Source organism: Sturnira hondurensis, unplaced genomic scaffold (genome assembly GCF_014824575.4).
Source record: "Sturnira hondurensis isolate 20B ecotype Veracruz unplaced genomic scaffold, ASM1482457v3 Scaffold0009719, whole genome shotgun sequence".
Classification (NCBI taxonomy): Eukaryota; Metazoa; Chordata; class Mammalia; order Chiroptera; family Phyllostomidae; genus Sturnira; species Sturnira hondurensis.
Genome location: NW_028082350.1, coordinates 3,951,915 through 4,073,810, shown reverse-complemented (window position 1 = coordinate 4,073,810; position 121,896 = coordinate 3,951,915). Strand labels below are relative to the sequence as shown.

The 121,896-nt window shown below is 44.4% G+C and overlaps 1 protein-coding gene across 11 annotated transcripts; it reads left to right on the top strand.

Annotated features, from left to right (window-relative positions):
* The first annotated feature begins 402 nt into the window (after window positions 1–402).
* Window positions 403–86,058, top strand: CEP164 (centrosomal protein 164). Of its 11 annotated transcripts, none has more exons than XM_037057514.1 (34): window positions 403–522; window positions 3,596–3,720; window positions 7,274–7,376; window positions 12,570–12,681; window positions 30,238–30,442; window positions 34,839–36,506; window positions 39,551–39,706; window positions 40,111–40,239; window positions 41,182–41,259; window positions 51,310–51,537; window positions 52,499–52,579; window positions 56,045–56,128; window positions 60,389–60,474; window positions 61,465–61,632; window positions 64,284–64,421; window positions 67,063–67,269; window positions 71,705–71,830; window positions 71,916–72,132; window positions 73,146–73,223; window positions 73,448–73,579; window positions 73,906–74,028; window positions 75,139–75,282; window positions 75,630–75,713; window positions 75,861–75,929; window positions 76,227–76,402; window positions 76,719–76,845; window positions 77,090–77,157; window positions 77,578–77,785; window positions 78,760–78,867; window positions 79,505–79,619; window positions 80,196–80,543; window positions 81,435–81,501; window positions 82,339–82,461; window positions 82,654–86,058. In XM_037057514.1, the coding sequence occupies exons 3-34, from the start codon at window positions 7,295–7,297 to the stop codon at window positions 82,745–82,747; spliced, it is 5,829 nt and encodes a 1,942-aa protein (XP_036913409.1). In that variant the 5' UTR covers window positions 403–522; window positions 3,596–3,720; window positions 7,274–7,294; the 3' UTR covers window positions 82,748–86,058. The 11 variants fall into 11 exon arrangements, with proteins under 11 accessions (XP_036913409.1, XP_036913417.1, XP_036913411.1 ...); XM_037057522.1 differs by having other exon boundaries at window positions 403–533; window positions 36,081–36,506; XM_037057516.1 differs by having other exon boundaries at window positions 403–533; window positions 40,120–40,239.
* The last annotated feature ends 35,838 nt before the right edge of the window (window positions 86,059–121,896 follow it).

Sequence of the window (121,896 nt, the reverse complement as noted above, 5' to 3'; positions counted from 1 at the left end):
ATAGTTTTTTTTGGGGGGGGGAGGTCTCCGTTACCTTTTATTCACATATGTTTATTAACAGCTCACGGGTTGACTATTCATAATCAATGTATTATTCACCTAATATTAAATCACACTACTAAAAAATGAGGAGCAATACATCGCCTTGGTTAATTCGTGTTTCCCTAAATACTGCCCCCAAGAAATTATCCTCCTGTCTAAATTCAGAGCTCTTCTTTAACCCCTTCCCATCCCCATCCACTATATTGGACTACTACTACCATTGTGCAACGGGAAACGTGCAGCACTCTTCCGTGATCCGGTGGAAGATCTAACCAATCCAATGCCAGAACTCTCATTCTGTGACCTATTGACTCCGGGTAGAGGCGGGACTGTCAGTTGCTAGGGTAATACCCTTTCCGGAAGTGGTTGCGGCCAGCTGCGGGGCAACACCCCGGCGTCCCTGGAAGCGGGAAAGCTAGGAACCGGCTGGTGCTGGGGAAGCTGCGCAGACCCGGGAACCCTCGCCCAGAACTTTCCGGGGTTAGGGACAGGTGAGGACGTCTTTGAGGGAGGGCTTGGGTGGTGAGGAAAGGAGGGAAGCGGGGGAGTCGAGGCACTCTTGGAGTGCCAACGAGCGGGGTGTGCACGAGCGTGGGCGGGAATTGAAGAAAGAAGTGAAAAAGTAACGGCCGGACTAGTGTGCTTCCATCCAGAATCTCTTCGAGTGGCGAAAGGGACCCCAGGCCAATTGCTGGCCAGGCAGTGATTCACCTAGAGGTTCAGTTACCATCTATTTAATGGTGACTTCCCACACTGGCTCCATCCAGACTCCTGAGGTCAGACTCGCTTACTGATCATTCCCAACCTTTCTGGTCCTCCAACTCTGGTCCTCCTCTTGTAGTTCCTGTTTCAGTGACGGACTTCATTCACTTAGCCAAGTCTGCACCTGAACTTCATCTTCTGTATGCAGCAAACATACTTGTTGGGTATTTCTTGTAGTCTAGGCCATATGCCAGGTGAGGCTGTTGGGCAGGATGTAAAAATGAAAAGGTAACGGATCAGGACACTGGCTTAAGTGCTCCGATTTGCCACCTCTCCTTTCCTCACTTGCTGTAGACATCAGGCCCTGTTAGTCTTCTCCTAATATCCATGATAAGCCCTTACTTTCTATTCCCACAGCCACTAATTTCATAATTTCTTGCCTATGTCTTCAGGATAATTTCTTAAGTGGTTCCTCTGCCTCCGTTCTTGCCCTCCTCTAATTAGTTCTTGCACATCCGTCATGAAATCCTGTGATGACTCCTCATCATGTACATGATACAGCTCTTTATAATGTGCACCTTGCCTTCCATTGTAGATGAAAGCCACCTTCTCTCCTCTGCCACCTTTCCGGTTGTCCACTGCATTCACTCTGGTCGTGTCAGAGTGGTTATATCTCAGGCTTTGGAGTCACATAGATATGGCTATGTGCATGTTTTGCTGTGTCATTTACTACCTGTGAGACTTTGGACAATGTGTTTTTAAACTTTGAGACTCAGTTTCTTTATTTGAAAAGTGGGGGAAATAATCTACCTAGCTAAGAAGATAAGATGAAGTTATGTATTAGTACAGTTCGAGGAACAGAGGAACTTTAAACTTAAAGCTTACACTCCCTGCGTTCGGGGAGTATAAGCTTTTGTTGTAATGAATGAATTCTCTGTATTCACCATATTCTTTTTCTTCTCCTTTGCCTTGTACATCTTGTTTGTTCTGCCTTAAATTCCCTTACTCCCTTATCCTGGTGCACTTCTGCATATCCTTCAAGAACCATTTCAATGGTTGTCTTATCTGTAATGCTTTCCCTGCTCTTCCAAAGTAAGGTTAGTTGCCCTTTTGTGTCCCATTGTATTTTGTTACTTCCCTTAATGTGGTTAACATATTATACAGCCATGTGTTTGTGTGTTTGGCTTCCCAGCCAGGCTATGCTGGAGTTCAAGCCGTGTAATCAGGTTTGCAGCCCTAATAGCGAGCACAGTGCCTGCCTGTGGTCCGTGTTCAATAACTGGCTATGGAGTATGTGAGTGGCCTTAATTTATATTCCTGCATGCTAGATCTGTCTTCTGGAACAATGCAAAATAAGCCTTTTGAGAATGTGAATTGTAGCCCCAGCTGGTGTGGCTCAGTTGATTGGGCATTGTCCCACAAACTGAAGGGTTGCTGGTTCGATTCTCATTCGGGCACATGCCTGGGTTGCAGGTTAATCCCCAATTGAGGTGCATACAGAAGGCAGCTGATTGATGTTTCTCACATCGATGTTTCTCTCCCTCCCTTCTCCTCTCACAAATTAAAAAATAAAACAATAAAAAATTTAGAAGAATGAATAGCTCTTACTATTTAGCTCTTACTATGTTTTAAGTATTTTACATGTATTGAATCATATAACTCACAACCCTTTGAAATAGGTATTGTTATTATCCCCATTTTACAGATGAGGAAACAGGCATCCTATTCAGCTGGTAGTGGTAGAGCTTGGATTAATTAAATCCAAGAATGTTCTAAAACCTGTGCTCATTGCCACTACAACTCTATGTTCTGCTTTCTCCCCAAAGCCTTCTTCAGTAAATTTTTTCCGATTTGAACCTTCTTTATAATTGTTCAAGAAGGGAGGAAGAAATAAATATGCAGGGATCCCTAATCATGCATATGCGTGTATATGCTTTGTTCATGTGCAGATGTTCAAAACTTTTTTGCTATGCTGACAAATCAGACAGCATTCTGGGAAGGTTACCACAATGTGGAGGGATTGGGGAACAATGGCATGTATTGAATTAGAAAGGGATACTTAGCTTGGAGTAGGGAAGCCTTGGGTGCTCTCTTTAGGTCCAGAGGGAAGAACAGGCAAATGGGAGGAAGTTTCTTAGATTTTTGGCTTATTATGGGAAAGACCTTTTCATAGTTAATAATCATCTAACTGTGGAATTGGCAATAACATCAGTTTAACATGTATTATGTACTAGGGACTATATTAGGTACTTTATAAGAAGTACCTCATTTAATCCTCAAATAACTTTTTGATGTAGATTGTTTCCATTACACACATGTGGTTATTGAAACCTTGAGAGGTGAAGGACCTTGCCTAATTTTCCTAAGGTCATGCAGCTGGTAAGCAAGAGAGCTAGGATTTGAATTCAGGTGTTTCTGGCCCCAAAGCTGGTACTTCGACCACCATCCTGTGTGTCTTGTAATGCATAGAGAGGAAAAATATGGCATGGGAGGGGGTAGACCAAAGTTCTTACAGAATTTTTTTTTTTTTCTCTTGAGACTCCTTGGTTCTGTGCTAATGGTATATAATAGAGACAGAGCTCCTACAGTTTATATACCTTATTTTGTGCCTGGTCAGAAAATGCAGAGGATGGAGGAGCCATGGCCCTCATAAGTTTGCAGTTTAAGAAGAGAGGTGGAACACATTCCCATGAAAAAAATATTAGGAATAATATGTTTATGAAAATATGAAAACTGTGTTCTTACTGCTGAGGAGGTTATGAGTTGATGGGAGGGGCTGAAGTCAGCCAAGGAGGCCTTCATGGAGGAGGTGTATGAGCCACTTTTTAAAAATTTATTTATTCTTGGCTAGATTCTGGGATTGGCAGGAGATGGATGAGTGCAATTGGATGACCCCTCCCTTACAATTGTTATGGCTCATAGAAGGTCTCAGGCTTCGTGGCAAATAGGACTCATCAGATTTCAACTGATCTGTTGGTAAGTGCTACATGGAGTATGATTTTTTAAAAAAGACTTTATTTGTTCATTTTTAGAGAGGGGAAGGGAGGGAGAAAGAAAGGGAGAGAAACAATGCACTGTTGCCTCTTGTGAGTCCCCCACTGGGGACCTGGCCTGCAACTTAGGCATGTGCCTAGACTGTGAATCGAACTGGTGACCCTTTGGTTTTCAGGCTGGCACTCAATTCACTGAGCCACACCAGCCAGGGCTACATGGAGTATAATATCATTGGTTCTGAAGGCATGTCTGGGGTACTATGAGTGCCTAGTGATGTCCCTCACAGTCTCAGGCTTGGAAAGAGATGTTAGGACACATGACATGTATTTGCAATAGCAGATCTCAGGGCTGCTTTCTTAGGTATCTTATCTTCCCTGTTACCACTCTAGCCAAGTTATCATTATCTTTCTCTCAGACTAGCTCATGGTTTCCCACTTTAATTTCCGTGCAGCAACTCTGATTTTCTTGCTTCCAGTCTGGCTTCCATTCCAGTCTGTATTCCCAGTGGCTGCCAGAATTATCTTTTCAAAATGTCTAACAAAAAGTCTTTCCCAGCTTTTTGAAAACATTTTTTTATAAAGGCCAACTTCTCAGTCCCCACCTCCCCAGCATCATCTCCAACCATGTTTGGTGTTATTTCCTGCTGGAAGGGCCTTGGCACACGCTGCTGCTTCTGCTAGAACACCTGTTCCCTCTGTTTTTGTCTAGTGAATACTTCCCTGTCCTTCAGTTCTCAGCATAGGCTTTATTTAAGTAAGGCCCATTTCTTCCAGAGCTCTTAACTCGTTTACAGTTATACATTGATCTGTGACTTTTTGATTGGTTCGTCACCCCTTTTTTTTAGATTTGATTTATTTATTAGAGAGGGGAAGAGAGGGAGAAAGAGAGAGAGAAACATCAGTGTGTGGTTGCCTCTCACTTGGCCCCCATTGCGGACCTGGCCCACAACTCAGGCATATGACCTGACCTGGAATCGAACGGTGATCCCTCTCCACTGAGCTACACCAGCCAGGGCGGTTTGTCACCCTTTTCCACTACACTGTAGCTCCAGAGGAGTAGCAGCTGAATTGGTTTTTATCACCATTGCATCCCTAGTGCCCAGCAATAAATAAACGTAGCTCAATAAATAGTTCTCGAATGAGTAAATGATCTCTAGTAGCCATTAAATAAATATGGTTTCTCTTCCCACCACCTCCTTCACTTCTACAGTTCTATTCTTTTGGCTTTGGCCTTGCCCACATCTTTTCTGAAGCCAGGCAAAGTGAGGAAAGAAGGTAGAATACAGTCCACCCCTATCTTAATTTTTTTCTGGCACAAGGTTTGCTTGACATTGGAGTGATCCATGAATTCAGATTTTTCAGAGTCTTTCTGACCTTTAAATAGTTAAACATAGATAGCTATCTATACAGCTAATTAGACTCTTTGCCAACAAGGACAGAGATTTACCTGCCCATGCTTTCTAGAGATGTGATTTTATTTCTTAATTTCTTAAATTCTGAGATAATTGATACAATGCCTGGTATAGCTCACTGCCTATTGTATTGAATAGTGTCCAGTCTGATGTTCAGGCCACTGTTGATCCTTCCCTCCCAGGGCTCCTTCCCCTTCACTCTCTTCTCTAACTCAGAGAATTAAAGACTCCTTAAGCCACATCTCCTGCCCTGGGTCCCAGTGCTTTTCGGCTCTGCTTTCAGAGTCAGTGGCCCAACTCATCTCTGACCGTGTGTGGAGGCCGTAGCATTTTGTCCACAGGGCATTGACAGGTTCTTATGATAGACACCAGATTCCCACTTGGTTTTATGTACTGCAGAGAAGAATGCTTCTTCCTTTAGCACTTCTTCCTGAAGTGCTGCCCCAGGTTACTGCCTGGAGATGTCATGGTGGGAATAAGAGGTGGCAGAGCCTTGCTCTCTTGGGTCCAGAGGACTGACAAAGGGAAACGTTTCTTGTGAGTCTTAAGGCAAGACACCTCCCTTGCCCATCTCTCAGCTGTCAGGGTGCAGAGCAGGCCTCGGTAATGGTCCCTTATAGATCCCATGCCTTTTTTCGGGATCCTTCTCTAGAAATCTTGGGACAGATTCAGAGTGACCAGATGTGGTCCTGTCCCGAGCACTCATTCATTGCAGGCCACATTCTGATCTTTTGATGACAGACAGGGTCTTTCTGCTTTCAGAGAACTGTATTATGCTTGCTGCTCCAGGTGGGACAGTGACAGCTTCCCAAAGAGGTGGCTACAGGAGAGGCCAGGACCTGCTCCTCCCTACCCCCGTTGGTCACATGGTGTAGCTGACACCTCCTCAGTTGGGGGACACACTTAGAGTAGTGACCACAGCAGCCACTTTATAGGGTGACTTGTCTCTGCTTCATGGGGCTCCAGCATGGGAGCTGCCATAGGGGAGGATCAGTGTGATCTTGGGGTCCTGAGGTAGTATGGAAGTAGGGACGGGGAGGGGGCAGCAATTTTGGAAGCACACCAGATTGTCAGTTGAAGAATTTGGCACCATCCTGTCCCTGAAGCTGGAAACCTTGGATTCAAGTTAGACTCCTTTCCACTCTTTCCCCTCATGTCCTGGTTTAATTACATCAAAGCATCCCTTGCATCTGTCCCTTCTTCATTCTCACTGCTTCTGGCATAATTTAAGCCCTCTCAGTGATTTTCCTGATACCAGTCTTATTTCTCTAATCTAGCTGTGCCACTCCTGCCAGAGTTCTTGTCCTACGAAAAGGCCACTCCTGTGTCACTTTCTTTCAACAAAACCAGCAATGACAACCCCCTCCCCCTGCCCCCTCCCCGTGCCCTGTGCTGCAGGGCAGAGGCAAGGATCTTGAGCATGGACCAGACACTGACCTGGCTTTTCACCCCAGCACCTGCCCTGGGTGCTGGTATCCAGCACTGAGAACACCTGTCTGCATGTGATGTTCTCTTTGCTTAGGATAGCTCTGTCTACTGTCAGACCTCTTGTTAGCCTTTGGTACCCAGCTCCTCGATAAAGTCTTTCTTTGTCCTTTTAGTGGGAATGTGTTCTTTCTTTCTCAGTACCCTCAGAGCAGGATGTGTTTTTCCCTCTTGCCTAGTACTGCTATTGAGGTTGTGAGTATGCCACCTCCACCAGAGTGTAAGCTCCCTGAGGGCATTGTTATAGTAAATAGGGACATGCAAATAGGGCTATGTGCTGAGACATTTACCACGTTAGGGCATTTTGGTATGTGGTGGAGGGGCGGTGTGCTATTTGTTATTTTTGTCACTAGGGTTTTGTAGCTGGGGGTCCAGGTCTCCATTTGAGGATTAGTAAGTCAGTCTCTTGAGAGAGTTGGATTTTCAGATCTCCTGTGGTCCACCGAGTGTTCAGCAAGCCTTTGGGACTTTAGGAGATGTGTTTCAGGGAAGTTTCCCAGGCCCAAAGCCATAAGGCGAGAGTGCTTCCTAGCATCTGGAAAATTCCCAGCCAAATTAGTTTGCAGGGTCAGCTCCAACTTTTTCTCTTCTCAGCGGACTCACTGATTTTCTCTTTGGGTGGGGGTCTCTGGTATCTAGGCATTTGAGCCCAGACCAATCATGGCCGGAAGACCTGTCCGCATAGGAGACCAGCTGGTTCTGGAGGAAGATTATGATGAGACCTACATCCCCAGTGAGCAAGGTAAGAGGCCTGGGGTGGATTGTCATAGTTCTTCGAGGGCAGGAATTATCTCTGATTTATTTTTGTTTTCTGATGAAAAGATGGTATATGTTCAAGGTTGCTCAGTCTATTTGGGTTAGATAAGTGTCGGCAAACTGTAGCCCATGGGCCTAATCTGGCCTGTTGCATATTTTTGTAAATAAAGTTTTATTTACGAAACAGCCATGCTTATTTGTTCACATATTAGCTATGGCTGTTTTCATGCTGCCAGGGCAATATTGAGTAGTTGTGACAGAAACCATATGATTGACCCACAAAGCCTAAAGTATTTACAGAAAAAGTGCCCTTGGATTAGACCAATGATTCATTTTGGGGGGGTTTTATTTATTATTTTTAGAGAAAGGGGAAGAGAGGGAGAGAAACATTGATGTGTGAGAGAATCATCGATTGGTTGCCTCTCACACACACCCCAACTGGGTACCCAGCCCACAACCCAGGCCTGTGCCCTGACCAGGAATCGAACCAGTGACTTTTTGGTTTGCAGGATGACGCCCAATCCACTGAGCCACACCAGTCAGGTCTAGGCCAATAGCTAGTTTTAAATGAAAATATAGTAGGGGATTTTATGAAATACAGTATGTACTGAGGCCTGGGAAAACCAAATATCTTAAGAACAAACTACAGTGTTTTTTTTAAACAACTGCAATAACATTAATAGCAATAATAACGTTTATTCACTACTACTATGTGCCATTCTCTGTAGTAAGAACTACGGTATTTCCATTTCAACCCTCATAGTAATTAAGTCACGAGTCAGGTGCTTTTATTATCCTCATTTTACAGATGAGGGAACCAAGGCACGGAAAAGTTAAGTAACTTCCCTGCAGCCACACAGTTCTAAGTCTTACAGCTAGGATCTATACCCACATAGTCTTACTAAAGGGCCTGTACTTTGAAGCACTATGACATTTTGGGGGGGTGAAGATTCCTTTGAAATTCTCATGAGTTATGGACCTGGACACACAAATTTTTGCTTATGGTTCAGATGGTTTGAGGACCTGCTGGCAGGGGGAAAGAACTCTTGCACCTTCAGGAATCTATGGATCTCACAGTAAACCTTGGACTTTGCTTATAGCATACATTTTTTGTTGTTTGCCAGGTAGAAGTTTTTCATTTTCATGTTAAATGTACGTGTTTCAGTCTGTTCTCATATGGCCTCTGAATTCTGTATCACAGTTAGAAGAGCCTTCCCTACTCTAAGAGTAAATACTTATGTTTTCCTCTAGATTTGTTCCCACACCATTGATGGAATAATTCATCTTTCCCCCACTGGGTGCTGCCTGTGTGTGTTTGGGTCTTTCTCCTCTCTTCCATTGGACTCTCTATCTATTCATAGCTAGCATGGTACTGTCAACTGTTGGGGCTCAATAATAAATTCTCGTATCTAGTAGGGTTGAAATGCCCTCCTTGCTTTTTTTCTCAAAGTTTTCTTGGTTATCTTGTTTGTTTTATCTCCCTGTGATCTTCAGAATCACCTTGTCCAGTTCTGGGAACTGTATGTGGAAACTGTTAGTATCTTGGGAAAATTATGTTCAACTTATAAACGAACCTAGAAAGGAGTCATGTCTTTATGAAGTTTAGTCTCCCTAGCCAAGAACATTGCATTCCTTTCCATTTGTGTCTTTTTCTATTTCTTGGGAGTGGCTTAAATTTTTCTTCATACAAGTTTTTGGACATTGATTGCTCATTTTATTTCTTAAATATTTTTTCTTTTTTAAACAAAGCTTTTTTTTAAAGATTTTATTTATTTATCTTAGAGGGTAAGGGAAGGAGAGAGAGAGAGAAATATCAATGTATGGTTGCCTCTCGTGCACCCCCTGCCGAGAACCAGGAACTGGCCTGCAACCCAGACACGTGCCCTGACTGGGAATCGAATCGCGATCATGTGGTTCGCAGGCCCGCGCTCAATCCACTGAGCTACACCAGCCAGGGCTATTTCTTAAATATTTTTTCTTAAAAATTTTTTTAAATTACAGTTTACATTCTGTATTTATTCTGCAGTAGTTTCAGATGTACAGCAAAGTGGGTAGACAGTCGTGCACTTTACAGAGTGTTCCCCCTCTGCTGTAAGTGCCCACCTGGCTCCACACAGTTGTCGCAGTGTTGTTGACTGTGTTTCCCAGGCTGTAATCTGCATCTCTGTGACTCTTCGGTAATGATCATTGTGTCCTGCTTCGTCCTTTGTAAATGACTTCTAATGTTTTTAATAAAATCTTTCTTTTGCTCACTCGAAGTTTACACATCCTAAACTCAAGCCACCATTTTCTCTCCCTGGACTCTGAGGAGCTTCCTAATTAGAATCCCTGCTTATACTGTCACCTTTTTCCTGTCTGCTCTACTTAGCACAGAGTGTTCTTTCTAAGTGTAAAGCAGATCATATCAACTATTAAATCTTGTGATTTATAAATATCTTATAATAATCCTGATTATTAAAATCTTTTATTGTACTCAGCATAGCACCCTTAGAGGGGTGCGTAGAACTCTGCATGACCTGGCCCTGCCGCCTGGCAGGCTCACCAGCTGCCACCATCTGCCTCGCTCACTATTCCACTCACATGGCCTTTCCAGCAGTCCCCAGGTGGGCCAGGCTGCTTCTTGCCACAGGCCTTTTGAACCTGCTCTTCTTCGGCTTGAGTGCTCTTTCCCCTGTGCTCTGTGGGGCTCCTTTCCACCTCCAGGTCTCAGTTGTCACCACTCTGAGACATTTGCCTTGACCCTTCCTGACACAGTACGTTCCACCTCGACGTCCTCTATCTCATACCACATTTACTTCCTTCATTATATTTATCAGAAGCTTTAATTCTTTGTATACTTACCTGTTCACTTCTTTAAAAAAAAGATTTTATTTATTTTATTTTTAGACAGAGGGAAAGGGAGGGAGAGAAACATCTATGTATGGTTGCCTCTCGTGTACCCCCTATTGGGGACCTGGTCCCCAACCCAGGCATGTGCCCTGACTGAGAATCGAACCAGTGACCCTTTGGTTTGCAGGCTGGTGCGCAATCCATTGAGCCACAGCAGCCAGGGCTCTGTTCACTTTTTTACTGGTTGTTTCCTCTGCTAGGATGCACCTTTCCACGGGCAGAGACCATTTCTTTCTTGTTCATGGCACATGATGACTGATAGATAGGAAGCAGTCAAAAACTGGTTGTGAAATCAATGAATAAATTAGTCTCTGGCTAACCAAATTCCAGCTGGTACTTTGAAAAAGTGCTTTTGTTCCTAGTCCCCAGGTATGTCATCTTCCAAACTCTCTACTGAGGTGACCCATATTGGTGATGGCTCAGGCACTGGTGACCCTTGAGGACTTATTTTGTTATTATTCTTGGGGGCTCTGATGACATGTTCCAATGCTTTTTTTTTAGATTTTTATTTATTTATCTTTAGAGGGGAAGGGAAGGAGAGAGGGAGAGATTGCCTCTCCTGGGTCCCCTGTTGGGAACTGGCTTGCAACCCAGGCATGTGCCCTGACTGGGAATCGAACCATAATCCTTTGGTTCACAGGCCCGTGCTCAATCCACTGAGCTACACCAGCCAGGGCTCCAATGTTTATTTTCCATATCTTTTTCTTAGGTGAGATAGCTCTTAGTACATGTATCTCCCCTTTTCCTCCAGATGCTCTCTGGGAAGAGAGCATTTCTAAATTCTTGATTCCAGAAGAGTACACAAAAAGTATTAGAGTTCATTACATACAGCCAAACTGAAAGGAAGCTCTCTTCATGGAAGAGAGGATTCAGTGAGTGGGGAAGAAGGATGCCTGAGCATCATCCTACTTTCTAAGCTTAGGTATCTGCTGGCCTGCTAAAATGTCACCATTTACTCTGTGCTCCCATGGCACTCACTGAGCACCTCTCACACAGCACCTGTCACCTGGTTTGTATTTTAATCGTATATTGGTAAGGTCCCTGAGAAGCTTAAGTGTTTTTGTAGTTTTTCAAACGTGTGTTGACTAAGCAGTGCTTGCACTGAGATTTTGCAAATCTTGGGAGAGCTTGTGTCCTGGTATGGCTGCCCTCAATCAGGGTGGTTCTAGCTGTGGCTGTTGGGATTCTTCCTGAGGCACCTACCACACTGAAGTCTTGGTCTTATTTTTATTTTGCCTTTGTTAACTTGGCTTCAGATTATATTCTTGGAGTATGGCCATGGCATGTCTTGATTCAGCTGTACCATTTATAACTGTAATTAAGAAAATTATATATATTTATTATATACAACTAATACCTCCTCACTGAAGAAAATTTGGAAAGTAAAGGCAGAGTAGAAACATTGTTTTGGGAAAAAACCCCTGTTTTTCCTTTACTCTTAACTCAGTGCTTTTGCCACCAGATATGTTTTTCCCCCCATACCAACCACTTCTCTGACATCAGCTCAATGTCCTCCAGTTCAGTTCAGTTCTGACACTGTTTACGTGGTGTTAGCATCACATCCCACAAGTTAAAGGCTCAGTCCTGCAAGACTGCCCCCACTCAGATGCTCATGGAAAGTCCCAGGTTGTCTCTAATACTTCTGACCAGTTGGCTCTACACCAGAGTTCCCATGACCCTATCCTCAGGTTTGATAATTTGCTAGAACAAGTCACAGAACTCAGGGGAACACTTATGTTTACTAGTTTATTATTTGATAAAGGATACAGATGAAGAGCCAGATGAAGAGATACACGGAATGAGGTCTCAGAGAGTCCCAAGTGTAGGAGCTTCTGCCCCCATGGAGTTGGAGTGCACCACCCTACTGGCACCTGAGTGTGTTCATCAGCCTGAAAGCTCTAAGAACCCCATGGTTTAGGGATTTTTGTGGAGACTTCATCACGCAGACATGATCTATTAACTAATTTTCCAGTCCCTCTTCCTTTCCAAAAAATGGGGATTGAACCGGAAAGTTCAACTTCTAATCATGGCTTGATCTTTCATCAGGAGCCATCTAGGAACCCACCCAGAGTCACCTCTTGGAACAAAAATGCTTTTATTCCTTGGGAAATTACAAGGGTTTTAGAAACTCGGTTTCAGGAACTGGGTTCAAAGACCAAATATTAATAGGAACTAGGAGCAGAGACTAACACACACACTTCTTATTATTTCACAGATTGATTGTGATTTTTTTTCTTTTCATGCACTTCTCACTTCTCTTACTTTTCTACCCTCTTGCCTCTCCTTGCAGAGATTCTTGAATTTGCCAGAGAGATAGGTATTGATCCCATCAAGGAACCGGAACTGATGTGGCTGGCACGGGAGGGCATTGTGGCCCCGCTGCCCATGGAGTGGAAACCCTGGTAAGTCAGCATGGGTGTGGCCCATGGACTTGGCCTGCCAGAGGCAGAGGGAGGCTGACACTGGAGATCAGCTTCAGCCTTTCGAACAGTCTGGCCTGCACAGAGTTGGCGACAGTGATAGGCTGTTCTTCTGCTGGGCTCACTGATGCTTTGGGTCTGAACATGAGCTGACGTGATGGCCCCCACAAAGGGTTCAGCACTTATACCCAGGGTCCCGGGAGTTGCTGCCCTGGGTCAGGTCCTCTAGCACCAGCATCTGTTTTGGATACACTCACAAGGTCTCTGTGTTATACTTTGTAGAATGATATTGAGACCTTGTCAGCATGTCCACAATGGATCCTGGTACTAAAGAGGTTTGTGATGAGGCCACAGACTGGAAGGGTTTCAGCTCCCTTGGCAACCCATCCCTGACTTTGAGTAATGTCTTCATGAATAGGTACATATTTGTGGATTTATTCATATTTCAGTTTTAGCTCTTTGGATTGTGAGGAACAGAGAGGCACTCAGGTTATCTCAGGGAAACAGGTTGATGGTAGGGAAACAGGTTGATGGTAGGGAAACAGACTGGCCGAGGTAGAGAAGCTAAAAGGAGGTATGACTGTGTCTCCCTCCTGAGGGTGCATTCACTCCATCTCTTTCTGACTCTGTTTCCTCTATTTTGCATATCTTCTCTGTTTTCCTCATCACCTGTACAGAGTTCTCTTTCCAGGATGTCTTCCTAAAGTGAGTGCCATGAGTTTACTTCCTACTGTAGCATGGGACTTCCCTGTGCTTGTCCTACACTCATCCGCAGGTGTCTTAGGGGTCTCTCTTATTCTGGTATTGTGAATTTTTTGTGTGCTAGGTATAACTATACTGTTCTTATTCATCCACTTACTGTGTTGGCCACACTTTCAAATGACTGTGGTTGCAGCTTTACTCTTCTCTGTTGAACTCGAATCCTTGTAGCTTCTCACTTGGTGTCTCCGTGTTTTGATCTTTTTAGTTGCCTTCCTTTGGACCTTCTCCAGCTTCATAATACTTTTCTTTGTAGTAAATCCATCCACAGTGCATACAGTATTCTAGGTGCTGAGGACTCCTGTTGTGTTCGTAAGATAATGGTTTCTGTTTTGTTTCCGATATCCATCCTGATGATCACATTTGCCTTATCGAATAATCTCTATCTTCTTTTTCTCTGTTTTTAACTTCAAATGTATCTATGTTGTTTTGCTTTTGGATATCTTATTTTTAAAATTAAAAGCCACATGAGAAATATGATCAGTATAATAATACCTTAATTTACACATACTTAATAAATTGCCACAGTGATATTAAAAAAGTGCAAATGGCTAATATATATTTGAAAAGATGCTCAGCATCACTAATCATCAAAGAAATGCAAAATACAGCTGCAATGAGATACCATCTCACACCTGTCAGAATGGTTATCATCAGTAAATCAACAAACAACAAGTGCTGGCGAGGATGTGGAGAAAGGGGAACCCTTTTGCACAGTTGCTGGGAATGCAGATTGGTGCAGCTACTGTGGAAAGCAGTATGGGATTTCCTCAAAATATTAAAAATGGAACTGCCTTTTGACCCAGCAACCCCACTTCTGGGAATATATTCGAAGGAACCCAAAACACTAATTCAAAAGAACATAAGCACCCCTGTGTTCACAGCAGTGTTATTTACAATTACCAAGATATGGAAGCAGCCCAAACGTCCATCAGTAGATGAGTGGATAAAACAACTATGGACATTTACACAATGGAATACTACTTGGTCATAAAAACAAAGAAAATTTTACCCTTTACAACAATGTGGATGGACCTAGAGAACATTATGCTAAGTGAAATAAGCCAGTCAGAGAAAGAGAAATACTGTATGATTTCACTCATATGTGGAATCGAATGAACAAACTGAACTGACCAGGAGAATGGGGGCACACTCACAGATGGAGAGCAGGATGACAACTAGTAGAGGGAAAGGTGAGGGGGTGGAGGGATTGAGCAAAAAGGAAAAAGAACTCAGGACATTGATAATACTGTGGTGATTATGGGGGGCAAGGAAGTATGAGGGGACTGAATGGTAATGGAAAAAAAGCACAATAAAGATTAAATTAAAAAATGTCACCAGATAGCTCCAAAAATTCTCCAAAAATTACTGGAGGGAAAAATTATTCACAATTGAGAAGTAATGGTTTTTATTAAAAATAATCCTATCAATTAAAAGCTTTATTTCAAAAAATTGTTAATTAAAAAATTAAGGATAGATGTGAATTTGATAAAATCCCACTTTTTATCTATGGAGATGATTATTTTTCTTTTCAGCTTATTAATATGGGTTATATTAATACATTTGCTAATGAGTATGAACTTAGCTGGTAAGAATATATTCTTTAATGTGTTGCTAAATTCCATTTGGTAATAACTTAATTGTGAGTAATAAATAGATATTTATAATTATATTAATCTGCAGTTTTCTTTGTGCAATATATGTTGATATTAAAAGATTAAAAAAGTAAAAGAAAAGGTGGATGGAAGGAAGGAAACTGTCATTAGTTATGGGCCGCTGTGCACCAGGCTTTGTGCCAGCTGTCTTTACCTCCCTGCTGGTGGTACTGACACTCCCTCATCCTGTAAGAAGGGTGTGAAGTACTTCTTATTTTTTAAAATAATAAAAGTCATTAACATTTATATATAATGTCATTTTTTACCCTTACCTCCAATCCCAAGAGTAATTAATTGGTGAATTCCTTCCAGTACTTTAAAATACACAGACACACACCCCACACATTTTATTTTCTAAACATTAGTGCTATAATGTATGCACTGCTTCTCTATGCCAGTGTATGAAAGTCTTATCAGCTGCATGCTTTTCCATACATAGATGCAATGTAAATTTTTTTATTTTATTTATTTATTTATATTTTTTAAAATAATTTTTTTATTTAATTCTTGTTCAAGTACAGCTTTCTGTCTTATATTCAATGTAAATTTTTTTAAATCCTGATTTATTTAGCCACTTATATTGAAGGGTGTTTAGATTTTTTTTAGAAATTGACCTTTATGTGTGGTTCTGTTTCTGGATTCTCTGCTCTTCTTTTTCTTTTTTAAAAAGATTTTACTTATTTATTTTTAGAGAGAGAGGGAGAGAAACATCAATGTGTGGTTGCACTTGTATGTCTCCTACCAGGGACCCAGCCCACAATCCAGGCATGCACCCTAACCGGGAACCGAACCAGTGGTCCTCCGGTTCACAGGCCTTCACTGAGCATTCAATATCCATTGAGCCACACCAGCCAGGGCTCTTTTTTTTTTTTTTTTTTTTAGTATATTTTATTGATTGTGCTATTACAGTTGTCCCATATTTTCTTCCCTTTATCACTGTCCTCCCTGTACCCCCTTTCCCACCAGCATTGCTCACCTTAGTTCATGTCCATAGGTCATACATATAAGTTCTTTGGCTGCAACATTACCTACACTGTTCTTAACCTCTCCTTGTCTATTTTGTACCTACCATTTTTGCCTCTTATTCCCTGTACCTTTTCCTGCATTCTCTCTCTTCAACCTCCCCACTGATAACCCTCCATGTGATCACCATTTCTGGGATTCTGTTCCTGTTCTAGTTGTTTGCTTAGTTTTTTTTTGTTGTTTGTTTTCAGGTTCAGTTTTTGATTGTTGTGAGTTTGTGGTCATTTTACTGTTCATATTTTTGACCTTCTTTTTCTTAGATAAATCCCTTTAATGTTTCATATAATAAGGGCTTGGTGATGATGAACTCCTTTAACTTGACCTTATCTGGGAAGCACTTGATCTGCCCTTCCATTCTAAATGAAAGCTTTGCTTAATAGAGCAATCTTGGCTGTAGGTCATTGCCTTTCATGACTTGGAATACTTCTTTCCAGCTCCTTCTTGCCTGCAAGGTTTCTTTTGAAAAATCAGCTGGTAGGTAGTCTTATGGGCACTCCGTTGTAGGTAACTGTCTCCTTATCTCTTGCTGCTTTTAAGATTCTCTTCTTATCTTTAATCTTGGGAAATTTAATTATGATGTGTTGGTGTGTTCCTTCTTGGGTCCAATTTCTTTGGGACTCTGAGCTTCCTGGACTTTTATGTCTATTTCCTTCACTAGATTGGGGAATTTTTCTGTCATTATTTTTCAAATAAATTTTTAATTTCTTTCTCTTCCTCTTCTCCTTATGGCTGCCTTATGATTCAGATGTTGGAATGTTTAAAGTTGTCCCAGAGATTCTTGCTTCTCAGCAGGCTTTCAGTCACTTGCCCTACTACCCACAAGCAAATTGGGCCCTTCTGGTGCTGAAGGTGGGTGGGTTTGTGCACGTCTAGGACCCTGTTGATCTCTCCAACAAAGTGTCCTGTGAGGCTGCGAGTTTCTTCCACCACTGTATCCCCCACAGATTTTTACAGCCAGGGATTTGGGGGCTTTATTTCCCAGTACTGGAACCCTGGGTTGCATGGTCTGTCTTGGTCCCCAATTGTTCTTCCCTGTTTATCCGCATACAAGTGTGGGACCACCTGGTCTGCCAGTTGCTGCCTTGCTCGGCTGGCCCTCTGGCCACCGCCTTGCCGCGAGTCTGCTACACCCCGGCTGCCAGTCTATACCCCTCCTACCAGTCTAGATGAATGTTTCTTCTTTAATTCCTTGATTGTTGGACTTCTATACAGTTTGATTTTCTGGAAGTTCTGGTTTTTTGTTTTTAAATTGGTTATTTCCTTCTTTTGGTTGTGTGAGGAGTCAAAGTGTATCTGTCTATGCCTCCATCTTGCCGGAAGTCCAAATCTACAACCTTTTGGTGTATGGGACCATACTCCAACTAGCTGAGCCACCTTGCTATGGCCTTGATAGTTTCTATTTTTGATGTTTCTGCACGTGGTATATTTAAAATTTTAATTTCATAGTTTGTTGTTTTTATACAGAAATTAAGTTGTTTTTTTATATTGATCTTATATCTTACAAATTTATTGAACTCACTTATGTCAATTCCAATAGCTTTTTGGTAGTTTCCATAGGATTTCCTACATAGATGACTGACTATGTCTTCTGAGTAAAGGCATTTTTACTTCTTTCTTACTAATCTGAACACTTTTTGTATCTACTCCTTATCTTACTTCAGAACCTCTAATGTAATTAAGTGGAACAGGTGACAGTGGACAATTTTGCTTTGTTCTTTAGGGAAAAGCAGTCAGCCTTTACCATTGAGTGTGACGTTAGCTGTATGTTTTTGTAAAAGTTCTTTTGCCAGGAGGAAATTCTCTATTCTAGCTTTCTGAGAGTTTAAATCAGAAATGGATATTGGATTTTATCAATTTTTTTGTCTGAATCTATTGATAGGACCATGGGATTTTTCTATTTCAGTCTGTTAGCAGTTATATTGACTGATTTTCAAATGTTAAAATGACCTTACATTCCTGGGATAAAGTCTGCTTCATAAACATATATTAGTTGATTTAATTTTCTAAAATTTTGTTAAATATTTTTGTTCCAAAATAATAGTTTGGAGAGAATGAGGTAGACATATTTTGGGTATCTTTTATTACTGACTTCCAATGTTATTTATTCATTATATTCTTTGTTACAAGTTGAGACTTATTTTGTAGCTCAGAGAGGGGTCCTGTTTTATGCGTGCATGTTAAGAATGTCTTCTCTCATTTTTGGAAGCAGGGTTCTATAAATACCCTTCATATCAAGCGTGCTAAATGTGTTTATATCTTTCTCTGTCCTCAGTCATTTTTTGTCTTATCTCACACTTGAAAGATAGCTTAGTATAGTACAGTATAGTATTGCTTGTTGAATATGAACAACCCATCAACAATGTTATGTACCATTATCTTCTGACTTCTGATTTTGCAAGTAAGATGTTTTCTTGCTCTCATTTGTTGTTCCTTTGTAGGCAATCAGGTTCCTTTTTCCCTTTTGGTTGTTTTTATTATTTTGTTTTTAACTTTGGTGTTCTGTAATTTCAGTATGGTATATCTAAGTATGGATTTACTTTTAACTACCATGTTCAGGATTTGGAGTGCTTTCTTACTGTGAGGACTCATGCCTCTCTCTAATTTTGAAACATTTTCAACCATATCACGTTTCTTTCTTGGCACTCCTACCAGAAATATATTGGACCTTCTTGTTTTTTATCCTCTGTGTCTCCTAACTTTGGTTTCATATTTTAAAAATCAGGGAACTTCCGCCAAGATGGAGGCGTAGGTGGAAACACTGTGCCTTCTCCCACAACCAAGTTTGAATACAACAAAGGTTTAGTAAACAGAGACACAGCCAAAGAACAGAGAATTGAACTATATGGAAGTCCAACAAGAACGAACCGTTCAACTGGGACCGGTAAGAGGGGCAGAGCCAGCAGCAGAGCAGGATCAGGCAGGAAAGATCCCCCGACCCAGGCACGCAGGCAGCCGGGGTAGCAGCTTGGACCCAGTGAGGGTGTGGGGCAGACTGACTGCGGTCACACATTCGAGTGCAGATAAGCCGGCAGAGTGAGCAGTGAGACGGACTGTGCAGCCCCCAGGGGGCGAACCCAGCAACGGAGGGCTGACCATGGTCACACATTCGCGAGCAGTGGGACGGAATGCGTGGGTGTCAGCGACGGTGGCAGCTGCGGCGGCAGCAGAGGGGTCTGCCATTGCTCCTCTTTGACTCTGCCCCCACATACAGCATCACAACCCAGCTACTGAGTTGCCCTGCCCTGGTGAACACCTAGGGCTCCGCTCCTCATATGCAACAGGCACAACAGTCCAAAATATGGCTCAAGAAGAACTCAAAGCCCCAGAGCCAAAAACTCTAAGCCACCAAGAAATAGTGAACCCCTCAGATGCACAGTTCAAAACACTGGTGATCAGGATGCTCACAGAACTGGTTGATTATAGTCACAAATTAGAGGAACATATGAAGGCTAAACTAACTGAAATGAAGGGAAATGCACAGGAAACCAATAGTGATGGAAAGGAAACTGGGACTCAAATCAAGGGAGTGGACCAGAAGGAAGAACAAAACATCCAACCAGAAAAGAATGAAGAAACAAGAATTCAAAAAAATGAGGAGAGGCTTAGGAACCTCCAGGACATCTTTAAACGTTCCAACATCTGAATTACAGGGGTACCAGAAGGGGGAAAGAAACAGCCACAAGTGGAAAACTTATTTGAACAAATCATAAAGGAGAACTTCCCCAGTCTGGCAAAGGAAATAGACTTCCAGGAAATCCAGGAAGCTCAGAGAGTCTCAAAGAAGTTGGACCCAAGAAGGAACACACCAAGGCACATCATCATTACATTAGCCAAGATTAAAATGAAGAAGAGAATCCTAGAAGCAGCAAGAGATAACAGGACAGTCACCTACAAAGGACTTCCTATCAGACTGTCAGTGGATTTCTCAAAAGAGACCTTACAGGCAAGAAGGGGCTGGAAAGAAGTATTCCAAGTCATGAAATCCAAAGACCTACATCCAAGATTGCTCTATCCAGCAAAGCTTTCATTTAGAATGGAAGGGCAGGTAAAGTGCTTCTCAGATAAGGTCAAATTCAAGGAGTTCATCATCACCAAGCCCTTATTATATGAAATGTTAAAGGGACTTATCTAAGAAAAAGAAGATGAAAAATATTAACAGTGAAAGGACAGCAAACACACAGTTATTAACAACCACACCTAAAGCAAAAGCAAACCAAGAGGACAGCTAGATCAGGAGCAGAACCATAGAAATGGAGATCACATGGAGGGTTAGCAACAGGGGAGTGGGAGGAGGAGAAGGGGGGAGAAGGTACAGAAAATAGCATAGACAGTAGGTAGAAAATAGGGGGCAGGGCAAGAATAGTAGGGGAAATATAGAATCTAAAGAACTTGAGACACGTGGTCATAAACTAAAGGAGGGGAATGGTGGGAGAGGGGGTGTGCAGGGTGGAGGGGAATGAAGGGGGGAACAGAACAACTGTAATGGTATAATTAATAAAATATACATATATATAAAATAAAATCTTTAAAAATAAAATAAAAATCACTTTTTCTTGCATGCTGCATTCTGGATAATTTTTAATTCACTGGGTTTTTTTTTCTGTGTATATTTGCTTTGTTTAACTTATCTATTTTTTAAAAGATTCTACTGGTTTCTATAAGTTCTGTTATGTTTTTTACAATAAGTCTGGAGTTTCTTGTAGAATTCTGCTCTTTTAGTATAGATTCTATTCCTTTTATCCCTACCATAATTGTAAATTTAGTTATTATTAGGCTTCTTTTAATTGTTGTGCTGTGCCAAGTTTTTAATGCTCTACTCCTTCATTGTGTCACTGAATTTCTGTCATGGTAACCTGACTCCTTGTGTAGTTTGTAATTATTTACTGTGAATTTTGTGAATCCATCCTCTGTAGAAGTTACTTTCTGTGGTTGTCTCATTCCTAGGGTATCAAGTGGCTTTATAATGACTTCTGTTAGGAGTGTCTCAGGGCTTTAGGACTAAGTTCTTCTATTAATTTCCTCTCTTGGGACTTCATAACACATTTTGGCTTCTATAGCTACATGTACTGTATCTTGGGGTTTCAGTTTTTCATAACATTTTATTTTGGCTGCTGAGAACAGAGTAGGTGACATGCTTCTTCGTTGTTTCTGTGGCCTTCTAGATTCTTTTACTGATGGAGGGAGCATTCTTAAGGCCCACAGGTGTATGCAAGGGTCTCATTTCCAGTTCCCAAGTTCATGGAGGCCTAAGGCCACATTTTGTGTCCATAAATTGATACTAAAATCCAGGTTCCCAGGGCCTGTATCCGTGTCAGATACCAGTCTCGATCTGTCAGTTCATGCACTTATTACTCAGATTTCATGTTTTCTTTCCATTTCTACCGTATGAGAATTTCTCTTTCTTTCTGGCTATATTGAAAACATTTTTTGTCTTATTATTTTGTTGTTGTAATTGTTAGATATTAATCCAGTATTTATTTATGTTAGTATGGGCTGAGAATAGTCAGATGTTTTCTTCAGTTCAGTTAATCATGTTGCCTGTAGTTTTGTATGTTTCTTTAGAATTTGAATGGCTATGTTAAAAGATGTGCAGAATTTAGGGACTTCCAGCCCTAGATAGACACACTGTGCCTCCTCACACAACCAAAATAAGGACAACAAAAATTTAGAAACAAAATAGCAACTAGAACTGACAGAAAACTGAACTGCATGGAAGTCAGATAGCCAAGGAGCTGAAATAGACACATTCATCTAGACTGGTAGGCGGGGTGGAGTCTGGCGGCCAAGCAGAGAGGGGTCACAGCACAGGAAGCAGTGACACCAGCACGCAAGGCACCTGGGGCGCGCAAGACAGCACTAGACAGACCTGGGCACCCAGGTGACAAGGGGCAAACCCAGCAAGGCAGCGATTGAGAAGCAGGGCACTGTGCTCAAGGCAGCTGGCTGACTGGGCAGCGGTCCCATATTTGCGCGCCGGTAACTGGGGAGGAAGACATATTGCACAAGCCAGGGTCCTAGAGCCAGGAAATAAAGCATCAGAATACCAATTGAAAATACCTGTGGGGGTTGAGGCGCAGGAAGAGACTTCCAGCCTCACAAGAGAGTTTGTTGGAGAGACCCACAGGGTCCTAGAATGCAGACAAGCCCACCCACATGGGAATCAGCACCAGAGGGGCCCAGTTTGCTTGGGGGAAACGTTCCAAAGGGACTGAGGTCCAACAGAGAGTGGAGCAAGCACCATTGTTCCCTCTCAGACCCCACCCCCACATACAGCATCACCACTCAGCTACAGTGTTGCCCTGCCCTGGTGAACACCTGTGGCTCCGCCCCTCACTACCTAATGGGTGTGACAAGAAAATGGCCGAAATGGAAGAACAGTTCAAAGCTCCAGAAATAATACAAATAAGCAACCAAGAGATAACCAACGTATCAGATGCACAGTTCAAAATACTGGTGATTAGGATGCTCACCAGTGAATTGGTTGAATTTGGTCGCAAATTAGATGAACAAATGAAGGCTATGCTAAATGAAATAAAGGAAAATGTACAGGGAACAAATAATAATGGGAAGGAAACTGGGACTCAAATCAGTGGAGTGGACCAGAAGGAAGAAAGAAACATTCAACCAGAACAGAATGAAGAAACAAGAATTCAAAAAAATGAGGAGAGGCTTAGGAACCTCCAGGACATCTTTTTTTAAATATATTTTATTGATTATACCATTAAGTTGTTCTATTCCCCCCTTTCATTCCCCTCAACCCACACACTCCCTCCCCCACCATTCTCCCCCCCTTAGTTTATAACCACGTGTCTCAAGTTCTTTAGATTCTATATTTCCCCCACTATTCTCACCCTCCCCCTATCTATTTTCTACCTACCATCTATGCTATTTTCTGTGCCTTCTCCCCCCTTCTCCTCCTCCCACCCCCCTGTTTCTAACCCTCCATGTGTCCTTCATTTCTATGGTTCCACTCCTGATCTAGCTGTCCTCTTGGTTTGCTTTTGTTTTAGGTGTGGTTGTTAATAACTGTGTGTTTGCTGTCCTTTCACTGTTAATATTTTTCATCTTCTTTTTCTTAGATAAGTCCCTTTAGCATTTCATATAATAAGGGCTTGGTGATGATGAACTCCTTGAATTTGACCTTATCTGAGAAGCACTTTACCTGTCCTTACATTCTAAATGAGAGTTGCTGGATAAAGCAATCTTGGCTGTATGTCTTTGGATTTCATGACTTGGAATACTTCTTTCCAGCCCCTTCTTGCCTGTAAGGTCTCTTTTGAGAAATCCACTGACAGTCTGATAGGAAGTCCTTTGTAGGTGACTGTCCCGTTATCTCTTGCTGCTTCTAGGATTCTCTCCTTCATTTTAATGTTGGCTAATGTAATTATGATGTGCCTTGGTGTGTTCCTTCTTGGGTCCAACTTCTTTGAGACTCTCTGAGCTTCCTGGATTTCCTGGAAGTCTATTTCCTTTGCCAGACTGGGGAAGTTCTCCTTTATGATTTGTTCAAATAAGTTTTCCACTTGTGGCTGTTTCTTTCCCCCTTCTGGTACCCCTGTAATTCAGATGTTGGAACGTTTAAAGATGTCCTGGAGGTTCCTAAGCCTCTCCTCATTTTTTTGAATTCTTGTTTCTTCATTCTTTTCTGGTTGGATATTTTGTTCTTCCTTCTGGTCCACTCCCTTGATTTGAGTCCCAGTTTCCTTTCCATCACTATTGGATTCCTGGACATCTCCCTTCATTTCAATTAGTTTAGCCTTCATATGTTCCTCTAATTTGTGACTATAATCAACCAGTTCTGTGAGCATCCTGATAAATAGTGTCTTGATTTGTGCTTCTGAGAGGATGGCAATCTGTTGGTCGCTTAGAGTTATCGGCTCTGGGACTTTGAGTTCTTCTTGCGCCATCTTTTGGCCTGTTCGTGCCTTTGCGGAGCAGGATCGGAGCCCTAAAGTGTTCACTAGAGCCGGGCAACTAAGTCGCTGGGTTGTGACATTGTATGTGGGGGCGGAGTCAACGAGGAACAATTGTGTCCCGTCTGCTGCTGCCGCCGCCGCCGCCGCCGAGGCCCCCACTGGCACCGCAGCCACCACCGTCACCAGGCCCATGCGGTTCGTTCCACTGCACGGGAGTGTGCCACCACTGTCAGCCCTCCACCACTGGGTTCGCCCCCTGGGGCCTGCGTGTTCCGTCTCACTGTGCGCAAATGTGCAACCGTGGTCAGTCTGCTCCACACCCCGACTGGTTCCGGGCTGCCTCCGTGCCTAGGTCGGGGAATCTGTCCTGCCCAACCCTGCTCCACTGCTGGCTCTGCCTCTCTTACCGTCCCATTGAACAGTTCGTAGTTATCGGACTTCCGTATAATTCAATTTTCTGGTCTTTGGGTATGTCCTTGTTCCCAAACCTTTGTTGTATTCAAACTTGGCTGTAGGAGAAGGCACAATGTTTCCACCTATGTCTCCATCTTGGCGGAAGTCTCTCCAGGACATCTTTAAATGTTCCAACATCCAAATTATAGGGGTTCTAGAAGGGGAAGAGGAACAACAACAAGTGGAAAACTTATTTGAACAAATAATAAAGGAGAACTTCCCCAGTCTGGCAGAGGAAATAGGAAGTCCAGGAAGCTCAGAGAGTCCCAAAGAAGTTGGACTTAAGGAGGAACACACCAAAGTACATCATAATTGCATTACCCAAGGTAAAAATGAAGGAGAGAATTCTAGAAGCAGCAAGAGATAAGGAGACAGTTACCTACAAAGCAGTTCCCATCAGAATGTCAGCTGATTTCTCAAAAGAGACCTTGTAGGCAAGAAGGGGCTAAAAAGAAGTATTCCAAGTCATGAAAGACAAGGACCTACATTCCAGATTGCTCTGTCCAGCAAAGCTTTCATTTAGAATGGAAGGGCAGATAAAGTACTTCTCAGATAAGGTCAAGTTCAAGGAGTTCATCATCACCAAGCCCTTATTATATGAAATGCTAAAGGGACTTATCTAAGAAAAAGAAGATAAAAAACATGTACAGTAAAATGACAGCAAGCTCACAATTATTGAGAACAATACCTAAAAAAGAAAAACAAAAACAAACTAAGCAAACAAGTAGAAGAGGAATAGAACCACAGAAATGGAGATCACATGGAGGGTTAGCAACAGGGGAGTGGGAAGAGGAGAGAAGGGGGAAAGGTACAGAGAATAAGTAGCAAAGACAGTAGGGAGAAAATAGGGGGAGGGCAAGAATAATATGGGGAATGTAAAAACTGAAGAACTTATGACACATGGACATGAACTAAATGGGGAATGTGGGTGGGAGAGGGTGTGCAGGTTGAGGACAATGAAGGGGAAATGGGATAACTGTAATAGCGTAATCAATAAAATACATTTAAAAACTGCATATCCTATTCTCGGTAGCATTTGATATCTTGCTCCCTGGCATATGTTGTTGTTTACACAAATAAACTCATAAAAAATTTAAAAAACAGTGTATAGAATTTAAATATTGTTACTTAGTAATAAATTCTTTTCCATTACAGTTTATCAGTCTTACCAACAGCACATACGATCATTCATTTAAAAGTATTATAAATTTAAAAATTGTCAATCTGAAATATTGTCAATTTGAAGGCAAGAAATTATACCTGATAGTTTTAATTTGCATTTCCCAAATTGTTCATAGAATTGAGTTGGCTGTGGTTTGTCTGTTGTGATTTGCTAGTTTATAATCTTTGCCTTTTTTTCTATTTTTGTTGCTTTTTATTTTTGTTAAGGAGGTGGACCTCATTGATTTTGTGTATTTTCTTTTTTCTTAAAGACTTTATTTATTTCTAGAGATGGGGGAGAGGAGGGAGAAAGAGAGAGACAGAAACATCAATGTGTGGTTGCCTCTTGTGTACCACCCTCACTGGGGACCTGGCCTGCAACCCAGGCATGTGCCCTGACTGGGAATCGAATTGACAGCCTTCTGGTTCATATGCCAGCACTCAATGCACTGAGCCACACCAGCCAGGGTCTTGTCTATTAATCTTATACTACCATTTGTACTATTTCTCCTACTTTCTTGTCTTTTAATTTTCTTTATGCTTTCTTATGCACTGAAGAAGAACAAGGCACAAATGTCCATTGTCATCACTTCTTTTGTTTTTGTTTTTAAATTAAAACCTTTTCTTAATTTATGATTTCAGAGAGAGAGAGAGAGAAGGCGAGAAAGAGAAACATCTATCTGTTGTCTCACTGATTTTATGCATTCTTTGGTTGCTTCTTGTATGTGCTCTAACTGGAGATTGACCTGCTAACCTTGGCATATCAGGGCAATGCTCTAACCAACTGAGCTCCCTGGCCCAGGCCATTGTTATCACTTCCATATAATTATACTAGAGGATCTAGTCAGTGCATAAGTTATTTAATACAAGATTTCTTTTTTCATTTTTAAAACATTTTATTGATTATGCTATTATGGTTGTCCCATTTCCCTTCCTTTATTCCCCTCCACCCTGCACACCTCTCCCACCCACATTCCTCCCCATTAGTTCATATTCATGTGTCATACATATAAGTTCTTTGGCTTCTACATTTCCCATACTATTCTTAACCTCCCCCTATTTTCTACTTACCATTTATGCTTCTTATTCCTTATACCTTCTCCCCATTTCTCCCCCTCCCACTTTCCCCAATGATAACTCTCCCTGTGATCTCCATTTCTGTGGTTCTGCTCCTGTTCTACTTGTTTGCTTAGTTTTTGTTTCTGTTTTTGTTTTAGATGTGGTTGTTAATAATTGTGAGTTTGTTGTCGTTTTACTGTACATAGTTTTTATCTTCTTTTTCTTAGATAAGTCCCTTTAACATTTCATATAATAAGGGCTTGGTGATGATCAACTTCTTTAACTTGACCTTAACCTGGGAAGAACTTGACCTTAACCTGGGAAGCACTTGACCTGCCCTTCCATTCTAAATGAAAGCTTTGCTGAATAGAGCAATCTTGGATGTAGGTCCTTGCCTTTCATGACTTGGAATACTTCTTTCCAGCCCCTTCTTGCTTGTAAAGTTTCTTTTGAGAAATCAGCTGGTAGTCTTATGGGCACTCCTTTGTAGGAAACTGTCTCCTTTTCTCTTGCTGCTTTTAAGATTCTCTCCTTCATTTTTATCTTGGGTAATGTAATTATGCTGTGTCTTGGTGTGTTCCTCCTTGGGCCCACCTTCTTTGGGACTCTGAGTTTCCTAGACTTCCTTGAAGTTTATTTCTTTTGCCATATTGGAGAAGTTCTCCTTCATTATATGTTCAAATAAGTTTTCAGTTTCTTCCTCTTCCTGTTCTCCTTCTGGTGCCCCTATAATTTGGATGTTGGAACATTTATAGAAGTCCTGGAGGTTCCTAAGCCTCTCCTCATTTTTTTGAATTCTTGTTTCTTCATTCTATTTTGGTTGAATGTTTCTTTCTTCCTTCTGGTCTGCACCATTGGTTTGAGTCCCAGTTTTCTTCTCATCATTGTTGGTTTCTTGTAAATTTTCCTTTATTTCACTTAGCATAGCCTTCATTTTTTCACCTAATTTGTGACCATATTCAACCAATCCTGGTTACCAGTGGTTTGAACTGTGCATCTGATAGATTGGCTATCTCTTGGTTGCTCAGTTGTGTTATTTCTGGAGCTTTGATCTGTTCTTTTATTTCAGCTATTTTTCTTTTTTGTCTCAGGCTGCCTATTATATAGTCAGGAGCAGAGCGTTAGGTGTTCACCAGGGCCGGGTAATCCACTTCACTGCATTTTGGCTCTGTATATGGGGTAGTGCTGCTTGCTCCACTCTCTGGCAGTTTCACTCATTTCCCCTGCTACCCAGAGTTAGATCAGGCCCTTCTGGTGTTGATTTCTGGGTTGGTGGGGTTTGTGTATGTTCTAGGATCCTGTGCATCTCTCCAACAAAGTCTCCTTTGAGGCTGGGAGTTTCTCCTGCTGCCTTAGCCCCTGCAGGTGCTTTCAATCAGAGGTTTGGGGCTTTGTTTTCTTATTCTGGAACCCTGGGTTGCACAATGAGCCTTGATCCCCATTTGTTCCTCTCAGTTTTTTTGCATTCGAATGTGGGACCACCTAGTCTGCAATCCCCCACCTGCCTGCCCCTGTCCTCCAGTTGAGGCCCTAAGGCCTCTTTGCCTGCTGCCTGTCACCGCCCCTCCTTCTGGTCTGGATGGGTTGTTTCTTCTTTAACTCCTTGGTTGTTGGACTTCCATTCTGGTTGTTTTTTGTTTTTAAATTGTTGTTCTCCTGTTTTGGTTGAGGAGGCACAGTGTGTCTACCTATGCCTCTATCTTGACCGGAAGTCTCTCAATACAAGATTTTTTTTTTGTAAGTGTTTTTTTCTGGGAAAAAATATATATAACAAAATTTGCTGTTTTAACCATTTTTAAGTGTACAGGTAGAATTAAGTACATTCACAGTGTTGTGCAACTGTCACCATTACATGTCTCCGGAACTTTTATCTTCCAAAACTGAAATTCTGTATCCAATAAATAAACACTCCTCAATTTTCTCTCTCCCTAGCTCTCTCTACTTTCTGTTTCTATTAATATGTGTGTTCTAGGTACCTCATATAAGTGGAGTCATACAATATTTGTCCTTTTGTGACTAGATTATTTTACTTAGCATGAAGTCTGCAAGGCTCATCCATGTTGTAGCATTTTTCAGAATTTAAGTCCTTGTTAAGACAATAATATTTTGGTTGAGATAACCAAATGTGTAGATAACACATTTTGTTCATCCATTTACTTGTCAGTGGGTATTTGAGTTGTTTCCACCTTCGGCTATTATGAACAATGCTACTGCGAACATTGGCATTAAAACTCCAGTTCCCAGGGGGTATATACAAATATCCTTCTGAATCCTGCTGTCACCTCTTTGGGGTGTGTACCTAGAGGTTGAATTGCTGGGTCAGATGAGTATTCTGTTTTCCATTTTTCTGAGGAACCGCCATACTGTTTTTCACAGTGGCCACACCATTTACATTCTCACCAACAGAGCATAAGGGGGTTAATTTCTGTCCATCCTTGCCAATATTTTTATTTATTTTCTGCTTTTTTGATATTAGCAATGCTAATGAGTATGGAGGGGTATTTCACTGGTTTTAATTTTCATTTCTCTTATGTTTAGTGATGTTGAATGTCTTTTCATGTGCTGCTTGGTCACTTGTATATCTTCTTTTTATCTTCTACCTCTGATATTTTTTCTGTTTATTTCTATATATTTTCTATTTTATTTGAATAGAGATTGAGTTTGTCAGGTTTCATAAGGAGCTGATTGCAATTCTCTTTGGATTATATGGATTGATTTGAAGATTATTGGCATGTTGTCAGACTTGAGTCATTCTAATCAGGAATATGGAGTATCTCTCTAATTGTTTTTTTTTTCTTTTCCCTAGCTTTTCAGTACAGCTTTAGAAAGATTTTGCACTTTGGATTTATTCTTGGGTATTATATTTTTTATATTGCTATTGTGAGTTTTTTCCCTGTTATCTGTCTTAATGGATTATCGATAGTGGTGGATAAGTGGTGGATAGTAGTGGGTAGTGGTGGTTTATTTTGGACTTGTCCTTGGTGAAGTGCAGATTCCTGAAACCCACCTTCTACATTACTTTCTTCTTTTGTTGATCCCCACTAGCTCGGGTTATCACCCCTTGTGAGTTTGGAGGCTTTGGTAAAACCAGAGCTCTCACAATGCATCTTTCTCCTCAGACCATGAATACAAATGTTAAGCAAAGTCTATCTTAGATTTTAGTTCCAGTATACCATGGTGTTTGTACTTACCTATGTAAAACCAATTTTATTCCCACACCAGTCTAGCGTGAATTCCCAGGAACCCCAACGATTATACCTCTCAATGTAGAGATGTCTTTAGGTATCCCAGTCCTTTGTTTTTATCTAAATTAACTCCTTTATTCTTAGCTAAATAGTAGCTTTTAATTTTTCTGTTTTCCTTTCCCGTCTTCCCTGTCCTTCCATTTTCTCTCCTTCTTTTGCTTTTCTCCATTTCCTTCTCCTCTGCCTCTGCCATTTTTCCTTTTCTTTTTTTCCTAAGTAGCTTTAAATTTGAGCAGGGACTAACTTCTGTTCTCTGCTCCTCCCCAGCCAGGATATCACAGGTGATATTTACTATTTCAACTTTGCCAATGGGCAGTCTACCTGGGACCACCCCTGTGATGAGCACTATCGGAACTTGGTAATCCAAGAGCGAGGGAAGCTGTCAGCTTCTGGGGCCATTAAGAAGAAAGACAAGAAAAAGAAAAAGGAAAAGAAAGACAAAAAAGACAAAGAGACCTTGAAAAGTCCCATGGTGAGTCAGTGGGTGCGAGCTCAGAGAGACAGGGCTACAGCCTGAGGGGATGTTGGGAACCTCTACGTATTTACAGCTGGGAGGTTAAGAACAACAACAATAAATGGTAATTTCTTGATAGTACATCATCTGAATTGTGCCAGTCTTCTGGCAAATTTTCCTCTCACCTTCTAGAAGTTGTTATTATTTCTAAATAATTCCTTTTTTTCCCCTTGGGGAACCCATATCACATAAAGGATTGGTAGGAAAGAGTGTTCTGCTGAGGATTGTGGTTTGCAATACTAATGTAAGAAGTGATGCCATTGGCCCTTCTGGACTGTAGGGGACAGGGAGCAGCTGGCAGAGGCCAAACAGCCTACATGAGCAGAGTGTCTTTCCTCTGCTCTCAGAGTCAGGCTTTCCTAGTGTGAGCTCATTATGGTCTCAGTGGTGTGAGTCCTAGATGTCATCTGCCAGAACACCAGTCAGTGTCTTCACAGCCCACAAAGAAAGGCCTTGAACTTTATCCACTTGCTTTATTATTTATTTATTTATTTATTTTAAGATGAATTCTTAAATTTTTATTTATTTTTATTTAAATTACCTTATCGATTATGCTATTACAGTTGTCCCATTTCCCTCCCTTTATTCCCCCCCCCCCCGCATACCCTCTCCCACCCACATTCCCCCACTTTAGTTCATGTCCATGGGTCATGAGTATAAGTTCTTTGGCTTCTACATTTCCCATACTATTTTTACCCTCCTTTTGTCTATGTTCTGCCTACCATCTATGCTACTTATTCTCTGTACCTTTTCCCCCTCTCCTCCTTTGATTGTCCTGTTGGTAACCCTCCATGTGATCTCCATTTCTGTGGTTCTATTCCTGTTCTACTTGTTTGCTTAGTTTGTTTTTGTTTTTCTTTTTTAGGTGTGGTTCTCAATAATTGTGAGCTTGCTGTCATTTTACTGTACATGTTTTTTATCTTCTTTTTCTTAGATAAGTCCCTTTAACATTTCATATAATAAGGACTTGGTGATAATGAACTCTTCTAAATTGACTTCAGCTGGGAAGCACTTTCTCTTCCATTCTAAATGAAAGCTTTGCTGGATAGAGCAATCTTGGATGTAGGTCCTTGTCTTTCATGACTTGGAATACTTCTTTTTAGCCCCTTCTTGCCTGTAAGGTCTCTTTTGAGAAATCAGCTGACAGTCTGTTGGGAATTGCTTTGTAGGTAACTGTCTCCTTTTCTCTGGCTGCTTTTGAGATTTTCTCCTTCATTTTAACCTTGGGTAATGTAATTATGCTGTGCCTTGGTGTGTTCCACCTTGGGTCCAACTTCTTTGGGACTCTCTGAGCTTCCTGGATTTCCTGGAAGTCTATTTCCTTCGCCAGATTGGAGAAGTTCTCCTTTATTATTTGTTCAAATAACTTTTTCCACTTGTTGCTCTTCCTGTTCTCCTTCTGGTACCCCTATAATTTGAATGTTGGAATGTTTAAAGAATGTCCTGGAGGTTCCTAAGCCTCTCCTCATTTTTCTGAATTCGTATTTCTTCATTCTGTTCTGGTTGAATGTTTCTTCCTTCTGGTCCACTCCATTGATTTGAGTCCCCATTTCCTTCCCATTACTATTTGTTCCCTGTACATTTTCCTTTATTTCACTTAACATAGTCTTCATTTTTTCATCTAATTTGCGACCAAATTCAACCAATTCTGTGAGCATCCTGATCACCAGTGTTTTGAACTGTGCATCTGATAGGTTGGCTATCTCTTGGTTGCTTAGTTGTATTTTTTCTGGAGCTTTAATCTGTTCTTTCATTTGGGGCATTTTTTTTGTCTTGTCACGTCTGTTAGGTAGTGAGGGGTGGAGCCTTAGGGCAACCCAGTCACTGGGTTGTGACACTGTATGTGGGGGAGGGTTTTGAGAGGGAACAATGGCATTTGCTCTGCTCTCTGCAGGATTTTAGTCGCTTCAGCCACTTCTCCTAAGCAAACTGAGCCTTTCTGGTGCTGATTCCTGTGTGGGTGGGATTGTGTGCATTCTAGGACCCTTTGGGTCTCTCCAACGAACTCTTCTGTGTGGCTGGGAGTCTCTCCCTGCACCTCAACTCCTACAGGTGTTTTCATTTGGTCTGAGGCTCATTTTCCCTCACTGAGACCTTGGGTTGCACGGTCTGTCTTGCTCCCCAGTTTCGCCTGCTTTATCTGCACGAGACTGTGGGACCCCCCAGTCTGCCAGCCTTGTGTGCCATGCCCCTCCACAATCCGGCACCTCACTGGGTCCGCCAGCCATCGCTTTGCCGTGAGCACTATCCACCCAGCCGCCTGTCTCTGCCCCTCCTGCCAGTCTGGATGAATGTTTCTTCTTTAATTCCTTGGTTGTTGGACTTCCATACAGTTCAATTTTTTGTTAGTACTAGTTGTTTTTTGTTTCTAAATTTTTGTTGTCCTTATTTTGGATGTGCGAGGAGTCACAGTATGTCTATCTATGCCTCCATCTTGGCCAGAAGTCTATGCACTTGTTTTAGTTGCCAGTGTCCTAGGTGAGTGATATATAACTGAAATTTGATTGCAGCATAATGTCCTTGGTCTCAAGGAGGTGTTTTGCTCAGATTTGAAGGTGTTATTTTCCATTGTTTAATTTTTTCTTCAGTATGTCTGCTCTTAGGAGGGAGAGTTATTGCCCTCATTTTGTAGGTGGAGAAGCTAAGAGTTGGAGCCATTCTGTGGCAGTGCCACACAGCCTGCCTTCTTCCTTTCCCTCAGGGGTGGGGCAGGCAGAGCTTGTGAGGAGAGGGAGGGTCAGCCAGGTGGAAAGCACTAGGACTATCTTTTCAACCCTCTCAAGTCCAGTTGATTTGTTCTTCTGTTTATAGTCTTTATTTCCCACCAGTGCCTAGTGCTTGGTTCTCAATGAAGTTTTCCCTCATCCTCCATCCTTTTCAAGGATGTCAGTTCTGGTACTGGATGATTGCTGATGAATTTATTCTTTTCATCATCTCTGAGCTCTATAGATACTCCTCCCTCCCTTCCTCTCCTCCATATATTACTACTCATGGTTCTGAGAAATAAGATAACAAGCCTGTTCCTCCAGATGGAGAAAAGAGGACAGGCAATTTCCAAATAGGTTGAATTTTCTAAAGTCATGTGTTTGAAGGCAAAAGATGAACAATGGGGTTTTCATTTAACTTGGATTACTATTATTATTTTTTACTCAAGAGAGGGGGAGGGGCGACAGAGAAAGAAACATCAATGTGAGAGAGAAACATCGGGTTGCCTCTCATACACGCCCTGACCAGGACTGAATCTGCAGCCCAGACATGTGCCCTGACGGGGACTCAATCCCATGACCCTTCGGTCCATGGGACAATGCTCAACCAACTGAGCCTCGCCATCAGGGCTGCCCAGGTCTGCCCAGGATTATTTTGAATGTTATTCAGCATCTGGACAGGCTATGGCATAGCCGAAGATGCAAGAGGGAAGAAAGTGAGGGTTTTGGGATGGAGGGTTGGGTAATAGTCTGCCTGTGTGACTGAATTCTTGGCGCTCTCTTCAAAAAGAATTTCTTCTGTAGTTTCAGGAGCTGGGGACAATTGGATAACCTTGGGCTGCCCGTCTGGCTCTTAGGGCTCCAGATAGGAGTCTCAAACCTTAGTTTATTTAAGGGACAGATGGGTGCGTGACCTGGGCTTAGGTGGTTTGGGCTGTCTAGAGGTATGGGCTCATGGGCTGGGTGGAGTTTAGTGTGAATGCTCATAGGGTGGGATTGACTTTGGGGGGTTTCTCCTAGCCCCAGCATTCCGACTACACAAACCTCTTTTGAGCAGTACCAACTTGTACCTTTGGTAGAAGACTTAGACTGTTTCCTAGGCTCCGCTCACAGTTAGAGTTCCCCTCTTTTCTCTCTTTTTAGATAATTCTGGTAGTCATTGGTAAGGTTGGTGGATTTTATAAAATTAACCAAACACAGAACTGAGAGCTTGATGCTACCTTAGGGAAAATCTGGTTGGTGATTTTTAAGCTTAGGTTGGTAGTGAAGCCCTGTCTCCAAATCAGTTCCTCCAGAGAGGTCCAGCATGTAAAGAAGAAGTGGAGCCACTGTGGTTGCCTTTGGGGGTGTGGGTCTTGGTAATGCCCCTTCTTCACTACATGTACACTACTAGTGGCCCCCAGGTACCATGTGGAACCAACCTGCAGGTTCTGTGGAGCAAGGTTAGTAAGCCATTAATCTGTCAAGCCTCCTCTTTATAGATAAGGAAACTAGGGCCAGAAGACAACAAAGCCCAACAGAGCTTTTAACTTTTCTTCCCTCTTTGATTTTAGATGGTGGGTGGGTTTCTGCTAAGGTAGCTGAGGTAGCAAGTATAAATTAGCGGGGCTTTGTCTTAGTTTTCTCTGCATGTTTATATATCCATCTAGGAAACACAGCCCGAGCAGGGACTTCTGCCTTCTTCCTCCTTTCTCCGTGGCCCATCCCCTCTTCCAGCACCTGGGCTTGCTGATCTGGACCTAGACCAAGAGATGCAGGCTAGAAGTAAGGGCTTGTTTAACAAAGGGAAGAGCCCATGCATGCTTGGTGATACCCCCTGGCCTCTCAGGGGCACCCTGCCCAACAAACTACAGCCACTCTCCAAAGGCCAAGCTTCCCAAACCCACCAAATCTTTACCGACATGGAGAAAGTCTTAGGCAGGACCCCAGCCCAATGCAGGACGGAATTAGGTGATCAGCAGGGTCTGGAGAAAACCCAGAAGCCAACTGAGAACATCTACCTGAGGTTTTCAGACCCTGAAATAGAAGAACTGGAAATGAGGACCAGACAGCAGAAACCCGGCTCTCTGGGCCCTGAGAACAGTGGTCCCCTCCAGAATGAGCAGGGTGTGTTGGAAAGCAGGAGCCAGGCCTCTCCCCACTCGCAGCTTTCTGAAACCGTCAAGGGCCCACAGATGAAAGGCGAGCAGCACAGCTACACCATGGCCAAACCGAGCTCCACTGGCCCTGCGGGGGACAAGGGCCAGAGCTCACCATCCCTTGAGGAGGACCTCTCTCTGTCTCCTTGTTCTTCTGAACAGATGCTGCCTACTGGGAAGAGCAAGCTGTTCTTGTTAGATAGAGGCCCAGCTGAAGACTTGAGCTATCAGGGTGTTTCTGGGGAAGGTGGGAGTGTGGGTTGGGGAAGAAGGAGGAGAGAGCCCCCAGGATTGTGGATGGGACAGGTCTCCAAGCTTGTCAACAAGGACACTCCCGGGAGCTGCAAGAAAACAGAGCTCATTGATCCTGAGGATCTAAGGGCCTCAGCTGAAGATCCACTTCAGGGACTCTCCCTAATACTGTCCAATACTCTGGCATCAGAACCAGCCCAGAATGCCCCTTCAGGTAGTGCCCCACAGGCATCTCCTACCAGTGAGAAGAGATACCTCCCATTGTCTACAGAGCCCCCTGAAGAAGACAGGAAGCCCAGTGGTGATGGGTCTGACTTAGAGAGCAACAGCAACAGCAGTCTGGCTTCTCACCTTGGCTCTCAGGTCATGGGTGAGGTGAATAACTTCCCATGGGACCTGCAGAGCTGTCCCGGATCTGAGCAGGGTGTGGGTCAGGCAGGCCTTGGACCCAGAAATCTACACTCTGGCCCCTTTGTAGTGCCCCAGTTGTCCCACCTGCAGGGCTCTGCAGATGAGCAGTCAGAGAGTGAAGACTATTCCGAGGATCAGAGGTTCTACCAGCACATCCTGCAGATGGCCAAGATCTCCAAGCAGCTGGAGGACCTGAGGCTGCCAGAGAGCATGCAGGAAATGCCATGCAGAGACTTGGCCAGCATGGTCGGCTGCATGACAGCTCGGTCTCCCGGGATGTCTCCCGTGGGTGAGCACGAGACCACCAGCGTAACGGACAGGGACTTACAGTTTCTGGGTTGGGGGCCAGAGCTGCTGGAGCATCCTCAGGAGATAGCCCTTGCCCCAGCTGGGCAGGAGGCCTCTCAGCAAGCCTGTCTTCAGCCAAGCAGCAGCCCTCTCGGTCAGGGGCTAGTCGAGCTGAGTTCCAACAGAAGACTTGCTGTAGAGCCAGGCGAGATGCAGCTTCTCAACCAGGTAGGCTACTTAGAGAGCATGGTGCCGAGGCCTCGCAGAATGTGGCATCGAGGGAGCAGGTTCAGTTGATATCTTAATGCAGCCAGCTGTTAGGTCTGCTTTCCTGTTACTTACCCTCCAGTGGTAACTACTGATCCCTAAACTACTCAGGATGTCCATCTTGTGGGATGGCATGTATTTCATGTTTCTTCTACCCCATCACATACAAGATAGGGGTTGAAGGGGCCTAGACTTCCTGGGTGGATCGCATGTTCTGGGGATGTTCAGTTTTGAGGGTGAGTAAGGTGGCACCAATCCTGGCACTCATGCAGGTGTAGCTACCTTCCCAGGATTTGGGAAGCCTTTCCCATCAGCTGATTATAGAGAGAGCCCTCCTAATCAGGCACCCTACACTTGAGCTCTCAACTTAGTCCTTTCTAAGAATCCCACAGAACTAGAGTTAATGTGATTACAAGGGGCTGAAGCACAGAATCTCTCTACCACCCAGTAAGCTGCTTCTGCTTCTTGTTTCCCAGGCTTCCCAGAAACCATGTGAATAACCTGTGTCAAGCTGTGCAGACCTTGCTTGTGCTTCACTTCTACCCCTACTGGGATTACCAAAGAGTTGAGCTTGCCCTGTCATTTTGACCCTTGTTCCTTTAAATAGTCATACCATATTCTTCATTTAGAAGGAGTCAAGTTGGATCATAGACCATGGGGTCAAGTCTGAATTTCCCTTGCTTCTCTGCTTTTGCTCAGCTATGGCCTTACCTAGTTGTTACCTATGGTTCTTAATTGCTGGCATGCACTGGTTCTCTGTTAGCTTTAATAACTGCTATAGCACTATAAATATCAGATAAGCTGCAGATTATCCTGAAAGTTTTACTTAGCCCAATGGCAGCAAGTTTATCTGCTTTGAAGGACAGGCCACACACAGTCTGTGGTCAGAGTTAAGGGCCGTCTACAGAAGATGATCAGCTAGGAGCCAGGAGTGCATAATTTCCTTGCTAACCACTGATTTGGGAAAGGCCTGGGAGAAAAAAAGTCAGCATCCCTGTCTCCCTCCCCCAAGCCACTAGCACGTTAGCAAATTAACCATGTTAGGAGTCTGTGATTTTCCATAAATACAGTTTGGGAAGAATTTTGCTTGCTGCTACACTGTGGTTGACTGGGAGGGTGGAAGTCAGGAGCAGCAGGCCTGGTTTACTCACAGTTCACCTCAGAGATGCTTGCCTGGGCTTCTTTGTGCCACAGCCAGGAGGCAGTGTAGCATACCTGCTTAGAGAGAGCCCCAATTCCAAGCCCACATCTGCCCTGCTTGCTGGCCCCATGACTTTGGCAGGGGTCTTGATCTCACCAATCTTTGTTGGCTCACATGGCAAGAACAGCGCCCTTAGGCTGTCATCAGAGTACAATGAGATGTGGCATTTAGAGTGCTTAACACTGGTGATTTCGGCCAATTTTATAAATAGCCATATCCTTTTCTGCCTAACAAAGATATTCTGTAACAGGCTAGGTGATTGGTAACCTACAAAGGCCTGAGAGTGGTTCTCACGTCACCTTTCAGATGAATGTCTGATGCCCTTTCTGTGGAGAAATGGGCCCTATTCAGGACCCACCTGATGGTCTGGCCCTAGGCTGAGACTATGGGTGAGGAGATGGGCCGTCTGAATGTTCTTTTTTTTTTTAAAGATAGATAGATAGATAGATTTATTTATTTATTTATTTATTTATAGACAGAGGGAAATGGAGGGAGAGAAACATCAATATGTGGTTGCCTCTCACATGCCCCCTACTGGGGACCTGGCCTGCAACCCAGTCATGCGCCCTGACTGGGAATCAAACCAGCAACACTTTGGTTCTATTGAGCCACACTAGCCAGGGCTGAATGTTCTAATTCCGACCTTCTCCTGGTTCCCCTTTCTCTCTTCAGTCCCTGTGGGATTAGAAGGAAATGGAATCTTTGTATTCTTTATACACTTTAAGTTTGCAAAATGAATATGAAAGAACTCTTTGTAAATTGTCCCTAGAGTGCTATCCTTGCCTCTGCTTCTAGCCCAGACTCGTGTAATGTGAATCTCTGTAGTAATAATAGCAATTCCTTAACTTTGGTGTAGCCCTGGACCTCTTGCATGTGCTCCATGCACTGATGATCTCATTTGAACTTCTCAACAAACCTTAAGTGATCAGGCACACATCATCTCCATCATTTGGATGGGTAACTGTGAGTAGCCCAAGGTCTCCCAGACTCTGACTCCTGGCCTTGCTTCCCCGGCTGTGGCAGCACAACGCCTTCAGGGAGCAGGGAGAAGAAGGGGCCAGTCTTTTGGCTTCTGTCAGCCACTTTTCCCATCAGTGCAGGTGGGCAGGAGAGTTTATTTTTTTATTGGTCATGTATATTGTTTTATAGTTAATATTTATTTTAATCAGAATAAAACATGCCCATATTATACAAAGTCAAATTGTACCAAAAGACCTATCACAAGGCACAGAAGTTCTGCAGTGTGTGTGCCTCTTTTCAGAGGCAACTGCTTTCTTCTGGTGTTTATGCCCATGTATTTTTTTAAATTTTATTTATTTATTTTATTTTATTCTTGTTCAAGTACAGTTTTCTGTCTTATATTCCCAGCCCTGCCCACCCCCCCAATGTCCATATTTTTGAATACTGTGCTTACACTGCTTTTCCTTGATTCATCAGTTTAAACTCTACCCGTTAAGATTTTTCACTCTGGTAGATGAAGCCCTTGTCTCTACTTTCTCCTTCCACACCCTTCCTGTGTGGCTTCTGAAAGGGGAGCAGGGCCCTGTACAGCACCAGCCAGGTGCAAGGGGCTGTTTACTGGGAGGCAGCAGTGGAGCTGTGGGAATCAGGGAGCCAGCCTGTGATTTCTCACACAGTTGGCACGATGGTCATTTCTGGATGTTGTATCTCATTGGCAGCCTCTGAATGGAGGTGGTTTAAATTTGAGCGGGCAGAATTTAGATGTTTAATTTTTATATCTGTCTCCAACTCTCAGAGCCATGTGGTTTCTTGGGTTTGTAACATAATGTTTTCTGTTGGTCAGGCTCTGGGCTCCTCATTAGCCCCAGTCCATGTTCCTGTTGGGGGCCTGGCTCCCTTACGAGGCCTTGAGGATGCCCCGCCCTCTGCTCTTCGTGTTTCTCAAAGTGTGAGCTTAGGGAACACAGTGGAGTCTGGCCAGCTCGGAAAACTCATGCTGGTAAGTGCTTTTCCTTGTGTTAAGTGTATTTAGTTACTGCGGGGTCTCCTTGTACCGTGCTAGGAACTGTGTGGCCCATAGATGAGAAATAGAGGGCATGGGCTGTGTCCTCAATATTCATAATCCAGTTGGGAAGGTAAATTATACCTGTATGATGCCGACGGTGGGCTCTTGGCAGTGGAGGACAGACCACGCCCTAGGGACTGCAGTGCTGATTTCCCAGTCTCTACGGCCAGGGCAGTGGCAGTTGGGGAAAGGAGGGATCAGTGTGAGTTGGAGTTGTCAGGGTCAGCCTTGTGAATGTGGTGGCCTTGCTCTGGAAGACATATAAACAGAAGGAGAGTGACGAGAGCATTCTGAAGGTATTCCTCATGAGTTCCTTAATTCTCTTTTTCTGTTTGGAGCCTTCACAGGGTCTCAAGACTTCTGCAAATGGTCAAGTGGGCTCCATCCATGAGGACAAGAATGCTGCCAGCCTCTTTGCCTTAGGGGAGGAGGCCAGTGAGGAGGATGAGGTGGAGAGTGACAACCAGGTGATGATGATCCTGCTCCTGGTCCTGAAAACCCTCTGTGCTATTTTTTTCTAAAAATTTTACTGTGGTAAAGAATGTGTGTGTGTGTATAAAATATGAAAGTTACCATTTTAACCAATTTTACGTATACAATTTAGAGGCATTAATTAATTTTACAGTGTTGTGCAGTTGTTACCATAGTCCATTTCCAGAACTTGTTCATAATCCCAAACAGACACTATGTGTTTGCTGAATAGTAACTCCCCATTCTTCCCCCTGCCCAGCTCCTGGTAAGCCTCTGGTCTACTTTATGTCTCTATGAATTTGCCTATTCTAGATATTTCATATAACTATAATTATACAATCATTGTCCTTTAATGTATGGTTTCTTTTGTGTGGCATAATGTTTTCAAGGTATATTAATGTTATAGAGTGTATTGAAACCTCATTCCTTTTTATGGCTGAATAATCCTTATTGAATGTATAGACCATACTTAATCCATTCATTTGTTTTTGTTTTTGTTTTTTAAGATTTTATTTATTTATTTTATAGAGATGGGGAAGGGAGGGAGAAAGAGAGGGAGTGAAACATCGATGTATGGTTGCCTCTAGCACACCCCATACTGGGGATATGGCCTGCAACCCAACCATGTGCCCTGACTGGGAATCAAACCGGCGATGCTTTGATTCGCAAGCCTGCGCTCAGTCCACTGAGCTACACCAGCCTGGTATCCTTCATTTGTTGATAGAAGAAAACAACTTGGGTTGCTTTCACTTTTTGGCTAACCTCTGTGCAACTTTGAAAATAAATAAAAATGATTTCCAGCTCACAGCTTTATTTGTTGCCCAGTCTGTATACCTCTCAGGTCTGACTGAGAAAGTATAACCAACCAAGAGCCTCCTGGCCGTCTCTCTGGGCTGTCCCATTTTCCAGCTCACCACTCATAGTCATTTTTGTTTCAGAGTGTTGGCAACTCAAGTGAGCTTCTTAAGAACTTGCACCTGGACATTGGGGTGCTGGGAGGTGACTTTGAGTATGAGGTAAGATCCTGAAGCCCCTGTAGGTAAGTTCTTTACTTAATCTGGTGTGTACCTCCTTGCATCTTAAGCCTTTCTCTCATGGAATACATATTAGGAAAGAGGATCATTTTGTCCCTGTTCTGTCCAGATAAGATTTCTGGGGCTTGGGGAAACATAGAGGGAAAGTACTTCATCCACTTAGTCATTTATCAAATAACCACCATTTGTTGCACGTTTCTACAAAATACGGTACTTTGCTAGGTGCTGTAGGTCATCACATGCCATAACATACCTTAGATATGATTCCTGACCCCTAAGAGCTTGTAGTCTCATAAAAGAGAGACTTAAATAACTGGAGTGCAGAGTAGCATGCAGTGAGGCCATGGAGTAGAACGTTAGAGGTCTCTTATCTGTTTGGATTGACCAGGAAAGACTTCATTGAGAAACCGATGTCTGGGGTGAGTGAAGAAGAGCGAAGGGCTGGACTGGACAAGCAGAGGGGAATGGTGAGAGAGAAGGCCAAATGCAGGGCACTACACAGGCAGGGACGGAGATGTGGGATGAGTTTGTGGAGGAAGATGAGGCATCTCCTTTGACTGGAGTACAGAACATGTGTGGGAAAGGAATGGAGAACACTGTGGGGGTAGGTTAGGCTGGATCATGGAGGACCTGTGTGCTAGCTAATAAATTGGGACTGAATTACACAGGCATTGGCTGCTGTCAGTGGTTTTAAACAGAGTGTAACTTCGTCCAGATTCTGAGCATTTGTTGAATGCTGGCTCTCTAGCAGACCTCTGTGCTTGGCCCTGTGGGAGATCCAGGTATTGGTAAGATATGGGTCTGGGCTGGCCTTGAGGAGTTTGTAGTTGGAGAGAAAGAAAGGATGCTAGATAACTGGTATTTAGTACATGATCAATAACTGTTGAATAAATGAATATTTAGGAAACTATAAAGCAGGGCAGTATGTACAAGAACTGAACAGCACAGGTATGCTGTTTGGAGGAGTCCTGAAGGAGAAGAAATTACTTATCTAGAGATAGGAAAAACTTAGTGAAAGAGATGACATTTGAGCTGGCTCTTGAGGAGTGGGTAAGTTTTGGACATGGGGGAAGGATGTAGGGGTGTTTTAGGCAAGCAAACAATTTGAGCAAAGGCAGGAGGCCTGAGAAATGCAGAATATGGTTGAGAATAGATTCCGGAAATACCCCTTACTCCCAATAGTCCTGTTGCTTCTGATTTCTTTGTACATGGTCTGTTCTTTACTGCCACCAGAGGTATCTTGTCTGTTTACATGGTCTGTTCTTTATAAAAACAAACAAACAAAACCCCACACTCATCATATTGTTATTACACCTGAAAATTCCAGTGCAGTTTTGTACTTGAAAAGGAGCATTTCCTACTATATGTATTTTGGTGTTCAGTTTATTCATTTTTAACAATTAATATTTCTCTCAGGCTGCAGTTCTGCATGTTATGGCCACACTAATGCCCACACCTCCAGAAGGGCTGGGGTTAGGGTGAGGCGAGTGAGGCATTTACCTCAGGAGCAGAACTCAAGGGGGTGCTGAAAATCTCAGTAATCAAGATAAGTAGTGTTTCAATGAATGATTTTTCCTTTCTTTAAAACTTTTTAAATTTTTATTTTTTTAAATATATTTTGATTATGCTATCACAGTTGTCCTATTCCACCTACCCCCCTTTATTCCCCTCTGCCCTGCACCCCCCTCCTGCCACCTGTATTCCGTCCCCCACCCCTCCCCTCCCCTCCAGTTCATGTCCAGGGGTCATACTTATAAGTTCTTTGGCTTCTACATTTATTATAGTGTTCTTAACCTCCCTCTGTGTATTTTCTACCTACTATTTATGCTTCTTATTCCCTGTGCCTCTTCCCCTATTCCCTCTCTCTTTCTGCCCACTGATAACCCTCCGTGTGATCTCCATTTCTGTGATTCTGTTCCTGTTCTACTTGTTTGCTTAGTTTGTTTTTGTAGGTTTGGTTGTTAATAGTTGTGAGTTTGTTGTCATTTTTTACAGCAAACTGTTGTCAAACAAACTTCATATTTTTGATCTTCTATTTCTTAGATAAGTCTCTTTAACATTTCATAGAGTAACGCCTTGGTGGTGATGAACTCCTTTAACCTGACTTTATCAGGGAAACGCTTGATCTGCCCTTCCATTCTAAATGACAGCTGTGCTGGATAAAGTTGTCTTGGATGTAGGTCCCTGACTTTCTTTTACTTCTAGCACTTCCTTACAGTCCCTTCCTGCCTATAAAAATATGTATATATATTTCTCTAAATATTCCCAAAGTATTCACACAACTAGTAAATCATGAGGTCAACAATTCAGATTTCCTCAAACATTTGAATATTGATTGCATACATAATTAAGCTTTTCACAGTCTAATATACCAAATTCTTTTAAATACTTTAAACACTCTAAAATGGAACAGATCACTTGTGTTTTATTAGAATAATCACAAAGCTGACCACTAAAACAACAGTGCTTACTGTATCAGGGATTAAAATTTGTTTCCTTATTATCTCTTGTATTCTGTCCTTATAATCCCTTATTATGTTCCTGCTACTGCTAACTCTTACTTCTTGGTCCTCAGCTCACCTGGAGAGCAGGGGGAACGTCTCAGGCTGGCTGAGGTTGCAGATGTTATCTGATAGGCCCTGACTTTAGGTGGGTCTTCCTAGGTGACCCAGCTCAAGCCATTGCAGGCCCCTCTTTTATAGTTAGGCTTTGTCTAGTACCTCACAAACTGTCCATAGTTTTGGCTCTGCACAATCAGATATGTTTTGATTGTGACTTAGACACTTTCTTCCAAATGTGACATTTTTTTCCAACTGTCCCATCTTTATCAACAAACTGATCTTTGCCTACTTTGAAACTCTTCCTCCTGAGTGGGGTCTGGTCTGTTTGCATTAAATCCAAAGCCTTTCATTGGTTTGCTTCCCTAAAATGACAACTTTGTTTCTTGTCATCTACTATTAAGACCTTAAATACTGAAAGAATCATTAGCTCAGGTTTTGCACTTAGAAGATGACCACAAATAGGAATGGGGTGTCAGGAGGACTGGCTTAACTTTTGGAGAAAGAGGGTAGTCTCCACAAGACAGAGCAAACTGAGAGTAGAGATTTTACCCTATTTGTGTCTATATGTTTATGTTATTTTTATATATATATATATATATATATATATATATATATATATATATATATCCCACTGTCTGGAACATAGGAAGGGTGTGGGCAAGTTTTGCTGAACAATTGAGAAAATGAATGGGTGAATGAATGAATGAGTGAATGGGTAATGCTGGAATAGGGAGGGTATCCTGGCAGGTTGCGCTGTGTTTTTTTCTTCCCTTGGCTTTCCCATGTCCTATGTAGAGTAGATACTTGGTTCCTGCTATCAGCTGGTAGATTGAAGATCCCAAAGTGGATCAATCATGATGAACTTTGACTTTGGGCTAGTTAATTTTTACTTTACAATGGATTATTAGTGTCAACAAAAAGGGGATTTTCTTCTTAGATATGTCCTGGACTTCCAAAGGCTTCCTTTCTGATGATGATATGCTTTTTTTTGTGTGTGTGTGAGTAGATGCTTTTAAACATATTTTGTATAACCTTTTTAATGTAAATAGGCCACCCAGTGTGATGGGGTGGAATGTCTGGAGTGGGAGGTGTTAAGTACGCTTCCCACGACTTTTCCAAGCTGGAATAGGGCAGGTTAGTGGTGGAGATGAATGCGGGAAGGGTGCATTTAGGGAGATGATGAAGCTGCCTCTGCGCGGACCATGCCTTTGAAAATGGCTTTTGCCCCAGTTTATAAACCTTAGATCCACTGAGGTGCCCCAGGCTCAGATGGAGAACTTCTTTTTGGGGGTTTGCGTCACTTTGCTCAATTCCATGAGAAGGCAGTAGAATGGCAAGAATGCCTCTCTCTCTCTCTCTTTCCCCCCTTGCTCATCCTCTTCTGCCTTCCACTTAAACCTATTTGTAGTCTATTACAGAATCAAAAGGGATAGGTTGATGAAACAGGCACTGAAAATGGGTGTGAGTGAAAGACGGAGGTTGAAGGGTAGGTCAGCTGGCATTTGGCCTTGTGTTGCTAGTGAGAAGCCCATCCGCTGATCAAAGGATGGGGAGAGCTGGGCTTAGAAATAGCAGGATGATGTCAGTGTGATTGGAAAGTGCTAATAACACCAGGGAGAAGTGCAAAGAATTGATACCAACTAGGTGGGAATGAGATGTGGAAAATAGACTGGCCTGATGGTGGGCTTGGTGGGGTCTCCCCTGAAGAGGACCTGGGCTTCCCTTCCTTTGTGCTCTGGGCTGGAGGAGGATTGTAGCACTGGGGGCCTCATGGCTTTCTGAGGGTATGTTAAACATGAAATAGTCCTTTCAGGCACTCTCCTACACCACCTTCCACATGCAGATGACAAGATCTTCTTCGAAAAAGCAGTAGAAATTTGCCTTGAGATATCCCCGGACCTGGGCTGTGACAGGGGACAAAGGGGTCTCACTGCAGAGGAGTTGAAAGCAGAGCTGTGCCAAGGGTGCAGTGCCCCGCCCCTGCCTGTGTGCCCCTTAGAACACTGACAGGCATTGACACCGGGGCCTGGCCCGCGTGTCCTGGGCAGGGCCACAGGTTATGGTCGGGGGCAGGGCTGGTGAGAGCAGAGGAGCATGTCCTCTGGCTGTCTGACGGGTTTTCTGCATGCTCATCTCGTTCACCCATTTTGGGGGAATCTAGCACAAATGTCTAGTCTCCCTCTATCATTCTTCCCCTCAGATGTGCCTCTGGCTGTCATGTGCAGTTGTCATGGACTCAGAGAGTGCAAACTCACATGCTGTGTTAGCCATGTTGTAATATTTTAATATTCAGGTAGATGGAAAGGACAAGCTCTGTTGTAGGAAAATTTTCTTTTGAAGAATTTAAGCTTGAGAATGGCTAACGCTGTGTTCTTGTAGTCTGGCTGTGTTCCCTCATGCATAACAATGTGAGTCTCTGTGTCTGGTGTCCTCTGGTGTTTGATAAGTTACTTGTTTTTCCATCATCTTGAATGTTGATAGTTAACATTTGTTTAGCTACTTCTTATTTAAAAAGCAGTATAACAAATATATACAGTTAATCCCTGCATGATCTTGTAAAATAAATTACAGCTCCCTTTTATACAGTAGGAACCCTGTATTTGTACAACACACTCATTTGTCTTTATTTGTGCAGCAGTAGTGTTAGTTTCCAGGTCTCTCGTCCTCAGTTTCCTTCCCCTCAGAGTGGCTGTGAGAGGGCTTACTCAAGTTGAAGCTGCCCTTTCCACAGCAGAGCAAATGTCTGTGGAGTTTTTACAGTTTATTATTTTTTTGTTTTTCTTTTTTTAATTTTTTAAAAATATATTTTATTGATTATACCATTACAGTTGTTCTATTCCCCCTCTTCATTCCCCTTCACCCTGCACACTCCTCCCCCACCATTCCCCCCCCTTTAGTTTATGACCACGTGTCTCAAGTTCTTTAGATTCTATATTTCCTCTACTATTCTCGCCCTCCCCCCTATCTATTTTCTACCTACTGTCTATGCTATTTTCTGTACCTTCTCTCCCCTTCTCCTCCTCCCACTCCCCTGTTGCTAACCCTCCATGTGTTCTTCATTTCTATGGTTCCACTCCTGATCTAGCTGTCCTCTTAGTTTGCTTTTGTTTTAGGTGTGGTTGTTAATAACTGTGAGTTTGCTGTCCTTTCACTGTTCCTATTTTTCATCTTCTTTTTCTTAGATAAGTCCCTTTAACATTTCATATAATAAGGGCTTGGTGATGATGAACTCCTTGAATTTGACCTCAGCTGGGAAATACTTTATCTGTCTTTCCATTCTAAATGAAAGCTTTGCTGGATAAAGCAGTCTTGGCTGTAGGTCTTTGGATTTCATGACTTGGAATACTTTTTCCCAGCTCCTTCTTGCCTGTAAGGTCTCTTTTGAGAAATCCACTGACAGTCTGATAGGAAGTCCTTTGTAGGTGACTGTCCCGTTATCTCTTGCTGCTTCTAGGATTCTCTCCTTCATTTTAATGTTGGCTAATGTAATTATGATGTGCCTTGGTGTGTTCCTTCTTGGGTCCAACTTCTTTGAGACTCTCTGAGCTTCCTGGATTTCCTGGAAGTCTATTTCCTTTGCCAGACTGGGGAAGTTCTCCTTTATTATTTGTTCAAATAAGTTTTCCACTTGTGGCTGTTCTTTTCCCCTTCTAGTACCCCTATAATTCAGATGTTGGAACGTTTAAAGATGTCCTGGAGGTTCCTAAGCCTCTCCTCATTTTTTTGAATTCTTGTTTCTTCCTTCTTTTCTGGTTGGATGTTTTGTTCTTCCTTATGGTCCACTCCCTTGATTTGAGTCCCAGTTTCCTTTCCATCACTATTGGTTTCCTGTGCATTTCCCTTCATTTCCATTAGTTTAGCCTTCATATGTTCCTCTAATTTGTGACTATAATCAACCAGTTCTGTGAGCATCCTGATCACCAGTATTTTGAACTGTGCATCTGAGAGGTTCGCTATTTCTCGGTCACTTAGAGTTATTGGCTCTGGGGCTTTGAGTTCTTCCTGAGCCATATTTTGGACTGTTGTGCCTGTTGCATATGAGGAGCGGAGCCCTAGGTGTTTACCAGGGCAGGGCAACTCAGTAGCTGGGTTGTGATGCTGTATGTGGGGGCAGGGCCAAAGGAAAGCAATGGCAGTCCCTTCTGCTGCCTCCCGCCGCCAGGGCTTGCGCGGTCCGTCCCACTGCACCCAAATGTGCGACCGAGGTCAGCCACCCCCTTGCCCAGTCATTGGGTTCGCCTACTGGGGCCTGCACAGTCCATCTCACTGCTCACTCCTCTACTGGTTTATCTGCGTGCAAATGTGTGACCTCGGTCAGCCTGCCCCGCACCCTCATTGGGTCCATGCTGCTACCCCAGTTGCCTGCGAGCCTGGGTCCAGCGATCTTTCCTGCCTAACCCTGCTCTGCTGCTGGCTCTGCCCCTCTTACCGGTCCCGGTTGAATGATTCCTTGTTGTTGGACTTCCGTATAGTTCAATTTTCTGTTCTTTGGCTGTGTCTTTGTTTACTAAACCTTTGTTGTATTCAAACTTGGTTGTGGGAGAAGGCACAATGTTTCTACCTACGCCTCCATCTTGGTGGAAGTCCCTACAGTTTATTTTTGGAAATTCAGTCAAGCGTTTACTGAGAAATTATTATGTGCCAGGCAGTGGGAATAATAGGGGGCTGATCTGGTGAGGAAAACAGACAAGGAAATCAGCAATTATAATACAGTCATTGTTATGAAAGAAGATGGGGAAGTCTGATCTCAGGACCACTGCTCCAGGGATCAAAGAGGGCTTCCTGAAAGCTGTGAGGCTGTGAGGACTAGCCAGGAGGGAGGGGTGAGGGAGAGATTTAAGAATGTGTATGGCAAAGTGGCAAAAGGGCCTGCTAATTATTCACTGGCAGGAAGAGAAAATTTGCGCAGGGTTTGGCTGGGGATGACTCATGAGAAGCAGGCAGGGGCTAACCTCGGTCCTGAAGGGCATGGGTGCTGTGTGTAGTTTGACACCTCTTCTGTCCCCTAATCCACAGTCTGCTGCCTTTATTTAATCATGAGGTCAGCATAGCTGGGTGGACCGGTTTTGTTTTTTGCTTTTGTTTTAATCCTCACTGGAGGATATGTTTTCATTGCTTTTAGAGAGAGAGGAAGGGAGAAAAAGAAACATTGATGTGAGAGAGAAACATCAATTGGTTGCTTCTGGCATGTGTCCAGATCAGGGATCATACACACCCAGACCAGGAATTGAACCTGCAACCTAGGTATGTGCCCTGAGTGGGTATCGAACCTGCAACATGTCCTTTAAGGGATGACGCTCCAAACAGCTGAGCCACACTGGTCAGGGTTGGTCCTACTTTTGATGAGTGAAGCAGTGTGGCTGGCCAGATACTTCCACTTACCCTGAGAAACTCCCACCTCCTTTATGGAGTCTTTGGGACCCCCCCTACCCCTCACTGGTTACTGAGGTCCTGTCAGGTGCTGGCCACTATTGGAGATATTGAGATGAGGAGGCCTGCCTCACCCAGAAGAACCTTGTCTTGAAGAGGAGGAGCTCATCTTGCCCCCTTCTGCCAGCTCAGTGATCATGGCAGATTTCTCCCAGGCTACAGGTTAGGGATGTTGGGAGGATGGGCAACACTGGAAGGTGCTCTGTTTTTCTCCCTGGGACAGGCTTGAAGTTGGTGACAGCATCACCACTGTGTCCAGTGCTCTTTGCTTTGGCCAGTAAAGGCTCATAACTAGGGCCATCTGTGACATTTCAGTTTTATTCATATTCATCTGAATTCCTTGAGGGCAAGATCTGTGTCTTGTTCATATTTGGGTTACCAGGGTGGTGTTTGGCACATCAAAGGTCTCAGTAAATAAAGGTGTGGGTCTCATCACATTATATTAGTTAATATTTATGGAATAACTAATGCCAGGCACAGTTCTCAGTTCTTTGACTGACTTAATGAGTGTTAACCTATTTAATCTTTCCAATAACCTGTGAGGTAGGCCTTACTTTATCCCTGTATTTTAGAGGAAGAAACTGAGGCACAGAAAAGTAATTCGCCTAATGTGGAGCCAACATTTGCATGTAGGCAGTCTGTCTCCAAAGCTGAGCTCTGAACTTCTCTGCTTTCCTGCCTCTCCTCAGGTTGTCCGAATGCTTGAGCTGGCTTGTCAGTAGGCTGCCAGATGTGCAGGCAGATAGATGCTCATGTCTTTGGATTTAGCAGGTCCTTTCACAGATAGCATCAGTGAGTGCTGTGTTCGGGGCTGCTCTTAGGACCTTTGGACTCTGATCAGCAGGCTCCTTGTTGGAGTGTCCCAGGGTATCAGGAAGTATCAAAAAGCTCTGCTCAGAAGTTCTTCACACTAGCTGTCAAGTGTTAGCATCAGTGTTTTCTGGGAGGAAGGCTTCTCTGCCTGAGCTCAGGAGAGATCCCTGACTGCCTTTCCAAGGGGGAGGTTTTTTTTTAAAATTTTGGCCAGCTCTAAAGGTTTTTCCTAGTCTTTAAAGTGAGATCTGTGTGTGACAAGCAGGGTGTGTCAGTTGTGGAAGTTCACTGCCCACATCTCCTTTCAAGAGACCCTGGTAAAAGGCCCTTAGCAGATTGAAAGCTGCTGCATCTTTGCTCCACTGTGGTTCATGAGAAAGCCATACTTGTTGATGGAGCATATGGAGTACAGCAGGCCCTAGAGCAGGGCCATTTCTGCCTGGTGCGGGACACCCTCTGGGCCTGCCAGACGTTTCTCTGAACTGTGCTGTGGTCCAAGACTCCTCCTACTCCAGCTCCCTCCATCGCTTTCTCCAGTAGCAGGTCTGAGACCTGTGCTCTAAAGGCTTTCCAACCCCCGTTTTCCTTTATGAGCATTTCCCCCATAAATCGATGATGCACCTAATCCCATCTTAGAACCTGCTTCTTTGGACACAGTTGAAGTACTCTGACAGAGGCCCTGCCTCCAGGGCTGCGGGGGGCTCTCATGCATGGGAGAGCTCTAGGGAGAGAGCTGCACATACTGCTATTGAAGAAGGGCATCCTCCAGATGCCCTCCTGCCTTTCCCTGCTGCCTTTTAAAATGAAACATTGAAATTCTAAACTTTGGTACTTTTCTCTCATGTGATTCTCTATCATCATCATTGTAAATAAATACCAACTTTTGAGTCTGCAATCCTATGATTGTTGGGGCTGGAGTGAGACAGGTTTATTAATTGAGGACATGATAGATGGTAATGGAGTTGTATAGTCCAATGCAGTGTTTTTTAAGCCCATCAGTGGATGGGGGTCAGGTTGGGTTTCTCTAAATCTCCGTGAAGTTCAGATTTGGCAGGTCTGGGGTGGAGCCAGTAATCTGTTTTAGAAAGCTTTTGGATGCTTGCTAACCGTTGGCATCATAACTAGAGCCTGCAGAAGTCAAGGAATAGCTGTTCTGTCCTACAGCAAGTCTGAATTCTTTGTATTAATTCTTGATGTCTTCCTTTTGACATGATCTGCTGTTCCCCAGGAGTCTCCAAGAACAAGCAAGCCAGAGGAGAAGGATGTCTCTCTCGGATTCCACGCTGCCTGTCCCACTGCTCCCTGCAAGCTCTTTAGCCAGGCTGCAGAGGGCAGTTTGACCAGTGCAGACGACAGAGAGGCTGCAGGAGAGGAGGGTTCCAGGAAGGAAGAGGCAGCGAAGGAGCTGAAGAAGGAGGCTGCTGTCCCAAAAGAGAGCAGATCAGATGCCAGTGAAGTGAGTCACTTCGTCCCACAGGCAGTTGCTGGCTGTGACCCTCTGCTGCTCTCTGAAGCCCTGTGCACATTTCCATACCAGATCTTTATTCCTGAGGCAGGAGCTTCATTTACAGGCCTGCAGTTGGTTGTCAACAGCAGACAGAAACCTTAATTGTGATAAATGTGCCCAGACTCAGCAGGAGGTGAAATCCTGACTGAAACTCCAAACCTGCTGGCTCAAGAAATCGGAGCAGAAGTTTGCTTTTCCATTGGAACCCTCCTGGGGTGTTCATGCTCTTCTGTTCTCCTACTTCCTCTTCCCATTTTCTGCCCCCCCCTTCTACGTTTTGACTTCATCTTGGGGTTAGTCTTCGTTGCAGCAATCTGAGTTCCTATAGCGAGAGAACATTGGAGGGGGCTTGGGGGACAATTGGGAGTTCCTGCCCCAGCCACGGGCAGTTAGGTTATAAGATGGTTCCTAATTGTTTTCTACCTGGGCAATGACCCAAATGGACAGAAGTAGGACCCAGTGGGGAGAGCCTTGGCATTTTTGATTTTCCAGCCCTTAGTCCTATTCCTCCAGGTAGATGGTGAGGTAATTAATTTATTTAACTACTTCCTGGAAAAGGTTCTCTTATTTTGGTTTTTATTTTTCAGGATAGCATCAAACTAGCCTCCTGCCAACTGTGTAGCCATCCTCACTGCACTTCACATAGCTCTCCTTATGTGTGCTGACCTGCATCAGAGTGTGGGAGTCTATATTTACCTGGGCTGCTCAGCCTGAGAGTTCTGGGGCTGGTGCCTGTGTCCAGAGAGGGAGGGAAGGCCCTCAGGACTCTTTCCGGTTTTCCAGAAGAGGTGGATTTTGGTTTAGAGTCAGCCCTATGTTGGCTTCATGGCCTGAACTGACTTCCCTGGCTGGTGATCATGACCTTTTGTGCTTGGTGCTGGGTGACTTTTCTGTGGGTCTCTTTACTCAGGAGCCAGAGATCAGTGAACACATGAAGAAACTTCAGCTCTCCTACTCCACTGCTTCCAACCCCAAATCCTTCCTTGGCCTGGTGAGTCTGAAATGAGAAGCAGCAGAGTGGTGGTAAAAATCATGGATTTGCGGCTCCCTGTGCTTAAGGAGTTTGCCTAAGTCAGGATTCAAACTTAGGTCTTGTCCAACTCCAGTTCTTAGCTTATTAACTAAGGATAATGCTATCTACTGTCTAGGTTTGTTACGAAAAGAAAGTTGGGTAAATTATGCAAAACATTAGCATATAGATGTGAAATAAATATAAGCTGTTACTACTATTACTGCTCTATGAGATCATGTGAGAGCATTGTCTTGTAGGGCTCTTGTAGGAACATTGCATGAATGTCAGAGGTTAGAGATTGGGTGTGTGTGCGCACACACATACATGCATGTGTGTGCATGTGTGTGTGTTGTGGCTGGGGAGGGATCACTGAGCTATGGTAAGAACCAGTCCATAGGCTCTGGTCAGAAGGGGTGCTGTCCAAAGTTAAGACTTTGTCCTGGATTGCCAACATCCAGGGTTTTTTTGTCCCAGACCTTCAACCCAGCCTGGTGCATCCTGGCTTCATTTGCCAGGTTTGTATCTAAGAGAGGTCATTCGGGATGCTTTTTGGCAGAGCATTACCACTAGAAACCATGTCCCATCTGTTTGGAGGAGGCAGATCAAAGGGAATGGATTAGTTGAAGAGGGTCAGGGATGAGCAGTCATGATATGAGGGACTGAAGAGGTATTAGGAGTCTGTGTGCTCTTGCCCTTACTGAGCTGCGGGTGTAGGAGGTAGATGAGAGCTGCATTAAGGGGAGTAGAACTCAAACTGAAGGGAAAATGTCACCAAAAAAGAAAACCCATAAACAAGGAAGGAAAGGCAAAAAGTCATTTGCTGGCAAAAACTGTTGTGAAGAAGAGCCATGTCTTAGAACATTGAAAACGAGGGCTGCAACCCTCGTTTTAGAAAAAGGAGTCACCCGGCAGCAGCTGCGGCACTGGTGAGGGCTGAGGCAGAAGGCGGCAGACAGGACGCCATAGTCCCTCTTTGACCCCGCCCCCACATACAGCGTCACAACCCAGCGACTTAGTTGCCCTGTGCTAGTGAACACCTTAGGGCTCCAATCCTGCTACGGAACAGGCACGAACAGCCCAAAAGATGGTGCAAGAAGAACTCAAAGTCCCAGAGCCAATAACTCTAAGCGACCGAGAAATTGCCAGCCTCTCAGAAGCACAATTCAAGACACTATCAGGATGCTCACAGAACTGGTAGATTATAGTCACAAATTAGAGGAACATATGAAGGCTAAACTAATTGAAATGAAGGGAGATGTCCAGGGAACCAATAGTGATGGAAAGGAAACTGGGACTCAAATCAATGGAATGGACCAGAAGGAAGAAAGAAACAACCAAACAGAAAAGAAGGAAGAAACAAAAATTCAAAAAAATGAGGAGAGGCTTAGGAACCTCCAGGACATCTTTAAACGTTCCAACATCCAGATTATAGGGGTACCAGAAGGGGGAAAGAAACAGCCACAAGTGGAAAACTTATTTGAACAAATCATAAAGGAGAACTTCCCCAGTCTGGCAAAGGAAATAGACTTCCAGGAAATCCAGGAAGCTCAGAGAGTCTCAAAGAAGTTGGACCCAAGAAGGAACACACCAAGGCACAGCATAATTACATTAGCCAAGACTAAAATGAAGGAGAGAATCCTAGAAGCAGCAAGAGATAAGGGGACAGTCACCTACAAAGGACTTCCTATCAGACTGCCAGTGGATTTCTCAAAAGAGACCTTATAGGCAAGAAGGGGCTGGAAAGAAGTATTCCAAGTCATGAAATCCAAAGACCTACAGCCAAGATTGCTTTATCCAGCAAAACTTTCATTTAGAATGGAAGGGCAGGTAAAGTGCTTCTCAGATAAGGTCAAATTCAAGGAGTTCATCATCACCAAGCCCTTATTATATGAAATGCTAAAGGGACTTATCTAAGAAAAAGAAGATAAAAATAGGAACAGTGAAAGGACAGCAAACTCACAGTTATTAACCACACCTAAAACAAAAGCAAATCAAGAGGACAGCTAGATCAGGAGTGGGACCATAGAAATGAAGAACACATGGAGGGTTAGCAACAGGGGAGTGGGAGGAGGAGAAGGGGGGAGAAGGTACAGAAAACAGCACAGAGAGTAGGTAGAAAATAGATAGGGGGAGGGCAAGAATAGTGGGGGAAATGTAGAATCTAAAGAACTTGAGACACGTGGTTATAAACTAAGGGGGGAGAATGGTGGGGGAGGGAGTGTGCGGGGGGAAGGGAATGAAGGGGGGAATAGAACAACTGTAATCGTATAATCAATAAAATATATTTTTAAAAAAGGAAAGAAAAAGGAGTCACCAGAGAAATGTGCCCATTATTTTTTTTCTTTTCTGTGATGGGGTGGAGAAAGCAGTGGGCAGCAGGACCAGAACTTGGCTGGGCATCCCACCGCTTTTCAGGGCTGTGACAACTGTCCTAGTAGCATGTTGCCAGGTAGCAATTCTTCCCTTTGCCCAGCAGGGTCTTGGGTGTGGGGGTGGCAGCATGGTTATGTGGCAGCCAAAGGGCAGCAGAAAGCTGGCACCTGTGTGGGCACATGCTGCCTGTCCCGAAGAGAAACCCGTGAAGAACGTGCTGCTGATTAATTCCCCTTGTTCAGAGGGGCACCTGTATGAGAAGGAGAAAGAACAAATTGGGAGGAGCCTACCAACCGTGTTCCAAGCTGCCCACAGGTTTTATGGGCGCTTTGGCCTCCGTCCTGCTTCCCTGATTGGGGGACAGCTGGAAACTGACATGTTTTGCAGCATGTGCCATGCAAAGAACTTGGGCTTTAGATCTGTCCAGGACACATCTGCTTGCAGCCCCATTACCTGTCAGGTGTGTGACCTTGGGCAAATGGCATATGCTCTCAGACCTGGTTTGTCAGTTGGGAAATGAGGATAAGAGTATTAGTCTAACAGTTATTTTTGTCATAATTTTATAATGAAAAAAATTCAAACATAAAAATTACAAGAATTTTATAGTGACTACCCACATACTTCCTGCCTAGAGTCTACAGTAAACATTTTAACGTACTTGCTTTATCACATGTCTTTCCATCTAGTCACAGTATTATTTTGAAGATTAAAGTAATTAGATATCGCCCTGGCTGGTGTGGCTCAGTGGATTGAGTGGCGGCCTATGAACTGAAGGGTTGCTGGTTCAATTCCTGGTCAGGGCACATGCCTAGGTTGCAGGCCAGATCCCTGGTTGGGGGAGTGCAAGAGGCAGCCAATTAATGTTTCTCTCCCTCTCTTTCTCCTTCCCTTCCCCTCTCTCTAAAAATAAATGCATAAAATCTTTAAAAAATAAAATATTTAGATATAGAAATATTTAGTGCAATACCTGGCATACAGGATGTTCCTTTTTGGAAGGTTGGTGGTGGAGGAGAGGCTCTGGTAGATGCTGTGATGGAGGAGAGTTGATCTTCTCATCTCCACTGTCTCTAGGACTTTGGTTCTGGTAGCCGAACCTCAGAGCACCTGCTGGATGTTCGTGTGCTTTCCCCAGTGCTGGATGGAGCCCACTGGGAGGTAAGTCTCTGGGTGGTGGGCTGGGGTCTCACTTTTTAAAAATTTATTTATTTATTTATTTATTATTGTTTTTAATTTATTTTATTGTTGTTCAAGTACAGTTTTCTGCCTTTTCCTCCCACCCCAGCCCTTCCCACTTCCCTCCCCTGCTTCCACCCTGCCCTGGGGTCTCACTTTTTAGGATAACCCAGAGCCGAGTCCTGCCTGTCCCAGGATATGTTTACAGGAATTTCCTCCCTTCTTATTTATTAAGGCATGGCCCTGACTTTGCCTGTGATAGAGCTTCTTACCATTCCTACTCTGTTGCTGCTGTGGATTAAGGCATTCCCCTCCCCTCCATCATGTTTATCTGCTTATCTACTCATTTAGCAAATGAGGGAAGAACATTTGCTCATGTGTAAAGCACTGTGTAGACTGTGGATTTCAGCCTGGGCCATCCAACCTTTGTAGCTTTATTCTCAGCTTACCCACTGGTCACTGGCTGTGCCCAGCACTCTCCATTCCCTGGGCACCTCACCTCCTCCACTCTCTGCCTGCTGTGCTCCTTCCCGTTTTGTCCAGGGAACCCCACCTCTGCCATCACCTCTTCCCTTTGCTCCCTGCAGCGTTTCCTTTGTTTTATGGTTGTTTGTCTTTCTGCCAGGTAGAAGCTCTGTCGGGCCTGGGTGATGTCTGACCCAGGGTAGGGTACAAGGATGACTCAGACAAGCAGTCATGTTATGAGGAGAAAGTGGAGTAAGGAATGTAAAACTTCAGCATATAAACATTAAATAAACTTAGCTGTGATTACTAATACTGCTGTGTGAATTGCCTGTGAGCGAGATCATTGCCTATGGGCTTTTGCAGGAACATTGAGTGAATCTGGCAGGTTAGAGACTAGGGGTGTTTGTGTGAGACTAGGGATCATCGAGCCATGGCGAGGACCAGTCCCAGGGCTCTGGTCAGGAAGGGTGCTGTGGTTTCATTTCCAAAGTTAGGATTATTTTTTTCTCCTCTTTGAGTTTGTGAAACTTTTTTCTCTCTGTGAGAGAAGAGAGATTCTGGCACGCAGTCTCTGCAAGTTTAAGGGAGCTTTTGGTTTGGGTGGCACAAACAAAATGTTTAATGTGAATTAAGTCTGGGAGCCCTTCGTGAAGTGAGTGCTGGAGACAGGATAGAGCTGTGCGGCCAGGTGCATTTGAGCCTGACGTGATCCTCCCAGCTCTAGCTAACGAGTGTTCCTGGGCCACTGCCCAGCCACCAGGTCCCTACTGCACATTGGTCATCCTCATTTGCGGCACTGGAGGGATACAAAGGCACAAACAAGGGCAGGTGGGATTAGTCAGGAAGGGTGTAGAGTAGGTGAATTGTGGGGCACCTATGGCAATAGATAAGTGGGGAAATTACTGAGTTGGCTGACTGTGCAGGATGTATTTCCATTGCTCTGGCTCCAAAACCTGGCCAGTATCAGAACACTTGGGTGCTTTCAAACAGACAGATTTCTAGACCCTTCCTAAAACCTCATGAGGCTAACAGCCTCTTTTTGAGTCATGGCACTTGGTATTGTATAATGTATTATTACAGGGCCTGGCTTGGGTGTGGTTCCCACTTGGCACCCCCTGTAGCAGTCAGCTTTGGCAGAGGAAGCCTAAGCTGTGTCTCATGACCAGCATATTGGGGTGTGGAGCAGTTCTGGGTTCTCAGGTTGGCTGAGCATATAGAGCCCTTTGTTGGACTCTGTCTCTAGCTCTCTCCTGCCTTTGGGGCCTGGTGGGGCTGAGCAGGGAGGTGGAGCTGGAGGACCAAGCAGCAGCCTCTTTGTGGGACAGTTGGGACCATTGGTGCAATCTCCTTGTCTTTACCGTGGGCTCCTGTCTATGGTCTATATTCTCTGGATCTCTCCCAGGCCAAGGCCAGTGCAGAGGCTTAGAACTGAGTGCAGTGAGTTTTTGTTTACTTCAATTTTATATAGCTTAACTGAGATGTATAATTAACATATAATAAATGACGCTTAAAGTGTACCATTTGATAAGTTTTACCATGTGTGTACACCTTTCAAAATATCACCAGTCAAGACAATGATTATAATCAGTTATAAACATGATAAATTTTATAATAAACTACAAAAGTGACCATAAAATTATTTAAAATAATACAGATGGTCAAAGTCTCCTACAACTTTACTCCCACAGGTGGGGACTGTTAACAGTTTGCATTAACATTTTGCATGTGCCTTTCCAGAAATTCTTGTGTGTACATGGAAGTGTATATTTATTTTCTATTTGTTTGTCTTTTTTCTTCCCACAAAAATTGGGACTCTGCTACAGAAACTTCTTGGCAATGTGGTCTTTAGATTTGAGGACAGACCCTCATTTCTGAGCGAGTTCAGACCTACCTTGCTCCTTCCGTTGGTTGCAGAGCACTCTGCTTTATGGCAGCGCTGTGATTTCTTTAACTGGGGACGGGATCGTATACAAAGCAAAAGCATGCAGCTGAGATAAGGATGGGAAAATGGTGCCCTTAGCAGTGGTAGGCCAGGGGCCTGAGGATGTGCTTGCTGTCTACCCTTTCTGAAGATGATTTCTGTCTGGTTCCTTTGATTTCTCTTCTGGGGATCCAGTAAAAATCTACTCCAGGGCTCTCTGTCTGGGTACTTTCTCAAGGCATCCCCTTTTCTCCAGTAGGGGTTTCTAGCAGACACATAGAAGATGAAACAGGAAGGAAACAGACATTGTCTGCAGCTAGTTCTTTCTGACGCATTGCTCAATCTCCAAATTTTTATTATGATTACCTTCCTTTTTAGTTTGTTAAATAGATTGGTCTGCGTGGTTTTTCCTTGAGAAATGAGACAGGGAGCTATTTACTGAGCTTGGTGTGATTTGTAGGGAAGACAAGCTGTGAGTTGAACACTGGAAGCAAAGAGCTGGGGCATGAGGAGGACTGCATGCCCCAGCCATTGTCCGTGGGCTCTGCCCAGGCTGATGCGATTAGGGCTGGCAGCGCTGGCAGGGAGCCCTTCTGCTGTGGGCACCGGGAGGTACTCAAAGCGCCATTTCTATTTTTAATGTAATTTGGGGGAGCTGGCTTTTTAGTTCAGTTCCTGCCCTTCCTCGCCCATCCAGATGGCAGAGTTGGCCACAGCTGCTGGGTTCAGGCTGCCAGTGGAGAGGTGTGGGAGAGTGTGGGCCCAGGGCTAGGGGACCCCATTGGGGCAGATGGAGTGAGTTGTCTCCTGTCCCACTGCTCCTGTTAACTCTTGCGTCCTGGAACAGCCGGGGCTCCTGGCAATGTGACAGAAGGAATGCAGGTCCTGGGATGGGGACTGGCACTGGCGACACTGCTTGTTTGTTTGTTCCTTTGTTTGCCTTTGGCATGGGGAGGGGGAAAGTATTAGGAGGGAGCTAAGGTTTGTAGCCTTGTCTTTGGGCCCAGTGTCAGTCTGATTGAAGCCCCGCCAGCACGGGAACAGAGGGTGGAGGCCAGGCCAGCTGTACCACTACACTCCCGTGGTCCCAGCCCTGAAGAAAAATATTTGAGCTTGTCAAGAATAGTCTTCTTTGTCACCAGATTTGTCCAGATGCCCAAGCTTTAAAATGAGATTTGTTATTCGTTTTGTTTTTGGATGGGTGGTGTAATCTTTGACGGGGAGGGGGCATCATTGTCCACTGATGGGAGCTGGTAGGCTAGGGGAGCTCAGAATGGAGCAGAGGGGCACCCTGTCTTTCTCAGGTACTCAAATGGTACCCCTTTTGTTTGGAGCATAGCACTGTCTTACTCCCCAGTTCTCCATTTCCCCAGGACCCTTCCTCTTCAGTGTGCTTGTCTGCCACTCCCAGTGCAGCCCAGTTCACTTTAGCATCTTTGTACATCATTTGCACTGAGGTCTGGGGCCTCTCTGGTTCTGGGGTGTCTGTGGATATCTTTCTCTTTGTAACCGGTAGTGAAGGCTTCCAACTGCAGGGGGCAGAATTTGCTTTTTCTTGTGTGTTTTCCTCCAGCCTCTGTCTTCTGCTTCAGCATTCAGTGGCTGCGGTGTCTGGCCTACCCCTCTCAAGCCAGCAAGGCCGGCCCTGGGAGCAGCTGTGAGCCCGGGGGCTTAGCCAGAGCCCCAGGAAGCTTTTTGTATGGTTGACAGGCCACTGCTTTTGTATCCTGAGCAGCCCTCATCCACCGAAGAGCCATCTCCTAGTGCTTCCTCCTAGGCATGGGAGTCGGGTGAAGGACTGAGGAGCCCAAATACAGACTTCTCCAATATACACTTTCTACTTCTGCTGCCCATAGGCCCAGAGTTTGGGTAGAGAAGACAAGGATAACAGCCAATCCAGTGAAGACGAGCTACAGAGCAAGCAGTCCAAGGGCTCGGAGAGGTACAGTGTGTGGGAGGCCACCCTCGGGGGCCCGGGGATGCCTGCACTTGGGCAGAATTCCTGGCTTTGGTTCAGCATGGCTCAGTGTGCTCCTGCCTGAAGGCAGACCTGGATGCTTCTTACAAAGTCTGTGTGGGTGCGTGCATGTGCACACACTCAAACCTCCTGATTCTGCACCAAGACAGGAATGGGAGAGCTATTGGGTGCCTTTAGTGGGACTCTGTGCACATAGCACTGCCATGGGCCAGGGCTCTGTCCTTGTCACTGCTTGGATTAAACTGTGTGTATCTGGTCATGAGCCAGCACTGGAGCAGCCTGTGAGAGATCTGGAGGAGTCATGCCCCAGGGTTGGTTCTGCAACGCAGAGCTCTGACCAGGGCCCTGCTGTATCAGAAGTGGCTGTGACCAACTCTGTGTATGTGTGTGTGTGTTTGGGAGGGGGGCTTCCAGCTTCTCAGGCCTGAGCCCCTATAAGAGAAGGGCTGCCAGCCTGGAAGGAGAAGGGAGGTAGTCACTTTACTTTTTGGACCTTGAAAGGCTATCAGAATTCTTCCTTAAGACTACATCTTCATGCATTTTCTATAGTCTGACCACTTGAATCACACTTTCCTTTTTCTCCCTAACTTCTGCTCAGTTCTTCCATCCCTCTTGGGCCCCAGTGATAGTGAACTCTGGGAATGGACACACTGGGAATGTGTCCAGCTCTCACTCCTGGAACAATCATATACAGCACTGGGGCCTGGGGAGGCTGAGTCTGGTCCAGGTAAAGGAAGAACTCAGTAGGGAGTCTCCTTCCTGCTCTTCTAGCTGCTTTGCCCGCCCCCCCCCCCCCCCANCTTTGCCCCCCCCCCCCCCCCCCCCGCCTCTCCAGAACTGGGGCCCAGCCTGGAAGGAGGAATGGACCTGGGTTCATATACTGCACTCCCCAATTCTGTTCCTGCTCTCTAAATGGAGGGGGCCTGACTCTGCTGCTCTGGCTGGTCTGACCAGGTTGTCTCCTTTACTTCTGCATGAGGAGCGACTCAAGAGTCCCCTTCACAGCCAGGCCACTGAAAAGGGGCCTCTGCAGGCCCCTGATGGACAGCCTGAGTGGAATGGGGCAGAGGAGCCTGAGGAGGTCCCTGCAGGCAGCTCCATCCCGCCTGATTCCCTGCAAAGGTAAGTGAATGGCAGTGGCCCTGTTCTGTGTGTAGTCATGTGTTCTGGAGGTGGAAGGGGATGGTAGGGGGTGGGGAGGCCTGGAGAATTGGGGGGAGTGGGGGCAGATTTGCAGCTGAGGTAGTAGTAACAGGTCTCAGGTTTCTGCTGAGTATCCCACATGAGCTGGAGAGTAAGTAAATTGGCCACTTCTGAGCTTTCAGTCCACAGCTATATTGGGGTATGTAGTCTGATTAGGGCAGCTTAGGATATCTTGAATGAGCTGGTAAGAATGTCTTCTCACCCAACTACCTCCCTTCCAGGGGCTGGAACAGAGACTCCTGTTACTGGGCTGTGCTGGTCCTGCACTGGGGCCATTTTTCCTAGTGTCTGTCCCCCAGCTCCTTCTCACCCAGTAGTCATCCAACCTCTGGTTGTTCAGCAAAGCCCTGTAGAGCCCTGTTGTGTGCTAGAGGGAGCTGCCTAGCCCCAGGCTTTCCTGCGGCCAGTGGAGAGGACCTTTGTACCCTTGCCTGGTTCAGATCATGGTGCATATTTGCTAGTTCTGTTCTGGCAAGAGAAAGAAGCTGATTTCAGAGCTCATCCAGTTGGAATGAATCACTGGGAGAAGTTGAGCAGCATCCATGTTCAATCATCAGCAGCTGTGTGATGCTGCTGTGTGGATCACATAGTGAACATGTATGTGTGCATCTATGTGAACACCTGCTATGTGCAGAACTTCTCCTTGGGTCCCATAACCATTCTGCCTCACACATGGCCCATGAGTGTCTGTTCTTCATTCTGAACAGCTCAGGAAGAGGCAGGGAGGGCGGAGTGAGATGTAAGACCTGAGGAAGGGAAACTGTTGGGCCTCCCTCTCTTGTTTCCATCACAGTTCTTTGACCCTGAATGGGATGCGACAGGGTCCCATTGCACTTTACTGACTTTAACACATCTGCTTCCTTACTGCTATCAAGGGAGGAGATCCCAGGCCCACCTGCTGCCTACAGGAGGGCCAAAGAGCAGTACTCTAAGGCCAAGGAGCCCAAGGAGAGGTGGTGGTCAGCCTTATCCCACAAGTCTCTCCCGAGGTGTAAGGGCCAGTTTTAATGTGTCTGTCCCTGTCCTCTGTCGCATATGGATGGTTTTAGTTCCCATCCACTCTTGGATGCTACGGACAGGATACTCTGGTCCCAGCTGAGTGGGCAGAGTTGGGGGGCAGTGGGTGTACCCTTGGTTCTGTGAGTAGCCATCACTAGTCCCAAGGCTCCCCTTGTCAGGACCTGGGGTATAAGGGTGGAAGTGAGGGAGTACCTCCTGAGTCATTAGCAGAAAGTGGTAAATCATGTTCTCCCCTCTACCAAGCACTATTTTTCTCTTTCTCGAAAAAAAGTTATATGTCAGTTATAATTGGAAAAATTCCCACTCAAAAACCCAAAAAAGTTTTATTGAAATAGTTTTATACATGAAAGTACCCAAGTCTTACTTGTACAAGTTGGTGAATGCTTACACATGTACACACCATGTAACCACCATGTAGGTCAGATAGGGAATGTTTCTGTCCCCCGAGAACTTCCTCATGCCCCTTTCCTCTTAACCCACCCACCTCAGTTGGGTGGGTTAAGAGGAAAGAACCACTGAAACCAACCAAGAACCCAAAACCAGAACCACTGTTCTGGTTTTTGTCCTGTAGATTCTTTTTTCCAGCTTCCCAGCTTTATATACATGGAATTAGGTGGTATGCAGTGCATATCGTTTGTGCCTGGGTTTGCCGTTCACCTATGTGGTTGCATGAAACACTTCCAACACTTAGAAATAATATAGTTTCACCTATTTTCACCTTCCCCTATCTCACCATGCTTACAGGTGACAAAATTGAGGCTCAGCTAGGCAAAGGGATCTGCCCAAGGTCACATTGCTAGTCAGTTGCAGAACTAGGACTCAGACTCTAGTCAGTGGAGCTATAGACTTCTGACGTTTAGTATGCAGCCACTGTGCCTTTTCTCTACAAGGAGAGAGACAGGTGCTAGGGCTATACCAATTTTCCTGTCTGTGAACCAAGTAGTACAAAAGAATTAAGAGTCCTAAGGATTCGGGCTGACTATTGAGCACAGACACATTCATCCACTGATTGTTACAGAAACTGTCACCGAGAGCTAGCAAGACACATGAACTCACGATCACATGTTATCACCATGGGCTGCAGGAGAGTTGGTGAGGGGTAGCCTTGTTTTTCAGGTGGTGATGTATCCTACAGCGATAGTTCTGACCCTGAAGTCTCCTTGGTGACTGTGGACAGTCAGGGTGCTTTTATGTGGAAGGAGGCGAGGGGCTGAGAGAAGGACCAGAGGGGGTCCACTCAAGGCCTCTGGGAGTGAAGCTTGGCAGTGAGAGAAGCCAAGGCAGCTTTGTGTTTCTCCCCTGCTGGCATCTTCAGGGATGTTTTCCTGGACCAGTTTATACAGTACCCAGAGGAAATGTCTGCTATTCCTTTCCTGAGTCTTTTCAGGCCCCATAACTTCCTTGTCATTAATTTTTACAGCTACACTTGGAGTGAGTTGATATTCTGGATTTTGTGGGGAGTAGCTGTGTGTCTCATTTGTATCTGTGGGATATTAATTTATGGAGAAGTCACTGCCACTGAAAGAAGAATTTATTGCCAACATTTCCAGAGAGAAGACAGCATGTCACGCCACACAGGGTCACATGGGGAAGGACCGGCGCTGCTCAGGAGACAGAAGAGATGAGAAGGGAGAATGTGGTCCAGAACCTTTATTAGGGTTTTTGTGGGAAGGAATGGATGAGTCAGGGTAAGCACCTTAAGTGTGGGATTGGATGGTTTGAATAATTTTGTGCGTTTTGAATTATGGGGGTAGTCTTTAGTTGCCTGATATGGGCCCTGGGTGATTGAGAATAGGGAAATATGGGCTTGGTGCGAGTTAGGTAAGGATGTGGTTGGGTTACGGACTCAGGTTGGTTTGCATGTGACATTCTTTGCTATCTGTAAGAATTGGTGAGCCCTGGGAGAGGCCGTCTCTCTTTGAGCAGCAAGCTTTTTAAGAATGTCAAAACATCGTAAAATATGGGAAATAATAAAATATGAGTCTGTTACCTTTCATAGGCATTGTCGAGCTGAATCAGAAGGAGTTAGGAGCAAAGGGCAGGCCACGGAGCATGGGCAGGACTAGCAAGCAGCCGCCACCGTGCATGCTTCATGGCCAGGAGGCCTGGGTCTGGGAAACAGGGATATTCTCCCCTTTATGATGCCCACATCTTTCACAAGGTGTTTGTAGAGGATGATAGATGAATTAGAAGCACGGGGTTGAATGTGAGAGGGTGTAAGATGTCTTGGATTGCGATCCCAGTTCCAGTGGTGTACAGCCACTCCAGAATGTCTGGATGCTGGATCTTCTTCCCTCTTCTTCCTCCCTGATCACCTTCCCTTTCTTTTCTTCATATGTCTCAGAGCTCCTTGGTGGCTAGCCTGAAATGATTATGTTCCTACAGAGTCTCCTCTTGACCACTAACTGGTAGAAACTGGTTATCATTGTTGCTGATACCGAGGAGAGGCCTAGAAATCAGACCTGCTTCTTCCTTTGGAGTCTTCAACTTCCAATCATCTCACAGATCTTTTTCTTGTGGGCTCATTGTTGACTGCCCACAGGCAGTATAAGCTGAGAGCTTAGGATATTAGGTCTTTAAAACAGGACATGGAGAAGAAGCACACAAAAAAAATGGGCCAGTGTGCCCATGTGCCTGGTGTGCGCCAGCTTACTGGTGCGTGTAGCCTGGGCACAAGCTGCCATGCTGTCTGACACCATATCTTTCTGCAGCATCTGTCCCCAGGGCTCCACAGAGCTAAACAGCCCACAGGGGAGACACATTAAAAAGAACCATCTCAGGGAAGAAAGATGTTTTCAGCCAAGTTGGAAATGAGTTGGAGGGTTGATGAGGCAGAGAGCTGTGGGGGGATGCTCCTTCCAAGGGCAGGATTCTCAGAGGAGGTGGCATCCGCATTTCTTACATCTGCATCCATTGGGCTGTGTCAGGAGACTAAGAGGGAGCTGGGAATTGGACAGAGGGGGGAGATGGAGCTGGAGGCAGAAGAGAATTGAAGGCATAGCTCAAGACTGTTTCTGGTCTGAGTTATAATTTTAGAAATAGCGGAAGGAAGGATTTTCATGGTATTTCAGAGATGTCATTGGCCTTTTATGTCTTCCTTCTCTCTGTGGTCTCAAGGGGCTGAACTGGAATTATTTCAGAGGCCTTGTTTTCTTCTGCTGTTCCAATCTGACCCTGCATGCTGGCTTCCATCTGCTGCACTGCTAGAGCTGGAGGGAGATGGGGGTTCTGTGACTTCAGATGGGGACAGGCTCCCTGTGCCACTTTCGATCTAGTGCTCCTTGGTTTGGACTGTGGCCACATGCTGCTGTGGTTGACTGGGTCAGCAGGCCTAGCCTGCTGCAGCCTGAGTGCTGTGGGAGAAGGCTGGTGGTTGTGTGGCTAGATCAATTTCTAATGTAAGATCTAGGACCTGGGAATGCAAACACATACTGGCTTTTAGGAAAGCCACTTAGGGAGGCAACATTCTTTATCCTGCTTATGCTTTCATTGTTCCAAATGTCCCTGGGGGTTTTCTTTGGGTATTTCTTTCAAGAACCAGTGCACAAGCAACAAACAACCTTGTTACATTAATCCTTATCTCACCACCCACCTTGTGCATCCAGGTTAGCCCTGAATTTCTTTTACCCATTTCTAAATATGAACTTAAGTAGATGAAAGTGTTGCATCATTGGGGAGATATGGAGCATGGCATTCCTGTTGTGCTCCTGCTACTCTCTTTGGCTTAGGGAATAGTATCCTGCCTCTCTCCCTTGGCAGTGGGGGGTGGGGGTTTTCCCTTTCCTGCACCGTCGTGGACTAATGCAGGTCTCAGGGCTAGGAGAGATGCTCCTGCTTCTACCACAGGATCATATGCATTGGCCTTTGTTCAGTTTGGAAGGCAAAGAGCAGCCTCTGGAGACTTCCCAAACTGCTCACATGAGCCTCAGGCAGCAGGCAGAGCCGTGGTGGAGAGACAGAACAGGGCCTTGAGCCATTCTGGGGAATAATCTGTTGGGGATGGAGCTTTAATTTCTTCCTTCTACTGCCAGCTCTTGAGCTACATCTTTACCTTGGGTCACAATCAGGAGAAGGGCTGCCCTTCTCCCGAGGCTCTTGGGGCCTTGGACAGCCACAGTGGGACTTGTCTTGAAGAACAGATGCTGCCTATATCTCTGAGAGTGGAATCCTTACTGTCTGCCCTTGGGTGACTTAATTTGCACATGTGATTCTTCATCATGGGTCCTCCATTAGAGTATGTGATGAACTGTAGCTCTATAAACCTTGATGCCAAAAGGTGGGTGGATATTAAAACTTGTGAAATGCTGTTCCCCACCCCACCTTTGATAGGCGATCTCCAGAGCTTGTGGCTCCCCCAGAGCAGCTCTCAGAGGCCACGGTGAAAGCCATGGAAGAGGCAGTGACCCAAGAACTTGAGCAAGATCAGAGGCAACTACTGGAATTGAAGCAACAGAAGATGCAGCAGCTTCGGGAAAAGTGGCAGGAGGAGGAAGAGGAGACCTTCCAGCTTCACCAACAGAAAGAGAAGTCTCTTAGGTCCTGCCCCTCCCCTTACATAAGCTGCCTGGAGCCTGGCAGTGACATGTGGAACAAGGGGCACACTCCTCCTGCCCTGGAGACCAGTGGGGTGCCCACGGTGGCCTGTGGGAAGTTGGGTGATATGATTATAATAGGAACAACTAACATTTTTGAGAGATTACACTGTTCTGTGTGCTTTTTTTTTTCATGTTTACTTACTTATTTTTTAGAGAGAAGGGAGGGAGGGAGAAAGAGAGGGAGCAAAACATTGATGCGTGAGAGAAACATCGACTGGTTGCCTCTTACATGCCCCCAACTGGGGATGTGGCCTGTGACCCAGGCATGTGCCCTGACCAGGAATTGAACCAGCAACCTTTTGGTTCACGGCCCACACTTAATTCATTGAGCCACACCAGCCAGGGCATCCGTGTGTTTTATATCTGTTAATTTGTTTAGTCTTTTGAACAGCTTTTATGAGGTATTGTTATGAACCCCATTTCATAGAATCTATATAATACGCATGAAGAAATTGAGTCACCAAAAGGTTAAGTCACCTTGCCCAAGGTATGGACGCTGAGAAGCAGCAAAGCTGGTTTAACCCAGGAGGCTTGTCTCTGAAGCCTGTTTTCTTAACTACTATGTGTCACCTTTCTTGGGAGTTAGGGCCCTGCCAGGACCCAGTGAGATTGGTGGAGCCACGCGATGCAGTGTGAGGTGCTCTTGCCCAGGGTGCAGAATTTTCTCTTTGGGTTTCTGCTCTTTCAGTCATTGGCTGGAAGGCCCTAGGAAAATAAAACACCTCAGCCTGGCCTGGACCTGTGTGTACGTGATTGTATGTATATGTATAAACAAGAAGAGGTTTATTTCTATAAGAACAGGCAGTCTTGGGTCGGCATAGTGGCTCACAGAGTCACCAGGTCCCTGTCTTCTTAATCTCCACCTCATTAGTGCTGGATTTTACTCTCAGACAGGGTCTCTTCACAGTCTGATATAGCTGCTGTATCTCTAACCATTGTGTCTGTGCTCCAGGCAGGAAGAACAGGGATAGAGTAAAAAAGGGGGTTCCTTCTAGCTCCTTCAATCCCATTAAGGGGGTTTTCCTAGAAACTTGACCCAATAATTTCCACCTAAATCTCACCAGTTATTCCTGGTTGTAAAGGAGACTGGGCAATGTAGTCCTTTAGCCGGGCCTCTTTACCTGGTAGAGTAAAAATCACGATTCTGTTAGTGAGGAAAATGGTAGAATGGGTATTGAGAAGGTAATAAGCAACAACTTTCACAGTCCCAGGATGGGAAAACAGCTATGAGAAGGTGTTAACATATTCACTTACTTGGCACTTTAGCTGAAATCTAAATCTTACCTCTTGGACGGAGCATCCAAAAGTAGTAGAGACTTATTTTTTTATATTACAGATAACAAGGAGTGTATAAGCATTTATACTTTCTTTAGAGAAGCTAACAGAAAACCAATACCTGACTGTCTAGAGGGCTAGGAACAATCTCTCTCATTAGCCCAACACAGGATCTGCTGAGGCAGGGTCCATCCTTAAATCGCTTCCCCACAACAACCCCAGACCCTTTGCCAGGGAGCATCCCACAAAACAGATCTCCCCATAGCACCCTGTTCCCTCCAGCTGAAAATTGAGCCAAACAGGGTGTGGCTTAGCTAAGCTTGAGAGGTAGTGCCTAGGAGAAAATCCCGGTAGTGTTCCCCTGCCAGCCTGCCAGGCATCCCCTCTATTCCTGGTTCTCCCAAAACTTAGCTGACTGTGCTGTCCGTCTGCCCCAGACCCCCAGCTCCAAAGGTGTGTCCACGGCCCTCTTAGGCTGTGGTGAAGACTAGCATGCCACCAAGTATCTGACTCAGGGCCTGTAGCACAGCAATCCCTCAATAAATGGTAGTGCTTGTTTTTGTTTTCATGTGAAATCAATATAGTTTCAGCAGTCTTGACTAAGTGACATCTCTGTGGGCAGAGCCTTGCCTGGGTCTCTTCAAAAGAGTTCTTCGTGAGAACCCTGTTTCTGTTTACACATGAGCCTTCCTGAGAGTCAGGGCCTCTCTGTGCTGGGAAACTTCCACTTGGTAGAAATTTCTGGAAGCCACACTGACCTTATAGCAAATATTTCTTTCTTTTTATTTTTAATTAAAAAATGTTAAGTTACAGTTTACATTCAATATTATTTTGTATTAGTTTCAGGTGTATAGCATAGTGGTTAGACAGTCATATATTTTACAAGTGTCTTTCCTGATATTTCTAGGACCCACTGGGCACCGTACATAGTTATTATGATGTGGTGACTGATTATATTTTCTATGCTGTACTTTATATCCTTGACTATTTTTTAACACATATATTTCTTGAATGAGCAGTCAGGAAGGAAGGCAGGCAGACTGACCCTTAGTTTCTTTTTCTTTTCAATTGAATTTATTGGAATGATTCAGCATCCTTGTCAAGTCTCCTTCCATCGCCATTTATACCCCATTTTCTTTCTGCCTCCCCCAACGCCCCCTTCCCCTCTGGTAATCACCACACTGTTGTTTGTGTGTATGAGGTTGTTTTTTTTCTTAATATCTTCACTTTTTTCACCTGCAACCTCCTTCTGACAGCTGTCAGCCTGCTCTCAGTCTATGAGTCTGTTTCTTTATTGGTTGTTAGTTTATTTTGTTCATTAGATTCCACATATGAGTGAAATCATATGGTATTTGTCTTTCTCTGACTGGCTTATTACACTTAACATAATGTTCTCCAGTTCCATCCATGCTGTTGCAAAGGGTAGGAGCTCCTTCTGTCTTTCTGCTGTGTATAATTCCATTGTGTAAATGAACCACAATTTTTTGATCCATTCATTTATGGATGGGTACTTGGGCTGCTTCCAGCCCTTGGCTATTGTAAATTGTGCTGCTGTGAACATTGGGGTGCATAGGTTCTTTTGAATTAGTGTTTTGGATATATTTCCAGAAGTAAAATTGCTGGGTCAAAAGGCAGTTCCATTTTTAATTTTTTTAGGAAACTCCATACAACTTTCCATGGTGACTGCATCAGTCTGCACTCCCACCTACAGTTCATGAGGATTCCCTTTTCTCCACAACCTCACCAGCACTTGTTTGTTGATTTATTTATAGTAGGTGTGAGGTGCTATCTTATTGGGGTTTTAATCTATATTTCTCTAAGATACTGATATTGAGCATCTTTTTACCTATTGGTCACTCATATGTCCTTTTTGGAGAAGTGTCTATTCAGGTCGACCCTTAGTTTCTTTAGTTGTAAGATGAAAGCCTTCACCTCAGAAGACCCTTCCAGCTCTAACATTCATTCTGTGGTGCTATGCATAAAATTTAGCCAAAGGACTGAGAAAAGGTTTCTGGGGAATCTAGAATGAAGGATTTTTACTTAACTCAAATTTTCTGCCATAATAGAAGAGAGCAGTGGTACTAGTAAGTGATAGGAAGTGATCCTAGATCTTTTATGGCTTTGGAATTCATTACAGAAGCTTCTCAGAGAAATTGTCTTCTCAGTCATGTTGTTCTTAGGCTTGAGTGCTCCGAATGGCTAGCACACAGCCCTGGCCAGGTGGGGCTGTGTGAGTAGGGTGTGGTTTGTGTGAGCAGAGTATGTCCACTTGGGGTGAAATGGTTACCATCATTGGTCTGTAAAAAAAGATACCCTCATAGATAATCAAAGCTTGCTTATATTTGGGACTAGTGATACTGTTCAAATTCAACAGACATTTATTGATCACCTATTTCATGTTAGTTATTGTGGTCGGTACATGGGATATAACAAATTTTAAGACAAGATTCCTTCCCTGGAGAAGCTCCCAGACTTGAAAGCAGATTTACAAATGATTGATTATGATGCAGTGTGATGTGTGGTATAGACTGGTGTGGGAATACATTGATGAACTTGGAGGGAGTCAGACTTCTCTGAGAGGATGGAGCTGGGTATTGAATAATGAATATGAGTTTGCCAGGTAGGAAAGGGGACACTAAGCAGAGGAACTAACATGAACAAAGGCTAAGAGGCAAGGAAGAGTGTGGTGGGATTTGGCAGTGGTGGCTCATCCGATGTGACTAGAACAGAATCTGTGGGGTAGAGAGTGAAAGGATATGGAGCCAGAGTCAGGCTGGGGTCAGCCTGTATCTGTCCTTAAGTGATTGCCATCCCGAGGTGAACTTGGAGGCAGAGGGCTGCCTTTGGGCAAAATGCTGTTCTGGGATCAGGCAGCCTGTGATCTGCTTCCTGAAGCAAAGGGCAGGTGGAGTTCATGGCCTGTGGCCTCTTTACCTTGGGAAGTGTTACAGGGAGGCTGCAGGCCTCAGAAGTTGCAGTTAGGTCACCTTTAAGATTTTAGAAGCTTCATAGGCAGCTACAGGCCAAGAGCCAGGAATTATGACTAGAAGAGGAAAGACCTGTGTATCTTCCAACAAACTTGCCTTGCCTTTCTTTCCCAGTTTCCTAAAGGAGCAGCTACAGAAAGCCACTAAAGAAGAGGGGACTCGGATGAGAGAGGAGGAAAGCCAGAGGCTGTCCCAGCTCCAGGCCCAGTGCCGCACAGAAGCAGATGAGGACCAGATCAGGTGAATGCCTGCTGTGAGCTGACCAACCCCATGGGGGCACCCCCTGATTGCACAGGTCTACCTCCATTCCCTTCTCTTTGCCCAGGGCTGAGCAAGAGGTTTCCCTGCAGAGACTGAGAGAGGAGTTGGAGTCTCTACAGAAGAGCGAAAAGGCCAACTTGGAACGAAGAAATAAGCAAATGCTGGAGCAGCTCAAGGAAGAGATGGAGGCTTTGGGGAAGAAAGAGCAAGCTGCCCTGATCACTGAGCAAGAAGAGGCCCTGCAGCAGCTGAGGGAGCGGCTAGAAGGAGAGAGGAAGGAAGTGAGCAAGTGGAGTTGGGACCTTCCTCTGGGATGTGCCTTGGACTGCCTAGGGAGGGACTGAAGGGAGAGCCAGCCTTGGGCCTGCAGGCTGGGGAGCCAGGCAGAGAGTGGGAGTTGCACAGATGGACACAGAGACGGTGGGCCTGTTGCTCCACATGGATCCAGCTTTTCTTGGGGCAGGTGCTAGCCCTGGACCCTGTGGCAGAGTCGAAGTTACTGGAGGTGTCCAGAGGCTCCATCTGGGGCCGGTTGGGCCAGTAGCAGCTAGGTGTTGTCAATAGTGAAAAAGTTTGAGGGGAGATGGCCTGTGGGCTCTGGAAGATGGCATTACTGAAAGAACTTAAACCAGACCAGAGGTCCCGAGACAAGTGTGTGTTGTCCCTGTTCTTGTCTCCAAGGGACAGCTGTGGTGGCTTTTCATCTCTCTCCTTTTCTCTTCTGCCTTTAGCATGAGAGGTTAGCACTCTTAGAGGAGTTTTTTCTTCCTTTGTCCTTACTCCCTATCCCTCTGATCTGAGGGTCTGTCTCTAGGTAAGAGACTGAAGTCAGTAGCCATCAGGCCACAGGGAGCTTCTGTTTTCTTTTGGTTAAGGGAGGAGCTTCAGCTCTCAGACAAGGAGAAACTCTAACAGGATGGGGAGAACCCTGTACTGCAAGTGCTCGGGTAGATTGTGCTAAAACCTCCAGCCCTCCCTGCCTTGGGTATCAGTCATAGACATGAGTGTCACCCAAGTGACCGTGGCCTAGCCCAGAGGCTGAGCATGGAAGCGGAGACCTAAGGCTTACCTAAAGGCCCCTCCACTCTGTTCTTCATGTTCCTGTTCATTTGCAAGTTGCAGACTTTAGGGACTGAGTTATACTGGAGGAACAAAGATGTATCTGTGGTTCCCCTTGGCCCTTTTGTGTGAGGAGCATTGAGGATGGCTTTCCTGGCTCTTCCTTCCTGTAGGGTCAGTGCCCAGCCAGCCTTCCCTGTCCTGCATCCCTCACAGACTCTTTGTTGCTCCCCAGGTGGTGGCGGCACTAGAGAGGGAGCACAGAGCTGAGCTAGAGCAGCTCTCTGCCTCCCTGAAGGCCAAGCATAGACAGGTAGGTACTGCTGGCCAGGCCTGCAAGGCAGAGCCTGGGCATGGCAGTCCTTGTGCATCATCCTCAAGACCCCTTCACTGCTAGTCCCATCCCTGCCATGAGGGAGGCAGCCACTCTCACCACAGCCCTGGGGGAAGGGGCACTGGGTCACTGGGAGGTGAGTTCCCCTGAGCCACCTTAGTGCTCTGGGAGAGTCAAACCCCTCTGTGCTGGGGCCTGCTCAGGTCGTCTCCAGGCTCCAGAAGAAGATAGAGGAAGCTCAGAAGAAAGAGGAGGCCCAGCTGCAAGAGAGCCTGGGAGGGACAGAGCAGAGAGTGCAGCACAGAGTTCACCAAGTACTAGAATATGAGCAAGAGGTAAATGCTGGTCTGCCTATAGAGTCAGAGAGGCTCTGATGGTTGGATGAGCCATCCTGGCCCAAAGGGTTCTTCTCTTTGCTTTGGATGGCTCCACCGGGGTTAGAGCTTCTGGTTCCCTTTTTATGTCTTGGTTTCCTTGAGGCCAGGTGCTTCTCCACCCCCATGAGCCTGTGTGTGGAGAGGTGGTGCTGGGGTGTCGCCATGTGTATGTCGTGTCGTGTACCTGTGATGTGTGTGTCGTGTGTGTGGGGGGGCTTGGGGAGGTGTGTGTGTATGAGACCTTTAGGTGCTTCAGTTTTGTACAGCATGTGCCTGCCCTGCAGCTCAGTGCTCTCCTGAGAGAGAAGCGCCAGGAGGTGGAAAGGGAGCATGAGAGGAAGATGGACAAGATGAAAGAGGAGCACCAGCAAGTGCTGGCTGAGGCCAGAGAGCAGTACGAAGCTGAGGTGACTTGGCCACATCCCCCCGCATGCTTGTGCTCATGTCACACATAACCTAGGCCTTTCCTAGCCGGCTTGGGGGCAGAGGAAGAGGAAAAACGGTGGTTGTGGTTTGTGGGAGGCTTTCTTTCCTGGCCCCCTGCAATGGGGGAGTCATTTTTTGCCTGTTTACTAAACCATTAGATACGAGGAGTGCTTCCTCTCTATCAGGCAGGCTGTGCTTTCCTCTCATGGTAATACTAGCTGACATTGAGCTTGTACTACGTGCCAGGCACTGTTCTAAGCTCTTTATATACATTAACTGACTCAGCCCTCACAGCACCCTCAAGAGATGCATACTATCATTATCTCCGTTTTAAAAATGAGGAAACTGAGACTTGAGTTATGTAAGCAGCTTTCCCAAGCTGCTTCCCTGGCTATTTAAGCAGGTCTCCCTAGCTAGGCAGGGCTCAAGCCTAGACTGTCTGATTTCAAAGCCTTCAGCTCTAACCTCCCTAACAGCATGCCACCAGGGCTCATGGAAATTCTGGAATACCAAGAAATAGACAGTCAAGAGCCAACCGATGTGTACATATTGTCTGCCCATCTTTGGCCCTTGGCCTTGGTGGGATAGGGGGAGTTCAATGATCCAAGTGGCCCTGCTCTGGCTTGGCTTGCTTCCATTGGGGTGAACAATGGCAGGATGGCTGACTTTAGCCCACAGATGTGTCTGTGCCCAGGACTTCAAGGCTGCTGCTCCAGGGACTGGAACCAGTACCCGAGACTCTGTACAGTCCTTCCCAGGGCAGAAATAGCAGGCCCCTTCATGATGAAATGTAGTTGATTCCTTTCCCAAACCAATTCTGACCTTGCTGAAGAGTAGTGATAATTTACCAACTGCCTCTCTTCCCTTGAGGAAGGGAAACTGTGTGGTGTTCCTCTCGCCGTCTGATCAGCCTCTGCTTCAGTGGCCGAGCAGGATGCAGTCCTTTGTGGGACAGGACCATGCTATCCTGGATGCTCTTCCCTAACAGCTGGCCTCAGGGAGCAGATGGAGTCCTTGATCTTACTGACTCCAGGTGGCAGGAGTGGGAGGGCTCCTGCTGTCTCTCATGGGTGGCCCCACCCTCCATGCAGGAGAGGAGGCAGCGGGCTGAACTCCTGGGGCACCTGACTGGAGAGCTGGAGCGCCTACGAAGGGCTCATGAGCGAGAACTGGAGACCGTGAGGCAGGAGCAAGACAGGCGGCTGGAGGACTTGCGGTATCGGCAGTGGGAGCAGGTGGGGACTCTGGGCAGTCACTTGGGGCCCACCTCCATGCAGGGTGGAGAAGTGCTGGGGCAGCAGGACAGCAGGATGGACCCTGACAGCTTCAGGAGTGGGGGCCTCACTGGCCATCCCCGAGCTGGGACATCTCTGCTCCTTTGTTTTGTGTTTTGCTTCTGCCTACCCCTCCTGGAAATAAAGGTGTGGTGCTTTCCTGGGAGGCCTCAGGGGCTAACGATGCAGCCTGAGCAGTCTGGGGGGTATGCCATGGGATGGTAAGTCAGGACCTCTCCTGCCCCTCAGCTAATGCCTTGCACCCTTTCTACACTTGCATGTTTTTCTCCTTCTTTGCTTCTCTTTAGGAAAGGAAACTTCGAGATTTAGAGGTAGAACTTGAAACCAGAGCCAAAGATGTCAAGGCGAGAGTGGCTGAGCTGGACATCCAGGTGAGGGGGTGGGTGTGGAGGACAGGATCTCCAGGTGCCCTTTACCTTGGAGTCATAGCTTCCCTAAGAGAGGATGGGCCTTTCTGCCCTTTAACCTTGGGCCTGGAGTTGGCCAAGAGGCCCCGTTTTTCCCCTCCTTCTCCTCAGGAGGAGACTGTCCGGAAGGAGAAGCAGCAGCTCCTTGATGTGAAGAAGCAGGTTGAGCTGGAGAGCAAGGTTTGTCTGACTTCCCTCCTTTGTCTCTGCACTCCCTTTCCTTCCTTCCTTCTCCCTGCAGCATGCTACCTTTTGTTCACTTGACCTCTCTAGAGCTTTGGGGTTATTCTACAACCCAGGAACCTCAGGCAGTGGGCCTGTGTGGGGAGGATGGGAGCCTGCACAACCTCTGACCAATGATGTCATGATCTCGGTGTGTCAGTCCCGCTCTCGCCTCTGCTCTTCAGGGTCCCTGTTGTCCAATGCTGCCTGCTCTCTGCCTTCTCCCCATTGCTTCTATCTTTTCTTCTGCCCTAGGAAGTCACAGCCACCCATCGTCAACTGGAAGAGGCAAAGGAGGAGCACACCCAGCTGTTGGAGTCAAACCAGCAGCTCCGGAGAATTCTTGGTGAGCTTCGGACCCACAAGTTGGAGCTGGAATCCCAGGTGGATCTGCTGCAGACCCAGACTCAGAGGCTACAGAAGCACATCAGGTAGTGTGGACACCCTGCACTTAGCCACCTCATGCCTGCTGACCTCTGCTATTCACGAGGCCACGTCTGCTGCCTTTTGTAGGGAGAAGGGGTTGTTAGGAGGCTGTGCATAGCTGGGGTCCCTGGCTTTACCATTCATGCCCCTATTCTGCCTCAGAGACTTTGACAGGAATGAGGGGGTGGGGATGGTCTTGCTCTCTACCTGAGGTTGGGGCTTGAAGTCCAGCCAGGGGTTCTGACAGTGTGCTGCCTGGCCTGCTTCATCACGTGACCCTGCCTCACTCCCAGCACCTCCCACTCCTCTCTTCCATCACAGTGACCTGGAGGCCAAAGCTCAGAGGAAGCAGGACACACTGAAAGAGCTGGAGGTCAAGAAGAGCAGTGCTTCCCCATGTTTTGAGCCAGATCTCCACATTGAGGACCTGAGGAGATCCCTTGGAACTGTGAGCTTCTCTGTGCCTCGGAAGGGACAGGATGGCTGGCCTGGGGCAGCAGGAAGTGTAGGGTGGCAGTAAGGCTCCTGGCTCTGCTCTGTAGAGGGCCTTAGCCTCCTGTTCTTGTCAGTCCCGGTACCTAGCAGCCAGCAGAGCTCCGTGTCTGTCCCTGGGTGGGGTTCAGAGCCCCTTAAGCCTGTGGTGTTTCTGCTTGTGTTGCATTCAGTGGGCCTTTCCTACAATGTGTCCTTAGAGCCAGACCGGAGAGGTACCCTCTTCTGTTTCCCAGAGCAAGGAGGACACTGACTTGTCCCTGGACAGGTGAGTTCTGATAACCTGTCTTTTGTGGGGCTGAGGATGCCATGAAGGGGTGAGTGCCTGTGTCACAGAGCTGGGGTAACCTGAAATGAGGTGACAGCAGTCACCAGTGGGGCGTGGTTCAGGGCAGGGGGTTGGGGACTGAGGAATCTCCTCTGGCAAGCCAAGTAGAAGCCTACTGTGACTGCTGACAGCGTGCTCACCCACTGATCCCTGGTTAGGGGTCAGGCTGATGGCAGTGTCTGGCCCTCCACATGGAGGCCTCTCAGAGTCGGCGGGGAGGACTCCATGCTGTAGTATCCCTGTACACTGTCAAGCCCAGACAGTAACCTGTGCTCAGGATGGGTGTCTGCTGGGGAAGTAAGTGGTCAAGTGACTGAGAGCAAGGACTCTCCACCCCCTTCCTGCCCTGTCCTCCCACAGCTTCCGGCACTACCTCTCTGCTGAGGGGGTAGCTCTCCACAGTGCCAGGGAGTTCCTGGTGCGGCAGAAACACTCCATGCGGAGGCGGCAGATAGCTCTGAAAGCCGCCCAGCAGCACTGGCGCCGTGAGTTGGCTAGTGCTCCAGATGCACCCAAAGACTCGCTAGGCACCAAGGCCCTGGAGGACATGCAGAAGGACCTGCAGGAGGTCAGGAGCTTTGAGGACGGCCACCAGTTCTGGGGGAGGGCAGGCTGGGGCAGGGGGGCCAGGGCCACACTCCCCTTGGGGCTCAGTCTCAGTTGATCACTCTGGGGTCCCCGGGAGAGTGGTGACCTGTGCAGTTACAGGTCCTCTAGGGTGATTGGCCAGGTGATGAAAGTGAGGGATCTCCACAAGGGTGAGAACACTGTCACCCCCTGAGGCAGTGCACAGTGTGCAGAGTGCTTTCTCTGATCGTGAACCACCTGGTCCTCACAGCAGCCCTAGGTGACGCAGCCCTAGGTGACGTGTGTGGCAGGTGATGTTATTTCTGTTTCCTAGGTGAAAGGTGTAAGTAAGGTTTTTCAAAATTCACACCTAGAGCCTTGCTTGTCCATTCCCTCACCTAAAGACTTCATTTATGACTGAAAATGTTTTGAGTATACCCTCAGTACAAGACTGAGTGACTTCTCTTTGGAACTTCGATGCCCTGGTTTGCACTGAAGAGCCAGACTCTGTGGCCCTTGTTAGCTGGGATCACAGCTGTTTGGGGTCCCTCAGAATTTGCCTGGTGTCAGGCTGTGGGCACACATGGCTGGGGGGCCGACAGGGGGCGCAGACTCCCCAGAGGCGTGTGTGTGCCGCTCCTGGCCTGCCACTGCTGTCTGTGCCTCTGATGATAGTGCCCACAACGGTGAGTGAGGTGGCAGGCCAGGAGCGGCACGCACACTTGGAGTGAGTTACTAGCTCCAAGCAGTGACCATGTGAGAACTTACGAGGTGTGGACGTAGGGCTAAGCATGTAATACGCTCTTGTCTAATTCTCATGATCCTATGAAAAGTAGTATTTCTCTTTCTTCAGTGAGAATCTAGATTGAGAGTTAAGTAATCTCATGATGACCCACCTGATGAATGGCAAAGCTGGGACTGCAGCTCTGCGTGGAAGTCCCCCAATTTTCCCCCCCGCTTCCTCCCTGAGTGCAGGAGGAGAGGCACCTGGATGAGATGCAGTCGGCCATGCGGAAAGGCCACAACCTCCTCAAGAAGAAAGAGGAGAAGCTGAATCAGCTGGAGTCCTCTCTTCAGGAAGAGGTGCAGCCCCATGTTTCCACAGCTTCCTTTTCTGTTCCCAGGATACGCTGAGTTCTTTGGTCCTGTGTTGAGGGCACTGAGCCTCTAGGGCCAGGATTGGCCATGGCTTTGGCCCCCTGGACTGGTGAAAATGGCAGTGGCTTCAGCTTTGAGTTTGGTTGTCTCTGCTGAGTGGTTCTGAGAGACCCAGGGCCTCTTGCTTAAGTTTCTTGAGAGAATCTAGTCCTTGCCCTTCCTCTGCAATGGCACCCAAGGACAGGTGTTCTTAGGCTATTGGGAATACGTGCACCTAGGAGGCTTCCTGACCTTCCCTGGGGCCTTGTAGACTTTTCCTCAGATGCCTGAGGCGTGGGTGTGGTGGGAGGGAAGCTTAGATGGAGAGACATTTGCAGAGAGGTTATTGGGGGAAAGGGTGGGCACTCTCTGGTCCTGGTGGCCCTACTGCCTGTGTCCCTGATGGTTTAGCTGTGTTGGCCTAGCCTCCTGCCTGTCCCCTGCAAGGCAACCTGCATGGTGTGCCTCTCCCAGAACTCTGGGTCCCAGAGAGCCCACACACCAGTGCTGAGTCTCTCACGTCCCGGGCAATGGGCAGAATGCCCAGGGAGAAGACCAGTCCAACTGCTGCTGTTACCCATAGGCTGCAGGTGAGGACACACTGAAAGGAGCCTCCACCAAGAAAGTGGTGACCTTTGACCTCAGCAGCTCAGAAGACACAAGCAGTGAAAGTTCAGAATCCTGCCCCCTGCCTCACAGTGAGTGGTGATAGCAGGGGAAAGAGGGAGGGGAGGACCACAGTTTCCATGGAGGGAGAGGAACTTGGGGAATTGGTGTAGCCCCCTTTTCTCAGCTCTGTGTGGGCTAGCCTCTGGGAGCCAGTGTCTGGAGCAGGTTCTTAGTAAATGCTTGGGAAGGAGTGAACCAGTCTGGATTTGCCAGCCCCCAGGGCCCAAAGGGTCTAGGAGAGCCTTCTGAATGTGCAGAGTACTTGACAGTGAGGGGTGTCCCTGTTCACCACCTCCTTCCAGGGCTACCTTCTGGGAGGCTCGTCTCCCTCTGCCACTCTGGCCTGTGGAGCGGAGAGGGCCCTCTCCCCCTCCTCCCCCTGGGGCCCTGCCCTTGGAGAGCCTGTTTCTTGGGGTCAGCTTCCTGTCTGCCCTGTGTGGGACACAGAAGCCCTGCCATCCCTCAGTCTCCCAATCAAGGCGAGTGGCTGTTGCCTGGAGGAACAGAGCGGGGTGGGCAAGTAGGGTGACACAGTGCCAGTTGGGCCTGGGGGCACTCCAGCCCTGAAATCTTGAGTCCTTTACCACCTGCCTCTTCCCTTTCAGTTGGCCCGACAGAAAGCCCCACCTTACTCAACAAGATTCACTACTTGGACAGCTCCCTGCAGCGGATTAGCAGTCAGCTAAATGATGCCCTCAGCATGCTGGGTGTCCTCAGCACTCAGCCGCCACCTCCGCTCCTCACTTCCACCCCAGCCCAGATCCCACCCCCATTCTGCAGGAGTGCTGTCATTCCTACCCACGCCTCCCCAGGCCGAGTCTCAGGCTTGTCCCCTGCTACACCCATGTGCACCCAGTGGGCCTGGGCCCCTGGGCCGGGCCCTAGGCTCTCCTCCTCTGTGACTCAAACGGTGGATGACTTCCTAGTAGAGAAATGGCGCAAGTATTTTCCAAGTAAGCTTCCTTCTGGGCCAGTGTGTGACTCTGGACTGATCTTTCCCAACTTCTTCCTCCTCTTCCTCCTCTTCCTCCCCTGCCCCCCCCTGCCCCATGCCCCATCTTCTTTCATCCACCCTTCCTCCTCCCCTAACCCCAGCTGTGGTTCTCTGATCCAGTGGTTGTGGGTCCCTGGGGAAGAGACCTTGCTGGTTGCCCTGCAGCAACAGGCTCTGTGGACCACGAGGGTGTGCCTGGGGCTTGGCTAGTTGGGGCCTTTGTGACTCCAGAGTTCAGCCCAACCTACAAAGTCATCCTTGTTGACATTGTGATAACTGCCAATGATGTGCGTTGTGTTGCAGGCCAGGCATTTTATATAAAGTCTTTGATTTAGGCCTTATAATAGCCCTCTGAGGTAGTAATTATTTATCTCTACATTACAGATGAGAAAACTGAGACTTAGGGTGGTTAAGTAGTGTGCTCCAAGGTGCCCAATAAGGGAGCAACAGACTACATGTCTCTGTGACTTCAGGATCCTGCCTGTTGCCCTGGACTCTATGGCTTCTTCCTAGTTCTGGGAAGGCGGGCTTCCCCTGGTGGCAGAGCTCTGTTGAGGAATGTGAAAAGCCATAAAAACACAGTTGTTTTAATGGAAAAGTTAACTTCACATTCCAACCCAAACAGAAAAGTAGATTAACTTTGATAAATAAAACAGAGGAATTCCTGTCTATCACCTTTCTCTCACTTCCAACTACTGAAAGTTTCCCTGTTTCTATTTGTTTTGGGGGTGCTGCCTTTTCAGTGTTGGGGAGGTGGAGGTGCTCGGGAGCAGGGAGGAGGCCTGCTTGGGCTCGGCTCTGGCTCAGCTGACCCATTGCCCTGTGTGAATGATTTCTTCCCGCTTTCCAGCTGGGGTCCCATTCCTCAGCAGCAGCCCTGCCCCCTTGGAGAACAAGCTGGGTTACGTGTCTGCCAGGTAAGATTCCGTGTAGGCTCGGGGGAACCACACAGTTCAGCTGCTCGCTGCGCCTCCCTGGGCTGGTAGGACCTCTAAGGGGAGCAGAACTCATGGTCGTGTAGCCGAGACAGGTCAGTCAGGTTCCCAGTCCGCAAAGCTGCCTGAGTCTTAGACGCTCCTCCACACACAGCCAGAGGAAAGACCCTGTGCTGGTTTGGCTGGGCGTACCTGGCCCAGCTCCATGAGGAACTGCCCTGTGGCACCTGCTGGGAGAGAACAGTCCCTGGCCTGACCCTACATACTGCCCTCCCACTGGCCCCTTCAGCGCTGGAGTGCGGCCTTTGTCTTTGTTTCTGACAGCTCCCTTCTTCCCCCATCCAACTGAGCAGCATCTGGAGTGAGAGGGGTGCCCCGTGGGGGAGACAGATGGGCAGTCATTTAAGCCTGTTATTTCTCATTCATCTTATTCCTTGCCAAATGTATCCCCCACACATAAGACCCCCGACCATAAGTACCCCCACCCCATTTATCGCTTTGACCAGTTTGGAACTGATCCTGGGAAGGTGTTTGAGCTGACACTGGGGAGAGCTTTTGCCTTATGAGATTGGCCTGGAATCTGTGGATGTGGGAGCCTGGAGTCTTGATGTCAGGAGTATTTACCCAGGAGGGGGTGGGAACATTCGCAGGGGCATCCTGCCAGCAGAGGAAGCTTTGAATTGCTCAAAAGACCCCCAACAAGGCTGCAGCTGGTATGTTAAGAAGAGGGAGAGGCAGAGGTGGTGGCCTTTGGTTGGCGGTATCGAGTCCTCCCTTCCTCTGGTGCTCCCCCCCCCCCCCCACGTGTGTCCTTCCCAGTGAGCAGCTCCGCCTCCTGCCGCGGCCCCAGTCCCGCATTCCTGATGTGGGCAGCACCGACTTTCAGGGCATGATTGAGGCTAACCTGAGGTGGCTAGAACGTTACAAGAGTGACCCCAAGTTGTATCCTTTTAGCCAGTTCTCAAACCCTGGTCCCTTTCTGCTATAGCTGCCGGGTTGGCTGAGCTGGGCTGCATGGCTTGTGTTTGTGCCCTGGGGGTCCAAAGAGGATTCTGTTTGGCTTCTGACCCTTCCTTCCATGGCCCTTCCCTGGTGCTCAGCTGACTGCAGAGTTTTCCTTCACCCTGTGGCCAGACATCTTTTCTCAGCACATAAGCCTTCAGCCACTCTGGGCCTTCAGCAGCTGGGCCTGGACCAGAACAACAGACTGAAGATATATCGCTCTTGAGGCCCTGAGTGGTGGTGTTTGGGGCACCTTGCACCCAGACCAAGTGCTTGAGGAGGGCCCTGCACCTTATTTCCTCTGATAAAGCGTTCTCCTGTCCCCTCTTTGCTGCTTGCCCCAATCAAAACTTGGAGGAACTACAGAGGGGAAGTGGGCTCGGAGAAAAGAGGTATGACCGAAAGCAGTGAGTCACCAGCAGTGATCATTAATGGGCCTCAGGCCAAAATACGTCGACTTTTCTGAGCTCCTGCATGGACATGGCAACACTGGTGAGGGGCATCGGGACATGGGCACCTTCAGGATGGGGTTTCAGAGGAGCTAATGTCTAAGGCCAGGGGACTCCCTTTGGAGCCAAGTGGATCCCTTGTACTTGCAGGGCACCTCTCAGTTCTGTGTATGGTCCTCACTTCACCTGAATGAAGCCCCTGGCACGTCTGTTCCCTGGGACCAGCCTCTGTCTCTCTTGCAATACCTCAGCCTCATAGAGATCAGGCCTTTTTCTTTTTTCTTTTCTTCTCTTTTCTCTTCTCTCTTTTCTTCACTTTTTAAAAATTTTTCCTCCCTCCCTCTTCCTTCTTTTCTAAATGTCCTCTTTCTTGAGCCTTCTGTTGCTCCTTTTAAATATCTCAGGATTGGACTCAGAGCCCTGCCAGAGGTTTCTGGAGTCAGCCAGAGTTTTGTCACCTGTCGTTCGCCTGTTGGCACCGTGCTGTTTCAGGGGCTGTCCTCAGTACCCCAGCCCCCTTCCCTTCCCCAGGACTTCTTCCCAGAGCCCTCCCAGCTGGCTTCTCAGGTCTCAAGCACACAACTTCCAGGAAGACAACAACAAGCCATAGGAAAAGTCTGGGATGGCTTCTGGTCCTCACCTTGCTTTTCTCCACCTTGGGTGTATCCACAGATTCTTATTTCCATCTTGTTACCTTTTCTACCTGTGCCTGCCCCTGCTATCCCTTCTCAGAGGTTGGAGACTCATTCTGAAGGAGGTAAAGGATTGGGCCATTGCCTCACCTTGGCAGTGAGGGGTCTTGTGTCATTTTGGCTCAGCTCCCTGTAGCCGCACTTCTCATCAGCAGGCTCCCTAGGACTATAGAGGGTGTTCTCTGACATCTGTCCCATTTTTAAATTAAATGTCCCCATTTTTCTTGTCTCGAAAGCTGGGGGGTTGCCCTTGTCGCTCTACTGCGACACCAACTCACCACCATCCCACTGATTTTTTTGTGCCGTGGATTAAGAAATGAAGATCCTTAGCTTTTTACCCCACCCCCTACCCTAACCCTGTATGTCTTGCCATCAGCCTACCACACAGAAAAAACCTATTTTGTTGTGTGGTTGGTTCTGTGTGCTTCGGGACTAGTGTGTGTGTCACAGCCACCTCAGGTGACAATCCCACATTTTGTACATCAGGTAAATCTCTGCAGGTCCATGTTCTACAAGGTAGTTGTGTGAATGTATCTCCTGTCCAAAGGCCTTTATTCCCTTCATCTTAAGAATAGAGGAAGGACAATTTAATATTCACAGAACATTTCCTAAATAGCTGATTTAATCATTACGACAAACCTGTGGTGCAGCAATTTTCATCTTTGTTCCTATGAATGAGAAAATCAAGGTTCAAATAATATTCTCAATATTATGAGAATATTCGGGGTCCTGGAGAAAGTAGCTGAATTTCCTACAAGTAGATTCCTCACACCCATCCCTATGCCCTGGAGCCTGTCCCCTGCTGCCAGCCTTAGGAAGTGCTGACCTTCTCCATCTCTCCCTTTGCCCCTCTCGCTGCTCTACTGCCTAGCAGATGGAGACCCACTGTGCATTTCCCAAAGGGCACACTGGTTTTCCTGTGCAGGCAAATGAAGCCTGAAGCAGGGAAATTTAGGTGGGTATTTTTTCCCAACTCCAGCGGTGTGAACAACCTACATACAGTGCAGACTTGGATCTGCAGCAACAGATAGGAGAACCAGCCGGAGATGGCCGTGTTTCATGGATTTGCACAGGAAAACCAACTTAAAGAAAGAGCATGCAAACTAACCCAGGTGTCCTACCTGCTCTGATAAAGGCAGGGAAAAGGAAGCAAGCTAACATTTGTTGAATACCTTCTGTATACCAAGTGCTTTTAATATGCAATCCTTCAAACCTATGAAGTTGGTATTCATATTTTATAGATGAAAGGTCACCTAGGATTTGAACCCAGGTTTATACATCTCTGAAAGCCAGATTCTGTTGACCAGTATGCCAGCATTTCCTATCTTCCTCCTAGCTTGCAGAACAGTCCTCACCAGCTTGCTCTAAAGACCTGGACCGCAGGAAGGGGGTGGCTTCTTGCTGAGTGAGCACTGCCCCCTACCCCACCCTGCCGTGGCCTGTGTTTACAAAGTGACTTTTTCAAGACTGCAAAATTGTCCCATCCTTCCCCTCATGGATTTTAGAATCTGCATGGGAGTCTAGAATCAGACATTTATAGCTGAAAGGAGCCTTGCAGATGTCTGATTCAGCACATTCATTTCACAGAGGAGGAAATGGCCCGGGGATGTTACATGAGTTGTCCAGAGTTAGTGTGTGGCAGAGATGGGGCCAGAACCGAGGAACTGGTTCTGAAACTCCCAGCCTGAGGTTTCAGGAGTGTTTTTTGAAGGCTATTTATTTTGAATAGGCTATATGTTCACATGCTCAATGTTCATTCAAATGGCATTAAAGTCACTCCATCACAGGCCATCTGGTTTCCCCCTTGAAGGAAACAAATATACCAGTTCCCTCTGGAGATTTTATGCAAATACAAGGAGAAAAATGGACGCTCTTTTGATGTTCTTTCCCTTTGCGGGTAGGGTTAAGAATCATTCCTAATACAGGAATAGATTCCCAAAGCTCTTTTGCAAGAGGTTCACTGACTGTTTTCTTATGGGAGCAATGTTGGGTATGACAGTTGCCCCACTGCACCCCCTCAGCTGCCACGAAACTTACACAAAATGGCAGTGTGGTGAGGAGGAAAACAGCCCTGGCTTTAGGTTGCCTGGTTCTGGCACCTACAAGCTCTGTGACCTGAACAGGCCCTTTCTGGGCCTGTGCCTTCCCTGCTCAAAAGCGCAAAGCCTGAATCCATGTCCCGGAGATGAAGCAGGGTAACTGCCTCAGCTTCAGTGCTCTGAGGATCTGCTGCGGGTGGGCAGCTGCCCTCTTCCAGAGGGAGGCTGGACTGCTTGCTGCCAGTGGCCTATGATAGATCTTGGTGGGGTTGGGGGATTTGCCAGTCCAGCTTTGTTAGTGGAGATAGGGAAGTGATGGGTATCATCAGTGTCCTAATAAAGTGGAACCCCCACCTACCAGTGTGTGCCTCCTTGCATCTGCCATCTGCCACTCCTGCACTCCATGAAATTTGTCATCTCCAGCAGACATGTTCCCTAGAGGGCCCGGTGAAAGGCAGTGCAACACAGCCATTATGGAGAAGGATGCTGCCTGCTCTTTGGAGGTAAGAAGCAGCGGGGCAGTTTGGTGAGTCTGAGGGGGCATGGAACAAACAGGGGCTTCTGATTTATTCTCTCTCTGCCTCAATTTCCACATTTGTAGAAGGGGGTTAAGAGCAGTACCATAAAGTGGTTGTGAGGATTGAAGACTTTAATCCCTGTAAAGTTCTCAGAGCAGTGTTCAGCACATACTAAGGGAAGTGACATCACCAAAATGACAAAATAGGTTCATGACTTTACTTCTTACAAGAAAAAACAACTAACTACTTATGGGCAGGACACCACTGAGAGAATCCTAGAATGTGGAGGTGAGGCTGACATGCTCCCTCTCCTTCCCCACAGACCTAGAGAGCCTGCATTAGGAGGCCGAGAGTGGCTGCATGCTGACTGCAGTGCACCTCCCCCAGCCTGGTGCAGCACCACGCCAAGAAGTCTCCCCCCAAACCTATGGTTCCTTCAGAGGAAAAAGGGAGCCCAGGAGTGGGACGCAGCCTGACAGATTGCAGGGGAATGTAGAACTCAACCACTCAGAATCTGATTGTGGTGGAGAAGGGGGTAGGATCTTCCAACAACCAGCACTTGAATCATGGGCAGACCAAGTTCCTACCTGCAGAGCCTAAGTAGTTGAATCTGCAGCTTTGGTCATCTGTAGAATAAAGTTGGTGGTGCATCTGTAGAATCAAAGAACTTGGCAGGGTATAGGTTTGCCTGATGTGGGTTCTCAGACAAGGGATTTCCCTGGCTCTGGAGGCTGGTTTGCCTGTGCCTCGGTGGAAGAGGTGAGTCATAGCCCTACCAGCTGTGGGGTGTGGCTCAGGGTCCTATCTGACAGGAAAGGCTGGTGAGAACACCTAGAAGTTACATAACCCAGCAAAGCTTGCTCCAAGAGGTGGATGGGCAGAGCTAACTGCCCCCGTAGTACAGCCAGTGGCCCCGTTTGGCTAAGGAACTTGGAGCATGAGTCAACTCAAGTCAAGACCACAGAGCCTAAGAGACCTTGGAGCTGCTTCTGCTGCTGAACCCAGGCAGGGAAACTAATTTGTAGCCCCACTTACTACAGAATAAGCATTCAGCCCACCTGACCAGCCCTGTTTACAGTGGCACTTGAGCAGAGCACAATCAGTGTCTTTCCCTGTCTTCAGAGTGAAACTGGTAGCCTCACCTGACCAGGATATTCAGTGCACACTGTTGTCCAATTTGAGTCCCCAAACAATGAGCCATATAGACCCTGGGGACTGTCCTGCTCTGTCAGAGCAGGGAAGCGAATTCACAGCCCCACCTACTACTGGATATAGTACCCAGTCTGGAATATCTAGTAAGCCTGACTGGAGGATTGAGGCAACAGTGGACCTCATTCTACAGCCTCCCTTGGGCAGGGGACCAAGTCAGGAGACCTGTTCAGCTGTTGTCAGCCAGTGGTACATATACCCCACAACCAGCTTCAGGGCTCAAACAATTGCCTTACCCCAAAATAGACCCTGATAACAGACCCCACCTGCCCAAAGTAATTACTAACAGGCACATCCAGAAACCCCAACTAAGCTGACATGAAGAACTATCTCTGCCAGAGCAAAGCTGCGAAGTCTGAGAGAGGAGAACACTCAAATGCACAGACACCAACCTGGGGAATCAAAGCTCACGCTCATGCACACACCTCCATAAACATGACACTCAAAAGGAAACTGATCTCTAATGATTGATCCTAAAGAAATGGAGATCTGTGAACTGCCAGGCTAAGGATTCAGAATAATCTTTTAAAATCAGTGAACTACACAGACAACCAAACAGAATTAGGAAAACATCACATAAACAAAATAAGAAATAGAAACCATAAAAAAACCCAGAAACCCAACTAAACAAATCCCAGAGCTGAAAACACAATAATTAAACTGAAGACTTCAAGAGAAAGCTTCAAGAACCCAAAGAATAAGTGAACTGTAAGATAGGACATTTGAAATTATCCAGTCAGAGGAGCAAAAAGAAAAGTGAAAAAGAGTGAGAAGGCCTATGGATCTTATACGGCACAATAGAAACCACCAATATTTGCAATGGGAATTCCAGAGGGAGAGGAGACAGAGAAAGAGATATAAAGTGTATTTAAAGCAATAATAGCTGAAAAATCCCCAAACTTGGGGAGAGAAACATATCCAGACTCTAGAGGCCCCAAAAACCCAAAACAAAACAAAAAACCCCAAACAGGTTGAATCAGAATAGGGTTATACCAACACACATTATAATTCGATTGTGGAAAGTCAAAGATGGAAAGAATTTTAAAAGCAGCAAGGGAAAGCGCGGGCTGGTGTGGCTCAGTTGGAGCATTGTTCCATAACTGAAAGGTTGTGGGTTTGATTTCCCATTAGGGCGCATACCTAGACTGCAGGTTTGGTCCTTGGTCTACCAGGCATGCATAGGAGGCAACCAACCAATGTTTCTTTCTTGCATTGACATTTCTCTTCTCTCTCTAAAAAGCAATGAAAAAATGTTCTTGGGTAAGGATTAGAAAAGCAAGAGGAAAGACAAGTTTCATACAAGGGAGCCCCCTTATACTTCAACAAACTTCAGGACAGAAGAAAATGGAATAGCACATTCAAAACATTGAAAGAACAAGGTACAGATAGGAACGGCAACATGACAGCAGAGTAGGAGAATTTATCTCAAACTGCCTCCCAGAACCAAACTGAAAATAAAAACGAGAGGGGGAACATCCACCTGAAATAAACAACTAAAGACTACCTCATGGGGAGATACTTAACGAAGGATGGGCAGGACTCATCTCGAGATTAGTAAAAAGGTCAGGAACACGAAAGGGACTGGCACTGCTTTCACAGGCGGCAGTCAAGTTTCCCACATAGCTTTAGGAGCGCGGGGGAGGGGGGGCGAGTAATGAAGCCTGGCCCTCCCACCAGGGACCCAAGCACAGGGCACCAGTGCTGGGACCACTCACCCATACAACATCCAGTGGTGAAAGGCTGCCGGTATTTAGGCCCACTGAAGAGAGAGCCCACTGGAGATAAAGCAACGTTTCCCCATTTCTTTTCTTCTGAGGAACCAATGCGCAGGTTTCGAATTCCTGCCTCTCACTCTGGAATCAGACAAAGGGAGGGCAGCACAATCTGGAGTCATGTGAGGAGAATCTGGAGTGGGAAGCTTTAGGAGAGAGGTGGGGGGGAATGGATGCTGGGTTCCCAGTGCTAGGATATGACATGATACTGCAGCATCTGTTTTTCTTGAGAAGAGCGAGCCTGTTCTGGGGGGGAAAAACAATTACCCTACCTTGTGGAAAACTGCTAGCCCCACCCTTGGAAAGCCTCCTACCCAGATCATTTGGAATCCTACTTGTCCCGCCCTGCATCTTCTCCCACCTCCATTCCTTTTTACTTTTCCCTAACATGCACCTTATTCCCTGCTGAGGAGATAGCAACGTAGACAAACTCAGGGGTGTGAGAGACTGGTTTAGGGGATGGCCATTCCATACACTTTCCTGAGAACCTGACTGGCACTTCTCCCTCATGGGAGAGCCTAGGAATGCTGTCTAGATCTCAGGCAGATCCAAACTCTGGGCTCTGGAGGCCCCACCCATTATTCTACTAGAGGCTTTGTTCTTCTGAGTTCAGGGGCATTCTGTTTCTGACCTGGGCTGTTTCACCCATCCTTAGGCAACCTGGTACCCATCACCCTCCCCAGCCCCTGCTCCCAGGAGGTCATCATATTGATGCTGAACTTGGTGCAGACACCCTGCATAGTGCACTACAGCCCATAACTCCTGGGATCAAGTGATCCTACTGCCTCAGTCTCCCAAAGAGCTGGGACTACAGGCATGTGCCACCATGCCTGGCATGAGTTCAGGGACATTCTGAGAAGGACTCAGATGTGTGGTGCTGGGATGGGGGAACACACTCACCATCTTCTCTGAAGTCTGAACAATACCTCCTGCAGGAGATTCAGGGGTCCCATTCTCCTGATTTCACCAAAAGCCCTCTCAAAAAACAGAAAGGCCAGTGGCTAGACTAAGACTAATGGCAGGACCACAGGCAGAGGCAGGTGGAGGTGATTCCTGCAGTGCCTTTGGTCATTAGCTGACCCACCCATGCTAAAAAGCCAGGCTTACAGAGCAGTGAGACCTGGAGGAATCAGCCACAAACTGTGGATCACTTGTAATTTTGAACAGGCTGCTGAGACTAGATGTGGACAGCATCTGACATTGGCTTGTGCCAGTTTCAGACAACACCAGAGCTGTATCCACAGGGAGAGCCCAGCAGGCAGGGCTCTGCTGAGATGAATTCCATTTTGTACTGTTTCATTATTTTCACTATTTTTTCTTCCCTAGAGCTTTTTACTTTAAAAAAATTTTTTTCTTTCAAATTTTGTATTTTACTCTTCCCTTTTATTACTCTATTTTGCCTTTTTTCTTTCCTTTCTTATATTTTTGATTTTATTTTTTCCTTTGTTCTTTTGTGGCAAGTCCCTGTGTCTATTCCTTACTCATGGTTTCTCCTTCCTCTATTCTACATAATTATTTTTCTTTTCTTTGGTCTTACTGTAGTCTCGTTTTTCTTATAATACGCTATTTCTCTTTCCACTTTTATTGTTCTTTGTTTTTTTATCATTGGTTTTGTTGTTTTTTTCCTTGTGTGGGTTTTGTTTCCTGTTTTTGTTTTACTTCGTTCTGTTAGTACTGGTACAACACTGTACAAGATGTGGTGGGGGTTGAGCCTCTCTGTCAGCTAGCTGGAGGTGAGAACCCACCAATGAACAGGCCAACAAAAATCAAGACCCAAGTAAAATTGGAGAGCCCACATAAATTGCCCAAGGGCTATTTCTAGAGCATCCAGCTAGGGTATCAAAAAGACTGCACCACTGAGTCTCACAGGACTCCTAGCACATTAATGCCAACCCACAAAGACAGACAGTCAAACCAGATCTATTGAATACATAGAAATAAACCAAAGGAATCAGCTAAAATAGGGATACGAAAAAAAAAAAAAAGACAACCCAAAATGAAAGGAAAGGAGGAATCTCCAGAAAAGAGCTAATTGAAATTGAGGCAAGCAAATTATCAAACATAGAATAGAATTCAAAGTAATGGTTATAAGGATGCTCAAGGAACTTAGAACTACAAGGAACTTAGGGGGAACTACATCATCATGAAAATAATATAGAAACCATGAATAAGAACCAGCTGGAAATTAAAAATACAATATCTGAAATGAAGAATGCATTAGAAGGGATTAAAAGCATGAAGCATAGGACAGAATCAGCAATTTGGAAGACAAGGTAGTAAAAACACACAGAGCAACAGAAAGAAAAAAGGCTTAAAAGAACAAGGATGGTTTAAGGGAACTTTGGGGCAACATGAAACATAACAATATCCACATCATAGGGATACCAGAAGGAGAGGAAAGTGAGCAAGGGATAGAAAACCTGCTTGAAGAAAAAAAAAATGACAGAAAATTTCTTAACCTGGTGAAGGAAAATGTCACAGAAGTCCAGGAAGCACAGAGAGTCCCAATCAAGAGAAACTCAAAGAGATCCAAGACACATCATAATTATGATGGCAAAGTTTAAAAACATAGAATTTTAAAGTCCACAAGAAAGAAAGAAACAGTTACGTACAAGGAAATGCCAACAAAACAGCTGATTTCTCAACAGAAATATTTCAGAACGGAAGGGATTGACATGAAGTATTCAAAGTAATGAAAAGCAAGTGTCCACCATCAAGACTACTCTAGCAAGGCTATCATTTAAAACTGAAAGCAAAATAAAGAGCTTCCCAGACCAAAAAAAAAAAAAAGGCTAAAGGAGTTTATTAATATCAAGCCAGCATTGCAAGATATATTACAGGAACTAATTTAAGAAGAAAAAATAATATAGAGAGAGGAACATAGGTATAAAGAAATAAGACTTCTGGCCAAGATGGAGTTGTAGGCAGATAAACTGTGCCTCCTCCCACAACCAAAAGAAGGAAAACAGCAAATTTAAAAACAAAAATAACCAGAACTGCCAGAAAATTGAACTTTATGAAAATCTCAAAACCAAGCATTTAAAGAAAAAAATATTCATCTAAACTGGTAGGAGGGGCAAAGGCAGGCAGCCTGGGTGGAGAGAATGTGTGGCAGTGTGGTACCTGGAGGACCCAGCGAGGTGGTGGCTGGCAGAATGGACAGTCCCACATTTGCATACAGATAAACTGAGAGGAATAACAGAGGGAATGAAACAGACTGTAGAACCCAGGACTCTAGCGTGGGGAAATAAAGCATCAAAACCTCCAACTGAATAAATGTTTGAAGGTTGAGGTGGTGGAAGAAATTGCCAGCCCCACAGGAGAGTTTGTTGGAGAGACCCACAAGTTATAGAATGTACACAAAGCCACCCAACTGGGAATCAGCACCAGAAGGGTCCAAATTACTTGTGGATGGAGGAGGAAGTGACTGAAAGCCAGCCAAGAGCCAAGCAAGTGGCATTGTTCTCTCTCAGGTCCCTCCCCAACATACAGCAACACAACACAGCAATGTGGGTTGCCCTGCCCTGGTGAATACCTAAGGCAGCACCCAGGTGCAGGGGGCAAAAAAAATATGGCCCAAATGAAAGAACAGATAAAAGCTCCAGAAAAGATACAACCAAGTGATGAAGCGATAGCCAACAGATCAGATGCACAGTTCAAAACACTGGTAATCAGGATGCTCACAGAATTGTTGAGTATTGTCACAAAATAGAGGAAGAAGTGAAGGCTATGTAAAGTGAAATAGAGCAAAATGAAGTGAAATACAGGCAACCAACGGTGATGGGGAGAAAACTGGGGCTCAAATCAATGGTTTGGACTGCAAGGAAGAAATAAACATTCAGCCAGAATGGAACAAAGAAATAAGAATTTTAAAAAATGAGTAGGGGCTTAGGAACTTCCATCACATTTTTAAACATTCCAACATCCAAATCATAAGGATGCCAGGAGAAGACAAAGAGAAAGAAATTGAAAACTTATTTGAAAAAATAATGAAGAACTTCCTTAATTTGGAAAAGAAAGTATACTCCCAGGAACTCCAGGAAGCTAGGAGAGTCCCAAAGAAGTTGGACCCAAGGAAGCACACGCCAAGGCATACAACAATTACATTACCCAAGACTAAAGATAAGGAGAGAATCCTTTTAAAAAATATATATATTTTATTGGACTTCTGCCAAGATGGAGGTGTAGGTGGAAACACTGTCCCTTCTCCCACAACCAAGTTTGAATACAACAAAGGTTTAGTAAACAAAGATGCAGCCAAAGAACAGAAACTTGAACTATACAGAAGTCTGACAACAATGAACTGTTCAACCGGACTGGTAAGAGGGGTAGAGCCAACAGTGTAGCAGGGTCAGACAGGAAGGATCCCCTGACCCCAGGCGCCCGGGCAGCCGTGGGCGGATACCAGACGTGGGGTAGCATCGGGCAGACCCAGTGAGGGCACAAGGTGGCAGCCTGATCACATCACACATTTGCGCGCAGATAAACCAGCAAAGGAGTGAGCAGTGAGACAGACTGTGCAGGCCCCAGCAGTGGACCCGTGAGGGCATAAGGCAGCAGGCTGACTGCGGTCACACATTCGCACACAGTGAGACAGACCGTGCAGCCATTATTTTTTTCTTCTTAAATTAGTTCCTGTAATATATCTTGCAATGCTGGCTTGATATTAATAAACTCCTTTAGCCTTTTTTTTTTGGTCTGGGAAGCTCTTTATTTTGCTTCCAGCAGTGGGAAGCAGCAGAGGGGACTGCCATTGCTCCCGTTTGACCCCACCCCACATACAGCATCACAACCCAGCTACTGAGTTGCCCTGCTCTGGTGAACACCTAGGGCTCTGTTCCTCATACATAACAGGCACAAAAAGTCCAAAATATAGCTCAGGAAGAATTCAAAGCCCCAGAGCCAATACCTTTAAGTGAAAAAGAAATACCAAACCTCTCAAATACACAGTTCAAAATACTGGTGATCAGGATGCTCACAGAACTGGTTGATTTTAGTAACAAATTAGAGGAACATATGAAGGCTAAACTAATTGAAATGAAGGGAAATACACAGGAAACCAATAGTGATGGAAAGGAAACTGGGACTCAAATCAAGGGAGTGGACCAGAAGGAAGAAAGAAACAACCAAACAGAAAAGAAGGAAGAAACAAAAATTTTTAAAAAAATGAGGAGAGGCTTAGGAACCTCCAGGACATCTTTAAATGTTCCAACATCTGAATTATAGAGGTACCAGAAGGGGAAGAGGAAGAGCAACAAGTGGAAAACTTATTTGAACAAATAATAAAGGAGAATTTCTCCAATCTGGCAAAGGAAACAGACTTCCAGGAAATCCAGGAAGCTCAGAGAGTCCCAAAGAAGTTGGACCCAAGGAGGAACACACCAAAGCATGTTATAATTACATTAGCCAAGATTAAAATGAAGGAGAGAATTCTAGAAGCAGCAAGAGATAAGGAGACACTTACCTACAAGGCAGTTTCTATGATACTGTCAGCTGATTTCCCAAAGGAGACCTTACAGGCAAGAAGGAGCTGGAAAGAAGTATTCCAAGTCATGAAATCCAAAGACCTACATCCAAGATTGTTCTATCCAGCAAAGCTCTCATTTGGAATGGAAGGGCAGATAAAGTGTTTCTCAGATAATGTCAAATTCAAGGAGTTAATCATCACCAAGCCCTTATTATATGAAATGCTAAAGGGACTTATCTAAGAAAAAGAAAATGAAAAATAGGAACAGTGAAAGGACAGCAAACTCACAGTTATTAACAACCACANCATTCATATCCATGTGTCACAAGATCTTTAGATTCTGTATTTCCCATAATATTCCTGCCCTCCCCCTGTCTATTTTCTATCTACCATCTATGCTACTTATTCTCAGTACCTTCTCCCCCCTTCTCCTCCTCCCACTCCCCTGTTGCTAACACTCCATATCATCTCCATTTCTATGTTTCCGCTCCCGATCTAGCTGTCCTCTTAGTTTGGTTTTGTTTTAGGTGTGGTTGTTAGTAACTGTGTGTTGCTGTCCTTTCACTGTTAATATTTTTCATCTTCTTTTTCTTAGGTAAGTCCCTTTAATATTTCATATAATAAGGGCTTGGTGATGGTGAACTCCTTGAATTTGACATTATCTGAGAAACACTTTATCTGCCCTTCCATTCCAAATGAGAGCTTTGCTGGATAGAACAATTTTGGATGTAGATCTTTGGATTTCATGACTTGGAATACTTCTTTCCAGCCCCTTCTTGACTGCAAGGTCTCCTTTGAGAAATAAGCTGACAGTATCATGGGAACTGCTTTGTAGGTAAGTGTCTCCTTATCTCTTGCTGCTTCTAGAATTCTCTCCTTCATTTTAATCTTCACTACTGTAATTATGACATGCTTTGGTGTGTTCCTTCTTGGGTCCAACTTCTTTGGGACTCTTTGAGCTTCCTGGATTTCCTGGAAGTCTATTTCCTTTGCCAGATTGGAGAAATTCTCCTTCATTATTTGTTCAAATAAGTGTTCCACTTGTTGCTCTTCCTCTTCCCCTTCTGGTACCTCTATAATTCAGATGTTGGAACATTTAAAGATGTCCTGGAGGTTCCTAAGCCTCTCCTCATTTTTTAAAAATTTTTGTTTCTTCCTTCTTTTCTGTTTGGTTGTTTCTTTCTTCCTTCTGGTCCACTCCCTTGATTTGAGTCCTAGTTTCTTTTCCATCACTATTGGTTTCCTGTGCATTTCCCTTCATTTCAGTCTGTTTACCCTTCATATGTTCCTCTAATTTGTGGCTAAAATGAACCAATTCTGTGAGCATCCTGATCACCACTGTTTTGAATTGTGCATCAGAAAGGCTGGCTACTTCTTGGTCACTTAGAATTATAGGCTCTGGGGCTTTGAGCTGTTCTTGAGACATAATGTTTGGTCTGTTTGCACCTGTTATGTATGAGGGGCGGAGCCTTAGGTGTTCACCAGGGCCGGGTGACCCAGTTGCTGGGTTGTGAGGCTTATGTGGGGACAGAGTCAGAGAGGGAAATAAAAATGGCGCTTTGCTCTGCGCTCTCTCTCAGATTTCTGTCCCCTCTGCAGCTTCCCACAAGCAAATTGAGCCCCTCTGGTGCTGGTTCCCGGGTGTGTGGGCCCATGCACTCTCCAGGACCCTGTGGGTCTCTCCAACGAACTCTCTGTGAGCCTGGGAGCCTCTCCCCACACCTCAACCCCAAGAAAGTCTTTCCAGTTGGTGCTTTCAGGCTCTAATTCCCAACGCTGCGGCCCTGGCCTGAGCGATATGTCTACTGTCCACTCCTTTGCTTGGTTTATCTGTGTGTGAACATGTAATCACAGTCAGCCAGCTGCCCTGAGCCCTCACTGGATCCACGCATCACCACCCCATGCCTGGAATTCACCAACAGCTGCCGCCTATGCTCCTGGGTTGGTACCAAAAGATCTTTCCTGCCTGACCTCGCTCTGCTGCTGACTCCGCCCCTCTTACCAGTCTGGCTGAATGGTTCATTGTTGTCGGACTTCTATACAGTTCAATTTTCTGTGTTTTGCCTGCATTTTTATTACTAAAACTTCGTTGTCTTTAAACAGTTGAGGGAGGAGGCACAGTGTTTCCACCTACGCCTCCATCTTGGCTAGAAGTCGAGAATCTTAAAAGCAGAAAGAGAAAAGGAGACAGTTACATGTCTACCATACGAGTTCCCATAAGACTATCGCTGATTTCTCAAAAGAAACCTTGCAGGCAAGAAGCAGCTGGAACGAAGTATTCCAAGTCACAGAAGGCAAGGACCTACATCCAAGATTGCTCTATCCAGCAAAGCTTTCATTTAGAATGGAAGGGCAGTTGAAGTGCTTCTCAGATAAGGTCAAGTTCAAGGAGTTCATCATCACCAAGCCCTTATTATATAAAATGTCAAAGGAACTTATCTAAGAAAAAGAAGAAGATCCAAACTATGAACAGTAAAATGACAACAAACTCACAAGTATCAACAACCAAACCTAGAAAAACAAAAACAAAAACAAAAATGAACTAGAACAGGAACAGAATCACAGAAATGGAGATCACATGGAGGGTTATCAGTGTGGGGGGTGGGGGGAAGGGGAAGAGTGGGGAAAAGGTACAGGGAATAAGAAGTATAAATAGTAGTAGAAAATAGACAGGGGGATGTTAAGAATAGTATGGGAAATGAAGAAGCCAAAGAACTATGACCCATAGACATGAACTAAGGTGGGGAATGCTGGTGGGGGATGGGTACCGGATGGAGGGAAATAAAGGGGAGAAAAAAATGGGACAACTGTAATAGCATAGTAAATACAATTACACACACACACGCACACACACATGTATAAAGGAATAAAATGGTAATGAACAAGTACATATCAATAATAACTTTAAATGTAAATGGATTAAATGCTCCAATAAAAAGACATATGGGAGCGGAATGGATAAGAAAGCATGACCCATATATATACTGTCTATAGGAGACCCACCTCAGAACAAAAAATTTACGTAGGCTGAAAAGGATGAAAAAATATCTCATGCAAATGGAGATTAAAAAAAAAGGCTGGGCTAGCATACTTCTGTCTGACAAAGTAGACTTAAAAACAAAGGCCATAAAAACAGATAAACAGGGTCACTACATAATATTAAAGGGAAAAATCCAGCAAGAGAATATAACCCTTTTAGACATATATGTACCCAATGTAGGAACACCCAAATATATAAAGAAAATTTTGGTGGACTTTAAGGAAGAGATCAATAGCAGTACAATCACTGTAGGGGATTTTATTTTATTTTATTTTATTCTTTTTTAGTGTCAAAACTATTTTATTTTATTTTTTATTTAACTTTTGTTCAAGTACAGTTTTCTTTCTTGTATTCCCAGCTCTGCACCCCCCCCCAGTGCTCCCCACCTCCCTCCCATCTCCGCCCCCCACCTTAGTTATTGTCCATGTGTCCTTCATACTTATTCATGTGAGTCCATCCCCTTTTCCCCTGTGATTCTCTCCCCTCTACCCTCTGGACCCTGTCAGCACGTTCTGTATTTCAGTGTCTTTGGTTACATTTTGCTTGCTTGTTTGTTTTGTTGTTTACATTCCTGTTAAAGGTGATATCATATGGTATTTGTCTTTCACTGCCTGGCTTATTTCGCTCAGCATAATGCTTTCCAGCTCCATCCATGATGTTGCAAAGGGTAGGAGCTCCTTCTTCCTTTCTGCAGCATAGAATTCCATTGTGTAAATGTACCATAGTTTTTTGATCCAGTCATCGACCGATGGGCATTTAGGTTGCTTCCAACTCTTGGCTATTGTAAATTGTGCTGCTATGAACATTGGGGTGCATAGGTTCTTTTGGATTGGTGCTTCAGGGTTCTTAGGATATACTCCTAGCAGTGGAATTGCTGGGTCAAAAGGCACGTCCATTTTTAGTTTTCTTAGAAAATTCCATACTGCTTTCCATAGTGGTTGTACCAGTCTGCAATCCCACCAACAGTGAACTAGAGTCCCCTTTTCCCCACAACCTCTCCAACACTTGTTGTTTGTTTCATTGTTCATGGTAGCCATTCTGACTGGTGTTAAGTGGTATCTCATTGTGGTTTTGATCTGCATCTCTCTGATAGCTAGTGATATCGACTGTAGGGGATTTTAATACCTCACTGTCACTATTGGATAGATCTTCCAGACAAAAGGCAACAAGGAAACAGTGACCTTAAATGACACACTAGGTCAAATGGGGTTAGTTGATATTTACAGAACTTTTCATCCCAAAGCATCACAATACACATTCTTCTAAAGTGCACATGGATCATGTCCAAAGATGGACCATATGGTAGGGCACAAAATAAGTCTCAATAAACTCAAGAAGATGGAAATTGTATAAAGCATTTTCTCAGATCACAACAGCATGAAACTAGAAATCAGCCTCAGCAAAAAATAAATAAATAAAAATAAAATAAAATAAAACAAAAAAACCCCCCTCAAAGTCATTCAAATACACGGAGACTAAATAGCATGTTATTACATAATGACTGGGTCATTAATGAGATCCCCAACAAAATATTAGCAAAACTGGATCCAGCAGTCCATTAAAAAAATCATGCACCATGATCAAGTGGGATTTATTCCAGGGATGTGAGGGTGGTACAATTTTCCCAAATCAATAATTGTGATACACCATATAAACATAATAAAAGATAACCACACAATCATGTCAATAAATACAGAAAAGGCATTTGATAAAATCTAGCACCCATTTATGATAAAAAAAACACTCAGCAAAGTGGGACTAGAGGGAGCATACTTCAACACAATAAATGCCATATACAAAAAATCCTACTGCCAACATCAAACTCAGTGGGCAAAAACTAAAAGTGTTTCCCTTAAAATCAGGAACAAGATATGGGGTGTCTGCTTTCACTACTCCTATTCAACAGAGTACTTGGTCCTAGCTACAGTGATCAGATAAGGAAAAGATGGAAGAGGGGGAAGATGGTGATGGAGCAGGACGGAGAGGATTCTACTTGCCCCTACACATGGGAGAAAACCTGGCTGATCTATGGAGGAACAGAGCCCCAGCATATATGAAAATAAGAGACCATAAATTGTAGTGGACACTGAAAGACCAGATGGTAAGAAGACAACTGCAGGACAATAAGGTCTGAGGGACCAGTGCAGAGCCCCTGGCGCCCTGTGCTTGGCGCCCAGAGCCTGGTGTCGGGTCTACCATGGACTCTTTGGGAGCTGAGGGCCCGCCAAAGGATCCTTGGGAGAGAGCCAGGTCATCAGCTCCCTCCCTCCCCCGCCAAGCACAGTTTGAGCAACACTGGGAGAGACCTATTTGCTTGAAGCTGCAGAGAGGGGAATAAGGGAGGCAAACATAGGGGCCGCGATTACCCCAGAGTCTGTGGTCACTGGCTTGGGAGAGTTGAGAGTCACAGTGTCGAGCTCTGAACCTGATGGTCACTGGTCTGGCTGGAGAATTGGGACAAATTTCTCAAAAAGTAAACTGGGGAATCCTCCTGTGACAGTCACTTGGCCTACTCCCCACCCAGCCTGGCAGCAATCCCGAGGTTGGGTGGAAAGCCTTGCATTCCCCCATAGCTCTGGGAAGGGTTTGTGCCCAAATCTGCAGGACTCAGGCAGCCTGGCTGGGTGCACACACCTGCACCCCAGCCCACAGTGATGACTCCTGGGAAAGGAGTGCTCTGAAGAAGACCTGCATTCCCTGAGTGAGGCGCTGGGGAGAGGTGCCAGACTAGCCCTTGGGAGAGTGCTCGCAGACTGGCTGAGTACACATTGGGAAGGGAGAAAGGCCACACACCAATCACCCCTAAGCCTGCTGCAGCCAGTGAGACCAGAAAAACCGGTTTGACCAGGTGGAAACCAACAAGAGGTGTTTTTTTTCTTTAAGTACTGTTTTATTTTTAAAATTTTATTATTTTTATCTTTCAATACCTTTTCCTCTCTTTCCTTCTTTCTTGTTTTATTCTTCCTTTCTTTCCAAACTTATCACTTCTTCCTCCCTTCCCCTGCCCCCTTTTCCCCCCACAAGTGAGACAAACAACTTAGAATTGCGAAAAGACCAGAGTTAGACCCAAAGAGGGGGCATCCCAACAGTAGAAACAGAGACAAATTTTACTTTGCTATAGCAGAGAAACTACAAATTACTGCATATTTGTATTATTATTTTTCCATTATTCTTACATCTTTTATTTTAATAGTATCTTTGTATTCCTCCTCTTTCTGTATAGTCTTCTTTGCCTTGGCTGGTTATATTGTATCATTTGACAGGGTTCCCCTGTTTTCTCTTCCACAGTGTATTGCTAATTCATTATCCCTCATGCCACTTGTGTTCCTTTAGCACACTACTCAAAGTCCTATACCTCCTATTCATGTTATCCAGATCACATAGATTCTGTCATATGATTGTTGCTCTAATATTATTGTAAATAATAGCTGTTCCATACAATTGTAAATACTTCACAACACCCCTTCTGAATTTTAGCCCACTTCACAGTTTCCTGGACTCTTACTGTAGTGGTTAACTCTATTCTCTCACACACTGCACCTATTTACTATCCTTTACTCTCACCTTACCTCAGAATCTGACCTCCCACAACCTCACTGCTTTCTACATCCAACTCACAAGTGTCCCTCCCCAACAAGAGTCTTATCTTCTTTCCATCCTTTCTAAAAAGTGGCTAGTTGGGTTGAAGATTACAGTTAACATTATACATAGGCTAAAGATCTCCTAACTCTTCTTTATTGGCTGCTACTGTGAATATCATAGAACACTCTCCTGCAGTCATAAACCAGTTTGCCTTCTCCTCCAACTGACCACACACACAAAAAAGAGTAGGTGGAAGCGGTGAACACCAGGATACCCACTGGAAGAGGAAACCCAACAACAAAGGAATCACCAACAGGTAACAACAGAAGAAGGTGAAGGAGGGAGTGGAAACCACACAAACCTCAATCCAAGACCTATCTGGAAATACAACTAAACAGTGGAGAAACTACTGAGAGCAAACAACTGAACAAGAGCAAAGAGAATCCTCAAAACCTTGTACACATGGAAGAACCAGCTTAAACACAACTTGCCCTCACCAGCACAACAAATGAAAACAGGTGGTAGACAGAGGGACCATCAGTTAACCAGCTGGTGGGAAGGACCTACCAAAGAAAGACCCCCAAAACAACCAAAACCCAAAGACAAACACAGAGCCAACTTAAAGGACAGCCCAGGACCAGTGAGCTTGGGAGATCAAGGAGACCACATCACTACATATCACAGGTATTCTGCCACAGAAGTTGACACCATAAACCCAGGAAGCCAGAACAAATCAATTTAAGAAGCTAGGGCTAACAAGAAGAGTCTCACAAACAATGGGAAGACAGAAAAAAAATAATCACCAAATGAAAAGAAAGAGGGAGCCTCAGAAAGTATGCTAGATGAAATAGAGGCAAGTCAGCTATGAAACATTGAATTCAAAGCACTGGTTATCAGAAAGTTCAAAGAGCTCACAATGAGCTACCAGAAACTACAGGGGAACTACAATGAACTCACTGCAAAGTATATTAACATGAAAAAGGAAACAGAAACTATCAACAAGGGCCAAGAGGAAATGAAGAATACAATTTCTGAACTGAAGAACACAGTGAAAGGAATCAAAAGCAGGATCAATGAAGCAGAAGATTGGATCAGCAAGTTGGAGCACAAAGTAGGAAAAAACTCTCAGAAAGAGCAAGAAAAGGAAAAGAGGCTCAGAAAGAATGAGGAGGGATTAAGAGAAATGCAAGACAATATGAAAACGTAATAGTATCCAAATAATAGGAATACCAGAAGGAGAAGAAGAAGAGCAAGGGATAGGAAATCTATTTGAAAAAGTGATGGAAAACGTCCTAATTTGATGAGAGAAAAAGTCACATAAATACAGGAAACACAGAGTCCCAATCAAGAGGAACACAAAGAGGCCCACTTCAAGACATCATCATTACAATGGCAAAATTCCAAGACAAAGAGAGAATCTTAAAGGCAGCAAGGGAGAAAAAGAAAGTAACATACAAGGGAGCCCCAATAAGGTTAGCTACTGACTTTTCAGTGGAAACGCTCCAAGCGAGAGGAGAATGGCAAGAAACACTCCAAGTGATGAGAACCAGAGGCCTGAAACCAAGGCTACTTCACCCAGCAAGGCTCTCAATCAAGATAGAAGGCCAAATAAAGAGTTTCCAAGACAAAAGAAGTCTACAGGAATATACCTCCACCAAACCAGCTCTGCAAGAGATGCTAAAAGGAGTGCTTTAAGGGAAGAAAGGAAAAGAGAGAGACAGAGAGGAACATAGGTACAAAAATGGCAATGAATAAATACCTATCAATAATAACCTTACATTTAAATGGATTAAATGCTCCAATCAAAAGACATAGAATGGCTGATTAGATAAGAAAGCATGACCCACACCATATGCTGCCTACAAGAGACCCACCTCAGGACAAAAGACCTACACAGACTAAAATTGAAAGGCTGGAAACAAATTTTCCAAGCAAACAGATAAGAAAAAAAAGCCAGGATAGCAATACTCATATCATACATAATAGACTTCAAAAAAAGGGCCATAAAGAGAGGCCCAGAAGGTCACTTCATAATACTCAAGGGAAGAATCCACCAAGAAGACATTACATCATAAATATATATGCACCCAACATAGGAGCACCCAAATATATAAAGAAAATGTTAGAGGACTTCAAGAAAGATATTGACAGCAAAACAATTACAGTAGGGGATTTCAACACCCCATGGTAAGTAATGGATAGGTCTTCCAAACAAAATATCAACAAAGATATTGTGGCATTGAACAATGCCCTAGATGAAATGGACTTAATTGATTATATATATATATATATATATATATATATATATATATATATCCCTTCATCCAAAAGAAGCTAAATACACATTCTTTTCAAATTCACATGGAATATTTTCAAAGATAGACCACATGATAGGACACAAAACAAGCCTCAACAAATTTAAGAAAATTGAAATCATCCCAAGCATTTTCTCTGACCACAAGGGACTGAAACTGGAAATCAACCCCAAAGGAAAAAACCAAAAATCGTGGAGCTTGAATAGCATGCTATTAAACAATGCATGGGGACTTCTAGCCAAGATAGAGGCATAGGTGGAAACACTGTGCCCCCTCCCATAACTAAATTTAAAGACAGCTAAGTTTTAGTAACAAAAATGCAGCCAAAACAGTGAAAATTGAACTGAATGGACGTCCAAAAACATTAACCACTCAGCCAGATGGGTAAGAGGGGCGGAGTCAGCAGTGGGGTTGGGCTGGAAAGACCGTTTGGTCCAACCGACTCAGGAGTGGAGGTGACAGCAGTTGGCGGATCCCAGGCATGGGGTGGTGATGCGTGGATCCAGTGAGGGCTCAGGGCAGCTGGCCGAATGTGGTCACAGGTTCACACACAGATAAACCAAGCAAAGGAGCAAATAGTGAGACAGACGGCTCAGGCTAGGGCCCCAGTGGGAATTAGAGCCTGAAAGCACCAACTGGAAAGACTTTCTTGGGGTTGAGGTGCCGGGAGAGTCTCCCAGGCTCACAGAGAGTTCGTTGGAGAGACCCACAGGGTCCTGGAGAGTGCATGGGCCCACACACCCGGGAACCAGCACCAGAGGGGCTCAATTTGCTTGTGGGAAGCTGCAGAGGGGACAGAAATCTGAGAGAGCGCAGAGCAAAGCGCCATTTTTATTTCCCTCTCTGACTCTGCCCCCACATACAGCCTCACAACCCAGCAACTGGGTCACCCGGCCCTGGTGAACACCTAAGGCTCCGCCCCTCATACATAACAGGTGCAAACAGACCAAACATTATGTCTCAAGAACAGCTCAAAGCCCCAGAGCCTATAATTCTAAGTGACCAAGAAGTAGCCAGCCTTTCTGATGCACAATTCAAAACAGTGGTGATCAGGATGCTCACAGAATTGGTTCATTTTAGCCACAAATTAGAGGAACATATGAAGGGTAAACAGACTGAAATGAAGGGAAATGCACAGGAAACCAATAGTGATGGAAAAGAAACTAGGACTCAAATCAAGGGAGTGGACCAGAAGGAAGAAAGAAACAACCAAACAGAAAAGAAGGAAGAAACAAAAATTTTTAAAAAAATGAGGAGAGGCTTAGGAACCTCCAGGACATCTTTAAATGTTCCAACATCTGAATTATAGAGGTACCAGAAGGGGAAGAGGAAGAGCAACAAGTGGAACACTTATTTGAACAAATAATGAAGGAGAATTTCTCCAATCTGGCAAAGGAAATAGACTTCCAGGAAATCCAGGAAGCTCAAAGAGTCCCAAAGAAGTTGGACCCAAGAAGGAACACACCAAAGCATGTCATAATTACAGTAGCGAAGATTAAAATGAAGGAGAGAATTGTAGAAGCAGCAAGAGATAAGGAGACACTTACCTACAAAGCAGTTCCCATGATACTGTCAGCTGATTTCTCAAAGGAGACCTTGCAATCAAGAAGGGGCTGGAAAGAAGTATTCCAAGTCATGAAATCCAAAGATCTACATCCAAAATTGTTCTATCCAGCAAAGCTCTCATTTGGAATGGAGGGGCAGATAAAGTGCTTCTCAGATAATGTCAAATTCAAGGAGTTCACCATCACCAAGCCCTTATTATATGAAATATTAAAGGGACTTACCTAAGAAAAAGAAGATGAAAAATATTAACAGTGAAAGGACAGCAACACACAGTTACTAACAACCACACCTAAAACAAAACCAAACTAAGAGGACAGCTAGATCGGGAGCGGAAACATAGAAATGGAGATGATATGGAGTGTTAGCAACAGGGGAGTGGGAGGAGGAGAAGGGGGGAGAAGGTACTGAGAATAAGTAGCATAGATGGTAGATAGAAAATAGACAGGGGGAGGGCAGGAATATTATGGGAAATACAGAATCTAAAGATCTTGTGACACATGGATATGAATGAAGGGGGGAATGGTGGGGGAGTAGTGTGCAAGGTGGAGGGGAGTGAAGGGGGAATGGGACAACTGTAGTGGCATAATCAATAAAATATATTAAAAAATAACGAATGGGTCAAGAATGAAATTAGGAAAAAAATTTAAAAGTTTCTGAAAACAAATGAACTCACAACAACCCAAATCTTATGAAACACAGCAAAGGCAGTCCTGAGAGCGAAGTTCATAGTGATACAGGCCTACCTAAAAAAGACTGAAACATTTCAAAGAAACAACCTAACCCTACACCTACAAGAACTCAAGGAACAAAAACAAAGACAGCCCAGAGCAAATAGAAGGAAGGAAATAACCAAGATCAGAGCGGAATTAAATGACATAGAGACTAAAAGCACAATTCTAAGGATCAATGAATCCAGGAGCTGTTTCTTTGAAAAGATAAACAAAATTGACAAACCTTTAAGCAGGCTCATCAAGAAAAGAAGAGAGAGGACCCAAATAAACACAATTAGAAATGAAAGAAGAGAAATTACAACGGACTCCACAGAAATACAAAGGATTGTAAGAAATTACTATGAAGAATTGTACGCCAAGAAATTTGAAAACCTAGGTGAAATGGACAAATTTCTAGAAAAATATAATCTTCCAAAACTCAATGGAGAAGAAACAGAAAGCCTGAACAGACCAATAACAGCAGGTGAAATTGAAGCAGTAATAAAAAACTCCCAACACACAAAAGCCCTAGACCAGATGGTTTCACAGGGGAATTCTACAAAGCATTTAAGGAATAGTTAACTCCTATTCTTCACAGACTATTCCAAAAATCCCAAAATGATGGTAGACTCCCAAACTCTTTTTATGAAGCCAGCATCATCCTAACTCCAATACCAGATAAAGACACAACAAAGAAAGAAAACTTCAGGCCAATATCGCTGATGAACATAGACTCTAAAATTCTTAACAAAATATTGGCAAACTGAATTCAACAAAGCATTAAAAAGATCATACACCATGAGCAAATGGGATTCATCCAAGGGATGCAAGAATGGCTCGATATTCACAAATCAGTAAATATAATACATCACATAAACAAAAGCAAAGACAAAAATCACAGGATCATATTAATAGGTTCGGAAAAAGCATTTGATAAAGTACAGCACCCATTTATGATAAAGATACTAAGAAAAGTGGGAATAGAGGGAGCATTCCTCAACATAATAAAGGCCATATATGAGAGACCTATAGCCAACATCATACTCAATGGGCTAAAACTAAAAGCTTTCCCATTAAGATCAGGAACAAGACAAGGTTGTCCACTTTCACCACTTCTATTCAATATAGTATTGGAAGTTTTAGTCACAGCAATCAGACAAGCAAATGAAATAAAAGGCATCCATATTGAAAAGGAGGAAACAAAACTGTCATTATTTGCAGATTACATGATAGTGTACATGGAAAATCTTATAGACTCTACCCCCAAACTGCTCGACCTAATAAATGAATTTGGCAAAACAGCGGGATACAAAGTCAATATCCAGAAATCAAAGGCATTTTGTATACCAACAACGAAACAGCAGAATCAGAAATCAAGAAAAAAAATGCCATTCAATATAGCAAAAATAAAATACCTTGGAATAAACCTAACCAAGGAGGTAAAACACCTGTATACAGAAAACTACACAACACTGAAAAAAGAAATTAAGGAAGACACAAACAAATGGAAACATACATCATGTTCATAGATCGGAAGGATTAACATAATCAAAATGTCCATACTACCCAAAGCAATTTACAGATTCAATGCAATACCTATTAAAGTACCAATGACATATTTCACATAGAACAAAAACTTCAAAAAAATTTTAAATATATATATTTTATTGATTATACCATTACAGTTGTTCTATCCCCCCCTTCATTCCCCTCCACCCGCATACGCCTTCCCCCACCATTCTCCCCCCTTAGTTTATAACCACGTGTCTCAAGTTCTTTAGATTCTATATTTCCCCTACTATTCTTGCTCTCCCCCTATCTATTTTCTACCTACTGTCTATGCTATTTTCTGTACCTTCTCTCCCCTTCTCCTCCTCCCACTACCCTGGTGCTAACCCTCCATGTGTTCTTCATTTCTATGGTTCCACTCCTGATCTAGCTGTCCTCTTGGTTTGCTTTTGTTTTAGGTGTGGTTGTTAATAACTGTGAGTTTGCTGTCCTTTCATTGTTCCTATTTTTATCTTCTTTTTCTTAGATAAGTCCCTTTAGCATTTCATATAATAAGGGCTTGGTGATGATGAACTCCTTGAACTTGACCTTATCTGAGAAGCACTTTATCTGTCCTTCCATTCTAAATGAAAGTTTTGCTGGATGAAGCAATCTTGGCTGTAGGTCTTTGGATTTCATGACTTGGAATACTTTCCAGCCCCTTCTTGCCTGTAAGGTCTCTTTTGAGAAATCCGCTGACAGTCTGATGGGTACTCCTTTGTAGGTGAGTGTCCCCTTATCTCTTGCTGCTTCTAGGATTCTCTCCTTCATTTTAATCTTGGGTAATGTAATTATGATGTGCCTTGGTGTGTTCCTTCTTGGGTCCAACTTCTTTGGGACTCTGTGAGCTTCCTGGATTTCCTGGAAGTCTATTTCCTTTGCCAGACTGGGGAAGTTCTCCTTTATTATTTGTTCAAATAAGTGTTCCACTCGTGGCTGTTTCTTTCCCCCTTCTGGTACCCCTATAATCTGGATGTTGGAAGGTTTAAAGATGTCCTGGAGGTTCCTAAGGCTCTCCTCATTTTTTTGAACTCCTGTTTCTTCATTCTTTTCTGGTTGGATGTTTTATTCTTCCTTCTGGTCCATTCCATTGATTTGAGACCCAGTTTCCTTTCCATCACTATTGGTTTCCTGTGCATTTCCCTTCATTTCCATTAGTTTAGCCTTCATATGTTCCTCTAATTTGTGACTATAATCAACCAGTTCTGTGAGCATCCTGATGACCAGTATTTTGAACTGTGCATCTAAGAGGTTTGCTATTTCTTGGTGGCTTAGAGTTATTGGCTCTGGGGCTTTGAGTTCTTCCTGAGCCATATTTTTGACTGTTCGTGCCTGTTATGTATGAGGAACAGAGCCCTAGGTGTTCACCAGAGCAGGGCAACTCAGTCGATGGGTTGTGCCGGTGTACGTGGGGCGGGGTCAGAGAGGAACAATGGCGGCCCCTCCTGCCTCTGCAGCACCTGCCACCATCACCAGGCCTGCTCGTTTCATCTCACTGAGTGGAAATATGTGACTGCAGTGAGCCCTCCGCCACTGGGTTCGCCCGCTGGGTCCTGTGTGGTCCGTCTCACTGTGCGCGAATGTGCAACCCCGGTCAGTCTGCCCTACACCCTCACTGGGTCCGCGCTGCTACCCCGCTGTTACCCCAGCTGCCTGCATGCCTGGGTCAGGGATCTTTCCTGCCCAATCCTGTTATGCTGCTGGCTCTGCCCCTCTTACCAGTCCGGTCGAACGGTTCGTTGTTGTCGGACTTCTGTATAGTTCAATTTTCTGTTCTTTGGCTGTTTTGTTTACTAAACCTTTGTTGTATTCAAACTTGGTTGTGGGAGAAGGCACAGTGTTTCCACCTATGCCTCCATCTTGGCGATGTCCAAGAAAATTTGGTCCAAAATTTTCCAAAATTTATATGGAAGCATAACTGACCCCAAGTAGCAGCTCTATCTTTGAGAAAGAAGAACAAAATAGGAGGGATCAAATACCTGATACCAAACTGTATTACAAGGCCACTGTAATCAAAACAGCCTGGCACTGGCAAAAAAACAGGCCCATAGACCAATGGAACAGAATAGAGAGCCCAGAAATAAACCCAAGTCTCTATGGGCAATTAATATTCGACAAAGGGGGGCAGCAACATAAAATGGACTAAAATAGCCTCTCCCCCAATGGTTTGGGAGAACTGGACAGCTATGTGTAAAAAAATGAAACTTGAGCACCAACTTACACCACACACCAAAATAAATTCAAGGTGGATAAAAGACTTAAATATAAGCTGTGACACCATTAAAGTCCTAGAGGAAAACATAGGCAAGAAAATCTCAGATATTTCACGAGCAACATTTTTACTGATATGTCCTCTAGAGCAAGGGATGTAAAGAAAAGAATAAACAAATGGGATCTCATCAAAATAAAAAGCTTCTGCATGGCCAAAGAAAACAATATTAAAATAAAAAGAAAACAAATTGTATGGGAAAACTTGTTTGCCAATGATTCCTCAGACAAAGGTTTAATCTCCAAAATATACAAAGAACTTACACAACTCCACTCTAAGAAAGACAAACAACCCAATTAAAAAGTGGGTGAAGGACCTGAACAGACATTTCTCCAATGAGGACATACAGAGGATACAGAGACACCCGAAACAATGCTCATTATCGCTAGCTACCAGAGAGATGCAAATTAAAACTACAATGAGATGGCACTTTACACCAGTAAGAATGGTCATCATAAACAAAGCAACAAACAACAAAGTATTGGAGAGGTTGTGGAGAAAAAGGGACCCTAGTTGACTGTTGGTAGGATTGCAGACTGGTACAACCACTATGAAAAACAGTATGGAATTTTCTAAGAAAACTAAAAATGAATCTGCCTTTTGACCCAGGAATCCCGCTGCTAGGATTATATCCTAAAACCCCCCCAAACACAAATCCAAAAGAACCTATGCACTCCAATGTTCATAAAGAATTGTTCATAAGTAGCACAATTTACAATAGCCAAGAGTTGGAAGCAACCTAGGTGCTCATCAGTAAATGAATGGATCCAAAAACTATGGTACATTTACACAATGGAATTCTATGTAGCAGAAAGAAAGGAGCTCCCACCCTTTGCAACAGCATGGGTGGAACTGGAGGGCATTATGCTGAGTGAAATAAGTCAGGCATTGAAAGACAAATACCATATGATCTCACCTTTAACAGGAAGCTAAAGAACAAAACAAACAAGCAAGCAAAATATAACCAAAGACACTGAAATAGAGAACAGGCAGATAGTGACCTGAGGGTAGAGGGGAGGGAATTTCCAGGGAAAAGGGGTAGGATTTACAGAAACTAATATAAAGGACATATGGACAAAAACTAGGGACGGGGAGTGGAAATGGGAGGGAGGGAGGAGGGCTGGGTGGGTTGGCTGGGATGGGAGTAAAAGACAGAAAATTGTACTTGAACAACAATTAAATAAATTAAAAATAAATAAACGAAATGTGAAATTAAAAAAAGAAAGAAAAAGACCTAAAAGTTTTCCAAATATGAAAAGAGAATGTAAACTTGTCATTATTTGCAGGTGACATGATATTGTACATAGAAAACCCTATAGGCTCCACCAAAAAACTACTTGGCCTAATATGAGGAGGGACCCCCCACACCCCCAGAATTTATTTATAAAAAATTGTTAACTTATTCTTACATATTTATGCTTCAGTCTCCTATAAAGCACTCTCCATTTGAAGCTATATATCTATCAAGAGTTTTTTCCCCACTGCTCAATATAGGTTTTTTTGAACTTATTGATTTTGATTTCTCTTTGTATTTCTGCCATTTTTGTCTTACCTCTTCTATATCAGCTAAATTTTGCCCTTTAACAGCTATTTTTATCCAGGGAAACCAAAAAATGTCACTTGGGTGAGATGGGGTGATTCAGGAGGTTGCGACATTCAGGTCATGCTAGTCTTGGTCAATAACTGCTGAACACTTAGTGTACTGTGGGCAGGTGTGCCCCTATATCATCCATCATGAAATGGGCAAATGTGTTGAATCTTAAAAAAAAAATTCACTGAAGTTGAATGCAGCCTCTCACAACAACACCAGCTAGTATGCTGATAGAGATGGGTTCCTAGAACAACTATCTAGTGGGAGAAGGCTGTACTACAAGGGGCCTGCCCTCCAGAAGATAATTCTGGTTTCCTTTGAGTCCCCCTTCATCAATGAATTTGGCAAAGTAGCAGTATACAAAGTCAATATTCAGAAAATCAGTGGCATCTTATACACCAATATTGAACTATCAGAAAGAAAAACTAATAAAATAATCCCATTTACTATTTCTATAAAAGAATAAAGTACCTAGGAATAAATTTAACCAAGGAGGTAAAAGACCTGTACTCAGAAAGCTATAGGATACTGAAGAAAGAAACTGAGAAAGGTACAAACAAATGGAAGCATACACTCTGTTCATGATTGGAAGAATTAACATCATTAAATGGTACATACTATAGATTCAGTGCAATTCCTATTAGAATACCAATGGCATAGTTCACAGACCTAGACCAAATATTATATATTTATATGGAATAAAAAAAGACCATGTATACAGCCTCAGCAATCTTGAGAAAGAAGAACAAAATTGGAGGGATCACAATACCTGATATCAAACTATATTACAAGGCCATTTTAATAAAAACTGTCTGATACTGGCATCAGGACAGACTCATAGATCAATGGAAAACAATAGAGAGCCAAGAAATAAACCCACATCTTCATGGTCGATTAATATTTGACAAAGGAGGCAGAGCATACAATGAAGTAAAGACAGTCTCTTCAATAAGTACTATTGGGAGAACTGGACTGGTACATGCAAAAAAATGAAACTAGCCACCAACTTGTACCACACACCAGAATAAGCTCAAAATGTGTAAAAGACAAATATAATTCATAATATCATGAAAATCCTAGAGGAAAACATAGGCAGTGAAATTTCAAATATCTTGCATTACAATATTTTTGCCAATTTAGCTCCTTGGTCAAAGGAAGTAAAGGAAAAAATAAACAAATGGGACTACATCAAATTAAAAAGCTTCTGTACAGCAACCCCCCCCCCCCACCATCTGAAGAATGAAAAGGGAACCCACTGTATGAGGGAACATATTTGCCAATGATACACTGGACAAGGGCTTAATCTCCAAAATATATAAAGAACTCATATATCTCAACACCAGCAAGACAGAAAACCAATTAAAAAATGGACAAAGGGCCTGAGTAGACACTTCTCCAAGGAGGACATATGGAAAGCCCATAGACATGAAAAAATGCTCAACACAACTAGCAATTAGAGTTTGCAAATTAAAACCACAACAAAACTCACACCTGCCAAAATGGCTGTCATTAATAAATGAACAAACAAATGCTGGCAAGGATGTGGAGAAAAGGGAACCCTAGTGCACTGGTGGTGGGAATGCAAACTGGTGCAACCATTCTGTAAAACAATATGGAGTTCCCTTACAAAGTCAAAATTGGAACTGCCTTTGGACCCAGAGGTTTCACTTCTGGGAATATATCCAAAGAATCTCAAAACACCAATTCAAAAGAATATATGCACCCCTATGTTCACAGCAGTGTTATTTACAATAGTCAAGATTTGGAAACAGCCCATCAGTGGATGAGTGGGTTAAAAAGCTGTGGAGGTATTCCATTTACACAATGGAATACTATGCAGCAGTAAAAAGGAGGAAATTCTTATCTTAAAAATATATTTTATTGATTATGTCATTACAATTGTCCCATTTCCCCCCTTTATTCCCCTCCACACTGCACACCCTCTCCCACTTGCATTACCCACCCCCCAGTTCATGTCCATGGGTCATACATATAAGTTTTTTGGCTTCGCCATTTCCTATACTATTCTTAGACTCCGCCTGTCTATATTCTACCTACCATTTATGCTACTTATTCTCTGTACCTTTTCCCCTTCTCCTCTCACCCACTCCCCCACTGATAGCCCTCTATATGATCTACATTTCTGTGATTCTGTTCCTGTTCTAGTTGTTTGCTTAGTTTGTTTTTGTTTTAGGTTCAGTTGTTGGTAGTTGTGAGTTTGTTGTCATTTTACTGTTCATATTTTTTATCTTCTTTTTCTTAGATAAGTTCCTCTAACATTTCATGTAATAAAGGCTTGGTAATGATGATCTCCTTTAACTTGACCTTAGCTGGGAAGCACTTGATCTGCCCTTCCATTCTAAATGATAGCTTTGCTGGACAGAGTAATCTTGGATGTAAGTCCTTGCCTTTCATGACTTGGAATACTTTTTTCCAGCCCCTTCTTACCTCTTTTGAGAAATTAGCTGACAGTCTTATGGGCACTCTTTTGTAGGTAACTGTCTCCTTTTCTCTTTCTGCTTTTAAGATTCTTTCTTTATCTTTAATCTTGGATAATGTAATTATGATGTACCTTGGTGTGTTCCTCCTTGGGTCCAACTTCTTTAGGATTCTCTGAGCTTCCCAGACTTCCTGGAAGTCTATTTCCTTTGCTAGATATGGGAAAGTTTTCCTTCATTATTTGTTCAAATAAGTTTTCAATTTCTTGCTGTTCCTCTTCTCCTGCTGGTACCCCTATGAGTCAGATGTTGGAATGTTTAAAGAAGTGTTGAGGTTCCTAATCCTCTTCTCGTTAAAAAAAAAATTCTTGTTTCTTCACTCTGTTCTGGTCGAATGTTTCTTTCTTCTTTCTGGTCCACACCGTTGATTTCAGACTCGGTTTTCTTCCTGTCACTGTTGGTTCCCTGTACATTTTTCTTTATTTCACTTAGCATAACATTCATTTTTTCATCTAATTTGTGACCATATTCAACCAAATTTGTGAGCATCCTGATTACCAGTGTTTTGAATTGTGCACTTGATGGGTTGGCTATTGATTCATTACTTAGTTATATTTTTTCTGGTGCTTTGATTTGATCTTTCATTTGGGCCTTTTTTTTTTGGTCTTGGCACACCTCTTAGGTAGTAAGTGGTGGAGTCTTAGGTGATCACTAGGTTGGGGCAACCCACATTGCTGCGTTGTGATACTGTATGTGGGGGAGGGGTTTGAGAGGGAACAATGCCGCTTTTTCTGCTCTCTGCTGGTTTTTAGTCACTTCCCCCGCTACCCATAATCAAATTGTGCCCTTCTGGTGCTGATTCCCGGGTGGGTGGGTCTGTGCACATTCTTAGATCCTGCCGGTCTCTCCAAGGAACTCTCCTGTGAGGCCGAGAGTTTCTTGCGCTGCCTCAATCCCCACAAGTGTTTTAAATCAGAAGTCTGAGGCTATATTTCCCCGTAATAAAGCCTGGGTTGCATGATATGTCTTGCTCCCTAGTTGCTCCTCCTAGTTTATTTGCACACAAATGTGGGAGTGCCTGGTCTGCAATCTGCTGCCTCAACAGGTCCACCAGCTGCCGCCTTGCCCACCAGTCACAGACCTGCCCACCCCTGTCCTCCAGTCTCTACCTTGCCATGAGTCCTCTGTCTGGCTGCCTGTCTCCACACCTCCTTCTGGTCTTGATGATTGTTTCTTCTTTAACTCCTTGGTTGTCAGACTTCCATACTATTTGATTTCCTGGAAGTTTTGATTGTTTTTTTTGTTTTTAAATTCATTGTTGTTCTTTTGGTTGTGCAAGGAGTCACAGTGTGTCTACCTATACCTTCATCTTGGCTGGAAGTCTCTCAGGTGTACTGGTCTTGGGTGCACTAGTTTTGGGGTCTTGTGTCTTGAGGTCTCATTTCTTGGGGTTTTGCAATAAATATAGTTTGCAAGTAGCTGCTTAGAAACACATGCCTTACAAATCAGACCCTATGTTAATACATGCACTCACTGAATACACACTGTGTCAAATACCATTTGTAAATAACTGTTTAAGAACCTAGTCAGGCCTGGCTGGTGTAGCTCAGTGGATTGAGCACGGGCCCGTGAACCACATGATCACGGTTCGATTCCCAGTCAGGGCACATGCCTGGGTTGCAGGCCAGTTCCCAGCAGGGGACTCACGAGAGGCAACCATACATTGATATTTCTCTCCTTCTCTCCTTCCCTTTCCCTCTAAAGATAAATAAATAAAATATTTAAAAAAAGAAACTAGTCAGGTCAGTTTATGATCTTCATTACAGAAAACATGGGAATAAGTATCTTTAGTATCATTTGATAACAAAATTTTCTTAAAAGCTTTACTGCCTGCATTGTAAGATTTGAGTTCAGTATATGAAAAGAATATTTTGTATTTCAAGAAACAATATTTTGTTTCTTGAAAGCTAGTTAGTTAAAAATGTCACTTTTACAAGTCTGGAGAAACATATTACTGTACACATTCTCAATGTGTGTTAGTACCACTTATTGAAAGCATACTGTATGTGTTCTATTTACTGAAACAGCACTGTGCTGAATGGCAATTGCATGTAGCATTGGAGAAACCTATTGACTACAAGTCTTGTAAAGCATTTGCCTGTATGCATTAGAGAATGTGTAGCATTCTAATCTTTTTGCTTGTTAGTTTTGGTACTTTTCCTCTGTGCAGGATGACCACAGAGGGAGAAGGAGCAAGAGGTGTTTGGAAGAAGCAGCATCATTGGGCAGTGGCAAAAGAAGAGGTAGGCAAAAGCCTACAGCACCCAGTATTCCTTGGTGGTCTCCCATTCAAGTACTAATGAGGACTAACCTGTTTAGCTTTCCAGGATTGAATGAGATTGAGCATGTTCAGGGTGGTGTGGTACCACAGATACTGATAGCAACCACCCAGCACCACAAGAGCCCTGACCTCACTTCCAGGATTGCATTATTGGGCTGCCTGAACTATGTATGCACTCCATTCTTGCCTGGTTTGTATTTTCTACACCTTGCCCCAGACATAAAAAAAATGACAAACCTTTAGCTAGACTAGCCAAAGAAAAAAAGAAAGAGGACCAAAATCAACAAAATTATAAATGAAATAGGAGATATTACAAACAATACCACAGAAATACAAAAGGTCATAAGGGGCAACAACTATATGCCAACAAGCTGGACAACCTAGAATGAATGGGAAAATTCTTAGAAACACACAACCTACTAAGACTAAATCAGGAAGAAATAGAAATTAGAATAGACAAACAAATGGTAAGGAGATTGAATCAATAACAAAAAATCTCTCAATGGAGAAAAGTCCAGGACCAGGTGGCTTTGCTGGTGAATTTTACTAACATTTAAAGAAGAATTAGTACAAATATTTCACAAACTCTTCCAAAAAACTAGAGTCTGGAATACTCTCAAACTCATTTTATGAGGCTAGAATTACCCTGATACCAAAAACCAGAAAAGAACACTACCAGGGAAAAAAACCCTACAGACCAATATCTCTGATGGATAGATATGCAAAAATTCTCAATAAAATACTAGAAAACCAAATTAAGCAATATGTTAAAAGAATAATTCCCTTGGTCATTATCAAGTGGGATTTATTCCTAGGAGGCAAGGATGGTTCAATATATGAAAATCAATCATTGTGATATACCACATAAACGAAATGAAAAAAAAATCTCATGATCATCTCGGTTGAGGCAGAACAAGCATTTGACAAAATTTAACATCAGTTCACAATAAAACTCTTACTATGTAGGTACAGACAAGTGTACCAAAACCAATATAGGCTATATCATATATAATATCATGCTCCCTGGGGAAAGGTTGAGAGCTTTTACTCTAAGATCAAGAACAAAAACAGGTGTCCACTCTCATCATTCCTATTAATCACAGTACTGGGAGTCCTTCCCAGAGCAACTAGGCAAGAAAAAGATATAAAAGTCATCAGAATTGGAAAGGAAAAAGTAACATTGTCTCTATTTTTCAGGTGACATGATTTTCTATATAGAAAACCCTAAAGACTTCATAATAATGTTTAATAAATGAATTCAGTAAAGTTGCAGGATACAAAAATTAACATACAAAAATCAGTAGTGTTTCTACACACTGAAGATGAGTTATGTAAAAAAGAAATGCAGTAGCAAAAATTACAATAGCACCCAAAATAATAAAATACCCAGGAATAAACTTCATCAAGAGGGGAATAATCTCTACTATGAAAACTACAAGACATTGATGAAAGAAATCAAAGAAGACACAAAGAAATGAAAAGGTATCTTGTATTTGTGGATTGAAAGACTTAATATTGTTAAAACATTAATATTACTCAAAGCCATCTAGGATTCAAAGCAATCCTTATCAAGACTCCAATGAGAATTTTTTATAGAGGTAAAAAAATCCTAAAATTTATATGGAACCACAACAACTCCAAAAAGCCGAAGAAATCTTGAGAAAGAAGAACAAAATAGGAGGTATCACTCCTGGTTTCAAGCTATCCTCTAAAGGTAACTTAATCAAAACAGTATGGTAGTGGCACAAAAACAATGAGATCAATGGAACAGAATAAATCCAACCATATATAGTTAATTAACATTTGATAAGGGAACCAAGACTACTTGATGGAGAAAAGCCAGTCTCTTCAATAAATGTGCTGGTAAAATTGGATATTCACGTGTAAAAGAATGAAATGAGAACTTCTGGTTAGGATGCTTTGCCTCCTTGTGCAATGACAAAGAGAATTACAACTAAATCAGAACTGTCAGAAAATTGAACTGTATGGAAGTCTCAGAACCAAGGATTTAAAGATGCAACAATTATACAGATGGATAGGAGGAATGGAGACATGGTGTAGTATGGAGAGGTAGTGGTGGCAGCAGAAAAGGCATGGGTGGTCCCACATTCATCTGTGGTAGATAAAAATCAAGAGGGATACCATGGGGTGAGTGATCCCAGCCCCAGGCCAGACCATACTGCCCCGGGTCCCAGCATCAGGAAGATAAATCCCTATAACTTCTGGCTATAAAAAACAGTGAGGGTTGGGGAAGTAGAAGAAACTGCTGGATTTTCAGAAAACTTCACTTAGAGAGCCCACACAGCCTTAAAACATATGCAAACCCACCCGCTCTAAGATTCAACACCAGGGCAACAGCTGAAAGTGTGCCAGTAGCACATGGGAGTGGGTGAAGTGCCTGGCAATGGGGTGAGTAATGGGCAAACCTCCAGAAGCCAGGCAGCAGCATGGTCCCCTCTCTGAGTGCTCCCCGTCCCCCACAGAGCCGCAAAGCAGTGAAGTGGGTTGCCCCACTCTGGCAATTACCTAAGGCTCCACCCCACACAATATACAGGTGACTTCTATAGGGAGACCAAGCAGCTCTACCTAATACACAGAAACAAACACAGGGAGGCTGCCAAATTAAGGAGACAAAGAAATATGGTTCAAATGAAAGAACAGAACAAAACCCCAGAAAAAGAACTAAACTAACTAATGGAGACAGCTAACCTATCAGATGCAGAGTTCAAAACACTGGTAATGAAAATGCTCAAAGAACTCATAGAGTATGGCATCAACACAAAGGAAGAAATGAAGTTTACACTAAGTGAAATATACCTAGGAATAAACTTAACCAAGGAGGTTAAAGACCTATACTCATAGAACTACAGAACACTGAAGAAATTAAGGAAGACACAAATAAATGGAAGCATGTACTGTGTTCATGAGGGTTGACATAATCAAAATGTCCACATTACCCAAAGCAATCAATAGATTCAACACAATCCCTATTAAAATACCAATGGCATATTTCACAGATACAGAAAAATATTTCAAAAATTTATATGGATCCATAAATGAGCCTGATAGCCTCAGAAACTGAGACAGAAGAACAAAGTGGAAGGGATCACAATACCTGACATCACACTATATTACAAGACCACTGTAATCAAAACAGTCTGGTACTGGCATAAGAACAGACACATAGGTCAATGGAACAGAATAGAGAGTCCATAAATAAACCAAAGTCTGATATTTGGTCAACTGATATTTGACAAGAGGGCAGAAGCATAAAATGGAGTAAAAATAGCCTCTTCAACAAATGATGTTGGGAGATCTGGACAGCTACATGCAAAAAATGAAACTAGACCACAGTCTTACATCATACACCAAAATAAACTCAAGATGGATAAAAGACTTACACATAAGTCATGACATCATAAAACTCCTAGAGGAAAACAGGCAGAAAAATTTCAGATATTCCATGCAGCAATATTTTTGCCAATATATCTCCTAGGGCAAGGGATATAAAGGAAAGGATAAACAAATGGGACTATATTATATTAAAAACTTCTACATGGCTAAAGAAAACATCAGCAAAATAAAGAGAGCCAACTGTGTGGTAAAACATATTGGCCAATGATACCTCACATAAGGGTTTGATCTCCAAAATATATAAAGAACTCATCCAACTCAACACTAGGAAGACAAATAATCCAATTAAAAAGTGGGCAAAGGACCTGAACAGACACTTTTCCCAGGAGGACATACTGGGCCGATAAACATATGAAAGAATGTTCAACATCACTAGGCATCAGAGAGATGCAAATTAAAACCACAATAAGATATCACTCCACATTGGTCAGAGAAGCTATCATTATCAAATCAACAAACAACAAGTGCTGATGAGGATGTGGAGAAAAGGGAACCCTAGTGCACTGTTGGTAGGAATGCAGACTGGTGCAGCCACTGTGGAAAACATTATGGAATTTTTTTCAAATAATTAAAAATGGAACTGCCTTCTGATCCAGTGATCCCACTGCTGGGATTACACCCTAAGAATCCTGAAACACCAATTCAAAAGAACCTATGCACCCCAATCAACGTTCACAGCAGCACAATTCACAACAGCCAAGTGCTGGAAACAACCTAAGTGTCCATGAGTAAATGAAAAATAAATATTCAACCAGAAGAAACAAGAATTCAAAAAAACAAAGATGGTATAAGAAGATTCTGGGGCATCTCCAAATGTGCCACCATTTGAATCATAGGGAGGTCAGAAGGAGAAGAGGAAGAGCAAGAAATCAAAAACTTATTGAAAAAATAATGAAGGAATACTTCCTTAATTTGCTGAAGGAAATAAACATACAAATCCAGGAAGCACAGAGTTCCAAACTAGTTGGACACAAACAGGACTACACCAAAATACACCATAATTAAAATGCCAAAGGTTAAAGATAAAGAGAGAATCTTAAAAGCAGCAAGAGGAAAGGAGACAGTTAACCTGCAAAGGAGTTCCCATAAGACTATCAGCAATTTCTCAAAAGAAACTTTGCAGGTGAGAAGGGGCTGGAAAGAAGGATTCAAAGTAATGAAAAGCAAGGACCTACAACCTAGATTACTCTACCCAGCAAAGCTATCACATCATTTAGAATGGAAGGGCAGATAAAGTGCTTCCCAGGCAACGTAAAGCTAAAGAAGTTCATCATCACCAAACCATTGTTACATGAAACATTAAAGAGACTTATTTAAGAAAAAGAAGATAAAAATTATGAACATTAAAAAGGCAACAAACTCACAATTATCAACTGAATCCAAAAACAAACAAACAAAGCAAACAACCAGAACAGGTACAGAAAAATAGAAATGGAGATCACATGGAGGGTTATCAGCAGGGATGGGGAGAATGAGGAAAAAGATGCAGGGATTAAAAATTATAATTGATAGGTACAAAACAGACAGGGGGGTGGTAAGAATAGGACAGGAAATGGAGAAGCCAAAGAACATAGGCATGATCCATGGGCATGAACTAAGAGAGGGGAATGCTAGATGAAAGGGATGTAATGGGTAGAGGCGGGGGGCAGGGATAAAAACTGGGACAACCATAATAACAATCAATAAAATATACTTAAGAAAAAAAGAATGAAATGAGACCTCATCTTACACCACTCATAAACATAAACTCAAAATAGGTTAAAGACTTAAATGTAAGACCTGAACCATGAAACTCCTAGAAGAAAATGCAGGGAAAAAAACTACTTGACATTAGTTTTGGCAATGAATTTTTTTGTATGATACATAAACCATAGCAACAAAATTAAAACAAAACAGAATAAGTGGGACTATACCAACCAAAAAATCTTCTGCACAGCCAAAGAAACAATCAACAAAGTGAAAACAAAGTCAATGAAATCAGGAAAAAATTTAGCAAACCATGTATCTGATAAGGGATTAATGCCCAAAATTTATAAAAAACTCCTACAACTCAGTAGTAGTAAACAATCAATCCAAATAAAATGAGCTATGAATAGACATCTTGCCAAAGAAAGTATACAAATGGCTAACAGATATACAAAAAGATGCTCAACATCACTAGTCATTAGGGAAATGCCAATCAAAACCATGGTGAGATATGACTGTTGGAATGGCCATAACAGAAAAGACAAGAGATAACAAATGGTGGTGAGTATGTGGAGAAAAGGGAACCATTGTGCCTCGTTGGTGGAAATGAAGACTGGTAGCCACTGGTATAATATGGAGATTCCTCAAAAAATTAAAAATAGAACTTCCATGTTATCCAGCAATTTCACTTCTGGAAATACATCCAAAGGAAATGAAAACACTTATTAG

Excerpts from the sequence above, each read along its gene's own strand:
- CEP164 (XM_037057514.1), top strand. The coding sequence starts at position 7,295 with ATGGCCGGAAGACCTGTCCGCATAGGAGACCAGCTGGTTCTGGAGGAA. Across the intron at positions 52,580-56,044 it reads CCAAATCCTTCCTTGGCCTG|GACTTTGGTTCTGGTAGCCG; the intron begins GTGAGTCTGAAA and ends CACTGTCTCTAG. Across the intron at positions 56,129-60,388 it reads TGGATGGAGCCCACTGGGAG|GCCCAGAGTTTGGGTAGAGA; the intron begins GTAAGTCTCTGG and ends TGCTGCCCATAG.